This window comes from Rhodamnia argentea, chromosome 8 (assembly GCF_020921035.1).
Source record: "Rhodamnia argentea isolate NSW1041297 chromosome 8, ASM2092103v1, whole genome shotgun sequence".
NCBI classification, from domain to species: domain Eukaryota; kingdom Viridiplantae; phylum Streptophyta; class Magnoliopsida; order Myrtales; family Myrtaceae; genus Rhodamnia; species Rhodamnia argentea.
This window is the reverse complement of record NC_063157.1, coordinates 22,948,910-23,070,805: the sequence shown is the minus strand read 5'-3', so window position 1 is coordinate 23,070,805 and position 121,896 is coordinate 22,948,910. Positions and strand designations below refer to the sequence as shown.

General features: G+C 41.1%; 10 protein-coding genes, 1 non-coding gene and 5 pseudogenes across 13 annotated transcripts; 5 read left to right on the top strand and 11 right to left on the bottom strand.

The window, feature by feature from the left end:
* Nucleotides 1-2,093: 2,093 nt before the first annotated feature.
* Nucleotides 2,094-3,471, top strand: LOC115735414 (UPF0481 protein At3g47200-like). The gene has a single exon (XM_030666632.2). The coding sequence runs from the start codon at nt 2,146-2,148 to the stop codon at nt 3,469-3,471; it is 1,326 nt and encodes a 441-aa protein (XP_030522492.2). The 5' UTR covers nt 2,094-2,145.
* Nucleotides 3,472-23,015: 19,544 nt separating this feature from the next.
* Nucleotides 23,016-44,816, top strand: LOC115735224 (probable glucuronoxylan glucuronosyltransferase IRX7). Of its 2 annotated transcripts, XM_030666349.2 has the most exons (6): nt 23,016-23,729; nt 23,830-24,188; nt 24,426-24,676; nt 25,016-25,485; nt 41,288-41,298; nt 44,801-44,816. In XM_030666349.2, the coding sequence occupies exons 1-4, from the start codon at nt 23,399-23,401 to the stop codon at nt 25,479-25,481; spliced, it is 1,407 nt and encodes a 468-aa protein (XP_030522209.1). In that variant the 5' UTR covers nt 23,016-23,398; the 3' UTR covers nt 25,482-25,485; nt 41,288-41,298; nt 44,801-44,816. The 2 variants fall into 2 exon arrangements, with proteins under 2 accessions (XP_030522209.1, XP_030522207.1); XM_030666347.2 differs by lacking the exons at nt 41,288-41,298; nt 44,801-44,816 and having other exon boundaries at nt 25,016-25,738.
* TRNAY-GUA lies at nt 26,752-26,843 on the bottom strand. The gene is given in 2 exon segments: nt 26,752-26,787; nt 26,807-26,843. It is a non-coding gene; the product is annotated as a tRNA-Tyr (tRNA).
* On the bottom strand, nt 26,959-28,905 carry LOC115735226 (probable xyloglucan endotransglucosylase/hydrolase protein 32). The gene is made up of 4 exons (XM_030666353.2): nt 28,638-28,905; nt 28,092-28,192; nt 27,599-27,816; nt 26,959-27,413 (listed from the first exon to the last, which is right to left on the bottom strand). Exons 1-4 carry the CDS (start codon nt 28,876-28,878, stop codon nt 27,050-27,052), a joined length of 924 nt encoding a protein of 307 aa, XP_030522213.1. The 5' UTR covers nt 28,879-28,905; the 3' UTR covers nt 26,959-27,049.
* A 413-nt stretch (nt 44,817-45,229) lies between the features above and the next one.
* LOC115735223 (serine carboxypeptidase-like) lies at nt 45,230-48,388 on the top strand. The gene is made up of 9 exons (XM_030666346.2): nt 45,230-45,605; nt 45,921-46,089; nt 46,454-46,573; nt 46,716-46,859; nt 46,948-47,098; nt 47,215-47,303; nt 47,399-47,657; nt 47,760-47,893; nt 48,032-48,388. Exons 1-9 carry the CDS (start codon nt 45,265-45,267, stop codon nt 48,152-48,154), a joined length of 1,530 nt encoding a protein of 509 aa, XP_030522206.1. The 5' UTR covers nt 45,230-45,264; the 3' UTR covers nt 48,155-48,388.
* Nucleotides 48,389-48,660: 272 nt separating this feature from the next.
* Nucleotides 48,661-49,541, bottom strand: LOC115735415 (annotated as a pseudogene).
* A 3,141-nt stretch (nt 49,542-52,682) lies between these two features.
* LOC115735416 (serine carboxypeptidase-like 48) lies at nt 52,683-54,153 on the top strand. Its single transcript, XM_048284342.1, has 6 exons — nt 52,683-52,811; nt 52,899-53,048; nt 53,163-53,255; nt 53,357-53,600; nt 53,696-53,760; nt 53,971-54,153. The coding sequence occupies exons 1-6, from the start codon at nt 52,683-52,685 to the stop codon at nt 54,151-54,153; spliced, it is 864 nt and encodes a 287-aa protein (XP_048140299.1).
* A 293-nt stretch (nt 54,154-54,446) lies between these two features.
* Nucleotides 54,447-55,999, bottom strand: LOC115735225 (S-adenosylmethionine synthase 1-like). The gene has a single exon (XM_030666350.2). The coding sequence runs from the start codon at nt 55,744-55,746 to the stop codon at nt 54,571-54,573; it is 1,176 nt and encodes a 391-aa protein (XP_030522210.1). The 5' UTR covers nt 55,747-55,999; the 3' UTR covers nt 54,447-54,570.
* Nucleotides 56,000-56,548: 549 nt separating this feature from the next.
* LOC115735222 (alpha-L-fucosidase 1-like) lies at nt 56,549-59,730 on the bottom strand. The gene is made up of 3 exons (XM_030666344.2): nt 58,783-59,730; nt 58,092-58,328; nt 56,549-57,518 (listed from the first exon to the last, which is right to left on the bottom strand). Exons 1-3 carry the CDS (start codon nt 59,397-59,399, stop codon nt 56,750-56,752), a joined length of 1,623 nt encoding a protein of 540 aa, XP_030522204.1. The 5' UTR covers nt 59,400-59,730; the 3' UTR covers nt 56,549-56,749.
* Nucleotides 59,731-62,412: 2,682 nt separating this feature from the next.
* Nucleotides 62,413-64,567, bottom strand: LOC125316323 (annotated as a pseudogene).
* Nucleotides 64,568-65,708: 1,141 nt separating this feature from the next.
* On the bottom strand, nt 65,709-80,705 carry LOC115735530 (omega-hydroxypalmitate O-feruloyl transferase-like). Of its 2 annotated transcripts, XM_048284610.1 has the most exons (5): nt 80,587-80,705; nt 67,892-67,937; nt 67,125-67,625; nt 66,687-67,013; nt 65,709-66,506 (listed from the first exon to the last, which is right to left on the bottom strand). In XM_048284610.1, the coding sequence occupies exons 3-5, from the start codon at nt 67,575-67,577 to the stop codon at nt 65,973-65,975; spliced, it is 1,314 nt and encodes a 437-aa protein (XP_048140567.1). In that variant the 5' UTR covers nt 67,578-67,625; nt 67,892-67,937; nt 80,587-80,705; the 3' UTR covers nt 65,709-65,972. The 2 variants fall into 2 exon arrangements, with proteins under 2 accessions (XP_048140567.1, XP_048140568.1); XM_048284611.1 differs by lacking the exon at nt 67,892-67,937 and having other exon boundaries at nt 80,628-80,655.
* Nucleotides 80,706-86,924: 6,219 nt separating this feature from the next.
* On the bottom strand, nt 86,925-90,017 carry LOC125316322 (annotated as a pseudogene).
* Nucleotides 90,018-96,869: 6,852 nt separating this feature from the next.
* On the bottom strand, nt 96,870-99,265 carry LOC115731394 (omega-hydroxypalmitate O-feruloyl transferase-like). The gene is made up of 3 exons (XM_030662056.2): nt 98,774-99,265; nt 97,625-97,951; nt 96,870-97,400 (listed from the first exon to the last, which is right to left on the bottom strand). The coding sequence occupies exons 1-3, from the start codon at nt 99,209-99,211 to the stop codon at nt 96,870-96,872; spliced, it is 1,296 nt and encodes a 431-aa protein (XP_030517916.1). The 5' UTR covers nt 99,212-99,265.
* A 5,447-nt stretch (nt 99,266-104,712) lies between these two features.
* Nucleotides 104,713-106,814, bottom strand: LOC115731393 (omega-hydroxypalmitate O-feruloyl transferase-like). The gene is made up of 4 exons (XM_030662055.2): nt 106,358-106,814; nt 105,898-106,224; nt 105,524-105,656; nt 104,713-104,786 (listed from the first exon to the last, which is right to left on the bottom strand). The coding sequence occupies exons 1-4, from the start codon at nt 106,793-106,795 to the stop codon at nt 104,713-104,715; spliced, it is 972 nt and encodes a 323-aa protein (XP_030517915.2). The 5' UTR covers nt 106,796-106,814.
* Nucleotides 106,815-109,126: 2,312 nt separating this feature from the next.
* LOC125316321 lies at nt 109,127-110,944 on the bottom strand (annotated as a pseudogene).
* Nucleotides 110,945-119,859: 8,915 nt separating this feature from the next.
* LOC125316320 lies at nt 119,860-121,699 on the top strand (annotated as a pseudogene).
* Nucleotides 121,700-121,896: the final 197 nt, after the last annotated feature.

Below are 121,896 nucleotides of genomic sequence, written 5' to 3'. Positions count from 1 at the left end.
ATTAGAATCTAACAACATTTTGTCTAATTATATATCGAAATATTACTAAGTTTGTTTTCAAAATATAATTTCTTCTTTAATATGCTCACTGTTATATGAGTGACATGTGTACTTAAAAGAAGATATGCGATCGAATTCGCTCTAAAATCTACTATCCAACTATTATAATACAAAGTCGTTCATTTATTTATTTTTCCATTGACAATAAACGTAATAGAAATCTGTATTTACGTGAACTTACATATCTTATTGCAAAAGCTTCCATAGAAGTCCACCAATGGCTCCACAAAAGTTAAACCTAGACTTAGTCTAATCTGATTTAATCTGATGAGAACTATTAGAGATAAGGAAGATAAAGCAGGGAGAACAAATCAGTCAACCTTAAGCGCACACGTGTGCCACTTTCTTGATCACAAAGCATAGCATTGCCAAACCCACCAAAGATCTTTATCTAAGGTTTTGGCAACTTCAGAAGGTGAATTCGATTACAATTTGAAAACGACGCGATAACACTACCCTAGAAAAATTCAAATCGGAAGTTTGAGCTTAGGAGTTAGACGATCGGAATCACGTTTCGATTCTTCATTTGACGGGACGTCCTAACATTTTGAAGAAGAAAAAAAATAATTGAAACACGGCTATTGATGGAATAAGACAGAATATCGATCGTCTATTTGTTGAAATATGCGTGAAGAAAGTCAATTTTACCGTTGATTCGTGTTATAAAGATTGTGAGTATTTGGTGAAAAACCTAGTCAAGGCGGGCTCTCACACGAGTTGCTAGCCTGTTTCTATGTTTGCGGCAAACGCAACTATATATCTAAATATTTCGTTGATGAGAAATGTCTTCATTACTGACAACAAATAAGGTCTAAATATTTCCATTGACTGTGAAAATATCGTCTATTCATTCATTTCTGTAAGTGATCATATTTATAAAAGTGTGTCAAATCATTCATTTTCCGCGAAGCAAACAAAGCTTTAAGAAGCCCTTCTGCCTCATCAATTTCATCTCCGACAGGTTTCCTTCGGAAACAAGTATGGCCTTGCAATCATGGGATGGCAAATTCTTCGCATGAGTTATTCCGGCTAACGGCGGGTTGGGGCGAAATCTCGAAAGAGATGCGACAATATGAATTGGACATAAGAACTGTAGGCAACTGAGAGTTCTTTTTGGTTTAGCTGTTTGATTAAGCTTTTACAGATAGTTGCAGCAGCGACAAACCTCCTTCCCAGTTCCCATCCACAAAGGTCGTATAAAGTTTGCATCCGTCCGGATTGTTATGGCTCATTTCATAGCGTACTAGGCGAAAACTTGTTGAATGTGCTGGACGGATTGATTTCTGGGTACTCTATTGTACAGCGCACAACAAGATCGAACGACATAAAAGAACGATGACAAACAGAAAACAGCACACTAACACGTCAATTAGCAGCAGCAGCAGGAGGAGGATTGGGAGAGGAAGAGCCGGTGGCATTCGGGGGGCCGGTCGTCACGGCGGGGGGCGGCGCGGGGGGGGCGGCAGGGGCCGCGGTCGGGGCCGAAAAGACGGGGGAAGTTCCCCTTTATGCCGAGTCTTGAAGGAAGCCCTGGAGCGTCGGATCCTCCTCAAATCCGACTCGTGCGAATTCTTTCGGGTCGGAGGCATATCGATAGCTCGGAATGGGGTGACTTTGCTGGACGAGACTGGTTTGCCGGATCTTGATTATGGCCCTTTCTGTTGGGGGGCAGCGACCATATTTATTCTCAAGGCCTTGACCATGGATGGATGCACGTTTCGCTTCTTCATTACGCAAAGTATAATTCGACGCGTTCGTCGTTCCCTTTGACCTCCAATCGCGAGGACGCGGTCGTCAAACCTTGAATTTTTAAATTGCTGAAGGTTCCTTCATGCTTTCCCTTCAAGAAACCCGATTTATTTGACCCGTTCGTACCCTCCGGATCATGCGTGGAATCAACTGATTGGCGCAATGCTTCGTCCCACCAAATGGTCCGGTCAACTATTGAATCCGTGGACTGCCGGCCGACCAAACGATCCACCAAACGGTTGAATTCAGTCGCAATTGCAGCAGATGCAGCGGGGGCCATTCGGTTCGTAAACAGTATCCCGTTTGCAGGATACCGACCGGCTGGACGGAAACCAGATGAATCAAGACAGCAACTGCAGCATGGTCGCGGTGGAGCTGGACTGGCCTCGTTACATGGAGCAGCGGTTCAGGGAAAGGCCGAGGCTTTTGAGACAGACGGCGAGCAACGGGTTGTGCTGCATCTTCAGGGTCCCGAGAAGCGTGTTCGTGGGCGACCCCAAGGCGTACGAACCCCAGATTGTGTCCATCGGCCCGTACCATCGGGGGAAGGAGCAGGTGGAGATGCTGGAGCAGCACAAACCCCGATTGTTCGCTGCCCTGCTTGATCGAACCCGTGGGCACGGCGCACCGGCGGAAGCTTATTTCCGAACCATGGCATCAGTGGAGACAAAAATAAGGGAGTGCTACTCGGAGGATCTGGATTGCGGAAGCTGGAGTTTGATCGAAATGATGATTCTCGACGCGTGTTTCGTGGTCGAGATGTTCCGGGTCACAGCATCCCTAGTTCCTGCAGATCCCGCCGATCCCTTGTTCTCCATGCCCTGGGTTTACTCCTTCCTTACGCTGGATCTCCTCCTGATAGAGAACCAGATCCCCTTCTTCGTCCTCGAGACCGTCTTTGAATTGTCCATGGCTCCCACAGAAGCCCACTACTCCCTCAATAAGCTTGCCTTGGAGTTCTTCAACTACAGGCTCCGTAGGCCGCAGCATGAACTGGAGCGGCACTATCACGTCCCTAACGTCACTCACTTGCTCGACTTGTTCCGACTCAGTCTGGTCGGCCATCTAGAGCTGGAGGATCCTGGAGATGTCAACGAGGAGTTCCTGCAGTTGATCCCCTCGGCCAAGCAGCTACTCCTCGCGGGGATCAAATTGAAGCCGAGAAAGAGCGACCGCTTCATCGATGTCCGGTTCGAGCGGGGAGTGCTTCAAATCCCTCCTCTCACTCTAGATGTTTTCACCAGATCCCTCTTTCTCAACTGCATTGCCTACGAGCAGTGTTCCTGCTACTGCTCTAAGCACATCACCACTTACGCTGTCCTCATGAGCTGCGTCGTCTCCACGGCAGCCGACGCGGCGCTGCTGTCCGAGCACAACATCATCGTCAACTTCTCGGGCTCCGACGAGTACGTGGCGAGGTACTTCAATAACCTCACTTGTGGCGTCAGCTTCGACATCAGCATCAGCTATTTGGCCGGGTTGTTCGGGGAAGTGACCCGATATCACCAAAACAAATGGCACGTTCAGTGGTCGGGAATCAAGCGCGAGTACTTCGGTAGCCCCTGGTCCTTCATTTCAGCTGTGGCGGCTTTCATCCTCTTAGCCCTTACTGTCGTGCAGGCCTTCTACGCTGTTTACGCTTATTACCGCCCCTCAAAGTAACAAGATCTAAGCAACTCAGTTATTCAAGGATCTGGCGTACTTTTTGGAGTAATCTCATGAAACCGGCGACAATCCGACAATCCATTTCACTTCTTAGGGTCCGTTAGCTTGAAGAAAAACTGTTTCGAAAAATTGTTTTCCAACTTTCCGGTAACTTTCCAGTGTTTGGACAACGGAAACATAGGAATTTTGCTTCACTTGCTCGTGAATTAAATGATCTGATGAACAATTCTTTTGTCTATCTAGTATCTACCACAGTTCATTAGTTGTTTGAGCTAAGCCATAGTTAAGTTCTGTCCTCCTACACTTTTACCCGAGCCGGTATGGTAGTCAACGCTCATCTTTGTGCCCATTGCCATGTACATCGCTGATAATGGTGTTGTTCTAATCGGTGGGTGAAGCAAATACGGTCGGTCAGGAAGAATAAAACCGTACAGTTGACGCAAGTTTCGGTCCGACGGCCATCTTCGCCTGGATTTTGAGGGAGAGTAAATACAACATTGGAGGGTTGGTTGGAAGGGAAAACTAATCTCCAAGGCAGGAAAGAAAGTTCTTGACGAGAGCGCGGTGCTGGCCTTACCACGGTATGTTATGTCTATTTTCAGTACCCGTTTGTCTATCTGTAGAAATATTGAACAGAAAGGTCGCTAGATTCTGATAGGAAAATATGGAATCAAAAAATGGAGTTCATTGGAAGAGATGATGGGAGATAAGCGTCGGACGGAAACTGAACATTTTGACAATTGTCAAAATTAATGTTCAATTTCGGGAAGTCATTTAGGCTTTATACGTTTCGCGAAAAATATTATGCTTCTTAGAAATCTTTTTTGGGAAGTCATTTTCAGGAAAATGATAACATTTTTCGGTGTTTGAATATAACCTAAAAATGAACTTGAAAATATTTTCTATAATTTGATTTTATGGGTCGTCGTTTGGTCGAAAATTGCTGACGCAAATCCAACTATCCTATGTGACACAACCGGCGCTATTGTGAAAAATTTTTCGTAATTAAAAAATTTGTTTTTTAATAATTTTTCATTTCTCTTTCTCTCTTTCAATTATTTTATTTTATTTTATCCTCTGCTAGTTGCCGGCCACTTGCGAGGCTTGACATCACCCCAGGCCCGCGAGCTCGAGCCTCGCCTCGCCTCGCCTGGCCAGATCCGGCGAGGCTCGCTCGAGCCATCGCTGCTACTATTGATCGGCAGAGGAAGAAAGAAAATAAAAAAATAAAAAATAATAATTAAAAGAAATAAAAGGAAAGGAGCGTGAAGGGTTGGAGAAAGGAAAGAGAAGAGAAAATGCATTTTTTTTAATAGTTTATTTTCCATTAACCGAACGTCGGAAAATTTGAAAAATATTTTCCCGTAAGTTGTATGATGGATCGGCGGACCGATTGATTGACCGAGATGTGATACTCACTAATCGACCATGCAAAAATCTCCAACCCCTTCACTATACAAGGGTTCCAAACTTGAAAGCTTTCTGTTCAACCGGAGCTCGCTGTCTACTGAACGAGCCTTCACTGTCCACATATGAAAAGAAAGATAGGGCGGTCAAGCCTTATCTTTTTCGTAAAATGAACCGAGCCTCAGCCGATTTATTTGTTTTTCTAATTATGGGCCAGCCTAACTCCCAAGCAAGGATCGAATTGATCCGACCCAAACCATGTCCAGTGGCTTGTCACATGGAACAAGAACAGCCTTTCTTACTGTTTCCCAAAATGAAAATTGGCCAATTCGATATCGTCCCACGCTCCCACTTCCAAAAACGGAACATGGGGCGAAGCAAAGGCAAAGGCAAAGGCAAGCCTTTGTGCCTTTGGATTTGGTTCCCGATTGAAAGATGCAAGGGCCACATTCACATGTGCACTGACAGCTCGATCCATCTTTAAAAGCGAGTAGGGTCGATGTACCCAACCCAAAAAATGCCCAAACCTTTCTCCAAACGGCAAAATGAAATGGAGCTTCTCTTGGGGCTTCCTCCACACAATCTTTGCAACGATGCTTGACTTTGAAAATTAGCTGACAAGACGTTGACAATCACATGAGCAATCGTGGAAACATGATATTACGTTGGGAGAAGTATCATAAAAGTCATATTAATTCAGTCCTAAAACTTTTAATTAGATTAATTTAGTCTTAAATTCATCCGATCAATTTTGGTAGGAAATCGCAGACATTGATATTTTTAATGATACTTTAATAATTTTTAAATTTTTTTTCTTTTCTTTTTGTTCTTTATTTATTTTCATTTTTATGCGGGGGCTAGCAAGGGCTACCGACCACTAGGCGAGGGCTTGCCGGCCACTAGGCGAGGGCTCTCGTGCCGGGTGCGCGACGCCTTCGCCAAATCTAGGCTAGGCGAGAGCATCGCAACCCTCACCCAATATGGGGGAGGATGCGGCACGCAAATTGGACGTAGGCGGGGGTGCCCTCGCGGACTAGGCGTGGGTCGGCCGACGTAAAAGAAAATAAAATAAAAAAATTATTAACATATAATTGAAAAATATCAACGTTAGTGCTAGGCGTGCCACGTAAGACGTCTAACATCCACGTTAGCAATTTTTGGTCAAAATTGGCTAGATATACTTCATTAGTACCAATGAAATAGGTTTAGGACTAAATTTATCCAATTAAAAGGTTTAGGATTGAATTGATACCAACGCAATAAATTTATGACTTTTTTTATACTTTTCTTAATTGTGTTATTAGACTATGTTACTACTTCAATTAAAGACGTTGATGTCATTTAGGATGCATTTGACAACGATTTTGATGCAAAAAATCGATTATGTCTAGAATTAATTTTTTATGATTATGTTTCCTAAACGAGTTTTGGAGAATCAGAATTTGTTTGGTAACTGCACAAAAATGGGAAAAATAAGCAGAGACGGACAAAGGAACAATGGAAAAAATAAGTAGAAGTAGGTGTCAATCAAGTAGAGGCAGGGAGAAAATGGGACGATGTGCGAGCAACGGTGTTCACTCGAGGCAAACGAGGGTGGCCCTTGCCCAGATCGGCGAACAAAAGGCTCGCAAGGCAACCCACGCTCAAGCCCGAATCCAAATTTGGCGAGGGCACTTGAGGCCGACAAGAGCTGCCTCGAGCAAGCCTTGGGAAAGAGACGACGAGGGAATTGAATGACGAAACAAAACTCACTGGAGTCGTGCAACGAGGGTGGCGGATGGTGGTGGTGGAGGTGGCTGGTCAAGCAACTAGAGCGGCGGATGAGCGAGGGTAGCTGGCGGTCAAGCGTTCTTCTCTGAGTCTTCTTTTTTTTTTTTTTTGTCTTTTTTTGTCTAGGGAACAAAATGAGAGCTTCACTGAGCCTTCTCTCTTTATTGATCTTGTTTCTCAAAGAAATTCTAGAACAAATAATATATTTTTCTTATTCTTATTTGTGCACCAAATCTATTTTCAGAAACAGAATCAGAGAATTTGATAATCGGAGTCATTTATGTTACTAAATATGTTTTCATTTTTTTTTATATTTCAAAAAATAGAATCAAAATCGTTACCGCACATACGCTTAAAAGCTTGTCCCACTAATTTGTTTTCTTATCGCGAGTACTTTTCGAGAGGGTATCTCTCTTGTTCACGTGCATTGCGTGGTCTTTTTCCCGTGTCGGACAGTAGGAAAAAGGACAAAAAAACATTTACAAAGTAAAAGGTGGATAACAAGAGAATGATAACCGGCAACCGGACCCTCAGGTTCCTCGCTTTTTTTACGGGCCCAGCACTTCAATTTACCCCGCTAATGTCTCATCAAACGGACATTAAAGGCCCATCGATCAGCATTCAAATCATGCATTAAATAATTAGATGACCCGGTTTTGCTCTTGTCCTCTTACTTCGTACAGCCGAAAACCAATCAACCATCCAAACCCAATAAGTTTCCAACTAAGACTCCATTTATTTTGCAAAAAAATTAATAATTTAAAAAGTAAGTTTCTTAAAAATAATCGCTTGAATATGCTCAAAAAATGAAACGAACGAAAAAAAAAATTATAGTCCATGAAAATATTTAGGTGTAATTTATTGATGATAATAAAATATTTTTCATAGACTAATTATTTAAAGTAATACAAGTAAGCATATATTAAAAAATATTTTTCAAATCATTCATTTTTTATAAAATAAATACATCCAAACAATTGTGATATGGTCTGCGAAGGCTTCATGGATAGGAAACTCTCGATCAATCGATAGAATCATCTTTTGTTCATCCTACTTTCCATCGACACGCCAATTTCAGTTTCAATTAGCTACTAAGTTGCAAAGAGACACAATAAAGCAATAAATCGAACGCGCCAGTTTTTGCACGAAACCTGAAGTTCTCAAAATGTGTTTAGTGGGTGTAGTCTAAAACCCATTTAAAGTCAAGAAGTAATCGATCTTGATTAACATACTTGATAAACACTGCAAGATAAACTAGCATGAACATCAAATTGTTTTGATGATGTGGGCCTCATCACATTAATGATTGGTCATCATTGCTCACATTTCACCCCCTTTTTAGAGGCGTTTTTAGCTATCAAGGGTCCTACTCGATGAAGAGTTAGAGCTACATCGTTGATTAAGAAATTAATCTGGACAGGCTTCTGTCCGGAGTGAAGAGCAAACAGTCTTACTATTGCACTTGATTTCGGTGCTTAGATTGCAAATCTAAAATGATTAAAATCTCGAATCTTGAGCTCCACTCCAATCAAAGCTCCATTATTGCTTCCATTATGAAAGTCATCGACCACATAAACCACACATCGTGCCATCTGATGTTCCTAGGTGATGGACTCGATGTGGATCCCCCATGTTCCTCCATCTATTTACCCAAGCAATAGTACAGCCCTCACGCCCTAATAGATAAAGCCAGCCATGGGTTCTCTTACGTTTCTTTGTTAAACTGTTTGGGGCGAGTCGGATCTAGATTGAACTTTCCCTTTTGGTTAGCGGGTATTGAATCATATGGATATTGATTTTTGGTATAGCTATAAGATGCATTTACTTTATCGGGTGATCGTCATCGATGTAACAAGAGCTATTTTGTTCCCATCTTCTATGGGAGGAACTGCTCTGGGTGAGTCATATTTAGATTAAAATTTTCCTTTTGGTTCGCGGGTATTGAATCATACAAACAATGATTTGTTATTTATCGATAAGATGCATTTACTTTATCAAGTGACTATTACCGATGTAGCAAGAGCTATTCGGTTCCTACATTCGATAGGATGAACTATTTTGGACGAGTCAGATTTAGTTAAAGTTTTTCTTTTTGGTTCACATGTATGGAATTATATATCCAGTGAATTTTCATATATCGATAAGATACATTCACTTTATCAGGTTATCATCATTAATGTAACAAGAGCTATTTAGTTTCCACCTTCTATAGGAGGAACTGTGATTACCCATAAAGCCAAAATTGCACGAGTGCAAAGTGTATTACGTATAACCGGACCGCCTAATGAAGGTAAAATAAGAGGTGGAACTTGAAGCAAATTCCCAATTTTTTTTTCTTTGTCTAGGGGAAATAATTGGAAAAAGGATTGATTTGCACACGGGCGGCGCTTTGAAGATGATCTCTCCCACTGTCACAATCCTTTGGACTTTGGATCCCATCTTCCATTAGTTGGCATTCACCTACCCCATCACCAATTAGAATCTAACAACATTTTATCTAATTATATATCGAAATATTACTGAGTTCGTTTTCAAAAAATAATTTCTTCTTTAACACGCTCACTGTTATATGAGTGACATGTGTACTTAAAAGAAGATATGCGATCGAATTCGCCCTAAAGTCTACTATCCAACGATTATAATACAAAGTCGTTTATTTATTTATTTTTCCATTGACAATAAACATAATAAAAATATCTATTTACGTGAACTTACATATCTTATTGCAAAAGCTTCCATAGAAGTCCACCAATGGCTCCACAAAATTTAAACCTAGACTTAGTCTAATCTGATTTAATCTGATGAGAACTATTAGAGATAAGAAAAGATAAAGCAGGAAGAACAAATCAGTCAACCTTAAGCGCACACGTGTGCCACTTTCTTGATCACAAAGCTTAGCATTGCCAAACCCACCAAAGATCTTTATCTAAGGTTTTGGCAACTTTAGAAGGTGAATTCGATTGCAGTTTGAAAACGACGCTATAACACTACCCTAGAAAAATTCAAATCGGAAGTTAGAGCTTAGGAGTTAGACGATCGGAATCACGTTTCGATTCTTCATTTGACGGGACGTCCTAATTAACATTTTAAGAAAAAAAAAATAGTTGAAACACGACTATTGACGGAATAAGACGGAATATCGTCTATTTGTTGAAATATGCGTGAAGAAAGTCAATTTTAGCGTTGATTCGTGTTATAAAGATTGTGAGTGTTTGGTGATTTGGAAAGAGTTCGTGTTAAGATCGTCAGAATTCATTATTAACACTTAGGAGGTCCCATGCTCGTGACGAATTTGTCCAAGACAAATGTCTAATTCACAAATCTTCCACCATAGGTTACCGACTAATTTGAGTTCAGATAGATTTGCATAGCAATTTTCAACAGGAGTCCTAATTGAAAATCGGCTTTTTTGTTTATCCTAAGGATTGATTGGATTTGAAAAGAAATATCAGATCCAAGAGACGAATCTCAATTTATATTCGTCTCTTTTGCTTGAATGGACATTGATGTCGGGCTAACATTGAGAGTTCGGAGATTCAGATCCTAAATATTTGGATACTTCCTGTTATAGAAAGGAAAGAGATATTCTCGGATACAAATACAACCTATATATATTGAGATATTCGATAGGGTCGTATTATTATTGGTGTGTATCGCCTAGTTTCATTTCTGAGTCGATTGAAGATGCAAGGGCCACATTCCCACGTGCACCGACAGCTCGATCCATCTTTAAAAGCAAGTAGGGTCAATGTACCCAACCCAAAAAATTGCCCCAACCTTTCTCCATAATCAAAAGGAAAAGGATCTTCTTTTAGGGTTTCCTCCACACGATCTTATGTTTTTTTTTTTTTGGTAAGTCGCGATCTTATGTTGTTTAATTCAATTAAGGACATTGACGTGATGTAAAAGTTTGTCCCACTAATTTGTTTTATTAGAGTGAGTGCATTATGTGGTCGTTTTCTTTTGTGTTGGGTAATAGGGAAAAGGTTAAAAAATCAGGGAAAATTCTAAATAAGGGCTCCAAATACCATCATTTTCGCAAGTAAGTGTATGAAGTGGAGCTTGTTTAAAAAAAGAGCCTGAAGTGGAGTTTGTTTCAAATAAGGACGCGAAACGCTCTAATTATTTCAAAGAAAGGCTTTGACCAATGATATTTTCATCATTTTCTTTTTTTTTTTCATCTCTTATTTTCTTTTTTCCCCCTCCCGGCGAGGGCTGCCCTCATCGGCCTTGCCTCACCTAGGCGAGGGCCGCCCTCGGCTCACCAGGGCGAGGCCTACCCTCGCTAGATCTAGGCAAGGGTCGCCTCACTCGGGTGAGGCTGGCAAGGACAGCCCTTGACTTGTCCAATCAAGGCCCTCGCCAGCCTCAAGGGTGCCCTCGCCCAGCCCTTGCAGGTGGCTGGCCGTTGCTTGAGACTGGCGAGAGGGGAGGGGAAAAAAAATAAAAATAAAAAGAAACGGGAAAACATAAAAGAGAAAATAAATGATGAAAATACCCTTAGTCGTAGTCGGGCCCTTCTTTGAATCAATATCCACTTCAAATTTTTATTTGAGAAAATGATAACACTTCGTGTCTTTATTTAAAATTTTCCAGCAAAACAACTACAAAACTAGAAGGTGGACAACAAAGAAAATGACAACCGGCAACAGGACCCTCAGGTTCCTCGCTTTTTTTTATGGGTCCAGTACTTCAATTTGCCCCCACTATAGCCTGATCAAGCGTACTATTAAAGGCCTCTTACTTCGGACAGTCGAAAACCAACCAACCATCCACTCCTAATAAGATTCAGAGATCAAGGCTCCATTTGTTTCGCAGAGGTTTGATGACTTAGAAAACGAAGTTCTTATAAATAATCGCTTGTGTCTTTCCTAAAGATGAACGAATAAAAAAAAAAGTAATCATTTACAAAAATATTTAGGCATAATTTATTATCGAAACATTTATCATCGATCAATTATTTCGAGAAATACAAGCGATTATTTTCAAGAGAATATGTTATAAATTATTCATTTTTTATGAAACAAATATATTCCAATAATTGTGAGACAGTTTGACAAGACCTCATTTTCAGATGCATGATTTTCGTGCCTCTAGCTTAGAGTATAGACGGGAAACTCTCAATCAATCAACATAATCATCTTTCGTTCAATTCTAGTTTCCATCAGCGCTCCATTTTAATTTCAACTAGCTATTGAGTTGCAAAGAGAAACAACGAAGCAATACTAGCGTGAGCCAGTTTTGCGCATATCTTGATTTTCTCAAAATGCGTCTAGCGGCTATAGTCTAAAATCCGTTTAACTAAAATCCATTTACGGTCGAGAAGTAGTCGATCTTGATTAACATACTTGAATGCTGCTACAAGACAGTATTTTTGCTGGTATTTACCCGGATTTGGATGCTCATGCAAGTAAAGAGATCTATTCATTGATAGGAAAATATACTAGCAAGAACATCTATTTTTTTTTTTTTATGATGTGGGCCTCGTTACATTAATGATTGTTGATCATTGCTCAAATTTTCCCCCCTTTTAGAAGCGTTTTTAGCTATAAAGGTTCAAGGGTCCTACTCGATAAAGAGTTAGAGCTACATCTTTGATTAAGAATTTAATCTGGACAAGCTCCTGTTTGGAGTGACGAGCAAACATTCTTATTACTGCGCTTGATTTCGGTGCTTAGATTGCACATCTAAATTGATTAAAAAATCTCGAATCTTGAGCTCCACTCCAATCAAAGCTCCATTATTGCTTCAATGATGAAAATCATCGACCACATAAACCACACATCGTGCCATCTGATGTTCCTAGGTGATGATGGACTCGATGTGGATCCTCCATGTTCCTTCATCTAATTACCCAAGCAGTAACACAGGCCTGACGTCCAAATTAGGTTCATCTCATTTTGGTTAAACTGTTCCGCATGAGTCGGATTTAGATTGAATTTTCCCTTTTGGTTGGCGTGTATTAAATCATATGGATAATGATCATTTATATATAGATAAGACACATTCACTTTGGCGATCGTCATCGATGTAGAAAAAACTGTTTCGTTCCAACCTTTTATAAAAGGAAATGTGATTACCTATAAAGTCGGAATTGCACGAGAGTTGTATTTACGTATAACTAGATTGCTAATTTAAGGGAAATAAGTGGTGGAGCTTGGAGCAAAGTCACCGATTTCTTTTCCTTGTTTAAAGGAGAATTATTGGAAAAAGGATTGATGTGCACTCGGGCGGCGCTTTGAAGGGGATCTCTCCCACTATCACAATCCTTTGGACTTTAGATCCCATCTTTCATTAGTTCACATTCGCCTACCCCACCACTAATTCGACGCAATCGAATTAGCCCCAAAATCTATTATCCAACTGTTGTAAAATATGTAAGTGCACTGTCTTTTGGCAAAATTGTAGGCTACTGCAAAGGAATATCTCGACGTGTTCTCATCACTAATGATAGTGCGGAATTCGATGATCGGCCACCGATTGTCCTTTGATACTATGACGTCTTTGTAGAATGAGCGAGTTTGTGCACAGATCGTACCAATTTGATTTATCTTTTAAATTTAATTTTTAATTGAAATTTGCATTTTTGTCTTGAAATTATGTACCTCTTTTTATGTGAAATATAAATTTTCCTTCGGACAAAAAAAAAAATTTGTTATAATGTAGGTCGTTTCTTTTTGACATAATAAAAAAGGTTAATACCAGGGAAAACCCCAAACTAGTACACCTATGATAAATTTACTCCAAATTATTTTTTTGACCACAAAAAATATCAAACTGATACACTTGTTACAAATTTACCCAAAATTGGTACACTTGTGATAAATTTACTTTTTTTTAATTTTCATTAAATTTAATTATTAAGTTGCTGAATTGAATGACTCGTGGCGGTTGATGGGTATACCAGTTTGGGATTTTTACTCTCCGTTTATCACATGTTTATTAATTTAAGATTTTTCATGATATTAATTCAATTTAACGGAGGGTAAATTTGTCACAGGTGTACCAATTTAGGGTTTTTCATGGTTAAAAAAAATAGTTTAGAGTAAATTTATAGCAAATATATCAGTTTAGGATTTTTGGTGGTCAAAAAAATAGCTTGAGGTTAATTTATTACAAGTGTACCAGTTTAGTATTTTTTATGGTATTTTTTTTTTTTGTAAGGTAAGAATGTATATAACTTTTCAAAGCGCCATTTACAAGGAAGAGACCAAACACAAAAACCTCGTACCCATTAGTACACAAGGGCTTGTCTTAATGGGTGCAAAGGTGTAGCGGTCTATCAAGATACACAAACCGAAAGCGCATATACCAAAGAAGCCAAAGAGATGGCTATGTAAGAGGGAACGGCCAAAACAGCGGCCAACCAAGACAAAGACTATCTAACGGGTCATAGATACCGACCAAGACAGGAGCCAAAAAACACAAGGAAAATACACTAAACAACATCAGGGCGGTCTTCAAAGATAGAGGATGGGAGCCCCCAATTTCTTTGGAGTCGCCTATTACGAGGGTGGTCTTGAACATGACCAAGAGAGATACTCTTGTCTCTCACAACTTTGACAAGGTGTTTGATAATAGCCGGCACAAAAAGAGGCTTGTCTCGGAAGAGGATATTGTTCCTTTCGGTCCAAATGATATGACATAGGGCACCGAGAGAAAACCTAGTAATGCGATGGTGAAAAGAACGGTCTCCAAAAGCTTGTATAGCCCAACGAATGAAGTCATCCCAATGACGGTTCTACCAAGCTATGTCGCATTTCGTAGCCCAACATAATGTGAGAGAGCCCGTAATAGAGCATCCAAAAAATAAGTGGTCGATAGAGTTAGGTCTAGATCGACATAAAGCACACGCTCCATATTCAATTCTACGGTATTGCAACAGCAAAATTTGAGTAGGGAGGCGTCTAAAGGTGATTAACCATAGTAGAAAGGCATGCCGAGGGGTTAAGGAACAATCCCGGATGAAAGAGTGCCAATGTACTACACGGCCCCTTGTCCTAATACAATCCCAAGTCGAGGCAATCAAAAACATACCGGAGGGGTGACTCTGCCAAATAAGCTTGTCGGTTATTCCATCCACAAAAACAGGGGCAGGCTCCAGCCAAGTCGGGAAAGTGTCCAGAACAGTAGAAGGTTGCCAATCAGAAGCATAGAAGGATTGGATAGTAGCATTGCAGGGGATCTTAGACTCGTATATATCACCGGCCGAGAATAGCTTGTGGAGGGGGCCTCTATCGTGCCACCAATCAAACCAAAAGGAGGTGGATAAGCCATTTCCAATTCTCCATCTAAAGAGCAAGTGAGAAATCGACCGAAGATCCAAGATTTTTTTCCATGTCCAAGAACAGAAAGTGGGTTTAGGGACCACCCAGAAATTTTTGTTCTTAATAAAATTGGAGTGGATCCACTTGCACCATAAAGACTCTTTATCGGTGAAAAGGATCCAAATATGCTTGAGCATTGACGCTTTATTACAATCTCTCAACCTTCGGATTCCAAGGCCTCCCTCATCCTTCGGCCTACATACATCAGCCCAAGATACTTTAGCTCCCCCAAATCCCAAGTCCGGACCCTTCCAAAGGAACTGTCTTAGGATGAGCTCAATTCGAGACAGTATAGACATTGGCAGAGTGAAAACACTAGCCCAATACACGTGGATAGCATGCAAGACAGATTTAATAAGTTGTAGTCTACCCGCAAAAGATAAGAATCTTTGGGACCACGAGCGAGCTCTGGCAGTAATGGAGTTAACCAAAGCATTACGGTCTGACTTAGTAAGCCTGGATGCAATGATGGGGACACCAAGATAGCGAAAAGGGAGATTACCTTCCCGAAACCCCAACACCAACCGAATCTGTTCACGAAGCCCGGTGGAGCCACCGGAGAGGAAAAGCTTACTTTTATTGGCATTGGGCTTTAATCTGGACCACCTTGAGAAAATATCTAAGCCTTCCTTCAAGAGAGTGATGGAGGGTATGTGTGACTCAGCAAAAAGTAAGACATCGTCGCCGAAGAAGAGATGTGACACACAAGTACGTTTGCACCGCCAATAGAACTTGAAAGCCCTCGAGTCGGTCTTGGACTTGAGGATGCCCGAGAACACCTCCATAATCATAGTAAAGAGATAAGGGGAAACAGGGTCTCCTTGACGAATTCCTCTAGAACTTGGAAAAAAACCATGGAGCTCACCATTAATCGCAATGGAGAACTTAGGAGAGGAAACACATATCATAATCAGCTTGATGAACATAGCCGGGAAGCCAAAAGCTTGTAAGGTCAATTCAAGGAACCCCCAATCAATTGTATCATAAGCCTTTTGAAAATCTACCTTAATGGCACATTTAGGGAGATACGGATCATGATGAAACCCAGCAAACAACTCTTGGGCTAGCATGATATTGTCACTAATCCGCCGGCCCCTAACAAAAGCATTTTGGGGAGAGCTTATGATAGAAGGCAAAACATTGGCAATCCGATTTGCAAGGATCTTGGTGGTACATTTATACACCATATTGCAGCAAGCTATAGGCCTAAAATCAGACATAGCCGAAGCATTAGGCACTTTAGGCACAAGGGTGAGGATGGTGGCGTTTGTTTCTTTGAGTAGCAACTCGGTTTCAAAAAAATTCCTAATGGCCAAGATGACTAAAGGTCCAATAATAGCCCAAGATGCTTTAAAGAAATCAGCATTGTATCCATCAGGCCCCGGCGCCTTTCCCGAAGCAAGGGAGAACATGGTACTACGAATTTCAGCATCCGTGACAGCCCGAGAAAGAAAACTGACCTGATCCCCATCGAGGCCACAAGCAATGAACTCCCTAATCTCGTGTATTTCCGGTCTGCAGCTAATAGAAGTCCCATTTAGCAGATTTTCAAAATGCCCCACAATATGCTGCCGAATGGTGTTGTGCTCAGTGAGAATCACCCCATCCGAATCTTCAACCGAGAGAATACGATTATGGTATTAACCCTCATAACAATCTACATTTACGTGCATTTACATGTCTTATTAAAAATGCTTACATGGGAGTCCGCCAATGGCCCCACAATGAACTGGTCTAAATTCCATTCATTACTGTTCCATTGGACACGAAGCCAATGCCACTTTGTCCTCGTCAATCGTCACCTACTGAAAATTAAAAATCTAGATTAGACTAATTTAATTCAATCTGACGAGAACCACTCAAGATAAGGAAGATAAAGCAGGAAGAACAAATCAGTCAACCTTAGAAGCACACGCGTCCCACTTTCTTGATCGCAAAGCACAGCATTGCCAAACCCCACTCAACATCTTTACCTGAGGTTTGGCAACTTGGGCAAGTAAATTGGATTGCGATTTGAAAACGACGCTCCAACACTAGCCCAAGGAAAATTCAAATGGTAAGTTTGAGCCTAGGAGTTAGACAATCGGAATCACGCTTCCAATTCTTTATCTAACAAGAAAAAAGTAAAGTTGAAACATGATCGTTGATGGAATAAGATAGATGGACATGTTGACTATTTATTGAAAAATGTACGAAGAAAGTGGATGTTAGAGTTTACACTGCCCGTCGCTTCGGTCAGGTGAAGTGTTCGGATCGCGGCGATGTTAGTATTAGGTATGTTGGAACTCACTATTAAGACTTAGGAAGTGTCATGCTCATGACAAACTTGTACGTACAAACTTGTAATTCACAAATTTTCTACCAAAGGTTACCAACTTGTCTTATTTTTTTTCCCCGGTAGATGTTATTGGAATTACAAAAGATACACAATTGGATAGCAACTTTCAACAATATATATGAGTTATAATTATTGAAAATCTGTTTTTTTTTTTAATCCTAACAATTGGTTGGATTTGAAAAGAAAAATCAGATCCAAGAGATTGAACTCGATTTATATTCGTCTATTTCGCTTTGTGGAAATCTCATCAATGTCTTTTTAAAAGTTAAAAGTGAATCACATCCTAGCTAAAATTGGCTCCATTTACTTCACAAAAAATTGAAAAATTGAAAAAATAATCCTAATTTAGATCATTTACATAATTTAGAAAAACACATCAATGAAAAATGTATTCATTATCAATAAAAAAAAATGTATATACCTTGATGTTTTTAACAATGTATTCATTTCAGTCGATTAATATATTTAAGTCCAAAAACTAATAAATTTTTTTTTTCAAATTATCAAAAAGTCGAAATAATTGTGTTGCATGATTCGTGTTGTCTAACAAATACGCTTAAAATTGACAAGTGTTTTTGCTTCTCGGGTCATTTGTAGGAAACAATAGGAGTGATCGGTCTTCATTTTGGTTATACTCGGGAATTGGGGACCAAATCAGATGGTCTTGGGACTAGTCTAGTCCACTTCCCCGGTTGTCCAATGAAACCAGTGGATTTATTAAGAGGAGTGAGCAATGTAGACTTTAATTTTAGTATAGTAATTATAATTGGGTTTATATTTAAAAAATAAAAAAATAATTGGTGGATTATTAGGTTTACACATATGAAAGACGAAATATTCGGTCCGGTTTGGATAGTCCGATTCACTCCCGGAATCGGACCGAAAATCACCGGTTCCGGGTTTATGGAACCGGGAATTGGACCGGCATCCTTGGGAGTAGGGGTAAGCATGGTCGGGTGGGTGGTTCCCACCTTGAAATCGGGAACCGTCCACTAAGGGTCGGTTCCACAAAATGGGAATTGGGAACCGCTCTATAATTCAATAGACTTATTCGAGAATCGAACTGGACCGGGTGGGAGTTTCCACAAAATGGGAACCGAGAACCGCTCTATAATTCAATAGACTTATCCGAGAATCGAACCGGACCGGGTGGGAGTTTCCACCAAGGAACCTGGAACCGTTGAATAGTTCTATGGGCCCAACTGAGAATCGGACCAGATAGGATGGATGAGACTATTGTGAAGGACTTGTCATTGTATAAGGGTGAATAAGATAGACCATTCAACTAGATAACACGACAAGCTGAAAAAGATTCTGGAAGAGCTAAAGGAGTTTTTAGTCCATTCATGAGCACATTGCTCCATGTTCCGAAAATGATAAAATAATCAAGTCTGCTTGCACAGCTTATGCATGACCAGGTATTATCCCCTATTAAGTATCTGGATGAGCGAAGGCCATTCAACAGACCCTCCACTAGATAACACAACAAGCTGAAAATGAAAAGGCATAAGCATTGATCTTTTACTCGAACTAGGACAATAGGCATGCGAACTCCAATGGTTTTGTACTTTGTTTCCGTTTTGACTCTAAGGAAGGAGTCCGATGAGTAAAAAGGGGTAAGTCATGAGATTAGAAAAGCAATAAGTAAAAGTGGTGATCATGATAGAGAGACTGTTGACACTGAGTAAAAGATCTCATATAAATCACCCCAGTCCGGATGGACGGGTGGTGATTCCAAGTGTGGAACCGAGAACCGAACCGGTCCCTAAGAGGGCTGCTGGTTCGGTCCGATTCTGGGTGGTCCAATCAGCTCTCGATTCTATTTTATTTGTTTTTACCAGACCGATTGGCTACTTTGTCACTTGAATGGGGCCGTGGTCTTGGCGTCGATTTTAGGACGATGACCAGTTCTTCCACCCCCGCCTCGCGCACACCAGAGAGAGAGAGGCGTCGCCGTCACTAATGAGGATAGTCATTGGCCATGCCTTGCCGTGCGCGAGACTCTCTCTCCAACACACATTCAAACCCCCTTCTCTGACCACAAAAAAAAAAAAAAAAAATTCATGCTTTCTTCTCTCTCTTTTTTTATTCTTTTCTTCTTCCATTTGAATGGATGTAGACATCTGTGCTAAGCTTGGATACAAACACAACTTATGCATTGAGATATTCCATAGGGTTCGTGCATGGGCGATATTCATATGTGTAACCCGCCAATACCCGGGAATCTGCATATTATTCCGGGAAAACTTTCGGCCTTCGACGGACACTGGATTTCGACGGAGCCGAGCTATTTCGCGAGGATAATATTTGCGTCTTTTGGTTAGAAATTTGTGAGGATGTTGAGGGTTTTGGCGATGAAAGATGAGGTGAGTTGGCTTTGCCAACCGTGACAACTTGGAGAGTCGGCTTCAAGGCTGGATTTAGAGAACTCCCTACCGTTTGTAAAAGCTCAAAGCTAAGCCATGGGATTTTCAGACTTTCCTCGGCCTTGGAAGTTCTTCCCATGCGGTCGAATTTGAAGGGTATAAACCAGGTCAGTTCACCGTTGGATCCATGCCTTTGCAATTTCAATTGCATATAGGAAGAATATTTCATCCTCTTATGATGTTTCGAATGGCTTCTTTGAAAAATGTTTCGATAGGTATTCGACCACAGTCTCTCTGTGCATTTCATTCGGATATCTCGACACGGGGAGTCATGGGAGCATTTGACGGGGTAACGTTTGCCTTTTCTTTGTTGATTGAGCATGCGATGAGCTATGAATACCAAGAAAGAATCACGTCGAAGAAAGAATGAGAAATAGAAACACGTCAAGAAATTTTCCGAAGCCGAAAAAGAACAATTACCCATTTCACGATGTTTAATTTTTCACTACCTTGTTCTTTCAACCGAAATTAACCTGTTCTGGCGGATTGATCTCTTGGCATGAAAAGGAAAAGCCTTCCTGGAAATTGATGATCTTCTTATCTCTTTGGAGCATTTGATGATTCTCGAACAAAACGCATGCTTTCCTTAGGCTGACCTCCCCCATAGATTAGACGAACTCAATTTTGGCTGGCGTTGACCTGTTCCACCGGTCAACTGCTTTGATCCTTCGCCTACCCCTTTTCATTAAATTTTGCATTTATTCTCCATCACGCGATTGCCCCCACAAAAGGGTATTATCAATGGGCGGCAAAAAAAAAAAAAAAAGAAAAGGAAAAAGAAATTGTAATTTATCTCTTACATTTTTTTCTTCTTAATTTGCTGAGAAATCGAATTAGACGAGGAGGACGATGTAGTCATAAACATGATCACATGTATTTTCAGAATTTTGTCCGAAAGGAATTCTTCTACTCTATTCTTATCACGCGACCCCACCTGGTATATTTCACATTCTATTTTCCACTTCATTTGCATCCACAATTTAAATTTTCTTCATCCGACATTCCAAATGCTTTCATTATCCATAAGAATTTCGTCCGAAGGGCAATATATGATAGTTTCTACTTTCAGAAAAATTTATGTGAGCCATTTTTTTATCGATATTTTTGGCTGCTCTATTTCCCATTTTCTCTTAAATTAGAATTGGAGAACTCCTTTTCTTTCCTATCCATGTATAATGAGCACAATCTTTTGACTCCTTTGTTCAGCGTTTTAACTTTTCTCTAACCTCTTAGTTATCTTCTTCATAATCTAAGCCAAAAGGGATTCTTTTTTTCAAAAGAGATTATTCTTAAAGCTCCACGATATCATGTATTTATTAAAATTGGGAATATCTTAGGTATGATTCCTTCTTTATTACATAACCTAAACCGACAAGCCGCAACCTATTCATCTTCCGCCACAGCTCAACAATCCCTAATACTAAACTCACCATTAAAACATAGTAAAAAAATACCGTAAATATACATCATCTTTCACTCAATGACCGCTTGCATGTCTCTGCTTTCGAAAATCAACTAAAGATCAAACCATATAAACCCTAATTAAGAGGCTAAGATGGGCTGATAAGGAGGAGCGGTTATCTGCCTTTTCAAAGTTAGATTTTACTCAAAGGCATGTGAATGGTATTGGCAAAAATAGAGACATGTAAGTGATGGTTGCGGCCAAAGGCGAGCTTTGTTATTGATAATTTTTCTCTTAAACACAGCAAAAGGTTTGGAAAACGGAATAACTATGTTGTGTGACGGGAAGCGGTGCCTCAAGCGCATCTCAATCGCTTAGATTACGGCACATTTTCTGAGGATTGTAATTCTTTTGAAAGCAATATATACCTTCTTGCATGTGATAACGACCCATCTTATAATCTTAGGCAATGATTTCGAAGATGTACTGTTTTACTATCGATGTAAGTCAATTAACTTTTCTACTACACGACATTCACAAGGCTGCTGCTACTTCGTGGTCTGTATTTAACTAGACATATCATACACATGCATTAGACTATAATCATGTAATCAATAAAATGAACAATATTAATATGTGATGGCTCCGCGAGTTTCCGTAATCAATCATGTAATCATGAGCTTAGATGTCCTCAGCTCATGAACGATGACATCTATTCACACAGCCTTGAACTAAACTAAACGAGCTTGATCAACACAAGACACCGTTGATTAAAACTAAACAGGGTCTTAGAAAATAGAAAGGTATATCTCGCCCTTGGTATATGCTCCAAAATTATAAGGAAATTCCTATGGTAATGTCTTCAATGGAAGTATTTTAATCGGGAGATCCTCTGAGCTACGACTTTTATGTTATGTTAAAAATATTACACAATTAACCCTAGATATTAACTCTAGAATGTTTATCTGTGTAATCAATCCTCCGTAAAATCGAGACATTTTTTTATTTAATATGCTCGGCAAGTGCTTTTAGGATACTTATTGCGATGATCTTTGTGTATAGATAAAATGGTATATGAAATAAGTGGATACTATTGTTTGAAATCTAAAATATTATGCAATCTCTGTATAAGTTGAATTTCCTGCTAATGATACCGGTGAGGAAGCAGTCCCAAATATAACCTTGCGAAGAACCTACAAAAATAAGATAGCCAAATTATGCAAATTAATATGCTAATCTACAAATATTTCTTTCATGATTGATGACTTCTTTCGCCAACAATGGTAATTTTCCAAATTCTTGATATATATATCATTAGCTATGATAACTTCTCAAAATACAGTGATAACGTTTTGGTTAGTGATGGTCATTTTTCCGAAAGGTATTTGAAAGTTCATGTTAGCTTTTCTCGAAAAGTTTCACCTTTGTTTGTTTGTTTTATTTATTTATCAAAATCTCCCAAAATAGCTCGGCAAAATTTCGTTTTCTTAACTCGCAAGATGACAAATGTATGAATAATCGTAGAATTAACCTACTTTGATAATTTTCAAGTGGTTTTTTTTTTTTTAATCAAGATGGTTATTCTCCAACTATATTGGTTATTGCTAATATTTTTTTTTTGTGTCGCTAAATTCTCACTAGGGACGGTAAGTTTTGGACATCGTGGTGATTTTCTTAAAGATGTTTTCAAGATTAAATTTTTCGATAACCTTAATATTTTTCCGCTACTAACGTTCTTTTATAAAATAAGGACCCGAAAAATGGCATGGAAACCGAGGGCCTCTGTTACTCTCTGTCAAAAGTTTTCCACTCTGTTCCATCACCTCCGCCATGTGAACCTCTGAGCCTGAGCGCTGTCTCTCTCTCTCTCTCTTTCTCTTCTCTCATTTAATAATTTTGCTGCTTCTTCTTCTTCTTCTTCGTCTACGTCCTGGGTCTCAATTCTGCGACAGGACCAGAACTCGACCAAACCCCACAGAATATTAAACAACGAGCGGGCAGGAGGTTCGGCAAAAAGATAATCAGAAAGCAGTTGTTAGCATCTGTTTTTGTTTATTCCCAGACCGAAAAACGAGCCCCCAACAGAACCCCATCACTGTACCTTACTCTCTACGCCAGCACAGGAGCACCAGAACCCGAAAGCCCCATCTCACCAGCCTTCGACGCTCTCCCTTCATCATCATCTTCTTCTTCGCCTTCTTCATCAAGATCTCCGATTTCTTCTTTGGTGTTTTCACAGGCTATTAAATGAGATATGGTGGAGCTCAAGAGACCACCCACCAACAGCAGGGGCTTCTACGTGAGGATGAGGTTCTTGCACAGCAACGGCAAGCACAATCAGAGGCAAGCCCAAGACAAGAGCTTCTTCCGTAAATACTACAAATGGGTCCTCTGGCTCTCTCTCTCCTTCTACTTCTTTAGTTCTTACCTCCTCAGCCAAAGCCCCAAGCAGAGGCTTAACCCTCTCCACACCACGAGCTTTGCCGGCTCCGGGTCGACTCACTCCTCTCGCGCGCTCTTCGAGTCATCCTTGTCGCTTAGTAATAGTAGCTCCACACGCTCGCAAGAACCCAAGATCGACCAAGGTTGGTAACCGCTAAAGTTTCGATTTTTTACTTTCCTTTCCCCTGTTTCTGCCTCAGGAGTCCTCAATGTTGACACGACCTCTGTTTTTGTTTCTTGCAGAGTTGAGGGGCTTGAAGATATACGTCTACGAATTGCCGCCGAAGTACAACTCCGAATGGCTATCGAACGAGCGATGCAGGACTCACTTGTTCGCGTCGGAGGTGGCGATCCACAGGGCTCTGTTGACCAGCGACGTGCGGACGCTCGACCCTCAGGAAGCTGACTTCTTCTTCGTCCCCGTGTACGTGTCCTGCAACTTCAGCACCACCAATGGCTTCCCGGCCATCGGCCACGCGAGGTCGCTGCTGCTCTCCGCCGTGCAGCTAATTTCGTCGGAGCACCCGTTTTGGAACCGGAGCTCCGGGTCTGATCACGTCTTCGTCGCTTCTCACGATTATGGGGCTTGCTTCCACGCCATGGTAAACGACCCCCAAAAAAACCCCAAAATGGTTTTGTCCTTTTCTTTCAACACGAACGCATCCCGAGCTATCAGTCATAAATGTACGCAAATCGTTGCGATTGACACTCCATCCTTCGTTAAAGTTGGAAACTTCGGATTGAAGTTCATTTTCCCCCCGTGTTTTGAACGTTTGATTGGGTCATCAATCTGGTTTAGCTGATGATTAACTGTGGGTTATTTGTCGATTTTTCTGTAGGAGGATCGAGCTATCGCAGATGGGGTGCCAGAATTCTTGAAGAAGTCCATCATACTGCAGACGTTCGGGGTCAACTACGACCACCCGTGTCAGGACGTCGAGCATGTGGTGATTCCGCCCTATATTCCGCCGGAAAGCTTACGGAGGACCCTGGAGGCGTCGCCGGAGAACGGCGGTCGGGACATCTGGGCCTTCTTCAGGGGCAAAATGGAAGTCCACCCCAAGAACATCAGCGGTCGCTTTTACAGCAAGTAAATGATTCCGTCTCTTACAAGTTCATTTCGCTCTAATCAAACTCCTAATCATTGCTCCACCCTTTTGAAATTAGTATATGACCCTCCACTGAATCTATAAGCTAAGAACCCAATACAGTTGAGTTGTAATCATTTCCTGCAATATGGTATTCAATCTGACGTGTCCCTTTTTTGGGTGGGAATCTGACGTGTCCTTACCTGGCCAAGATTCTCAAGATCTGTCCATGTGAATGTTTGAGATTTTTCGTTTGACCAAACTGAATGTTTAGCATTTTCACGTTGTGTTGATGAGGAATGTCGATTTTTCAAATTTTTTTTTTTTTTTGCTTTCTCCAGGGCGGTGAGATCGGTTATCTGGCACAAGTACGGGGGTGACCGGCGGTTCTACCTGAGGCGGCATAGGTTCGCCGGATACCAGTCGGAGATCGTGCGGTCCATATTCTGCCTGTGCCCGCTCGGGTGGGCCCCCTGGAGCCCGAGGCTGGTGGAGTCCGTGGTGCTGGGCTGCGTCCCCGTCGTCATCGCCGACGGCATCCGCCTGCCCTTCCCGGACGCCGTGCCGTGGCCGGAGATATCGCTCACGGTGGCGGAGCGGGACGCGGTGAGGCTCGGGGCGATCCTGGACCGCGTGGCGGCGACCAACCTGAGCGCCATACAGAGAAAGATTTGGAGCCCGGAGGTGCGGCGGGCCCTGCTGTTCAACGACTGCGTCGAGTACGGCGACGCCACGTGGCAAGTCCTTCGGTCCCTGGCCAAGAAGCTGGACCGCTCGCACAGGAGGAGCAGGGTTTATAGCCAATGAGGAGCGCAAAGCTTAAGCCGCTGTTCGTGGGCGCCAGCTAGGCATCGGGTTGTTGTCCGACGTGGATGATATTCTCTCGAGGGACGAGGAGGACAATAATGCGAGACAGCTGGGCAGCTCTTGCATTATGCAGAGAGGCAGGGAGTGGGGCCCGGAAGTCAATTTTAGTACGAAGGAAAATGGCGGGGGTGGGCCCCACTTGTCTTTAAAAAATCGGGCGGAGTACAAGATTTTTGGATATATAATTTTTTTTTTGTCGAAAGAAGAGATTGTTTTTCGCAAACGACGACGTAGATGTGATTAGAGGGGAGAGACACTGTACATACAGGCTGGAAGAGTTGGAGGGGACGGCATCGTTGGGAATATAAAAGTAATGTCAGTAGTTGTACATGTGATCGAAGCTTATTATTAGGTGTGGATAATGTATCTTAATTCTTTTGAGGGACAGGAAAACAAATGCAGTTTTTGTGTCTTAAGCTGGTGTTGCGGGGGGAGAAGTTGATTAAACCGAAAACAAGATCGGAGCTTGTTTTTGGGTCTCGAATTCAAATCTTTCCGAGCAAAGTAGTGATTCGATCTGGAGCTTTAGGTTTATTGGGAATGTGAATGGGACAAAACCTGGAAAGGGGGCTCCTTTTTATGAGGGTTTATTTTTTTTATGAAAAGTGGTTCTTTTCCTCCAGAAATTCGAGAAAATTAAAGATAAAAAGGGGACGGAAAGGGCGGAGCAACGTGACAAGTTGGAGGGTGTCAGGACTTTAAATGGCGTGGTGGAGGAGGAGGTGGTGTCAGAATGTGGTCACGGGGTCACGGGTACCGATCAGAATCACTAATTACTTATTAATTAGCCCCACACCTAAATTTGTCCAGAGAATGCTTGTGCAGCGCGTGAATTGCCGACCACGGGACGGGTGCAAAACTTCTGGGACTTTCAGTCCGATGATGTTGCGGCTTAGCGACTCGGTCCGACATGACATTGACGCGACAGGTAGGTCGGTACGTCTGCAACTTGGTCCACGGGTTTTCACGGGCCGGAATGGACCGGGGTACCTGCCTTTTGTGTCGAGGGAAATTGGCTATGCTTCGGCAATGTCTTAGCAGGTTTCAGATCCAATTAGGGATGGAATTTTTTTTTTAATGACCGTAAAGAACATACGCCGTCTTTACTTGTGCTGACCCTAAAACTCCGACAACGCTATTGATCTTTATAGGAAAAAGAAGCAACTGAAAAGAGAGAGAGAGAGGGGGAAAAAAAGAAAAAGGATAAAAGTCCGACCTGCCGGATTCGAACCAGCGACCTAAGGATATGCTGTTGGATGGTCCCACTACAGTCCTCCGCTCTACCAACTGAGCTAAGGTCGGCTTGTTATTTACGTTCCCATATTAATTGCTTTTATAAATAGAAAAAACTTCACTCAACCTTCGGCTTATGTGGTTATGGGCCTTGGGCTGATCCACATTCAAATCCGAATCTTGATGAAGGCATGGACGCTCAACCCCAATCTTTGTCGGGCCGAAGTTTGGACCCATCTCACCAACCTCCAAGTCCAAAATTCCGGAGCTCCTTTTCAGCACTCGGGCGTGAGCGTGTGGTCTCTTTTGGGGTCCGCGCAGTAGTCGTACACCATGTGGTTCCTCTGCACCCACCCCATCGCCAAGTACTGCTGCCGGCTCAGGCCGCCGGCTCCCGATGGCGAGACGGAGGGCGGGTCGCACGAGCGGGCGGAGCCGTCGGCGGCGCACCCGCTCAGCCTGAAGTTGGCGTACTTGCCCACGAACGGCTCGTACCGGTAGTCCGCTTTGTACTTGCCGTTCTCGGTGGCCCAAGAAGACGCGTCCCATATCGATCCGTACACCCACATCGGCCTTAAGGGAAATGTCGCGTCGCTCTTCCTCGGGTACCTCCTGATAGGTACATCGTCCACCAGAAATCTGCCAAAGCCCCGGTTACAAGGAATAAGATCATATGGAATACGTATAAATCATGCTAGTCACGTTTCAAAGAGTGCCAAAAGTTGCAGAACCGGTCTCCTTAACACGTGAAGGGTTTTTCAAGAGACTAGTTTAGACATTTCTAGTCTGAACAATTAAGGAGAGGAAAAAAGAAGAAGACCCACATGATCTCGTTAGGTGTCCACAGAATGGCATAGTCGTGGAAGTCATTGGTGGGGTCGAACCAGAGGTGGAACCTCATCTCTCTTCCGATGATGTTTCCATCCCCACTTCCTCTGACGAAGACATTGGTCTGAAGAGTGTAAGGCTTGTCTGGTGTCGTTCCCAGAAACTCGACGTCGATCTCGTCATGGTTGCCTGGGCGGGCTTCATTGTTGGAGAGCTGATGGTATCCGAAAATTCATTAATCTCTCATGAAACACTTTCTAAGGTAGATTCCCCAATACTCTTGCTATAATACTATCCTTGTGGATAGGAAGAAGGAGATTTAGAAGCTGCACATAAGCTTCAGCAGTACAACCGGGTTGACATCTCACGTTTCCTCTTATCGGATTAAAGGGAAGTTGCACAAAACAAAGCTGTCTCATGCATTTCGATATGTATTTTGAAAAAAATAAAAATAAATGAATAGGATGGACGTGTTATGCTAGCTCTTACGTAGAAAGAGGTAATAACTCCAGCAGTATAACCAGGTTGTAGCTTGATGGATGCACTGAAATAACCAGATTGATATGGGTGAAGAGACTTGAACCCACTTCCTGTTTCCAAGACAAAAAAAGGAAATTAAGTTGCTGTTTCTAATCGCCATATATGAATAATAGAAGTCCACAAAATAAGGTGCACTACCCTAATTTACCATCATGTTGGGATTAATTTTTCATAAAATTAAGTAGAAACACATCCAATTAATCCCAAAGCTTTACTCTATTAGAAGAATGCTTAATTTGATACTGGAATATTTTTACACCTCCCCCAACGTGTAGGTTGGACATGAACATACACAATAAGGGCCGTACATGGAGACTTAAAAATAATCGAGTTTAGGATTTCATGCTATGATATCATGTAAGAATTTATGAAATCACAAATGACTATTCTAAAAGTTTATAGTGTCAGAAGAAGGCTGGACTATTATGTGTATACACCGATAATTCCGAGCAATCTCATGACTCCACGGTGGCAACGAAATGAAGATGAGGAGACCTGAGCTAGTGTCGAGCCAGATAGTCAACAAGCCCTGGTCTAGCCTTTGGTGCCGAGGGCCCCACAGGTTCCTAAACCCTCGATCAAACCCTATGGAGCCAAACCTTGAGCTTGGATAGTAGCCAGGCGAAGGTGGACCCTGTGCACCAATGGAAGGTGCAAACGTCCCGACCACGACGAGAAGAATGATGGGAAGAGACAAGTCAAATGGCTTGAAGAGGAAAAGAGAAGGCAGAGACATGATCCCCAGGTTAGGTTCTAAAGATAAGGAGAGTGAGCGGGGTACTAGATTGAGCATGGCAACAAATGTGGAGTGCGTATAAATAGAGAGAGATAGAGAGAGAGAGAGGCGTGAATGGACCCTATATGATCATACGGTGATAAGGTGGTTAATGGAAGTTATAGATGGGGACAAAATAGGTAGGGTTTTGGAACAAGTATGGAGGAAAAACATGTTCATTTTATGTGGCGTGTTCCTTCATTCTCTTGCCCCACCATCAAATATTGTATTAGGATAACGACTTAGCTTTAGGCAAAGGTAAATGTACGTTCATCAGATTTGTCACGTGAATCGTTTTACCAAGCGACTTGACGGTTTCCCTTGTGAGTAGCACTTAGGTAAGCTGATCATTCCATCTTTTTTTTTTTGGTAAGGGAGATCATTCCATCTTTGTATCTCACTTGTTCCAACATATCAACTTAGAATGTAGCTTTTAATCATATTATTTCTAACTACATCTGGTGTTTTCTCTAAGTATGTTCTGCGCTGGGAAAAGTATCGAAAAAGTCATAGATTTACTGCATTGGGACCAATTTAGTCTTAAATTTTTCAATTGGACCAATTTAGTCCACAACCTTTTACACTAGTACTAATTTAGTCAATCCGATCAATTCTTGTTAGAAATCGCTGACATGGTTGCCGGCCTTTTTACGTGGAACGACCGGCGTTGACGTGAATAATTTTTTTTTTATAATTTTCAAATATTTTTTTGATTTTTTTGAACTTATGTTATCTGATTTTCCTTTTGTTTTCTTCATTGTCGTCGCGTGAGAGCCGAGCCATCGCCAGTGGATTGCTCACAGAAAAAAATAATGCATGAGTACATATACACGCACACTAGATCCCATAAAAGACATGTCCTTGCATCATACAAGATCCGATTGACAACTCCATCCAATAAAATCACGTACATATCTCTTCCCCTTTTCTTTCTAATGACTGAACTGAAGAAATATGATTTTTCCTTCCCTGATGGCTAACTGGGGAGCAATTTATCTACGGTAAAGCAGATATAAAGACGTGCATATATATTGCTCAAAAGAAAGCGGTTGGTCAACGCCCCAACAGTTGCATAAACTCAAAACTCTGTACCCGAGGCCCTCGTTGACTTTTTTTTGCTCATATGATGAATCGTGGAGTTCATAAATAGGGGCATTATTCTCAAGTAACTTTAGAATATGAACCTGGTATTACATTGCTTAAGATCACGATAGGCATACATTATACATTTCAGTCAAAACTTTTATGCTTAAGCATAGCAAGTATGTATTAGTCCGACATGACCAAACGGCCATCAATCCTGGGTCGTGATTTTGTAATTCCTTTATATATATATTGCTCAACGTAGAAATATGTATAGCGTAAAGATTTTCGGGGTTACCATATGTATCAAATAATGGCCCCACAAGCTAGCTTCAATTGTTATGGACATACATATATCCCGAAACGGTACCTTAAAGTGTACGTACCCTTATTATTTTATTGAGATTGGGAAGGCAAGGCTGAGGAGACTTACATAAGTTTCAAGAAAATACCATCAAATCAAAGATGGAACGGGCCTAATACCCTAAAAAACCTCCCAACTTTAGTTTTAGTTCCAACTCAGCATTAATTTTTTTTCCTCATAAAACCAATTTTTCCTTGAGCTCCAAAGCTGCTCCGATTAATCATCCGTCCAAAACTTCTCTTGATAACCGAGTGATAGATAGCTCCCTAGTGTGAGCTGTTCGAGCCTCCTAAGCAAAGTGTCTCAAGCTCTCCAACAACAAGAGATGGAAGGCTCTCGAGCATGAGTGATGGAAGACAAAGTGCAAAATCGAAAATCGAAAATCTCCGAGCGAGATGGAAGGAAGGCATTCTTAAGATTGAGAGCAAGTGACGAAAGTCAACCCAATTACTCTAGTTCTTACCCAAAATTTTAAATCCAATAAGACGTCGTTTGGGCAGGCATGAAAATTCATCTCCAAAAAATGTGTTGTTGGATATGAAATTTGAGAAAACTAGAGCAATGACGTAGAGATGCCACATCACTAAGGACGATTTTGGACGGAGAGTTAATAATGGCAAATTTGGAACTCAGGTAAAAGTCAGTGATTTGTTATAAAAAAAAAAGATTTAGGATAGAATTGAGATTGCACTTAAAGGTTGTGATTTTTGAGGATATTAGGCCAATAAAATGCTTGTGCGGATAACAAATTTAGCCTCTAACGTGTTCTGGCATTCAGGCTTATGCTGTGGGAAAAATTCAAACTCGATACTTATCTCTTCCGTACATGTTTGTTTGACGTGTGTAAGTAGTGCACCGTACATGAACATCCGTATGATGTATGATGGTACATGACTATGAAATGTTGTGTCACTGTACGTTATTTTGTCTCAAGAATCGTCGTGCTAAGGTCGGAGCCTTGAAAGATACTTTGCCCTATCTCTCGGGCAACAAGAATACGTGCTCAACAAATATAATATTAGGGCAAGCAATCTTTGAATGAATAATCTTCTTTGGCATCATCCGGAGTTTTGATTAAAATGGTTCGACTATTACTGTTAGTCGTTTTGATAGAAAACAAGAGGAAAAGCAAACAGGGTGTGTCCCCCAAAATATTATGCTGACATGCGAGATTTTCATATCATCATCTCCATATAACCCCTCACTTTTTTATTTTATTTTGTTATACCTTTCTTCGTCATAATACTTTAAATTGGTTTTCCAGTGAGAGAATCTTTTTTGTTCTAGTTAGAAAGTCCAACCCAAATGGTAAAAATTTGAGAAACGATATAGAATGACACGAACCGGGTGGACACACACGCGAAATAAGCTGGACTTGACTCTGGTATTATGTTTGAAAGTTCAATCCAAAATATTTAAACTAATAGCCATTAGATGAATAGAAGAGAATGCAAAATTCGAGAAAAAGAAAATGCTATCCGATGAGACCCGAAAACTTAAGAGTTCATTGAATTTGAAAGATATATGTCGACAGTTCATGAAATCTTGTGGGTTGTCGTATATTTGAGAGCATGTAACATCAGGATAGTGATCTTTTTTATTTTTCCTGTTTCAAATAATCTAAACTGGAAATTAACTCGATTTATGATTAATACAAGTCCTTCAATTGTTGATAGTAAACGTGCTCGGAACAACTTGATGTCAATTGATCGTTCTCCAAGTTGTCATTCTGTCCTAATCAATACCACAAATAGAGGATTCACGGAATAAGCAAGATCGAAGCTCTTGTTCAAACTGAAAAGATATGCAGAAGCGTGGACGCTATTAGCTGGAAGACCGAGCTCAAACCCCAACGGTCGGCGCGGTCTGTTAGGGTTTTGGAGGATTTTTAGCTCATAAACTAGATGTCACCCGTTCAAACCTTGCAATCTGCATGCAAACTACTTTAGGTCGGGATCACTTGTGCAGGTTAGGCATGGACTTGACCAATTCATTGGGCTTGCAGGACGTTTCACGAGTGTTTAGATGGCTGAGTCTCCACGCCTTGTGCCCTTGGATAATTAAAAGGGAAAAAGAAAAAGAATTGGCCGGGCAACGATATACAAATGACGGATTATGAATTCATTCGTGTCGCCATTGAATTCTCTCAAATAATTTTAACTATACCGAGAAATATCAATTGTATTCATATACCAAATGACGTACTGAATGGATCGTACCATACATTCAATAGATTTCATTCACAGATCACATAAACCAGACTCAATATATCTCACATTCTTCTTCTCTTTCTTGTGACCATTTATGTTGCTTTTCCCTATTTCCGTACTGTTAACACCTAAAACAATCCAAGAAAGCTCGTGACAAGCACGCGAGGGGGCGATAATTAGCTATAGAAAGGAACATTGAAGCAAGGTACGTGCCGGTCAAAAAGGGTGTCACGTGTCGGGGTAAATTCTGGCGCCACTTCCTTCAAGAACAAGAAAAGCGCGCGGAGGAGGGCCACGATCGAAGCGGTTGCTAAAAGATTGACGGTAATCCCCACGAGGTAAAAAGAAAAGGCGCGAAGACTGGGAAACCGTCATCCACGTGGCTTATGGAAAATGGCAAAGCGTAGGGCAAAGGGAAGAAACCGCTCGGCGGTTACCAAAGAGCTCGCCTATAAATACCTCACGGTAGCAAGATACACACAAAAAAAAAAAAAACCCAAAACACTTGTATTTTCAACTAGCTCTTAGCCTTTAACTTAGCCTAGCTATAGTTTTTCGGATTCCCATCGTCGATTCAATTCCGGCGAGTCTCATATCCAGAGTTAGGTGACGTCGATTAAATTCCGACGTCTGCTCACTAGGTTCGATACCGTCAATTAAATTTCGGTGTTGTACCCTTCATCCATCTTATCCAAGACCGTTGATTCAATTCCGGTATTGTGTCCTATAATCCCCCGTCTAGTGCTGTTGATTAAATTCCAGCATTGTGTCCTACATCATTTCCCCGATCCTGTCGATTTAATTCTAGAATCGTGTCGAAATTTGCTACATACTTCTATTATTGCACATATTGGGTTGTCGAGGTTGTTGAAAGACCGTAACGCGCCTCTTGTGTTAATCTACTGCATTTGACACTCTATCCAAAACCGACCAAGAACTCCTTTTCGGAAAACGAACGGATTAAGTTCAATAAAAGATTCTCGCGTTAGTAACCATTTTTGGGCTATAGTCATTTTGGGCCCAGAACCCATAACCAAGAAAGCCCTGTCGAAGGATTTCGACATGCAACACGTACATACTTTTGTAGTATACATGCTCGGACTTCGATTGTTGTTGGGGTTATCCCATATCGATTGTGGAAAGGATTGGTGGTCGATTTATAAGTATGAGGGAAAAACTCATCCTTTCGGCTAGCTTTTGGGATGAGAGAGGCCCAAGACTACCCAATATTGGTATCAGAGTCTAGGTTACCAACAAGTCTAGACTCAACGATCACATGAGAGAGATATGGATTGTCACTATCTCCGACCCATGACACGATGTGTGTGGGGGAGATTATTAGGGTTGTTCCACATCGGTTGTGGAAGGGGCTGATGGTCGGTTCCTAAGACCACCCAATAGTTGTCTTAACAACCCTATTCCAACGTGCTTGTTTCAACATGGTCTATTCCGCATCAATCCAAACCACCTGTTCGCTACGTCAGAGTTGGATCGTCCCGCGCAATTTTTTTTATCGACTATCGAGTCCGAAATGGTTAGGATATGGAGGAAACACCGTGACTACGCATATTATAAAATTTGCTTTTGGCCATGCATAATTGCACACGTATAAAGTTCGCAATCTGATCAACCACCCCTTCTACTTGCCCCAAACACATATAAAAGTTGAAAACATGTTAGTGGCCTTGCTTGATCACCTAGTAACTTTACCAAGTTGCTTTAACTTGAAGCTAAGGGATCTTTGCATACAATGAATCATCACCTGCACATAACCGAAAATTTATACTCCGACGAAGTTGAAAATACAGAACATTGGATGCAATGACAAGGACGGGGAGGTAATTGCAAAGCAAGGGATGCTCAAATCCGTCCTTGAATGCCGGGCTGTGTTGCCGGTCACCCACAGGGCCGTATAGACCTTGCACGTGCGCCAGTGCTTGATTAGATTAGAGGACATTATTATAAATTGTGTAAGTTTACGCCGTGTACACAATTGATGTATAGAGAATTTTATATAAGCGGACCCATACGACATTGATAAAAGAGAGCGGAGAGTTATAATTCTCAAATCAAGAATGGATGATGCCGTTCTGTGTAAAATATTCTGTAAATCAACGGTAACGGTGACGGTGGATGCTCTAATATTTCTTTCTTTTCCGTGTCTCCCCTTTTAATCCATCAATCTATTGATTAGATACTTGGATTTTGAAGAAGAAAGACATGCTTGCACGCTTCTTATTGCATGTGTATAGAAGCCATAGCTTTCAGGTATCTTTTAAGTAACATAATGATGTGATAAGGCTACCATTTTTAGCCGACATGACGTCCGAATCCGAGTGAAATGCCCGAAGATTACGTGCTCACGTCCTCTATGACATATGGATTATCATCCTTGTCGCTAATCTTACAAGAAGGGATTAACAATGTAAATCCTCGTCATTGTAGTGCCTCTTTAAAATCTATCGTTGCTTCTGGAATTTGTCACCGGATTAAGCTGCAGTTTGCTCTTGTTGATTTCTTTAAATTGAAGCGAGGAAACCCACCAAATGCGTAGAACGAAGTAGAGCAGGGTATTATAATCTCATAAATTACTTCCTTTTTTGTGAAAAGAAGAAAAAAGGCTATATTTTCTTCCATCTCTAGTAGGGAAAATACTTTCTTACGTTGAGGCTAGCATTATCGCCTAGAGAGGGGTAAATAGCTGATTCAATGAGTTTTAAAAGTTAATGCGGAATTTTAAATAGATAAGTTCAGAGTTTAGTTCAGAGTCTAAGCAAGAGCAAGATCCGAGATATTCTTAGAAGCAGTAGTGTGTGCACAATTCAACTATCGAATGAAAATACAAGGAGTTTTTGGAGTAGAGAATTTGTATAGAGAGTTTATGGTGGTTCGGTTTTGTTCAAGCCTACTCCACTTCTTCACGCTAGTAGCCAATCGACTAGATTTTACTAGTGAATAGCTCAGAAGTTATAACTCGGTAATGATTCTCAAGTGAATAGACGTAAGGCCTAAAGCTCACACACTTGAATGAAAACCTTTAAGTATTACATTGTTTGGATCAAAAGTACATGAATGATGTGAAGCTCTCTTGATCTTGAAATTTTTGAATTCTCAACTCTCACTTGTACTCTTCCGCATTGACGTCTCCTTTTATACTCATCCATCTCCAACTGCTCATTGTAAGATCTCCAGATGATCACTCTCCAAACTTCCCATTTGGACGAGATTGTATACAAATGATTTCGTAACCATTGAGGTTAAGCAAAGAAAGAATCTCCCATTAGATCAAATTGCCCAAACAATTATGATCCGGGTTCTCAAAGATAGAGTTTTTCATAAAGTACGTCATCCTCGTCTCCCTTAATTCACGTCCATGATTGATCTTCATGATTGATAATCTTCAAGAACAAAATCCAGCTAGATTTGCTAGCTGTTGTGATAAAATGATATCCCAATTATATCATCTCGAATATATCTCATAATAATTTGGTCGTTGCATATGAAATATTGTCTCGTAGCTTGAGCTAGTAATAATGTCCGAGCTCCACTACTCAATGTCTGAGCTCTCTAAACAGCGTCTAAGGCCTTTATGCCAAATTCAATCCCGTAAGCTATTCTTTAACATTCAAGTGTACATTAGAACATTTTGCAAAACAATATCTCATTGAATTAACTCGGATATTAAAGAATTTGAATTGTTTTGTCAATTTCGAAATCAATTATGGGTTTTTCTCAACATCTTTTACCAATTTTTGATTGATGAGTTCCTTCAACATATTTTACATTTAGGTTGTCAAGAATTACACCCTCCATCTCCCTCCCCTACTTCTTAAGACACATAACCCGATGTTGTCGGAATGCCCGAGCCACCGTTACCCTCTCTCTCTCTTTCTCTCTCGCACACACACAATGTGCGCATGCACGCATGTGCAATATGGATGTCGCCACAACTATATGATCGGTCTAAGGTCACCCGAGATCAAGGACCGCTGATGTTAGAATAGTGGCCGTTAATAACTAGTTGCTTGATGTTGCGACGGAAGAGATGGAGAAAAATATAATCCTTTCCAAAGTATCGGTACAAGTCTTATGGGCTGGATAAGAGGCAGAGCAGAAACGGGAGTAGATGATCTCAACATTATATCATGAACCCTAGACATTAAGGAAAATCCAGGATTTGGCCTTACAATCACTTCTTAGAGGCAATATGACAACGGCTTTCGAACTTTTGTGCCCTACCGACACTAAGATGCTAAAGCCCTCTCCTGTAAAGGATGAGGTCCCTCCACTTTCCATCTTAATTATTAGCGTTACTGTTCACTAATATTTGTTTATTATTTAAGTATTGTTCTAGACCTATCCCGTCCTCTATAATTTAGATTAAAGAAGCGATTTGTTAAGCTTTCCCCCATAAACAATAATACAAATTTCGAAGAAACCGAAAATCTAGGAGGGACTGCGTGTTTTTGGATCATATGTGGCATCCTTTTACTTAGGTCTTAGCACATATTTCGCTATGATTTCTTTGGACTCATCAGGGGATATATATCTCAATTATAAGCAAAGAGTCTAATATAATTTGACAAAAAAAAAACATATAATAGAGTAGGAAATATCAAATCGATTTTACCATAAAAACCGTTAAAAATAGTACCATCCCAAAAAGCAGGAGATTGAATGTACTTCTAGCTCTAACTCGATTCACCTTGTATTTCTACATGTTCATGGTCATAGTGTAGAAGAATCATCATATAAAAATAACGAAGATGATTGGAGCTAATGAACTTCGTTAGGGAGACGATGTATGTTCATTTTGTGGGACATGACCCATAGATACGCGAATCCATGCGAGGAAATTAACTCCCTTTAAATTCTAAATTATGTATCCATGAAAACAACCAGAGAAGATTTTACAAGATTCGAAAATGAAGTGTTAAATCTTTGATATAGACATGTGGATGATGATAGCAAATCGAAGAAATAGAAAAATCCTAGAAGGTGGAGTGTGTTTGACACTGTTTTTCTAGTGAATTCCGACTTGGGTGCTCAAGTGGGTGTTCCTCAGAAGTGGTCTACATATGTTGCATGAGGCCTCAGTCCCATATCCAACCATGGGCGTACTCCCATATCAAATCTTGATGCATAGGCATATCTGTTGATGCCTAGGCATATCTGTTGATGCCAAGATCAAAATATGGGTCTAAACATAAAGAACCTACTGGCCCAAACCAAGCCATAATAGCACGCTTACATAAGGCCCGCTCGATATAATGTCGGGTCCAGCTCATCAAGTGGCAGACTGGGTGGCAAGGCCCATAGAAAAGGACTTTTTCCCCTTTTTTCGGCTAATTAAGCGTCCCCAACAGCTGTGGTATTTTCTTGTTTGAGTGAATGAATTTTAGTGTTTTTCGACCCAAAAAAAAAAAAAAAAAAAAGAAAAGCTCATCTTGATCACAAAGATTAGGAGAAAAATTCGAAAAAAGGGCCTTAAGTGTCATCATTTTCTCGAATAAGGGCATGGAATGCTATTATTGTCTCAAAGAAAGGTCTAAAATGGCTACGATTGTTTCAAATAAGAGTTTGACCTTATCGGCCGGTTGGCCAAAATTTCCAGCCAATCAAGGGTTTTTTGTTGTTGTAAAAATATAAAATTAACCTAGTTTTTTGTTAAATTAAATTAAAATAAAAAAGAAAAAGAAAAAGAAAAAGTTACAAAAAAAATAGAAGAAAACCGGCGGGGGGATCGCCTATGGCCGCTGCCCCAACACCGATAGGGCATCGGTAATGGCTGTGCGGGTCGTCGCGCCTCGACAAGGGTCAACGACCCTGTCGATCGGTAGGCGAAGGCCCTAGCCCTCTCCAAACCCGGGAGAGGGTTGACGACCCTCGCCTAGGTCCGGCTAAGGGCCGCGGACATCCGCCGAGACCGAACCAAGGTGGGTCGGCTTGGGCGAGGGTTGCCGACCCTCGCCCGCATTTGGGAGAGGGTTGCGACCCTCTCCTAGCTTAGGCCCTCTCATGCTAGTAGGCAAGGTCGCCGGCCATAGCCGCCGCCTCGTTGGTGGTGGGGTGGCGGCCGTAGACGGAGGTCTCGTGTTCTTTGTTTTATTTTTATTTTTCTCAAAATATCTTTAAAAAAAGAAAAAGGGAAAATCAAATAAAATAGTAAATTACCAAAATGTCCATAAATAAAGTAACTCGGGCTCTTTTTTAAGACTAATATAGTTATTTCGGGTTCTTATTTAAAATAATGTGTAATTTATGCCCTTCTTTGAGACAATGAAAGTGTTTCGGGTCATTATTTAAAATAAGGTACATTTCAAATTTTTATTTGAGAAAATAAGAGTATTTCGGATTTTTTTTTTAAATTTTTCCAAGGTTAGGAGCGGTCACAAGTCATTCTTGTAGCAGGGCGCAAGCCAAGTCACTGTACGTTAAAGATACAGGAGGAATGAAAGGCACATCTGCACCTGTCCACACGCACGTGTCTCTCAAGACATTCAACGTAGCCACTGCACTTTGCAGAAGAATTGTAAAACATCAATCCAAGTGTCGTGTCCAATTTTGAAGATCATTCAGATTAGTTTTTGTTGAAGCTTTGAATTTCAAATTCCAATCAGACTCGATTTTCTAATTCTAATGCTCGTCGTCAATTAAGCATTGTGACCTTATTTTCTAACCATTTTACCTTCCCGTCGCACCGTATTAATTTCCGTTTAGAATTTTACATTCGAATTTAGTCATCGGGCAAGCATGTCATCTAAGAATGTAAGTCGTGTTATGATTCGATAAAATTCCATTGTAATTTTTTTGCTAGCTTTCAAATATTTGTGTAATATTGCCCTAGTAATTTGGATCTTACGAAAACTTTAATGTTTGGCATGTTAGGATCCATTAGCTTTGTATCTAAAGCTAGATTTCGTATTTTAATTGGTATTTTGATTGCATATTAGTTACGGAAACTATTGAGTCTAGGGCAATCACAACTTGATGAAAACACATGTGATAATATTCCGTCGATCGGGCGGACTCCTCCACGTTCTAGTGTTCCCGACAAATCTCTTGTTCGCATTTGAGAGGTGGGAGTACTCGGCTTAATACTTGCATCCAAAACAAGTTTTCTACCTCAAGTAATCTTGAAATGAACTATTGCAGCTCTTAAAACTCAAAAACACAGATGGCATATTGTCGTTTGGTTACGCACCATTTGAATAAGAATCGATTTCCGCTTGCTTGATAGTGGGCTTAATTAACCTCTATTTTGCGAGGGTCTTTCGTAAATGGGCCGTGATCTCAGTTCACAGCGATTCTGAGGGCCCAAAATTTCACATCAATTTAACTGGCCTTCGATTCAACGGGGAGCCAACTGAATAACGGGCTTTACCAGGGAGAGGGAAAAAAAAAAAAAAAATTCTATCCCAGGAACAATTTTAATTAGAAAAACCTCAGTTTGCTGTGAATTTCACATTGTTGATCGATTTTTAGGGCTTGAGCCACGAGTCGGCACGGCACGGCCTACCAGAATTATGGGTGATCCGGGTTTAGAGCGACGCTTCTAATTGCCAGCACGAAAGGCCCAAGTCGCGAGCCAAGCTGGTTCAGCTCGAGCCACTCGATATCACTAGTATATCGCTAAGTACCTTATGATTACCACAACTCCATTGTTGCCTACGGCATTCCACACCCCTTTAGGAAGCTGCCCATCAATTTGAAAGATCGCAGCTCTGGAAACACATTTCTCCAAACACACAGCATACTTACTCGTATCTAATGCGACCGTGGAATAGCCACGACTCGATCGAGCAGACTTTAATCGCATAACCTCGTGCGATGTTCAACGTATCGAGGTCGATTTCTGCCCTTACGTTAGTCGAGCCGCGTAAAATATGTTCGCACCGGTAAGGCGTTGTTGATTGATGGGGGGGGGGCCTTCATGAGAAGAACATCCAAATTAAATTTTGTCGGGGACTCAAATAATTAAGAATGTGTCGTGCCATTTCCACCACGCAAGGGAGGAATCTAGTTAGGCTCCAAATAATGCATATGTTAGGTGTGAATCATCATTATCTTTATGGGAAAGACATAAAAAAAAAAGGGCATCAAAACAGAAACATGTATATAATAAGGAGAGAGAGAGAGAGCGAGAGAGAGAGAGAGAGAGAGAGAGAGAGAGAGGGTGATGTCTTAAAGAGAAAGAATAAGTCGATTTCGCTTTAGGTTTTGGCTTTGGTTCTTACGTTTGTTTGACATCGATTGTCAGCACCTTTTTAGCCGCATGTGCACATAGTTCCAAGGATCACGGGCTGCTCAAATAAAGCATGTAATTCAAGGAATGCCATTCGTTCTCGCCGATATGATGTTATTTCCTATTCTTACTGTTCATCCGTGCCTGCATGACTTTACAAGTCGTGGCGCTAATTTAAAGTTGTGTGACACTTATCCATCAGGGCGATATTTTATATCCAAACGATGTAAAATTAGAGATATATATATCTAAAAGATCAACGATTTCTGCATTTGCCTGTCCTCACCACTTTACTCTTTGTTTATCTTTTCTCCTGCTCTAGGAAAATACCACAATCAATTTTCAACTTTCATTAATCAAGAGGAACAAAGAAACCAAAAAAATCCACAAAACGAACTTATCGGTTTTGTTCGGTTCTGTTTTTCGGTTTTCAGTTTTTTCATGACCACAACCAACCATCAGTCGACTGAGACGCCAAAGGTTCGTGACCCGGGCCATCAGAGCAAGATACAAGCACTATCACCACGAGTGGATGCAAAGTCATTGACCCCACATTCTTTGATATCAGACGATACCGCTAGGTCACGAACGGCCATGACGATCGTATGAGCGGTATTCACTTAGGCCCGGGGATACAGCAGGTACGGCTAGCACACGGGGGGCATCATTAAAGAGATTCTGAACTGCTCATGGCTGTAGTTTAGTGGGATTCAGAGTTGATTTGGAAGGTCTCCTGAGTCTTTCAAGTCTCACCACTTTGGACGCGTAGAGTAAAATCAAACCTTTTCATGTCATGTTAGTTGATTCGAATCGCATCTTCTTCCTATTATATCTACAAAGATAAAAATATTTTGGCTACTCTATTGACAAAGACAGCCACATAGTTTCATCCATGTAGACTTTAGTCAGTAAGCATTTGAATGTCTTGCACGCAAAATCGTTCTTTGCATCCATAAATTCTTCATTAGCTTAGCTACCACGGAATTGAAGCCATTTTCCATCATTATACTATTTGGAGTTTTTTTTTATTTCTTTTTTTTTTGTCTTGTCAGATTTGGTATTGACTGTTATTTTATCTTCAGTATTTTGAATATTTTAGAAGGTGGAAATAATATTGACATGTAAAGCCATCTAGAATTTTTCGCCTTTTTTAAATTTTGGATCGTTATTTTCCGTTATGAAAATTTAGAGGAAAGGGAAAAGCTAGAAGTGAAAAAAAATAATGCGAGGACCCTACCAATTCAGTCCAAAGCTTTTGCATTTGTATCAATCGAGTCAATCCCCCTAATTTTGACTGAAAATCGCTAAAGTGGACGCCGGTTGTCCTATGTTGCACGACTAGCGTTGACGTGGACATATATGTCAATTTTTAATAATTTTTTTTTATTTTCTGTACACTTCTTTTTTTTATTAAGGGCCAGCAAGGGACGCCGGCCAACCCCAAGCAAGGGCGTAGTGGCCCTTGCCGGCTACGGCTAGTGCTCGCGAGCTCTCGCTTGGGACCGGCGATAGTCCGTCGGCAACACTCATCGGCCCTCAATCAAAAGTAAAAAAAGCACATAAAAGAAAGAGAAAAAATAAAAAATAACTAGAATATATAAAAAAATATATAAAAAAAAATCAACATCAATGCCAATTGTACCATGTAAGATGCCCGATGTCCACGACATCGATATTCAGCCAAAATTGGCATAATTGATACCCAATAAAATGTTTGTAACTGAATTGGCACAAATATAATAGGTTAAATTTTTTTTTTTTGACACTTTTCCATAGTAAGGACACAAACCCTACCTATTAAATATTTCATGGATAACGGTAGGGAGATAACGTTATATACATTTAGGTAGACTTCTTCGTCATAAGAAAAGAATAAATATTATAATATGTTCTTCGCTTGCACGAATTTAACGAATGAATTTATATCTCTAATGCCCTCTTCAATTTTTTTTTTTGGGTAGTACTCTTCGCAATTAATTAAAACTACATATCTCCCTTGTGAGGTATCTTGTTCCTTGTACGCTTTTCTTATCAACAGCATGTGACTACGTCTTCTTATAAAGAGCACATCTTCTTGATGAATCATGTGCAAGAATTACTTTCAAGCATCAACCGACTAACCCGCCTTCAAATTGGGGACCTTCGTTCAATACGTCAAATCGAAAGTTACATATTTTGGTTCCTTTTAATTTTTTTTTTTTAAAGCAAGTCCTAGAATGTTTAGCATTCCACATCGATCCACGAAGTGTCAAAAGTTACATTGAGTTCCATGGCGTTTACTCATCCCATTAACAACATCAACATGAACGAGCAAAAAACAGCAAGAACTTCAAAAGTCAGGATCAATATATTTCCTCAAATAAGAGCACAAAAATCCCTCTCCAATCTGTTTGAATCATGTGAAGAACGTTTTTTTTAAAACGTGTACAATCGTGACGGAGAATTACACAAACGCTCAGAATGAATGAAAAAAATCACGGGACTTAACTCTCTCTCTTCGCCGTTTTCTAGTTTCAGCTCCGGCTATCACCAAACGATGTGTCTTTGTAATCAATAATCTCATAAAATATGGATATAGTATAGTATTCAAGTTTTCGAAAAAAAAAAAAGTTTTGTGTAGAGTGTATAAGTCTGCATTTGTTAAAAAAAAGTTGAAGATCTTGCCTTTAAAGATGGGATAAAAATAGAAGCAATCCATCGTTCAAGGCAGGTTGATCCGCTACTTTGTCTAGTTCAGAGCTGGTAGGAGGAATAGGCCTCCGGAAGTGCTTGGCTTCGCTCGACTTGTCTCAGACTAAAAAAAAAAAAAATTGGGATTTTTTTTTTCATATCAAGCTTTGATAGCTTTAATTTATCTAATCAAGTCATTCTATTTTCACGAATTTTATAATTAAGTCCATTCTATACAAAGGTCGATCAAATTTATCGGGTGCGACCGTCGGGCGACGCTGAAGTATAATATAAGGATCCCCACAGTGATGTGTGCGATAAATTTAGCAATTTTAGACGCCTAAATGGATGTCCACTTCGAAAATTTTTTGTCCACATCGCGTTACGGTGTCGTTTGATAACCGCGTAAGTCGGATCTGGTGTAGGAGCGATTTGATTGGATAATTTTGGAAAATGATTTAATTATATCAGGAAGAACGTGAAAGTATAAAAACATAGATTAGAGCTTCTTTTTTTTTTTTTTCTCCATAAACTTTAATCTATGACACTAAAAACCAATTGTCCCATAGATTCCTTTTTCTATTTTCTCGTTTTTGATGAGTGAATGCTGTATTCCGCATAGACCCTTTTTTTTTATTTATTTCAAATGCATGCATGCACTAAGTTTATGATCCTAGAATATGCTAATTAATAACGTGGTTTATGATCCTAGAATCATGCTAATTAATAACGTGGCAACTCAAGTATTCATGCTCCGAGCATGTTCATGGAACCCTAATTATTGCATCTAACATGAACATTCATTGAATCGTGCTTTACCTAGATGGCTCTATAAAAAAAATCATTTAGTGCAAAATGAGAAAGTACCTCAACTGCGAATGTATAAATGACCTCATGAAATTGGTTGATAGCAATTATACGACAAGGACTACCCAATCATTGTATGGATGTGAATTCAGTCCCAAGCTCTCCAATTTTGTCAATTTAGTTCTAAATCTTTCAATGAAATTCCAATGTAGTTCTTCCTGTCAATTTTCGCCAACAATCGTTGATGTGGCGGTCCAATCGTCACATGCCGTCTTACGTGGTACATCGACAATGTTAGTGGTTTCCGGCAAAAATTGGTAGAAAGGACCACATTGAAATTTTACGGAAAAATTTAGGCCTCAATTGAAAAAATTAAAAAGTTTAGGATTGAATTAGCATCCGTGCACTAAGTTTAGGACTAATTGGAAGATTTTACGGGGATCATATGCACAAAAGAGAAAACGACGTGTCTCTTTTTGATCAACACAATTGGATGGACATTGTACCTTTTTTTATTTAATGACTATATTTGAATTGGATACTTTCCTCTTAAAGAGGGACAATCCACACGAAAGATCCGGGCAAAAACACTTGGGAAAAATTGCCCTTTCCAATTACATGATGAGCTGGGATCATATTCATATCATATCACAACTTTTAAGGTATTCTTTTCATTTTCGTGCAAATACAATTCATTTGGAAACGGACATAACCACACCACCTCTGTCTCAGTTCAATCTGTCGTAATAAAGCAACAAATACAGGGGGAACAGAAAAGACACATGAAGAAAAGCAGACAAACATACCTCTCTCTCTCTCTCTCTCTATGTAAGCCGCATTTTCCCGGAGCCTTACCAAGCACGTCCTTGAACATCACACACTATAAAAGCCCCCACGATTGGTCATCACCTATCCTCATCCTCCTCCTCCTCCTCCTCCTCCTCCTCATAAGCTTCAAAGTCTTAACAATGGCATCAACTTCTCTCTCCAAACACAGCTTTCTCTTCTCTCTCCTCCTTTTCTTCTCCACTTCACCCTTCTCAACTGCATCGCCGTCAAAGGTGTTGCCTTTGACCGCCGACTTTTCGCCGAGGACGCGAGCGGAGAGGCTCATCAGAGGGCTCAATTTGTTCCCCAAAGAAACTGTCAATATAGAAACCGGTGATGTCGATCCTTCTTCTTTGGCTTCACGTGGGAAGATTGTCGAGAGGCGCTTTCAGCTCCCGCTTCTTGGCAAGTCCGGGTCGTCCATTCAGGACCTCGGTCACCATGCCGGGTATTACCGGCTTCCGCACTCCCATGCAGCAAGGTGGGGCCTTGGTATTAACTAGGATAGACTGTTTTTAATGTTCCTGATGTAGAATACGATTTTCATTTGTATAGTACTTAAATATGATGTTCTACGAGCATTTAGATACGCCTGTTGTACTTATCTTGGTAGGACTAGATGGTAGGAAAATTAATGGATGAGAAGTTAACAGAATACAGTCAGGAAAACCCACCAAGCAATTTTCATTCTTGATCTGTTTCTTCGATTCGAGAGAGCCAAACGAGATTCGGCACCTTACAATTCATCGAGTTCTGGTCATAATTCTTTGTCCTGTTTTTCGTCCGATTTTTTCAGGATGTTCTACTTCTTCTTCGAATCACGGAGCAGCACGAATGACCCGGTGGTGATTTGGTTAACCGGAGGGCCTGGTTGTGGCAGTGAATTGGCACTGTTCTATGAGAACGGCCCTTTCCACATTGCCAACAACTTGTCTCTGGTGTGGAATGATTACGGTTGGGACAAGGTGAGTGATTGACAGATCCACAGCATTATTAATCATAATTAATCCTCCCAAGAACGTTGCATCATCCTATGAACTTTCTCTTTGTTCTGTTACCTTTTTGAATAATTCAATGTTGGCGTCGTTCGCCTGGTCGTCCTCCGACTCTTTTCTGTTGTTTTCTTCCTTGACATAATTATGTATGATGTTGGTCGATTTGGTTTTAGTCTTATTTCTTGAAAAACAATCGCTGACTTCTGCTGTCGCTATCGCATTCGATAGCCAGCTAGGAGACAAATTTCCAAGCTTGTTTTGACAAACTAATAGTTGTGTGTGATGATCGTGAGCCTTACATTCGATGCGTTTGTAATGGTTTTCCCCCCTGCAGGTGTCGAATCTCATCTTTGTCGACCAGCCTACTGGTACCGGTTTTAGTTACTCCTCTGATGAGCGTGACGTTCGGCATGACGAGCAGGGTGTCAGCAATGACTTGTACGACTTCTTGCAGGTATACACGCGCTCATTGATCATAACCCGGGTGCCTGATTTACATGAAACTGACTACTTTTGCGTAGCCAATTTTCAGTTCGGCACTTTTCAAGATAAGAATTTAAGCATATGTTGGACTAGTCTTTCACCACGGTGTTCAGGCGTTCTTTGCAGCACATCCTGAACTTGTCAAGAACGATTTTTACATAACCGGAGAGTCGTACGCTGGGCACTACATTCCTGCTTTTGCTGCTCGTGTTCACCAAGGGAACAAGGCAAAGGAAGGAATTCACATAAACCTGAAGGTATTTCTTGTTTGTGTGGTAACTTTTTGCTAGGACAATAGTAACTTGTTCTTTCTCTTGACATAGTTAACTTCTGAATCTCGGGCAGGGGTTTGCAATTGGCAATGGCCTAACCGATCCTGAGATCCAGTATGAAGCATACACAGATTATGCTCTATACATGAGGTTAATCACACAGTCCGACCACGACAGCATAAACGAAATGCTCCCCGAATGCAAACAGGCAATTAAACAGTGTGGTATCGTTTTTGGTCCTAAATCTCTATTTATGCTTCATATAAACATCCAAGAACCTCTCTCTTTTCTCTCTCTAAAAGCAGAGATTTTACTATGAGAACTTGCATATTATGTGCAGCTACCCAGGGTGGAAATGCTTGTGTGACTTCATATGAAGATTGCACCAGTATTTTCAATAAGATCATGGACATTGCCGGGGACATCAATGTATGGCATGGACAGACTATTTTTCCCTTCACAGAAGCTTTCCGAATTTGATCATTCATTACAGTGAATTTGACATGTTGATGATTCGCCTGCAGTACTATGATATTAGAAAGATCTGTGAGGGCGACCTGTGCTACAACTTCTCAAACCTGGAGACATTCCTGAACCAAAAGACTGTGAGAGATGCTTTAGGGGTTGGGAATATAGAGTTCGTGTCGTGCAGCAGCACTGTGTATGATGCCATGCTCACGGATTGGATGAAGAATCTCGAAACGGGTATCCCTGCCCTTCTTGAGGATGAGCTGAAGGTGCTCATTTACGCCGGTGAATATGATCTCATCTGTAATTGGCTCGGTGAGAGCAACCCCCAAACTTTCCAGTTGGTAGACACTAGACAGAATCAAACGGAACACTAACTGGTGAATGACATGCGCTTCCTGATGTTAATTTGAGCAGGGAACTCCAACTGGGTTCATGCCATGGAGTGGTTTGGTCAAAAGCAGTTTGGAACATCTGCTACCGTGCCATATGTTGTCGATGGTGCTGAGGCAGGATTGATGAAAAGCCATGGACCACTTACTTTCTTGAAGGTCTCTCTCTTTCTCTCTCTATGACAGAAGTGCGTGCACACGCAAACTTGCAATGTGCCAGCGCACTCACACACAACATACTTCAAAGATGAGAGGTGCAAATTATGATTTCAATTCTGGCCGCGCGTTGAAATGCAGGTTCATAATGCGGGGCACATGGTTCCGATGGATCAGCCGAAAGCTGCACTACAGATGCTAAAGAGCTGGATGGCAGGCCAAGTTGCCATGGCTGGTGCAGATAGCGAGATTGCTCCTTCATGAACGGAGAGTGCCCACAGTACCCGACATTTATGTCTTGTTCATTGACGTTGGACATGAACCATGTACTTCCCCAGAGTACAAGATACAAGAAAAGTTCGAGGAAAAAAGAAACGATAGGCAAACAATAGAAGATAGCTAGTTTTTAAGTCAATTCAATACTACAGATTTACACAGTACACTTGTATGTTACGTTTCAAATGCGCCAAATCGACGGAAACTTCTTGTTCCAAACAAGCCGATCAGTTAGCCCTGCATAACTCGAATGCATGATTCTTAGCGTGGCACACGACATGCCTTTTCTAGCTTCAGAAGAAGAGTTGATTATATGGGCCAAACATCATAATCAAATAGAACATGAGCACAATTCAGGAATTCCTCTGTTTCGTCTTCCATCAATCTGAGCGAAGTCGGTGGAAAACTATTTGAGAATCCGCTACCAAGTACCACGAATAGAACATAAACACAAAATCAGAAATCTTTCAGGATTAAAGTGTGACCAGAGGAAGTCAAAGCTCTATGATTTTGAATACCTGAAGTTTGAGAGGTTTAAGAAGCTTCACTGTCTCCCAGGTGAAATCTGGATCATCAGGTTCGAAATGCCCATTTGCCCCTGTTTTTGGATTCCTGAAGTTGCCTCCTCTCATCAGATCAAGACTCATAGAGATCGCTCCTGGCCTGAAATAAAAATTCTCCTTCATCAATGCCAGATTCTCCTTGTCGGGAATCTTCCTAGTTTAATCAAGTGTCTACAAGCTGAGATACCGGCTCGAGAATGCCAATGGCACAAGAAACCTGCAAAATGCAGCGTCGAGCGAGCCCAGAAGCTACTGCACCCTTTGCAGCTTGCCCAACAATGTAGGCGCCGGTCAACTTTGGTTCCTTGCCTGAAAAAGCACCACCACCATAAGCACCCCAACCAGCCGTAAGTGACGATAACTATCGCCTTCCCAGGGAGGCCCTCATCATCATGGGGCCCACCGATCACAAAACGCCCCGAAGGGTCGCGGTGGAAAGTCGTCATGTCATCGTGATGCCGAGGTGGAATCACGGGCTTGATCACACTGGTCTTTCAAATCCTTCGCAATCTGCTCATTGGCAATGGTCCCGTCATGCTGAGTCGAGATTAGGACTATATGGACCCCTCAGAGGGACCATGGCAACAGCCCGACACCGTCTCTTGGGTCTTCCCATCAGGTCTCAGCCACGGGCATGTTTTGTTCTTCCCCACTTCAGTCAGCCAGCTTGGCTCCGAGTTTAGTGGCGAGGACCGGAGGACGTGAGTCAATGGCATAAGCTCTGGTGTTTCATCTTTAGCGTGACCGAACATGTGACCTTGGTCCTCAGGTTTCTTTGGACAGAAACATGTGAGGTTCCAAAAACCGTTCATTGGAATCTTGCGTAGAGTGTCCAAGTACACCTCTGTTAAAAAAGCAGAATTTGCAGATCCTGCCTTTAAGGACGGGAAAACATAAAAGTAATCGAGCACCAATTACGCCAATCGTTCGAGATTAGTTCTAGTTCTCCCAAAATCCAAAAACATGGGGAAAATGAGGCAAATGAACCATGAACTTTGGTTTGGACCAAAAAAAAAAAAAAACATAAACTTTGGTCAAATATGTAATATGGTCTCCGAACTTTTAATTTGTTCAATATTATCAATGGACTTTAGCCTAATGTGCAATGTGAGCCCCGAACTTTAAAATTGTTTGATGTGGTTCCTGAATTTTGATACATGTTCAATGTAATTACTAGGAGAAAGAAATAGCTTTTTAGTTTGATTCCATCAACACACAAGGAAGTTCTTGTTGGTATTTTTTATTTTTTATTTTTGTAACCGAGGATCCACAGGGACCCGCCGGCTTCACCAGCTTGTTGGTAGTTTATTTATAAAACAAACATAAAAGTGCCTCGTCCCACGTAAAAAAAAGATGTAAGTGTGTGATCAATATTATGAGTGATCGATTCTAAGGAGGATAGGTTCCAGAGATAGAATCTAGAACTTACTTTGTTATAATCGGTTCTCGGTTTTTGGAACTTGGAAGAATCTACCCTGTCTTTCCGGAATAGATTTTAGAACCTATCTTGTTTTTTTGATCCGGTTTCGGGGTCTTCTTGAGAACCTATTTTTCCCATTTTTTATTTTATTTTTTACAACAAAATAATATGTGCAACTAAATGACTCAAAGTATGATAAAAATAAAATAAAATAAAATGACTTAGAGTAAAAGATGATAACATACATCTCTATTCACCAAACACGTGGTCACGTACAATTATAAACAATAAAAAGTTCAAACACGTTGCCATGTACAATTACAAACAATAAAAAGTTCAAACACGTAACATGAAATATAAATTATAAAACCTTGTTCCTCATTCATCAAAATAAATTTTAAACTCCATTCTCCATTCATCTATAAAAATATTGCTTCAAAGAATAGAGAAAGAGGCGACCAAAAATGGAGAAGAAACAAATGATGCGAGGCGGAGCTAAACTCAACTTAGAAAAATTATGTTGTTTTCATTGTAGTTAAGAACCGGTTTCAAAACTGGTCCGGTTCCCGAGTGAATCTTCACTTGGAACTGAAAATTGGACCTGTTGAAACTGGTGATTGAAGGAAGCGCGGATATCTCCCAAGGAATAACACCTGTCAGCATGTTCCTACTTAAGTTGAGAGAGAGAAGCTTTTCGCAGTGGCTCATGTTCCAAGGAAGGATACCATTTAGTGAATTCCCTCCTAATTCAATCTTGTGCACACTTTTGCACCCAATGAAGTTGGGAATCTTGCTAGTGAGGTTGGACGAACTTGCCAAGAGAACTTGCAACATAGGCGCGCCCCATATGTTATCAGGCAAGTTGGTCTCAAAGGAATTCTCCGAAATGTCGAAGTACTTTAGAGCTGTTGCATTGTCGAGATCATCGGGAATTCGACTGCTGAAGCGAAGTATGTCGTTCTCAAATAAGAGAAACCGACTACTTTAAAAAAACGTCGTAATCGCTCTTTTAAAAACCGACGTAGGAGGTTTGGCTTAGACAACTCATTTAAACCGACGTCCGTCTCTTATAGATAATTGTCTCTCATCAAGACGGTTATTGGGCGAAAATGTTATCACGTAAAATTAATGTGCGTAATTTAACGTTGATGTAATTTAAATGTCGATATATCATTAATGTGGGAGCACAATCAATTAAATATAACATTGAAAACTGGGAAGGTAATAGCAAAATTTCCCCACCACATTATGTAAAGTAACTCTTAAAACTTAAGTGAGTAACTTAAAGAACATAGAAAAATGAAGCAAGTGGAGAAGTACAGAGTCCTAGCTCTAAATGATTGTCCGGGACATGGAAATAGTCTTCGCTTGTAAGTAGCAATCTGTATAACACCGCAGAAGCAAAATGCTAATTGAAAGAAATCAAACAACTTAAAAAAAAAACAAAAACTTATACAACAATGAGCACGTGTTTTTCCAAACAGTCTACCTCCTTTATCACTGAGCGATCAACCAGATTCTGAAGAAGACGCACGTGCGTTGGGATATAGAGCCTCTAATCGACGAAGCCTTGACCCGACTGGCCCATCTCCACTATGTTTCTCTGGCCCATTGTTACAGATCCGCAAATAGAGTAGCATATTGGATCAAAAAATCTCTTTTTTCTGACAGTCTGTCTTTTTCATGGTTAGTCAAGCCGCCCCAAGCTCTTTGGGATCTTTTAAGTTTAGATGCCCTTTTATGGTTTTTTTGTGTAAGGCCTCGTAAATTTCAATCAAATGGGAGGTATCTTTTGGATAAAAAAAAGAGAGCATAAAATCGACCTACATCATAACAGCCAGCAAGCTTAAATACGTGAAGTAACTTGATGATTCAAAAATATAAGTAATTAGAACTCATGAAAATTGTCCAAAAAGTCCAAAACCGATTAGATAGTAGCCAGTTTAGTCATAAACTTTTCAATTGTGCCAATTTAATCATAAAACCTGCTAAAATTTTGTCAATTTAGTCCTAAGCTTTTCGCTTGTGTTAATTCGATTCTAAGCCTTTTGAAATTTTTTCAATTTAGGAGAAAATTATAAAAAAAATCTTAAACCTACTACAATTGTATCGGTTCAGTCCTAAACTATATTTTGCCAATTCAATCCTAAATTTTTTTGTAATTGCGTCAATTCAATCTATCCAACGAATTGGCTGGCCCATGATCAAATATTTTAGTATTTTGAACTTTTTTTTCTTATCCTTTCTTTTTCTTTTTCTTTTCTTTTCTTCCCCTTCCCTCTTCTACCTCTGTCCGTCCAGCCAGCTACTGGCCAGAGGATAGCCGGCGAGGTCGACCTCGCAGTGGCCGAGTGAGGCTCGCCAGCCCAAATCTAGCGAGGCGAGCCTTGCCCAGCCATGGACTCGGAGAACTGCTGGAAAATAGCCGCCGTCTCGTGCACTTACTGCTTCACTGCTTCTTGGTCCGAATGGCCAAGACGCTCAAATACAATTCATGGTCAGAGTTGACTAATCCCTCTCCGTTCAGGAGCACATGGTAGTAGGAGTTGTCGAATACATTGGGCGTTTCATGGTCCATTGGCGCGATATTGTCCTCCCCGCTTTTGCTGATCGTGTTCACCAAGGGCACAAGGCAAAGGAAGGAATTCATATAAACCTGAAGGTACTTCATGTTTGTATGGTAATTTCTCGCTATGACATGTTAACTTGTCCTTTCTTTTGACATGGCTAACTTCTGAATCACGAACAGGGGTTTGCAATTGGTAATGGCCTAACCGATCTTCAGATCCAGTATGGAGCATACGCAGATTATGCTCTAAACATGGGGTTAATCACGCAGTCCGATCATGACAGCATTGACACTTTGTTCCCAAAATGCAAACAGGTGGTTCAACAGTGGGTATCTTTTTTGGTCCTGAATCTCTGTTTATGCTTCATAAAAACATTCGAGAAGCCGTCTTTTTTCTTTCTGAAAGCGGAGACTATACTATTAATCTTTGCAAATTATGTGCAGCTACCAACCAAGGGTGGAGATACCTGTGGGTTCACATTTCCCCCTTGCATCGGTATTTTCAGTAAGATCAAGCACAATACTGGGAAAATCAATGTATCTGTTTTTCCCTTGACAGAAGCTTCCTGAAATTAACGTTTGATTCCCTTGAATATGACATGTTGATGATTGGCCTGCTGTACTATGATATACGAAAGAGCTGTGAGGAGGGGCACTGGTGCTCTGACTTCTTAAACATGGAGACATTCCTGAACCAAAAGACGGTCAGAGATGCTCTAGGGGTTGGGGATATAGAGCTTGTGACGTGCAGCAGGGCCGTGTACGAAGCGATCTTCCAGGATTGGATGAAGAATCTCGAAGCAGGTATCCCCGCGCATCTTGAGGACGGGCTGAAGGTGCTCATCTATGCCGGTGAATATGATCTCATCTGTAATTGGCTTGGTAAACCCGATCTTTCAAGTTGGTGGACACTAGATAGGATCATACGGAACATTACCTGGTGAATGACATGTCTTTCCTGATGTTAATTTGAGCAGGAAACTCCAACTGTGTTCATGCCATGGAGTGGTCTGGTCAGAATCAGTTTGGGACATCTCCAACTGTTCCATTGTTGTCGATGGCGCCCAGGCAGGATTGGTGAAAAGCCACGGACCGACTTGCTTTCTTGAAGGTCTCCTGCTCTCTCTCTCTCTCTCTCTCTCTCTCAAAGAAGCACACAGAATCGCAACTTGCAAGCATGCACGCACTCCAAACTTATAAAGATGAGAGAGGCAAATTGTAAGTTCAATTCTGGCTGTGTGATGAAATGCAGGTTCATGATGCTGGGCACATGGTTCCGATGGATCAGCCGAAAGCTGCTCTACATATGATAAAGAGCTGGATGGCGGACAAATGTCGCCATGGTGGAGCAGATAAAGCTGATCCCCAAATGCTAAAGAGCTTGATGGCGGGCAAAGTCGCTGTGGCTTGTGCAGACAGCGAGATTGCTACTTAATGAAAGGAGAGTGCCGACAGCACCCGACATTTTCCTCGGACTTATCTTGAGAGCATCACATGCCTTATCTAGCTGCAGAAGAAGAGTTGAGAGACTGGACGGGGCACACATCATACTCATATAGATAAGCATAAACCAATATGTGAAATTCGACCTGGTGTACAAATCCAAAGTGATCTGCAATCTATTATTTATCAAGTAGAAAAAGGAAAAGAACACAGTGACATGAACAAATGAAAGAATGAGGTCATCTGAAGTTTCTTTTTATGGATAATCTCCCCTCCTCTGCTGACTTCAATTCAAGGTTCCCTCTCTTTTGCCTTCCATTAATACCAAGAATAGGGCAGAGACACAAAATCCAAAGTGAAAGCAGAAATCATTCAGGAATAACAAGGTGACCAGGTGAAGGCAAAAGCTCTATGCCTTGCCAGGTTTGAGAAGCTTCACTGTCTCCCAGGTGAAATCTGGGTCGTCACGTCCAAAATGCCCGTACGCTGCTGTTTTCTGATACCTGAAGTTGCCTCCTCTCATCAGATCAAGATTGATAGAGATCATTCCTGGCCTGAAATCGAATTTCTCCTTGATCAATGCCAAAATGTCCTTGTCTGGAATCTTGCCGGTTTTGTAAGTATCTACGAACACGGATAACGGATCGGGGACACCGATGGCATAAGAAACCTGCACAATGCAGCGTCGAGCAAGCCCAGAAGCTACCACACTCTTTGCAGCTTGCCTAACAATGTAGGCGCCACTGCGGTCGACCTTGGTTGGGTCCTTGCCCGAAAAAGCGCCACCACCATGAGCGCCCCAACCACCGTAAGTGTCGATGATTATCTTCCTCCCGGTGAGGCCTGCATCGCCATGGGGCCCGCCGATCACGAAACGCCCCGAGGGGTTGAGGTGGAAAATCGTCTTGTCGTCGAGATACTGAGGTGGGATCACGGGCTTGATCACATGTTCTTTCAAGTCCTTGGCAATCTGCTCATTGGTGACGGTCTCGTCATGCTGAGTCGAGATTAGGACCGTATGGACCCTGAGAGGGACCATGGCTCCCCCATCGTTACGGTATTCCACCGTCACTTGGGTCTTCCCATCAGGTCTCAGCCACGGGCACGTCTTGTTCTTCCTCACTTCGGTCAGCTTGGCTCCGAGCTTGGTGGCTAGGACGTGAGTCAACGGCATAAGCTCGGGAGTTTCATCCGTGGCGTAACCGAACATGTGACCTTGGTCTCCGGCCCCAATCTCCTCAGGTTTCTTCGTCAGATTTCCATGTACGCCTTGAGCAATGTCGGGGCTCTGCTGTTCGATATTGACTAGGACTTTGCATTTGTCGGCGTCAAGGCCAACGTCGGCCGAGGTGAACCCAATACCGCGGCACGTGTCGCGAACGATCTTCTCATAATTGACCTTAGCCTTGGTGGTGATTTCCCCGAACACCATGACCATGTTCGTCTTGGTACACGTCTCACAGGCAACTTTGCTCTCCGGGTCTTGCTCCAAGCAGGCATCGAGGATAGCATCGGAGACTTGGTCGCAGATCTTGTCGGGGTGGCCTTCATTGACAGACTCGGAGGTGAATAGAAAAGTCTCCATCGCGCTGTGAAACTAGGGAAGGATTTGCAGAGTCTGGGGCAAGCGGAAAATTTGAGTGGAAGATCAGGAAAACAGAGGAGCGAGAGATGGTCGAGGGGGGGTGTTTGATGAAACGTCCCGCATATGAAGGGCGAGTTTGTTGAAGCGAAACCAAGAATTTGAAACGGTCTTCTCGCTTGACTCGCTCTCGGCCTTTCTTTCCAGTCGGGGCTTTCAAGATCCAGCTTTCTCGTACGAGAATGTTCGGAAGAATATCTAGAGCTGTTTTTTTTTTTCTTTGGAGTAATCACGATATTACTTATCGAAAATTCGAAATACCTTCAAGAACAAAAACTAACGTTAAATGATAAAAAAATTCCAACATGATTCAAGAGTGTTGAGATATATATCTAAAACTTCGTGAGAAAAATCATTAACGTGTAATTTTAAAGTTAGTTTAGTCAACAAAGTAAACACCTTTGCAAGATTATAGGCACGCTATCATTGTAAAGTTGGTAATTTTAATTTATAGGTTGTCTCATATTGAGTTAGTAAAAGAATAATAATAAAGGTAGTTCATGCATCTTTTTGCACGGTGGATTATAAAGCAAAATTAAATCAATATGAAACTAAGCTCCGTTTGTTTCGAAATAAAATGTGACATTTCTGAAAAAAAAATGGCTATATAATTTTGAGTCTATCAAAATATCAATTATGAATATCGTAATGACAGTGCCCGCTATTCGTGATAGCGGAGACAATGAGCCGATGAACTAGAAACACCATTGTTGTAGACAAAAAATCCAATCAGGAAACTTGGACAGAGGGATGATGAATCCGAGAGTAATCCATATTTCCAGAATGTAGTAATTCAAAGAACATGACCATCCGTATACAGATCGTATTATTTCTCAGCAAAAGAAGACTAAACTTCCAGAACAACACTCTCGATCACGAATTCAGCAGATGCCGTGTGGATTGTATCTTCATATATGGAATGAGATGGGCTTTCGCTTTACATACTCTACAATGTGGCTGAGAGATGATTGTCGCGGGTGGTTTTCATAATCACCCAACTTCCATTTGCATGTGTTTGAGAAGTATTAGAAGGAGTTTCTGTCAAAATCGAAAAGCAATCTAGGTAGATCCCCAAATAAGAGATAAGAGGGTCACCCCGAGATTTGTCGATCACCAACCTCAACTCCTGCGTTTCAAGCATAGGAAATTGCAGGAGCCTCTGGTATCCCACCGTGGTGCCATTGATCACTTGTCTCCATTCATCTCCGTTTTCGAGGGTCTCAAGATGGAACTGTATAACCCGCTGGCCTAATTGGATCGGCTCTTGCACTTGCAGAACATTGAACTTCACCTTCTCCTGAAACCTTAGATGTAATGTCCAGTCTGACTGACTCTCCTCAGGTGCCCAATAGCTGTAGATACACTCTTTGAGAACATTGTCCGGGCCGAAATGGGAATTGTTCATCATCCCACCTCGGGTACTGCTGGCACTCAGACTAGCACTCTTGGCGAGATTTTCGTCGAATATTGACCTCCGAAGCTCATTAAATTCTTGAAGCACTTGTGCGTCTTCTTCGGATATGAGACCCAAGGAGTTTGGAGGTACGTTCAGTAACAATAGACAGTTTCTTCCAACAGAATTGTAATAGATGTCGAGAAGGGTTGTCGCAGACTTAGGAACTTCTGAGGCATGCCAAAACCAACCGGGTCTGATGGAGACATCACACTCAGCTGGCACCCAGTCTTGCCCGACCGGGTCTCCACTCCTCGAGTATCTGGTTTATGTAATTAGCAATTCAGCACCAAGAAGTTAGAACTTTTTAATGGCTTTCGTAGGAGGAAAGCAATGAAGAGCGGGAAAGGTGGACCTAATTGGATGAAGGAATCTCTCTCATATCCACAACAATCTAACTACCACTTACCAAAGAAACAGAAATTAGGCGTCAAGCAACTATCTTCCACGATGTGAAGTCACTAGGTAAAGACAGTCTGAAAATTGTTAAAGACTCCCATGGTTTGTCATGAAAAAGAATGGCCTTTTTCTAGTTCTTTTTCTCCACTTTATCAAAAAATTGACAAATTCAATCTACTCTTGGCTCTACTATCCTAAACCGGTGAGATTGAGATGATATTTGAACAGACGAAATTCCCTGTCGAGAGCAAAAGGTTTCTTTTTTAAGGCAAGAACTGATTCACTGGTCATTTGACCTTCCTTCTTGCCTTCTAAACTGGGTAATAGTAAGCATGCAGAATTAGTAACCAAAATGTAAGCATCACTCTGTTTCTTTTCTTTGGAATGGTACCCCATTAAACTGAGATATAGAACAGAAGCTAGAAATGGAACTCACTGAGGATCAGTTCCACCAATCTTGGCGTTACTCCTATTGAATGGAGACCAGCAAGTTGACCCGGCAACGCCAGCCTCGTCCCCGATCCACCTGGTGTCTGGACCCGCATCAGAAAAAATGACAGCCCCGGGCTGAAGCTGGCGAATTAGACTAAACCAACTCTCAAAGTAATAGTCCATGTCCTTCTCTCCCTCCCCTTTGGCACCGTCTAACCACACCTCCTTAATCTCCCCGTATCTGCATAATTCCACAGCACATTAACCTGAAAGCTTCAGCAGATATAACAACGAACTCTCAATATTGAGATAATCGGCCCAAAACAAGACATTCCAGCAAAGAATCTGCAAGTTCATCTTCAAGCACTTTCCTAAGAATCAAGTGTCTTGACACAAACAAGCACAGAGCTGCGAAATGAAAAGAGAACACTGAAATTTCATTCATGAAGATCACAACATCAAGTGTATAGAACTCTTTAGAAGGACAAAATTCTAATTTTGAATGGAGTACTCATTTGAGAGAAGCATTCAAATCAAGAAAAAGCAATCAGAATCACCGATAAACCCGAATCGGATAGCTAAAACGACATCCCCACTGGCAAATTAATAACCAGAACACTACCAATACGACTATGCAAAGCGCAGAAATGAGCAAAATCCTGCAAAATTGAACAGCAATTTCAAGTTCTTTTCACCTGGTGAGCAGCTCAGCCATCTGTCCCATGTAGAATTCATTGTACTCCACCGTTCGTCCATAGGACGGCTCGTGCCGATCCCACGGCGAGAGGTATAGCCCCAACCCGACGCCGGCGTCCCTCGCAGCGCAAGCGAGTTCCGCGACCACGTCGCCACTGCCGCCCCGCCACGGGCTCGACCGCACGGAGTAGTCCGTGTACTCGCTCGGCCACAGGCAGAAGCCGTCGTGGTGCTTGGCGGTGAGGATCACGCGCGAGAACCCGGCTTGCTTCGCTACGCCGACCCACTGGGCAGCGTCGAGACTGGTGGGGTGGAAGACGGAGGGGTCCGCGTGGCCGGAGCCCCACTCGGAGTCGGTGAAGGTGTTGGGTCCGAAGTGGAGGAAGAGGGCCATGGAGGAGGACTGCCATTGGAGCTGCCGCGAGGTGGGTATGGGCAGAACCGGGAGTGGTGGAGGTGTCGGGGTTGAGTCAGCGGATTGGACGAGACAATCGCAAAGAGAAGAAGAAGAAGAAGAAGAAGAAGAAAAGAGAGAGATTGATAGTGTGAAGAGGCTCAAGAATGTGTTTGGAGAAATGGATCTCGCATATCGTGAGGTCATCGTCTTCTTCTTCATTGTTCGCTGATGTCGTCGCTAAAGAGAGACAGAGAGAGATCAGAGGAGGTGGTCAGTCATGGCGAGTTGGGTATGTGCGTTGCTCAGTCGTTGTCCCCACTCGATCCTCCATTGGAGAGGCCGACCGGTGTTTGGTTCCGGCGAAGTCAAGCCAGTCGACACGTTGGAAGGCAACCTCGTTTCCATTGACCGGTCAGTGAAACGCAGACATCCCAGAATCACAAGCAGAGTCTGAGGCAGTGAGGCCCTCTTCAATAGCCCTAGCAAGGATCGATCGCCGGGACGACAGATTCACGCGAAAAATGATCCCCGAGAGAATTGCAGAAGCACCGGAATCAGAGGTTATGAACTCAAGTTCCTAAATCCGACCAAAAAAAAAAAAAAAAACTCAAGTTCCTAAAGAATTCTTTTTTCAAGTTCTCCTCTCGAGCAAAAGTAGACTTTTCTACTTTTGCTCTGAAAATTGATTTCTGATATAGAAATTCGTTTAGTAGCGATTGAAAATTTCTACTTCTAAAATTTTATTAATAGGAAATCTTTTATGAAAAATTATTATCGGCGACCGAAAAATTCCTATTTCATATTTTAACTTTTTAAATTTCTTTAAAAAATAATTTTTATTATTAAAAAATATTAATTACTTTTTAAAAATAAAAGATATTATTTATTTTTTTACTCCGATTGCCGGAGACGGCAACTCAGCCGGCGAAGGGCGGTGGTAGGCAATCATGGCCTGTGACGGGCGGTGGGCGGCCGGTGGTCGGCGGTGGTCGTGGGCGGTAATGGACAGTGGCCAAGTGGTTGGCGATGGTGGTGGTCGATGGTTGTCGACAACGACAGTGGGTGTTTGTGGTCGGCGGTGGGCGGGGACGGGAGTTTGCGAAAGCGGGCCCGATCGAAAAGAATGTTAGGGCGTAATGAAAAGAAGGTGAGGCGAGTAGTACTTTATGAGGTTTTTTTTTTTGCTGTGGGTGTCGATAGTTAGCGATAGGCGACGACGGAAGTTGGCGGAGGCGGGCAAAAAAAAAAAACCTCACAAAGTATTGCTCGCCTTACTTTCTTTTCATTACGTCCTAACTCTCTTTTCGTTCGGGCTTGCCTCCACTAACTTCTGTCGTCGCCCACCACCGACCACCGATACCCACCGCTTCTGTTGACAGCCGCTAACCACCACCATTGCCGCCCGCAACCACCGCCAACCGCCGACCATCACCAACCACTTCCCATCGCCCGCCGCCGACAGCCTGCCACCTGCCGCCGGCCATGACCGTCGACCACCGCCCTCCGCCGCCGCCGGCCAAGTCGCCGTCTCTAGTAGTCGGAGTAAAAAATAAATAATATTTTTTAATAATAAAAATTATTTTTTAATGAAATTTAAAAAGTTAAAAAATGAAATAGAAATTTTCCGACCGCCGACAATAATTCTTCATAGAATATTTCCTATTAATAATGTTTTAGAATTAGAAATTTCCAACCGCTACCAAACGAATTTCTATAATCAGAAATCAACTTCTACTTCTGAGTAGAAGTAAAAAAATTAACTTTTGACCATAAGTTGATTTTTGAAGTAGAAATGTTATTATGTGTGCCTTAAGAATCACCCCAGGCTATTATCCAAGCACATTGGTCCAACTATGTAGTTTCGAAGATATCAAGGCTCTTTTCTTCTCATGAAAATATTTTAAAAAATATTCATAATAAAAATAATTATTTGCAACGTTTGGAATAACTAGGTAATAAAAAATATGTTCATTATCGGCACAATCGAATATTTTCGTGACGGGCAAAATTATATCTCTCTTTCTGCTAGGGCTTTCTTCTAGGAGCCGCCACCTAGCTTTTGAGTTGCCCCTAAGGGAGGGAGGCCCATTATATTCTTCACAAAATAGTTAATTACAGGCCACATACTGACATGGGCTCACATTAAGTTCCTCCTCTTCCATGTAGTAAAGAAATAGAAATATGGTGATAACTTCAGTCATCTGTCTTATGCATGCAGAACTTGCTGTCCTCCGCCGTCCGTCCGGCAGATTGCGCCGGCACCATGGCGAGGTTTATATGTAGAGCATGAGCGCACATCCTTATGGCATCCGTGCGACTGGCTATACCACAATGTGTATATCATATATGGCATAAGAATTAGGATAAATACTATGAAAAATCTCAAACCGCTACACCTGTGATAAATTTACCCTAAACTAATTTTTTGACTACCAAAATCCCTAAATTGGTATATCTGTGATAAATTTATCCCCCGTTAATTTTTATTGTCAAGTTATTGAGTTAGATGATATGTCCCAATGACAAGTGTACCAATTTTGGGTTTTTACTCTCCATTTGCTAGAGGTGTATCGATTTGGAGTTTTTCGTAGTATTAACTCAGTTTAATGGAAATTAATAAACGGTAAATTTGTCATAAGTGTACTACTTTGAGATTTTTGGCGATAAAAAAATTAATTTGGAGTAAATTTGTCATATGTGTACCAGCTTAGAGTTTTTCATAGTATTATTAACCTTAAGAATTGACATCATTTCATCCATGTCGATAAACTCGCATTTGATAAGTAGTTTCAATTAAGTAGTTAGATAAATTTTTATGATGCTTATTGAAAAGCTCTCTCTTGCTCAACATCGAATCAAATTAATTCCTTTTATGCCATTTCCAAAAGTAAAAAGCAGTAATTGCCTAAGCCCGCGTCCAACTAGGGGCGCCGTGAAGGGGGTGAATATCGACATCTAAGGATGAAATGAAAGGGAAATTTTTTGAAGCTTCACGGCAAGCAGAAAGATCACGTTTCATTAAAGTTGGTCTTGGGCAATGAAAACTGAAATGACATGGGAAGGCACAAGATATACTCAGGATTCCAACTGATTATCTTAGATATTACGACTAAACTTATAGAACTGATTTATTAAGTGATGTGACGGATTTTACTCGGTCGCTTGGATACAATGATCCATCTACCGTTGGTCACAGCTTCGAGAAATGGTTTGGATTGCCAATGTTAGTGCACTAAGCATCATTAAGATCACAAACAAGCTTCTCCAAGGTATTCACGGCTGAAGGTGGCGAACCCAACACCACCGCAATGCCCTTCTCTCTCCCGTCCATGGAGCCATACTCAAACCTCGTCCATGAACATATTACTAGTGTGCCCGCAGTGAGTTCCCCCGATCCATTAATGTCATAATAGTCGCTCCTCGACTGTATGCACCACGTAGTCGTCGCTCACACTCTCGATCGCCTTCTATATTCCTGTTGCAGAAGCAGAGATTGGCTCCTCGATCAACTCTCCCATGGTACAGAGACAGCAGAGACTGACCAGGGCGTGCCCGAGGTATCCGTCGGGCAACGATGTTGCTAGCCTAGACCTGAAATGGAACTTATACCAACGGTTGTTCCTCATATAAAGCCGTCATGTTTGATACATCACTTGTGTGAACAAATTCGTCGTAAGGACCCGTGATTTGGGGGAGGCACCCTTGATTTCAAGAGGGTTCAATCATAACAAGTGACGAGGGGCAATGGCTTGCCTCTTGCAATTTGAGCCATGCATCCATAAAATTCATTGCCGACACCCCATGTGCCAAGAAATGGCTAAGTGCGATCCCTAAAGTGAAACTTCTACATCTGTAATTTTGTCACCGGTGATTTGCTAATCTCCCTGCAAGTGGATAGTAGTGAACCAGAAATTTGGCCAAAGCTTGCTTAATCACGTCTACCATATTCGTGTCGCTCCTGTCGAAAGAATAAATGGATTGCATCATCCTGGGAAGTTAATTGTTACAGAAATTGTGAAAAATCGGATGAGCAATAATTGAAACAACTCATCATGTAAGCAAATGACGTTATCTTTGAGGCGATGAAAATTTTGTGTGGAGTGCATATCTTCTATGTCAATCAACATCAGTAGATAACAAAAAGAGTGTAATTTTATCAAGTAACTGCCTTTTATTTATAGAAAAATGGAGCTGACATTACTTGCGTAGAAAATTTATGCACACAAATGTGTCTATCATTTGAGATGTCAACGGTTCTGATGGGAATGGACGAATATAATTGAGTGATGTTGATGGAAGTAGGGATAGATGAGAGTGTATGGAATGGATGTCGAATGGGTAAATGAAAATACACGATACGATCAAAACCAAGACATACAGGATGCGCCACAGCCAAGGATCTCGATTCGGATTGACGAAATTCACCACCAAAACCTATAAAATATCACCGGCCAATGATAGAGCACTTCGGAATTGGAGAAGTTCACTACCAAGGCCTGCAGTATATCAACAGCTGAGGATACAATGCTTCTTAACTTACTACCAAGGAAGATTTCAACTTCCAAGGATATAGATGCCGAAGTAGATATTTGCTCACATAGGGACAAATCTCATATAATCTCCATATTCAATTCATTATCTTACATTTGAGAACTTAGAAAATCAACGAAGCATTAAAGACATGGGAACTGTCCAACATTAATGACACAACAACTAGAAAACATAATAAAGATATAAGAACTAGAAAATGCCTTAAAACAATTGGAAACTAAAACTTTGGCCCTTGAAATCTTCAACTTAATTAATACTCATAAAACTTGGATGTCAATTCGTTCACCGTCCTTGAGAGCCGAATAGTTATCGTCGAAGATCACCAAACATCTACAGAAATCGCTGAGAACAACCTCCAATCATTATGTAGTCGATAGGGAGTGTCATAAAATCGATGAGAAACTTATGTATCAATGTCTCGGTTGCTGATTGACAACCGTAAAATCGATAACTTGACCTTTGGGTTGATAACTCTCTTGTGCAATTAACATCTTCAATATGAACTTGTCGATAAGGTTCGATGGTCCTGCTTCAAGTTTGGGTTTCTAGGAAACCCAACCCAACAAAACCGTTGGGGATGTGCGTTAACCTCAATTAGAAAGTACCAAAATATTGTCGTTCCATCAATTTTTCTTTGGAATAGAAAAGGGAATTGAGCCATTCCACAAATAAAATCACATTTAGTTTGTTAGGATTAAACGCACAAACACAACGAAAAAGAGAGAAAGAGAAATCATGACACGAGTTTGATCCTAATTCACTCTTAAACTAGGACTACATCTAGTAGATGATTCCACTGCAATTAGCACCTCCCACCTCTTTGTTACATCGCTCATGACAAGAGAAAGAGATAATATATAAAAGACAGTAGCTATTCATGAGCTAAAACCCAAACTGTCAATAAATACTAACCCAAATTATGAAGGCCTTCTCCCGTGCTTTTTAATCGATGGGAATATGAACAACATCGGAAAAGTACACTTTTAGTGCCAAAAGTTGTCTATGGAGATCACTTTGATGCCAAAAGTTTTAATCGGATCACTTTAGTACCAAGTCGAGAGAAAAAAGAATCACTTTGGTGCCTCCAAATAAAAATTTCGGTTATACTGTATACATGGCATTTTTAATTAATTTTTAAATGGCATTTTTTAAAAGAAAAATGAAGTCCACGTGGGCTTCAAAATAAAATAAAAAAAAAGAGATTTTAAAAAAGGAAAAATTAATAGAAAATTTTTAAAATGAAAAGTTTACTTAAAATAGGTTGAAATAAGCAAAAAAATTTAGCAAAAAAAGCTAAAAAAATAATATGTAGGTCGGGCGGCGAGGGTTTGCTGCAACCCCGGTTGCCGCGGCCCCACAATTGCCGGCAATGGCCGATAGGGTTGCCAAGCCCCGGCCATGGGCCGGCAACACCCAGCGGCCGCAGGTAAGAGCCGGCGACACTCGGCGGCCGCCGATGGCAGCCCTCGGCTAGACTTGGGCGAGGACCGATGCCTCCCACCCGCGACCCTCGCCTAGATCTAGGCCGGGGCCGCTAGGCTCTCGCCTACGGCCAACGGGGGTTGTCGAGCCCCGGCCAAGGGCCGACGACCCCCGCCGGCCATGCCCCACCCTTGCCGGCCAATGCCGAAGATGGTGGGGCGGCTACGGCGAGGGTTACAACAAACCCTTGTCGCTTGAGCTGTAATCCATTTATTTTATTTTTTTTAATTTTTCATCTTTTTTTTCAAATTATTTTAAATAAAAAATTCAAAATTTAAAAAATTGCCACATGGACCTTCGGCGAGCTACATCAGCATCGTATATTAATAAAAAAAAGTGCGACGTTAGATTTCCGACGAAGTATATAGGAGTTGGCACCTAAGTGATTATTTTTAAAAAAATTTGGCACTATGGTGATCCGATTGAAACAATTAAATTTATCATAAACAGTAATAAGGAACCAATGATAAGGACAAAAACGAAGACAAGAGTTTCAAATTCATACTGATCATCCCATTCAATATCATCAATTATAAACATAAGTAATAAGGTGCATTAAGACTGCATTACATAAACTGGGTATTAGATGACATGGAAGGCATTCATCAAGTGTTGAACGCATTCAACTTATTTAGAAATTCCACCTGTAGTTTGTCACACCAACTCATAAAGAAAATTTGCACACCACTCTCGCTTCGTATAGCAACATTGGAACCATAAACAAGCTCTCTTGAAGATGTTTGACTGTGGCTAGTGAACTTAAACTTGGAGGAGCTCTTGGAAGGTGTTCATGGCTGAAAATGGCAGACTCAACACGACCACAACGTCCTTCTTATCTCTCCACCCCCTCATGAACAGGCAGGACTTTGCCGGCAGGCTACCGGTCCCGAACTGCCTCGGCTCTCCCCATCCGAAGTCCGAGCTGCCATAATCCAGCTTAGTCCAAGAACTTATTAGCAGCGTGCCCAGGGCGAACTCTTCAAATCCATACGCATCCAAATAATCGATCCTCGACCGCGCATAGTCCTCATCCACCCGCTCGATCGCCTCAGTTATTCTCTCCACGGTTGAGGAGATTGGCTCATCAATCAACTCTCCCGTGGTGCAAAGACAGCATGGAAAGACCACAGCATTTCCGAAGAAACCGTCAGGCACCTGAGGGCTTAGCTTAGACCTGAAATCAACCGGAAAAGTGAGCATCGTTTGCTGGTGCGGTTTCATCCTGAGGGCCATGCTTCGAGTTCGCCACACCAGGGCTGCGAGCGCTACGAAGCTGGTGATGCTGCGCTTCACCTGTTGTTTATGAGGACTAGATACCATCAGTGCACCTCGGAAACACCAGTCTTTTAGCGACCAAAAAATTAAGATGGATTGTGAGAAGTCGCTATTTCGTCTCTAGAATAACAAATTTGTTCTCGTGTTGTTAAGCATATATTGAGTTGAATTTCCAGCATTATCACACGACAACCTTACCTGTCCACCAGCCGTTGCCATTCTTTTTACTGCTGCCAGCTTCTCAGAGTCAAAGTGGAAAGATCTGTACACGATTTGCTCCTTCTCATAGAGGGCCGTCAGGTTTGATACATCACTTAGTTGAACAAAGTCATCGTAAGGACCGCGGATTTGAGGAGGCATCCTCGGCTTTAGAATAGTTCGGTCGTGACAAGGGACGACCGATAAGGGCTCGCCTCTTGCGATTTCAGCCCAGGAATTAATGAATTTTATAGCGGAGATACCATCAGACATACAGTGGTTTAGAGCTATCCCCAGAATGAGACCACCATTGTTTAACTTTGTTACCTGTTTTTACTCCAAGTTTATAAGACAGACATTTAATTAGGTAATGGTAAATTGTAAGAATGATTGTGAAGTATTTTCGGGAAATGGTAAGTATCATAAATTATCGTTCACCTGTGCAGTTAGAAGGGGAGCAATTTCCGGCATATTTTGTGTCGTAGGATCTTTATAAACAAGCTTTCCCAAGACATCAGGATGAAGAATCGACATGTCGCCAAGACTGTCGAGGTCACAGTTGGCCACTGCCTCCACAAATGGCACCCCTAGTTTCTTTTGGCAATCAACGATCAACTTCCCTTCGGAGCTTCTCGCTAATCTCCCCGCAAGTGGATAGTAGGGAACCAAAACTTGGGACAGGGCTTGTTTAACCACATCTACCGCATTCTCGGCGCTTCTGTCAAAGCAATAAACGGTCGACACGACTATGTGAGCCACCTGATCGATGCTAGTTAAGAAAACGAAGCCTCCGGGCATCTCGTATTCCGGATGCACCGCGATAGGGATGGATCTCTCTACTGTTAGGCCGCTGCCGTCCACGGCTTTGAATGCTTCCGCAGGCGAAGGCATATCTTGACACTTTACGTAAATGTCCGACTTTCCCCTGAGAAAAAGGCGCTACAGAGTTCAGAAAAAAAGCTATTAGATGGCGGGACTCAACATGCACATGCAAAGGCTATACTATACTAAGCTATTAAACCTCGTATGCAAGCAAAGTGGGATGTTCTAGCACCTTTCATCTCACAAGTAAACACGACTTGGATTGTATGGAGAAAGAATCATGAGGAGTTTGAACAAATGAAGAGAATAACATGTATACAAATCCACAAGCGAAGTGAAACTTTATACGGGGCATGAAGATTGTAATGCGGCTGAAATCTTACAATCTTAGTGGAGAAGGTTATGGTAAACCTAGTCAAACAAACGGATCTGCTTGAAGGGAACGATTCTCAATACATATACGTACAAATGAGCAGCGGATTAAACTGAATTACATGCCCAAGAATTGACTTGTATCACTAATCTATGAAGCATATCACGAATAACGAACATACCTCGATAGCCACAGATTAAGAGTCATAATCGCAGATAAGAAACGATCCGGATCCGCCAATCCGTCGAGAGAGTTTTTCCAGAGAGATTTTGGAAGAGTTTTCTTACGATCGCTAATAGAACAACATACGTTCTGTAGAAGATCTACTCTCTCTCTTTCATGCCATTGAATACGAAATAAATCCCATTAATTCGCTATCAATTATCACAATAATAGCAATTAATCAATTTAGCCCTTAATGGGCGTAAATTTCCAACATCTCCCACTCGTCTATAAAGGACTAAACGTCTATCTTTCCATAAAAGGCTAAACGTCTATCTTTCTCTTCTCACTGCAAAGTTCATATGGGCAAATAATCCGTGCGACCAGCATACTATGAGAGCTCGTTGTCATATATTCGTTGGAAGTATATAGCAGCTCAAAATGGACACATAACCTCAGAGTAGATCTGTCACGACCCGAACCCCGCGAGCTCATCGACATCCCACCTGGCCACACTTATGTACAGTTCTCCAGGATCCAAAGGCCAACAAATTCATGCGGAAGCAAAAACAAATCCCCGTACAGAAACAATTACCATCACGATGACTTGGGACGGTAAAAACAAACTTATATACATATCCACACGTTCTATACAATTTTCCAAATCTACGGCTTCGGAGGCCACTGTACAAGCCTATGACCACTAAAACAAAAAGATTACGTGGTCGAAGCCTACTATACATCCCAAATAAAACAGCCAGCAAAAGTCAAGAGGCCAACTACCCTAGGCCTCGTTCTCGCTATCCGGTACTATATCATCTCTCGCCTCCAGCTCATCCTCGTCAAGCTCGGGTGGCTGTTCCGCATCCGATGGCTCTACAACCTCCCATCTTCTCCCGGTACCATGACATTAGGGAATACCGAATCTCCCGGGCGAGAACACTCATGGCTGAGGCGGGTGGTCTGAAAAACAACGAACCCACGACGGGGTGAGATAAAATCTCAGTAAGCTAGCCCCTAATCCTAGATTAGGGCTCTAGTGCCTCCAGACACATTTTTCAGTGAACAATTTCCAATAATTCTTCTTTCTTCCCAAATATTCCACAATTTAATTCCAGAAAATTCCGTTCTTTCTCCGAAAATTCTCACACCTTCTCCAATATTCTACGTTACTCCCGTTTCGGCGTTCCACGCCTCAGCCTAACAATAAAATATTCTACGTGCTCCCAGGGCCCGTTTTTAGCACACCAGGCCATAATATAAATGTCCACCTTACTCCAAAAATTTCCACGTTACCCCGAAAATATTCCACGGCACTCCGAAAATATTCCACGTTACTCCGGAAGTATTTCACGTCGCTCCAGAATATTCCACGTTACTCCGGAAATATTCCACGTTACACCAGAATATTCCACGTTACTCCAGAAATATTCCACGTTACTCCACCGCCATCAAATAAGTTCATAACATTGAGCCTCGGACCTTTATGGAACACGGCTCTATATAAATACCAGGGTCTCAGACACATAGGAATACGACCCACGGATCTCGGTCTCGGACACATAGGAACACGACCGGATCAAGTCTCGGACAATTAGTCGAACACGACTCACTTTGGTCTCGGACGACTTAATTGAACACGACTTTCTTACTTTCTCGGTCTCAGACAATCAGACGAATACGGCTCACTTTGGCCTCGGACGAATTGATTGAATACGACCCTCACATTTCCTCGGTCTCAGACAATCGGACGAATACGGCTCACTTTGGCCTCGGACGACTTGATTGAATACGACCCTCACATTTCCTCGATCTCGGACAATCAGACGAATACGGCTCACTTTGGCCTCAGAAGACTTGATTGAATACGACCCTCACATTTCCTCGGTCTCAGACAATCGGACGAATACGGCTCACTTTGGCCTCAGACGACTTGATTGAATACGACCCTTCTCATTTTCTCAGAATAGATCGGGACCACGTGATTCACTCACGTTAGAGAATTAATAATTCGGGATCACCCGATTAATCCACACTAAACCAAATATTAATTCATACTACCCGATCAATTAACACTACCATAGTATCCAATCCACGTCATGCGACCATATTACGCTAACGTAGCAATTTATAAATCACGTACCATTAAAATTATACCAACGTGGAAATTTATCACGGGCGAACAATAATAATTTTCTAACATATAAAATAATTCTACTATAGTACTAAACTATAGTACTAATGCCACATTTATTTAGTACCATGGCATAACAACTTTATATCACATAAAAGTAACCCTAGTTAATATATTAACTAACCATGGTTCAAAAATTAACTAGAGTTAAATACTAACCTAACCATGATTAAACTATAGCATAAAGTAACTCTAGTTAGGGCATAAAGTAACCATAGTTAAACTTTGACCACTATTATCTTCTTGACTTTACTATTCATGCAAGAACAAGCTTTCTCTCTCCTCCAAATATTCATTCTCGGCCAAGGCATAAAAATGGCCAAAAACAACCAATTTTCCACCCAAATCTACCAAATCTCAAGTCCATTAGCATCCTAGATACCTAATATAAGGTTAGGGACCAACTTACCACTATTTTAGCAAGTTTTCCGGCGAGAAACCAAGAAAAATTTTGACCCTAATCCGGCGGCTCCGGCAACTCCTCTTGACCGGCTTTAACCCACGGAAATCCGGCGACTCCGAGTAGCTCACGGCGGTAGTCGAGCTCCGGCGGTTCAAGGCGACACCGGCGGTTGTTTGAAGAATTTTCGATGAGGGAGAGAATGAGCAAGGGTGAGTTCGGCCAAGAGAGGGAGTGAGCTAGAGAGAGAAAGGGGTCTTGAAAAATGAAGAAGAAGAAAGCCAAAATAATTAATATAGGTTAAAATAATTATTGGGTGGGATATTTTGGTGTCTTGAAAGTCAAGAGGGACAAATTGGTGATTTTCTCCACCAAAAATAGTCAAAATTCGGCCAAGGGGTAAAATGACCAAAATACCCTTCGTTCCAAGTTAAAAATGGGGTATTTTTCGAGGGTAAATGGGTCCTTTCCCATATCCAGTCCAAATCTATTTTTCCTGAACCTCTTTGGGGCGAACCGCGAAGGAATTGCACCCAGGATGAGGAAACGTCCAAAATTTTTATTTTTTTGAAACCCCTAAAGGTCCGACCTGCCGGATTACAGGATGTCACAATTCTTCTCTCCTTACAAAAATTTCGTCCTCGAAATTTGCAATTCTCCAATCATCTCGTTTTAGGGGGTACTGATGCCTCATCGCTACCATGCTTTCCAAAGTAGTCATTGTCGTCATTTGACACTTCGATAATGTCCTTAACAGCAATGGTTTTCATCCTTTGAACTCGTTTTCTTTGGTCCTCCACTATGTTCACCTTCCTCTTCCCTTTTGACATTCGCAAAATCTGTTGGTAGCATGCCCTTGAGTATTCAAATCACCTCTTCAATTGTCTATTGGTCCAAGAATAACATGCATACCTCACTACAATCCAGCTTTTCTAATTCCGGATCGAAGGTCTTTTCAAAGCATTGCATAAGACTCATGGCCTTTATCAACTTGCCCTCTATTATTCAAATCGAGTCGTAACCTTCTCGACTCCTTAAGCAAGTTCAAGATTACTTTCATAGTAATCTGCTCTTAATTCCATTTGAAAACCTTCAACGATCATAGTAATCTTTCGATTTTCAAGGTCATGCCTCTTCTTAGCCGGCATGTCTCATCCTTGACCACATGTAAGATCGATCCAACATTCAGTCCATTTCATTGGACACCGTAATTCTCCCCTCAAATTTCGATGAGGTCATATCTTTAGATTCCTCTCCACTATTGAACTCGTACACTCGTCTATTGAGCTTCAAGGTTTCTATCCTCAACTTCGAGGTTTCTTTTCCAAGTACTCAGAAGTCTGGATTTCCTCCTTATTCTATTCGTTTCCACGACCCTTAGAAGTCCGAGTCCATTCATCGCCACATCTCAATTCCTTTCTGACCTTCAGGCTTGATGCTTCAAGTAGCCATCAAACTAGCCAATTGGAAAACTTCCAATTTAGAAGTTTAATCTCTTATTTCTCGAGGGAAGATCTGTCCCTCTATCACCAATTACACATTGCTCAATTCTCAATTATAAGCATCCACTAATTAATCCGTCCCTCCTTAGCGATATGGGCATCGCAGTAATAATACTTGGGTAATCTCTTTGTTCCACGTGACTTTCCTTCAATTCCCTTTTACGCAGTCGGTGCTCTCAACCTCATATAGTTCACATAACGTTGAGGTTTTTCTTTATACAAGCAACGCTCTCATATCCATAAGTAATTTCATACATTAGCGTTGCCTCTCGTTCAATTCCTCTCGGGAAACTACTACCTTATTTTCTTGTGGTAGATATAGATTCAAAATCTTTTTCCAACCAAACCATGTTTCCCAAACTTTGTCTAGAGGACATTAGCAAACCAACTCCAGTCATACACTGAGCATTCCAACTCGTAAGGTCTTATTGTCACAGCCTATTCGCACAACCATCTTCAGATTGCCTTGTTACGCCTCAATTTCTCCCTTCCACATCACATCATTATGATTCTCTTGATCCCTTTGATTCAAACGATAACACCATTAACAGCTTAGTCATCAACTTGACTCAAGTCCTCAAAGACTCTTTTCACGTTCATTCACACGTTACATCTCGTCCTTAGCCCATTTCATCAATGGGACAGCTCCCATGGGGAATCCTTCCACAATCTGTCTATAACAATCCATCAATCCCAAGAAACTTTAAGTTTCGGCAACTCAAATCGACCCTAGTCGATTCATCACTCATTCCAATCCTCAAAGGCTCCACAGGGATTTCATTTCCCACAAATTTCATAACCGAGGAATCTTGCCACATCAGGTCTACAATTTGTTCTCTTCTCATTTAGCATACAACGAGCATCTCCTTATAGTCCATAAGATACTCTTAAAAGCTGTCCATGTTTCTTATGACTCCTTAAATGAGTCCCTTCATCGTCTCTCAAGACGGTAACAACCAATCCAATTACTTGGATACTCAAGTTGACTATCATCGGTTTCTTATCACTAGACGTAGAACATTCAAACTGCTCTTCATACATCTTACTTAAGAGCTCAAACCTTGACCCTCTGTTGTCAAGGGTCTCCACTTGGACCATACAACATTTTGTTCATTTTCGTCATTCTTTCCTTAGGAAGCATTATTGCCTTGCCCTCTTGGTTTCACAACCAACTAATGCAACCCTATCTTGATTTCATTCATTCAACTGGACATCGACATGTCCTAAGATTCAATGCCATCTACAAGACAGTTTCTTGAACTTCACTTTTAGGAATCATCCAAGTTTTGTGTCCTCTTTCTCGGTTCTGACACTCGATCTTAATATTAAGACAGTTAGTATTTTCTCTTCCTTCCACACTAGGGCTCTTTCCCCATGAAGGAAACTATACACTTCAGTGGCATTCTCTTACTTCGAATCCCCCTCGTCTTTCCCATTCCACGGGACGTCAATCTTGGAGTCTATGTCAACTACAGAGTTTGTACTTCAGGATTTAGATGCCACCATACTCGATATTCTTCTTCCGGAGACTCAATCACCTCGGGTGACAAGGTTTCAAGGAATCGAGGTTTCTCCTTAATCACCATAAATCCACACTTGAACATGCAACTTGACTTCCTCAAGTCACTTTGTAATTACACTCTAGACGCTCTTTTCGCTTGCTCAACCAATCAATAAAATTACAAATAACCAGGACTATCAAGTCCATTCACTTTCCTTTCCCTCCACGACCATCTCATGGTCCAATCACCCCTTTAAGAACGACACCCTACTCTTTAGGGTAATAACACACAATGTCACTTCCAGTGGTCCCGATTCATCCTTAATTAATTCTATTTTATTCAACAAGATCAAACAATTGACATAACTTCTTCCTTAATTTTCCTCACGACGGAAGAAACAAAACATCAATCTCTCATTACGAGTCTTACGCCAAGGCAATAGCCGTTTCTCGCGAGCACGCTCCATGTTCCATAATGAACATTTATTTGCTCGAAATCCATGAGCAAGGGTTCTCTTATTCATATGTCTTCCAATCATCCGCTCCCTTCATTAAAATCTATTACAATTCCTCGGACTCAGGAATAACAACTAGCCATAGGGCTCCCGAATTCAAATCTACTCGGGGACTTCGGGTTTTATTCAAAGGATCCTTGACCACATTTAACATATGCTTAAACGACTTTGAGAACTCTGTCTCACATTGGTCGATTGTCCTCAGATCCTTGCAAGATTATTAGGATCCCCACAACCTTTGCTCTCAAGCAATCCCAGGAAGGTACTTCCATTAAACAACTCAAGAAAGGCGATCTAGACAGGTACGATGCCCGCAAGGAAAACTCTTCATTTGGTGACATTTCACCAATCATCAATAGCCTCTTAAGGCTAATCACCGCCAGGGTCACTTTCTTTCTTTAGTGCACCCAAAACTTCTAAGGTTTTCTCACGAAACCCTCAATCTAGAGGGAGGCAATTTCAATTCACTCTCTCTCCATCAAACTTAATCAATCTCACTCTTATGCATCCTTCCGCAGCTTTCTTTCAAACAATTTTCTTTTCCATTCTCTATCGTCTTTCCCACGAGCTCACTTTGCTAACAACACAATCAACAGTAGCAGTCTTATCTGCTTTGGGCAACAACGGCAGCTCCTTCTTGAGTCGCCTACCCATCGAATTTCAAATTCCTCTCAAGGTTCTCTTGACCCCTTCAACTCTAGGGTCTCGCACAACTTACAAGCTCGAGCCACACGCTCTTCCAGCGCTCATACTCTCGTGGTTCATCTTTGCTCACTTATCATGATTCCTTTCGGTTCTTGAATCTTCTCATATTTTTCATACTCGAGCAAAATGCTCATCTAGTGACCATACTGCGGTCGTTCGACCTCATTAGGTTCTTATGGCACTTGAACCACTACAATTCCCTCTAGGAATTAAAGACTTAAGTCATCTACTCGAGTCTAGCAATTCCAGGATGCTCCTCTCATTATCTGTCACCAGCAATCAACCACCCAGTGGTTCTTAGGTAACTCTCGGCTACCGGCCAATTATCCAAGGGTTCCAAGTCACCCTTAACCGGTGACTATCTATCAAGTCGGCCTCAACGAGGCAATTTCTCAATTAACCACCAATTACTAGGCATGCCTCAACTAGGCCAACATCAAGCAATCATTCAAGACATTACTTCAATGAGTCGGTCGCTCATACTTTAACTATAAAGGCACATGTTCCTCTAATACGAACACAATAGACTGTTACACTTTCGGAAGATACCGGTTCAACGGGGTATGAACCTCACACGTCGTCTAATCTCTCGGTTAGATTTTTACCATAACAATCACATGATGCCAACTACATAACGGCATCCACTGCCCAGCACGAAGCCTTTAATCATGCCAATCCCAAGCGCCATCACAAATGCCAAGCAAATTTTGAAATTTCACCTTGAGGATCAACTTAGTGCAATACGTCTCTTAATCAAGATCAGACTTAACCCGATACCTAGACTTTCCCTTTCAATTTATGGCCCGGGTCATTCCTGCCTCCTTGATATCTTAGAAGCCTGTCGGGAGCCGCTCCTTGTCCGGACCTCTCTGTCCCGGCGATCACTCCCCGCCCTCATCGGACCTAGTCGTTGCGGGTTGTCCCAAGTCATACATCTACGGAGGAAGTCCCGTTCCACATGTCCCATACCATGCTTCATTACGGTTTATAGGTATCCCGTCAACTTGTCCCATACCAAGCAACAGTTTATTAGGTTTGATAGTGATAAGCTCACGCGTGCACATCCCTCGACTTTCATTTTAATGCCACAAATACAAGCACCACCCGATTGTCCTCGTTACTCGACGTACCATAGTAGTTTCCAGATCGATTCTTATCTACGGAAGATCTCTAATTCCACCAATGACTGCCACATCTCATAGATCCATTGCTTACGTTCTAGCATATTCTTCAAGTTGAGTTACCGACAAACCATAATCATAGTCATATAATCCAACTGACTCTTTATTCAAAAGCAATCATCTATTAACCTCAACCACATGTACAACCTCAAAATCCATACTTAGGACTCTTCAATTTCCTGCTTGCTCGCTTATAAACCTCAATAATATCATCACCCAAGTTTACTAATAAAATAAAACGATACTAGAACCATTCGAATACAATACAAGTTCAAGCCTATAATCCTCAAGATTGAGAAATCAATGTCTTATCCTAAGGGTCCCAATATCTAATCGTCCTCAAGTCATCACTCCTTATTACTCCAAGTCTCAATCTCATTTGATCGAGCAGACCTTGCTCTGATACCACTCCAAACGGGGATGTCACGACCCGAACCCCGCGAGCTCATCGACATCCCACCTGGCCACACTTATGTACAGTTCTCCAGGATCCAAAGGCCAACAAATTCATGCGGAAGCAAAAACAAATCCCCGTACAGAAACAATTACCATCACGATGACTTGGGACGGTAAAAACAAACTTATATACATATCCACACGTTCTATACAATTTTCCAAATCTACGGCTTCGGAGGCCACTGTACAAGCCTATGACCACTAAAACAAAAAGATTACGTGGTCGAAGCCTACTATACATCCCAAATAAAACAGCCAGCAAAAGTCAAGAGGCCAACTACCCTAGGCCTCGTTCTCGCTATCCGGTACTATATCATCTCTCGCCTCCAGCTCATCCTCGTCAAGCTCGGGTGGCTGTTCCGCATCCGATGGCTCTACAACCTCCCATCTTCTCCCGGTACCATGACATTAGGGAATACCGAATCTCCCGGGCGAGAACACTCATGGCTGAGGCGGGTGGTCTGAAAAACAACGAACCCACGACGGGGTGAGATAAAATCTCGATAAGCTAGCCCCTAATCCTAGATTAGGGCTCTAGTGCCTCCAGACACATTTTTCAGTGAACAATTTCCAATAATTCTTCTTTCTTCCCAAATATTCCACAATTTAATTCCAGAAAATTCCGTTCTTTCTCCGAAAATTCTCACACCTTCTCCAATATTCTACGTTACTCCCGTTTCGGCGTTCCACGCCTCAGTCTAACAATAAAATATTCTACGTGCTCCCGGGGCCCGTTTTTAGCACACCAGGCCATAATATAAATGTCCACCTTACTCCAAAAATTTCCACGTTACCCCGAAAATATTCCACGGCACTCCGAAAATATTCCACGTTACTCCGGAAGTATTTCACGTCGCTCCAGAATATTCCACGTTACTCCGGAAATATTCCACGTTACACCAGAATATTCCACGTTACTCCAGAAATATTCCACGTTACTCCACCGCCATCAAATAAGTTCATAACATTGAGCCTCGGATCTTTATGGAACACGGCTCTATATAAATACCAGGGTCTCAGACACATAGGAATACGACCCACGGATCTCGGTCTCGGACACATAGGAACACGACCGGATCAAGTCTCGGACAATTAGTCGAACACGACTCACTTTGGTCTCGGACGACTTAATTGAACACGACTTTCTTACTTTCTCGGTCTCGGACAATCGGACGAATACGGCTCACTTTGGCCTCGAGGCAGAATTGATTGAATACGACCCTCACATTTCCTCGGTCTCGAGACAATCGAGACGAATACGGCTCACTTTGGCCTCGACGACTTGATTGAATACGACCCTCACATTTCCTCGATCTCGAGACAATCGACGAATACGGCTCACTTTGGCCTCGAGACGACTTGATTGAATACGACCCTCACATTTCCTCGGTCTCGGACAATCGACGAATACGGCTCACTTTGGCCTCGAACGACTTGATTGAATACGACCCTTCTCATTTTCTCAGAATAGATCGGGACCACGTGATTCACTCACGTTAGAGAATTAATAATTCGGGATCACCCGATTAATCCACACTAAACCAAATATTAATTCATACTACCCGATCAATTAACACTACCATAGTATCCAATCCACGTCATGCGACCATATTACGCTAACGTAGCAATTTATAAATCACGTACCATTAAAATTATACCAACGTGGAAATTTATCACGGGCGAACAATAATAATTTTCTAACATATAAAATAATTCTACTATAGTACTAAACTATAGTACTAATGCCACATTTATTTAGTACCATGGCATAACAACTTTATATCACATAAAAGTAACCCTAGTTAATATATTAACTAACCATGGTTCAAAAATTAACTAGAGTTAAATACTAACCTAACCATGATTAAACTATAGCATAAAGTAACTCTAGTTAGGGCATAAAGTAACCATAGTTAAACTTTGACCACTATTATCTTCTTGACTTTACTATTCATGCAAGAACAAGCTTTCTCTCTCCTCCAAATATTCATTCTCGGCCAAGGCATAAAAATGGCCAAAAACAACCAATTTTCCACCCAAATCTACCAAATCTCAAGTCCATTAGCATCCTAGATACCTAATATAAGGTTAGGGACCAACTTACCACTATTTTAGCAAGTTTTCCGGCGAGAAACCAAGAAAAATTTTGACCCTAATCCGGCGGCTCCGGCAACTCCTCTTGACCGGCTTTAACCCACGGAAATCCGGCGACTCCGAGTAGCTCACGGCGGTAGTCGAGCTCCGGCGGTTCAAGGCGACACCGGCGGTTGTTTGAAGAATTTTCGATGAGGGAGAGAATGAGCAAGGGTGAGTTCGGCCAAGAGAGGGAGTGAGCTAGAGAGAGAAAGGGGTCTTGAAAAATGAAGAAGAAGAAAGCCAAAATAATTAATATAGGTTAAAATAATTATTGGGTGGGATATTTTGGTGTCTTGAAAGTCAAGAGGGACAAATTGGTGATTTTCTCCACCAAAAATAGTCAAAATTCGGCCAAGGGGTAAAATGACCAAAATACCCTTCGTTCCAAGTTAAAAATGGGGTATTTTTCGAGGGTAAATGGGTCCTTTCCCATATCCAGTCCAAATCTATTTTTCCTGAACCTCTTTGGGGCGAACCGCGAAGGAATTGCACCCAGGATGAGGAAACGTCCAAAATTTTTATTTTTTTGAAACCCCTAAAGGTCCGACTGCTTGGATTACGGGATGTCACAAGATCCAATATAAAATGGGTTTTATATGCATTTTATTAATTTTACATTCAGAAAACATATCCAAATAATATATCAAATTGAATATAATTTTGAAACGAACACAACGGTACCTCACACGCCCCCAATGGAGCTCATATGCTTCCGTACGAGCCGCTTAAAGCTTCGGCTTGTTTGGTCAACGCGTGGTCAATGGTTGAAGTTGACTTTAGGGAACAAAATGTAATTTTCAAAAGTTTGAGGACTAAATTACAATTATGAAAAGTCCTGGGACTAAATTGAAATTTCCAAAAATTGTGGGGGTCAAATTGAAATTTTTATGAAAATTTAAGGACTAAATTGTAATTTTCTAAAAAATCGGGGACCAAATTGCAATTTTGAGAAATTCGGTTTGACCGGCCAACAGTCAACAGTTGATTGGATCAACGGGTCGGGTCCTAGACCGGGTCGGAAAGAACCAAACCAGGTTTGGAATATCTTGAACTGGATTTGGAATAGGTTAAACCGATTCTAGGATAGGGATAAACCAAGTTTGGGATGGGGATAAAACGCATTTAAGGGAACTTGCACGTGCCGCACACGTGGGTGCATGAATACCACACGCAGTGCGTCCCATCGGCGTGTGTTGGAGCGTGCGGCTCCTTCCGGAGGTATCCAGCGACGATCTACCCCTTGAAAGTCTTGATGAGACGCCCCCGATTGTGTACTCAAAATACATTTTCGTTGAACTAAATTTCACAAAAAGACATCGTTTCGCCGTTGTGTCGAGAACCCGATCCCATGGCAGCGCGTGTGGCTACTCTCGACGTCGCCTCTCAATGGGCGACCATCGAAAATACTCGTCTCGCCGAGTCCGTTCCATTGATGTGTTAAAAAATTATTTTTATCGCACAAAAAATCACAAACGGGTCATGAATAGTAACAACGAAAAAAAGGTTTTTCGCGCTAAAAAAGACTACGGAATTATCACAAAACGATCGGGAAACAAGAACAACTGCTATGATACTACTGAAGGGAACGGTTCCCAATACATGTATGTACAAATATACAACGGATTAAACTGAATTACATGTCTAAGAATTGACTTGTATCACTGATCTATGAATCATATCACGAATAATGAACATACCTCGATAGCCACAGATTAAGAGCCCCAATCGCAGATGAGAAACGATCCGGATCAGCCAATCCGTCGAGAGAGAGTTTTTCCAAAGAGATTTTGGGAGAGTTTTCTTACGATTGCTAATATAACAACATACGTTCCGTAGAAGATCTACTCTCTCTTTCATGCCATTGAATAGGAAATAAATCCCATTAATTTGCAATCAATTATCACAATAATGGCAATTAATCAATTTAGCCCTTAGTGGGCGTAAATTTCCAACACTGCCAAACAGATTCAACTCAATTTGAAAAGGGCGCACACCTTCGAGGGCTTGAGAGAGAGAGAGAGAGAGAGAGAGAGAGAGAGAGAGAGAGAGATGTTCGACACTTGGATTATTGGGTTGCACGACTGAAGTTCCTGCAGAGACGCTACTTAAATAGACCCAGGATTTCTGTTCAATTTGGAATGTTGTGATTTTTCTAAGGCTTTGAAAAAAATCAGCTTCTTGATTGCTTAGATGTCGTTGAACTTCACATGCGATTTTCTGTCTAGTTGATTATTGGCATTTGCGGCAAGTGGCCCTAGCAATTAGGCGAAGAAGGCAGCAATTTTCCGGAGTTTGTTCACCAAACAAGAGAAAATTAGAAAACGGGGTTTGGCTGAAACGTTAACCTTCACGTGAACATCTCTGTCAATTATGAACTCTTAGCATGTTATTATTTAATGTAACCCCCAGTATCTTTCGCGTAAAGAAAAGGGCGTGAACTTTTTCTTATTGGTAATCCAATAACCGAAAAGTTTCTTGTTTTTCAATTAAGTTCCTCATATGTACGAGGGATAAGTACACCCGAAATGGTATAACTTGTGTACGGCGTCCATTTGAGTGTCATAACTTTTTTTACTCACTTGAGTGCCACAAATTTAAAAAATCGATCACTTGAGTGCCATTAGCAATTTGTCTCGCAGAAATCCAACGTAGATGTCAGAAATATTGATGTGACATAGTTGGAAAAATATCTTTGAATTTTTTTAATTTATCCTGGAATTTTTTTAATATATATTTTTGAAATTTTTAATTTTTCGTTTTTCTTTCTCTTTCCAATTTTTTTCCCTATGCTGGTGAGAGTCATCGACCCTCACCTAGATCCGGCGTGGGCCTTTGCACCCTTGCCCACGGCCGGTGAGGGTATGACAACCTCGTCTATGGCCATCATTCCACCTCCGGCAGAGGGTGATCACGTCTTCCTCGGGATATCGCCGATGCGAGGTATATCTCAGCTCGGAAGGAAAGGAAAGCTGAGTCCGAGATATATAGGCCCTTTTGAAATTTTTGAACGGATTGGGACTTTAGTTTATCGACTTGCTTTGCCACCGAATTTGTCCCAAGTGCACAATGTATTCCACGTGTTGATGTTAAGAAAGTACGAGCCGGACCCGACACATATGCTGGATTACGAGACTATAGAACTGGACGATAAAGTTTCGCATGTGGAAAAACCCATCGGGATTGAAGAGCGTAAGGACCACGTCTTGAGGAATAAGACGATATCGCTAGTTAAAGTAGTTTGGGAGCACCATAGAACGGAAGGCGCTACATGGGAGAACGAAGAGACAATGAGGCGTCAATACCCCCATTTCTTTGAATAGTAGTTGTGTACTAAATTTCGAGGATGGAATTTTTGTAAGGGTGGAAGAATTGTGACGATCCGATTTTCCCGTCATTTCGAGATCTTTGACTATAAGATATCCGTTGAAGTATTTCAGTTATATCTCGCTCGGATCCGACCAATCGCGAGTTAACTAACCGAAGGGGAAAGGCTAACGTGTGACGAGATACGTGGACATAGGAAATTCAATTCGAAAACGGCATTTTGACCATAAGGGTCATTGAAGAAATATTTAGAGCCGAGGCCGATCCGAGAACGATTAAGGGATTCATTACTAGTGTTATACGATTGGGACGCGGGTGATGCTGCATAACCAACGTATAATTTGCGAATTTCCCTAAATCGATTTATGACAATCGCAGCTGTCGGGGTTAGTAATAGACCCTTGCGATTTCATAACAACCAAGATAGCCGTGATTTGAATTTTCCTAAGTGTGATTAGAATCACAGAGTCAATACGGGTAATGTCCGCAAAAGCCGCCTGTTAGTTCGAGATAAATTGAAATTACGAATGATGAGAAATCAATCATGAAATGGGATCTCAGAAATGGAAAAAAAAAAATTGGATTTTCGGACGAAGGGTGTGAAAAGACGATTTTGCCCCTGGAGCTTCGACCCTATTTTTATTAATCGGACAAGGGCATTCTTGTCAATTGATTATTCCCTTTATATCAGCTGAAATTGGAGGGGTAAAATTGGAAGGAAAGTGTGATATTATGTGTGCAATGCCAAATATCATTAATCTATGGTGCTCAATTAATGAACTTGACACCTAAGAGAATTTGGGATGAGAATGAGCCATCTTCTCTTTCTTCCTTTTGGATACTTAAGTTCAAGAATAGAACAGCACCACCATCACCTCCATTTTCTCCTTCCTTCACTCCCTCACGCATAGAAACAGTCTGCCCCGACTAGTTCTGATCGCCAACTTCCCGGCTGTCCAACTTTTCAACCGTCGACAACCAGCCAGTGAGCCACCTACCACTGTGAAGATTAGCCTATTGTCAAATTTTTCCAGGTGGAAGTGCACCGTTTGAGCCACTGTGGAATTCAGGGCAGCCAATCTCCCGCGAGTCGCCGGAAACTGACTCAACCGGAGGTAGGTTGCTGTTGGTATTTTATTGGACCACCAAACGGATGAATTTTGAGTTCAAATTTTGATGACATTTAGTAGACATGTATATGATGTTGCTGTAAATTTTTGGGCAAAAATGAATGATATCTTGACCTTGAACCACTGTTGTGTTCAAAGGAGCAGAAACTGTCCAATGGCGGATCAGAAGGAATTAGCGCCAAACGAAGACCAACCGGTGTCGCCTTGAGCCAAAATTTTCGGTGAGGCCCCTTAATACATAGAACTTAGTGTTAGAAAGGATATTGATGAATAAATTGAAGGATTAGGTTGAGCTATGGACTGTTTGAGCTAGATTGATACAGAACAGGGGGTACCCTGTTTCGGTTCTGTTCTTACTGAGTTAGAGGGGGCTGTTTGTGATGGAATTGAGATTTAATTTGATCCTTGAGGCATGTTAGGGTGTGGAGTGATATGTTGAGAAAGTTTATGATCGATAATTTGGTGTTTAGGCGAAGGACTATTAATGAATTGATTGATTTTCTGTAGGTTGCTTGCTGCCCTGTTCTGAAATTGTGGGAGCCGAGGTTATTAAGGGCTAGGAAAGAAGTGTTTTGCTGATTAAGCTTAAGGTAAGCAAGTTCTTATACATTGGCTAGAACGATTTGGCTCAATTGGGTGAATACGATGAGGATCATGCAAATTTTGGTGAGTTACGGTGATGTTGTTTGATATATGATCTCGTGTTGTGCCAATTGCTTAAAGACTCATTGAATAGCCTTGATATGTATTGATTGCCTCTTGTTTGTTGAAAATTTATGTTCTCGCATGCCTTTTATTGTTAGCTCTATGTCCGAGCTATATTTGAACTTGAAGTCATGATTATGATGAATTGATGGCATGCTTGAGAAATTGTGGTACCCCGATGCGTAAAGACGTGGGGTGGAAATGGCCAACGTCCCGATGCGTAAGTGACGCGGGACGGAAATTATGATGTATCGACACGTGCTTGAGATGATTTTGAAAACCTAAGGCGTTTTACGTGGGTTTTATCGATGAGACGGTCCGATGCGTAAGTACGCGAACCTAGCCTGAGGCATTTCACACGCGGGCTTAAATCGAATGAAGGTGGAAAGAAAGGAAGGCGTGGGTTGGTTTCGTTATGTTCACCTGTCTTAAGTAAAGTGATGAGATATATTGCCATGATTGAATAATTGATACTTATTGTTATACATGTACTTTGTATGGTTGTTGTATGCATCACGTTATCGTGCACATTGAGCTTATGTTGCTTTTACCTGAATGAACTGTCGGTCTAAACTAGGAATAAGACTTGCCTCACTGAGATGTAAATCTCACCCCGTCGTGGGACCTTTCTTTTTCAAATCTTAGAAATTGAAGATGTTGCATGTCCGACTGGGTGAACCCTAAGAAATGACTAGGTATATAGAGGAGTTTCCCGAAGGAGGAGATGTAGTATATGTTAGAAGGACGACCGTGGTTTGGGTAGATGAGCCTGAAGCATCTTATAAGTCTCATAGGTTCGAGGCATGGTTCCGTAGAGTAAACGGGGTCGTATATGAACAGTTAAGGCCCCAAGATGTACCAGAAGGGGTTGTACCTTCTTGGTGCCACCCTACCAGGGATGAGATAGAAGTTGAAGCGTCCACTGTAGGTTCAAGGAATATACCCGAAAAAGAACCAGTGGGAGATGAGAATATAGAAGTAATAGAGATTTCGGATTCAGAGGATGACGAGATGGACGAGGATTCAATCGAAGTGCGGTTGGAGTCTTTCTCTGAGTATGATCCCGATGAGGACGCGAGTCAAGCCGAGGACACTAGTACTTTCTAGAGTCTCCATTGTTGGTTGACTTTGATGCTACTTTTTGTTGGAGTCGATGTTAGGTTAGGGCTTGGTGATTTCATTTTTGGTTTGCCGTCTTGTCTCCTTGACCTCGCTTGTGTATATTGTTGGTTTTTTTTTTTTGTTATCGTTTGTACGGACCTATATTTATTTATTTATTTATTTGTATTTTTTTTTATGGTTAAAGTCTTTTAGTTTCCCCCATCTCATTAAGTGGATGTATAGAGACGATGGACTGGAGTTGGGTTTATTTTTTTTCGCTTTTCGCTTGCAAGTTTCATTTCATTCGCCGTACATGAAGAGTATCTTGGGATAGTACTTACAGCGTGTTATGGATGTACGTGCTCGTAAGGAAAGCGGGGCGTTACAACATAAATATAAAAATCATATATGACTCATTGTCGGGTGATGTGAGACAACAATAATAACTTAAACAAATTTGAGGTTTAAGTAGTCGACAATTAGCTTGCGTTGGACAAGTGCCACAATGGAGGCGTCTATTAAATTAATGTATCGAGTTTAAACCGTTTATGGAATTCAATGCGGTTGAAGGATATAAATTGGTTTTGTTAATCGATAGGAAAGAAATCCAAATAATTCTAATTAGGTTAAAATTTCTTTTGATTTGAATATATATATATATATATATATATATATATATATATATTGGAGATTCGTTTCTATCTCAAAAAGAAGGAGGAGAAGTCCTCTGTTGCTAAATGACAAAGATAATGGGCACACATGTTATATGATATATATGATCCCTTGTGGTGGGCCCAAGTAAAAAAAAAAAAGATGTAAAAATTTGTTGACCCATATAAAAGGAGAACAAATTGGGGACACGGGCTTTTAAGAAAAAGGGTGAGCACTGTTGCCGCTAGGTCCTTCTTGCGTTCACCGCACAGAGAAGAAATAGAAACGTACTGGGACGTTTCCTGAGGACGTGCCGCACAGTGTGTTCTTGGAGCAGAGAAACCGCACAAGAAAAGGGCTGCCGCAAAAGAACTTACGAGAGTTCTTGGTTTATTCGTAGCAAGTAAGACAAGTATCGAATTTTCTCAGTGACTTTTATGAATGAGTTTTCTATGAGCGATTGTGTAGTATTACTTGTAGGTTTGCTTTAGGCTTAATCTAGATGCAAGAAATACTCGAGTACATGAACGATTGTAAATCTAATTCTTCAATTATAATGGTGGTGTAGCGGCCATGGTTGAGCAAGTGGAGAGAGGAAAAGAGACAGAAGGGTTAGGCTGGTTCTGGTTATTTCCTTTACCATCTTTTCTTCTTGGTGATGTGTTTTACGGTTGCTGTTGGAACCCAAAACAAGAATGATAACTTCGGAAGTTTGGAGTAAGTGGGAAACTCTTTATTGAAATGCAAATGCTTTGCGGTGTCGTATTTACTACTCTTTAAGTTCACAGGCTTTTCTGATGGCTGGTGTTGCACACAACTTAGCACAAATCAAGGACAACATTAAATGAGGAAATTCCAGAAAGTCCACATAGTACGTCCAATAAAGATACATAATAAATGCACTTGAACATAAAAGTAGACTTCCGTAGAAGAATTCTTCAACGGCTATGTTGGCCTTCTTTTTCTTCCACCTTCTTCTGCAGCTTTACTTCATTAATTGCAAATAGGTTTTTTTTGTCTTTATTCCTATTCATGCAGTAATTCTTCTTTCTTCTTGTGTTCGTTCCTAAACATGCAATAGTTCTTCTTATCGTCGGTAATCTTCAGGCGCCTATCATGAATCAAAGCTTTCTTTGAAGATCACCAATAATAATCCAAAACAGTAACTAACGTGCTCAAACTCAATAATCAAGTTTACATTATTCAAGTAGTTGCATGTGACTAAACTTCGAGGAATGGAACCCACGAAACAAGAAAAAATTAAGAGTTGCTTGATACGAAAGAAAATGCAAGAAAAAGATTACGACTTTATTTTGTTAGACTCCGCTCATCTCTTCGAGAAGGAATTGGAAATGCCGAACGTGTTACGTGGAGCATTCATCACTCAAGTTGGGCCAGCTTGTCGAAAGTGTTCATGGCCTAAATTGGCAAACCCAGCACCACCACAATGTCCTTACCCTCCCTTCCATCCGCCATAAATAGACAACCCGTCGCCAGGTCGCCGGTGTCGAAAGTCCTCGGCTTTCCCCATCCAAAATCCGTGGAGCCATAATCAAACCTTTGCCACGAAACCAACACTAGCGAGGTCAATGAGAGGAGGTTGAATTGATACACGTCCAAGGAGTCTATCCACAACCGCACGTAGTCCCTCGTTCACCCTCTCCATCGCCTCCTTTATTCTCCCTGCGGTTAAAGAGAATGGCTCGTTGATCAACTCTCCCGCGGTGCAGAGACAGCAAGCTTCGACCACAGCATTCCCAAAGTATCTGGGCATTGGCGGTTTCATCTTAGACTGGAAATCAACAGGAAAAAGAAGCTTCAATTGTTGGTGCGATTTCATCTTGAGTGCCATGGTTCAAGCCCGCCAAACTAGGGCTGCAAGCGCTACGAAGCTGGAGCAGCTGCTTATGATCTGTTGTTCACATTGAATCGTGAGTGTTTTCCGATTTATTGAAGTATATCTCTAGTTGATGTTTACGAAATAATAGGATTAATATATATATTTTGGCTGTGTACGTTAGATGAAATTCTTGTAGAATTGATTGTGAGTGATCTTACAATAAATGATGGGGGATCAATGTACTCTTACTCATATGCAACACAATCCCCAACTTTTGGTGTATTGTATCTTCATAATGTGTATGAAGCGCCACCACTCCATCGCCACAAGACCAGAAGGACAACATTTATACGTGTAACAAGGAAGAATGCAACATCTACCTGTCCGTCGGTTGCCGCCATTTCCTTAACAGTTGCCAACTTCTGGTTGTCGAAGTGAAAAGATTTCCACACCATTTTCTCTTCCTCGTATAATGCCTTCAGGTCTGATACATCACTAATGTGAACAAAGCTGTCGGAAGTACCAGTGATTTGGGGAGGAACCATTGACTTTAGAACGGTTCTATCGTGACAAGGGATGACGGATAAAGGTCTACCTCTTGCAATTTCGGCCCATGAGTTCATAAAATTCATTACAGATGTACCATCGCAAATGCAATGATTGCATGAGATCCCTATAGTGAAACCTCCACATCTGAACTTCGATACCTGTTTAATTTGTCCCCAGATTAGTAGTAACTTCAAATAAAATAAAACCAATTTAATTTACTTGAATAAATTCTTGCATGGCGGTTTTCGATGGATGGTGTGTATTTACCTTGCGTCAATTTGAAACATTATCTGTTAGGCCCCAAATTAAATCTTTTGGGGCCCATTGAATGCAGCAATGGTAGCTAGAGATGGATTCAAAGTGGATGAACCTAGTTTATGTAATCATGTCTTAAACTTTTTATCAAAGGGACCCTAGCAAGACGCGAGTAATGAAATTCCTTACTTGAAAGATAAAATCCGTGAGGCATGTTATTAGTAAGAAGGCGAAATTGATTGTTACTATCTATAAGAAGTCATAACATCTATAGGGAATTACAAGCTAGTTCTAAGACTTGACACTTAGAATAGTATAAGGAAATCACAGGAACTTCATCTTGATTGTAAATAAATTGCTGGTTATTGTTTTACCAGAGAAAGAAAAAGTACCACATTGTAGAAAAAAACTAGTTTATACTTCAATTTTTTTATGTAAAAAGTAGCTAACGACAGAGAAGTAACTTCTCGCAAAAATTGACTAGTCAAAGTTTCTCTGTTCATTATAATAGAAAGCTGTTTTGATTAAAGAAAGTCCCATTGAAACTACTTGTTATAAATAAGTCGACACTTACTATTGCTATACGATGAACTCCATTAACTAAATTGAGAAAGTTATCAACTAACGATAGACAAAAAGCGTCAACCATTAGCAGAAGAGGAAGAAAGAGATTGCTCTTAACCTGTGCTGTTAAAAGGGGTGCAACTTCCAACGTATTTTCTGTAGGATCTCCATAGCCAAGTTTTCGCAGAACATTACGATCGAGAAACCGCATGTCACCCAGATCTTCGATGTCGCAATTGGCTGATGCCTCCACAAATGGCACTCCTAACTTCTTCTCACAGGGCCTGTTTGGTTCAGCATTGCAAATGAGCATTGTGGCTCTAAAGTCTCTTGGCCAAATGCAAACGGTGTTTGGTTCATTTTTTGACTCACTTTGGGAAGATGCAATTGCATCTCAAATGCTCTCCAAAGTCCCTTAGCCCAAAATACCCCCAGAGGGTACTTTGGGCTAAGGGACTTTGGCGAAATGCAACTAATTTTTTTATTATTTTAATTTTTTCACCTTTGCTTACCGCCACCGCCGCCGCCGGTCACCGCAACCGCCGGTTGCCGCCGGTCGCCACCGCCGCTGGTCGCCACCGCCGCCGGTCTCCGGTCGCCGCCGCCGGTCGCCGGCCGCCGGCCGCTGCCGCTTTTTTTTCAAAAAGAAAAAATATTTTACAAAGTTCATTTTTCACCAAACAACATTTTTGTCAAAGTTGTTTTTTAAATGTGTTTTTAAAATACATTTTACCAAACACTACTTGCATTTTGAAAAAGGCCTTTAGCCCAAAAGTATTTGCATTTTCTCAAAGTCCCTTGGCCAAATGCTGAACCAAACAGGGCCGCAATCAACGGTCAACTTCCCTTGCGAGTTTCTAGCTAATCTCCCCGCCAGCGGATAGTAATGAACCAAAACTCTGGACAAAGCTTTCTTAATTACGTCTGCCGTGTTTGTGTCGCTCCTCTCGAAAGAATAAACCACTGGCAGGTAAAAAAGAGACACTTGATCGAGGCTATTTAAGAAAAGGAAACCCCCGGGTGTTTCTTGCTCTGGCGAGACGGCAATAGGGACGGATCTTTCTACTATCAGGGCATTGATCGTCGTTGTTTGGAAGGCCTCCACCGGAGAAGTCCGAAACTCTGTATCCCGCTCTCTTGCTCGGCTGAGAAAAATGGTGGCTGAGAAAAAAGGATCACAGACGAATTAAAACGGACGTCATTAACACCATGCGCAAGCAAACTGTAATCGAAAAAAACTAACATGCAGATGGAAATGGAATCATTTCTGCCAGATCACATGTTTGTAAGAAAAGAAGAGAGAGTACGGAGGTCTCCTTGGTGGCGCAGAACTTGATTTAGAAATTAGACAAGCAAGAACTAAAGTGAGAAAGCCAGCCTTGGAGGTCTCATTGCTTGTCGACCGACCAAGAGAGGTACGAAGGCACATTTCTCCATCGCTCTAGTGGCAGGTACCAAACTTCAGTGGGGGGTTTAATAACCTAAATGACCAGTCCCTATCTCAATCCCTTCCCCTGTTCCATAATACCACACCCTCCCTCGTCCCTTTCCAACATCCTCAAACCCAATTCCCTTCCTCAATTGACCTTATTATCTTCCTCATGAATCATGACAGGCATCCCAATTGTTGAGATGAACATATAAGTTGTGTTAGAGAAGTCCCACATTTTTGTGATATAAAACAGTTAATATGCTCTAATTGATCCACAACTTATTGGCTTAAACTTTTGAGTAAACGTAGATTCAACTAGAAATATTGATTGATCCGGGCTTTGGGATCTCTCATGGCGATCTCTTGGGTGAAGGTATTGGACTTCTGGTGCATGCTCCCAATAAATGATATTAGAGCCGATGGTTGATTAGTGCTGACCCCCTATCTGTTCAAGTGTTCGGTGAATATCGCAATGAAGGAATTTGGTGACCAACCTGATTTCCGGGCGGTGGGGTTTGTATTATAGCAACATAGTCTCGATGGCAGCCTTCATGATTCGATTTAAGATGGGCGTTGGAAATTCAAGTTGAGATAAGTTGATGTAGAAGAATAACTGAATTAAGGGAGGGTGGTAAATGTAACACTGAACTTACATGTGAGGTGAAGATTGTTCAGATGCATGTGCGAGTTGTATTAGAGAAATCCCGCGGCGAAGAATTTGTATGGTGTGGAGTAGTTAATATACCATAATTGGTTCATAACTCATTGCTTAAGTTTTTGAATGAAAGTGGTTCTAAATGGATATGCCGATGAGCTCGGACTTGGGCTATATTTTGGCGATCTCCCCTGACGAAAGAATCGAGCTTTTTACTTCGCGCTTCTAACAATAATGCCGATACATCCTCCTACCAAGTGAGCCACGTCAAAGATGACACATACAAAATGGCTAGGGGGATGACATGTTTTTGAGGAATCTGAAATGACATAAGTAAGGATTACAATCAAGCGACATGAAGACTCATACATGGCCTGTTCCATTCATGGTGGAAAATTCAATGCCAAAGTTTAAGTGATCCGGGTAAAGGAAGGCTGTGCTTATAAGATTCATTAATATACCTCGTATGCAAGTGAAACGGGATACACCTCCCCTAGTGCTTACTCTTAAGTAACAAAGACTTCAACGTGTCTGGTCAAACGTAGGAGTGCAATGAAAAGGTTTAAAGAGAGATTAGGTAAAAAGTACCATAAAAGTCACAAACACATTAGATTAGTACTAATTTAGTCTTAAATTTTTTTAACTTGACCAATTTAGTCATACACGTTTTCACCTTTCGCCAATTAAATCCATCTCACCAAGTTAGCCGGAAATTACTAATGTAAACACCAGTCGTTCCACGTGACATAGCCGATGCTAGCGTGGATAACTTTCTAAATTTGTTAATACTATTACAAAATGTTCAATTTTTTACTAATTGTTACTTTTCTTTTCGTTATTTCTTCTCTTTTCTTTCTTTTTTTTTTCCCACACCTCATCGATCACCGGGTGAGGCTGCTAGGCCATTGAGAGGCTAGCCTCGCCCGGTGGTCGGCGAGCTCTGATGATCCTTGCTAGCCACATTGAAAAAAATGAAAAAAGAAAAGAAAAGAAGGAAAAAGCAGAAAAAAAGAAATATAAAAGAAAAATTTATTGAAAATTAAAAATTCCAAAAAATGCTATAGAAATTACATAAATGAATTGTCCACATCAGCGGCATTCGTGCCACGTAGGACAGCCGGCGTTCAAATCAGCAATTTCCTACCTAAATTGACCAAATATACTCAATTAACAAATCGTGAAAATGTTTAAGACAAAACTGATCAAATTCATTGGCTTAAATTTGAGATGAACGTACCATTAAATTTGATTGGCTTCTCTCTTCGGATATTGGAAAGTTGCCGTTCTTGCGGGCCGTGTAAATAGATCTAGAGTTTTCAATTATGATGTTCTAACATGAAGAATTCTTACAATGTAATTGCCCAAAGTGTATGATCACTCGGATTGGCTCCTTGGAAGGTGCAAGTGCATGTGTATTGGCAATTTGTGTCGCATACTATTTCATGACATGTTATCCAGCTGACATTTATAATGGCGGTATCTTCAATAACAATGTTCATCGTATAATAAAACACATCAGTAGATGACAAAAAAGAGTATAGTTTTAGATCACTCAATATAAGAAATTAGGTACAAATTACTAACCTTTTTTTCCCCACCGGGAGGGTATCATCAGTAATTTGCAAATGGTGTTATTCTTTGGGGTTTGAGTGTGAGAAAGAGAGAGTCCGAACACAATTCAGAATACCACTAGACTCTGATTTGGCTTCATCCGAAACATTTCTAGTTCACTTTATAACAACTAAGAGAGACTTTGTGATCTAAAGCTTTGACAGAATGGCCTTTGAATCTACAACAGTAGTCGACCCCATAAAAGGCATCCCATTCAACATTATCAACTATAGAGAACAAACGAGGCCTAATTCCCTAAAAAAACAACCAACTTTAGGTTCAGTCCTAAATTTATCTCGAACTTTTTTTTGTTTCGGAAAAAACCCCAAACTTAAGGTACAGTCCCAAATCTGCCCCAAATTTTATTTTTGCTAAAAAAATCACAAATTTTCAATGTATTCTCAAATATACCCCATGGTCTAGCCCCAACTTGACGTTGCATTTCCACATTGATAAAGAACCCACATTAGTAAAGTAATGGGGTGATCGGTACTAGCTGACATGGCACTTACCCATGAATATTAAATCCAACCCATAGAAAAATTTTCCAAAATGAAACCATTCTATTATATGAAATTTAGGGACAACTAACGGCAATTTATGAACAGAGAGCTAATGGAGCATATTTGAGAATAGAATAAAAATAGTTGACTTTTCTAAGACAAAAAAAAAAATTAAAGTAGATTTGGGACTAGACCTAAAGTTTATGGTTTTTTCTGAGACAAAAAAAAAAAAAATTCGAGGCAAATTTGGGACTAAACCTAAAGTTGGAGTTTTTTTTAAATTTATTTATTATTTATTTAATCATATTTTTCTTTTTCCTTCTTCCTCCGCCGGTCGCTGGGCCTTTGCGACGATTGGCCACACGAGGTGGAGCCTTGCCGGGATCGAGCGAGCTCGAGCTCACCGGATATGGCGACGCTCGACCTCACGTGGTCGGTCTCCGGCCATTGTTGAGGCCCGACTACCACGTAGGAAAAAGAAAAATAATAAAATATAAAAATATAAACAAAAAATAGTAAAAGAATTCAAGATGAGTAATTCTAGAAAGTGTTTTCACTTCTTTAAATTTAGATATTCACTTTTCCAATTTTATATATGAATATTTTCGTTAACCAAAAAGTGCTTTAGGTTGACCATTCATTTTGGTGAGTAAGACGGTGAAAACCCCAAAAAATAATTTTCAGAAAACAATTTCACTCAAACAAACACACCCTAAGACTGATTTATGAAAACTAATTATAGTTGAGGGTTGGACATATCCTGCTTATCCAGAAATTTCACTTGTGCTCATGAATTAGGGATAAGGACACCACAAGTGTTATAACTTTCTGCGAGTGCTCGCTTAAGTGTCATAATTTTTTTTTAATCACTTGAATGCCATTATTTATATATGGCATTCACTTGAGTGGCATAACTTTTTTTTCCAATTACTTGAGCACTATATAACTTCTCAATCGTTCATTTGAGTGACATAACTTTTAAAACTGTTCACCACAAGTGCTATGTCATGTTTGATTTTGGCACTTTGATGAACGTTTTTTAAATTTGTTTTGCACTTAAGTGATCGATTGAAAGTTGTGGCATTTAAGTGATTGTTTTTTTGAAGTTATGGCACTTAAGTGATAAAAAAATTATGGCACTTAAGTTGTGGCATTAGGATGAGTAAACAAATCCAATTAGAGGGGAATATTGTGATGTGAAGTGGCGCAATAATTTGATGCAATGTTTGCAATTACAAAAATAAAGAATTTAACTCTTCCATCAATCATAATACAAAACATTTATAGTTGATTTACCAATATAAACCATGAGTGAAATCAATTGACAAAATCGAAATAAACATTAAATCCCAATTGCAACCAATGTTAGCATTGCCACGTTTTCTATAATTTAATGACATGCACGATTAAACTTACTTGCAATAACCACGTTAATTCATTTATCTCTCACCCGCACAATATGTAAAAATGTATCCATATGTATAGAAACATGACAGCTAATCTATTAGCTAGTGCAAACCAATCTTTGAAGCTCGTAAATCACTTTGCTAGAATAGTTCTTCGTACCTCTATTGGTCAATTTGTTGTTGTTGATTTCGACGACATTCTTATTTATAGTGGGAATGAGGAGGAGCGAGTATTCCAGTTAAAACTGGTCTTTGAAGTCCTGAGAAAACAAAAGCTATGTGCAAAAATGGAGGAATGTCAATTCTTTTTGCCAAGGATCGTATTCTTGGGATACGGGGTGTTAAAGGATGGAATCGGTGGAAGCACTAAGGACTTAGCCCGTTCCAAAATTGATTTCTGATGCGAGTAGTTTCCATGGACTTGCATCATTTTATTGACGTTTTGTGAAGAATTCCAGCATCATCATGGCTCCTATTACGCAATGCATGAAGAAGAAAACATCCGAATGGACTAAAGCTGCCCACAGTGCTTTTGAAATAAAAAAATAAAAGCTATGTGAGTCTCCTTCCTTTCCCTTCCTGATTTTGACAAGTGCTTGAGGTAGAACGTGATGCTAGTGGAGTTGGCATTAGAGCTGTTCTCACCCAAACTCAAAAGCCTGTAGTATACTTCACTGAAAAGCTCACAGAATCATGGAAGAATTATTCTATCGCGATAAGGACTTTTACATTATTGCTAAGGCTCTCGATCGCTAGAGTCTTTATTTGAGGCCTAAACAATCTCTCGATTGCTGGAATCTTTGTTTGAGGCCTAAACAATTTATTATCCATTCTAATGACGACGTAAATGCTAAGGTTATTAGATGATGGAATGGTTATAACAGCTCGACATTAGTTGACACTCTCATTTCCAAGCATTGAAGATATTTATTCGTATGAAGCTGATACATTATCTAGTTCGCTGGAGTGGCCGTCCTGGAATCTTTTGGAAATCAAGTTCCTTTCCTTTCCATGAGGATGCTTTTGGCAGCTTGGATACTTTGACTCTCAAAGATGAAGCCATGACAGATATGAAGATAACTTTTCAACAATCTGAGGAGTTTGATGCAGGAGCATTGGGCTTGATCGATCAACTCTCAAGTTCAACTCTAAACTCATCGATTTTTTCGGCTCATTCTTATTCTTGCACACAATGACCAAATTTTAGCCACAACATGATTCAATGGATCAACGGATGACATTGTCGATCATCAATCAGGTTGTTGATTTCATTGTTACTTGGCTCAGGTTATCGGTCAACAAGATAAAACTGGGAGCTTTGGATCAATTGACGATTCTCCAATCTAATTCAGATTGAACCCATTTGTTAGTCATGCAAGCAAAGCCGATTTCTGTTGCAATTTAATTATGTGGATTCAAGGATGAAGATTGCCAAATATGCGATAGAGTTGTCGATTTACAAGACTTATTGCCGATTTCGAGACTCCCTATGGACAACCAAATTACCGGAGGCTATTTTGATTGATTTCTACCACTGTTTGATGACCATTTAAGGTGTCTTTTGGGCTGCTTAGGCTGGTGCACAAATTTAGAGTCTCTTCAAGCTTCAATGCATCTAGTTTAACGCATTTGGTTATTGAGTATCTCAATTCACAACTTTTTAGGAGTCTTTCCTATGCTGCTTTTAAGTGCCATAATTAGGTGAAATCCCCAAGAGTCTATTCAGTTTTGAGAATTTGAAGAATCTTTTCTTTTTTTTTTTTTTTGGTAAGGGAAGAATCTTTTCTTTTGTTTAGCATTATCTCAAAAAATAGAAATGTAATCTGCATCATGAGGCAGATGATTTTGATGAATGGGAACTTATGGGATTTGTCTCTATGTGAGCAAATATCTTTGGAGAGTTTATAACTCTTATTTTGGTTTCTTTATTCTTAGAAAGCGGATTACTCCTTGGTGGTGAGCCAAAAAGTCATTTATCCTCATCCGATAATTCGTTCTTCAGGCCCTAGTGGTGAGCTTCTCTTATCCCGAAGTTCTATATCTTTGGCAAGTGATTCGTCCTTCAAGCCTTGGTGATGAACTTTGTCTCTCCCGATCATTATCATTTGTTGGTGGTACGTCCTTTATGCCTTGGTGGTGATCGTAATCTATTTTGTATTTGCATTCATCTATCGACATCCCTCAAAACATCACTGGCCCGGCCCGCAACCGCATCAGTAATGGTGATGCCGAGGCCACGGTTGAATAAGTAGAGAGAGGAAAAGAGGGAGAAGGGATGGTCTGATTCTGGTTATTTCCTTTACCATGTCTTATTCTTGGTGATGTGCTTTAGAGTTGCATGTGACTAAACTTCAAGGAATGTAACCCCCCAAACAAGAGAAAATAAGAGTTGCTTGAAACGAAAGAAAATGCAACAAAAAGATTGCGACTTATTTTGGGCTTTTTGACGAACTCTATTTATTTCTTGTTAAAAGCATTTGATATGCCGGACGTGGCATGTCGAGCATTTATCACTCAAGTTGGACCAGCTTCTCGAAAGTGTCCATGGCCGAAAGTGGCAAGCCCAGCACCACAACAATGCCCTTCCTCTCCCTCCCATCCGCCATGAATAGACAACCAGTCGGCAGGTCACCGGTGCCGAAAGTCCTTGGCTTTCCCCATCCAAAATCCGTGGAGCCATAATCAAACCTTTGCCACGAAACCAACACGAGAGAGGTCAATGAGAGGAGGTTGAATTGATGCACGTCCAAGGAGTCTATCCATGACCGCACGTAGTCCTCGTTCACCCTCTCGATTGCCTCCCGTATTCTCCCTGCTGTGAAAGAGAATGGCTCATCGATCAACTCTCCCACGGTGCAGAGACAGCAAGCTTCGACCACAGCATTCCCGATGTATCCGGGCATTGGCGGTTTCATCATAGACCGGAAATCAACAGGAAAAATAAGCTTCGACAGTTGGTGCGGTTTCATCTTCAGTGCCATAGTTCGAGCCCGCCACACTCGAGCTGCAAGCGCTACGAAGCTGGAGCAGCTGCTTATGCTCTGTCGTTCACATTGAATCGTGAAATTATTGTGAGTCATAACACAATGAGTGATGGGGATCGATGTAATTTTACTCATTGCAACACAATCCCCAACTTTTGGTATGTTGTATCTTCATAATGTGGTTATGAAAAATGCCACCACTCCATTACCACCAAGACAAAATTTAGCTGACAACAGAGGATCACATTTATATGTGCAGTAAAGAAGCACGCAACATCTACCTGTCCATCGGTTGTTGCCATTCTTTTAAGGGTTGCCAACTTCGCGTTGTCGAAGTGAAAAGATTTCCACACAATCTGCTCTTTCTCGTATAATGCCTTCAAGTCTGATACATCACTAATGTGAACAAAGCTGTCGGAAGTACCAGTGATTTGAGGAGGAACCCTTGATGTCAGAACGGTTCTATCGTGACAAGGGATGATGGATAAAGGTCTACCTCTTGCTGTTTCAGCCCATGAGTTCATAAAATTCATTACGGAGGTACCATCAAACATGCAATGATTAAATGCGATCCCCACAGTGAAACCTCCACATCTAAACTTTGTTACCTGTTTAATTTGTCACCAAAGTTAGTAGTACCTTAAAATAAAATGCAACTAATGTAATGTACTTGGATATAATCTTGCATGGCGGTTTTCCATGAATTTTGTGCGTATACCTTGCGTCGGTTTGAAACATTGTATCTGATCGGCCGCATGTTAAATCTTTTGGGACCCAAGGAATTCAACAATGGTAGCGAGAGATGGACCCAAAGTAGATGAACCTAGTTTATAAAATACTGTCTTAATTTCTTATTGAAAGGACCCTAGCAAGATGCGGCTAATGAGATTTCTTAAGTGAAGGATCAAATCCGCGGGTATTTTAATGGTAATAAGTCGATATTGATTGTTATTATCTATGACAACTCGTAACATCCATAGGGAATTACAAACTAGTCTTTAAGACTTGAATGTTATCATAGTATAAAGAAAATCACAGGAATTTTTATCATGATTGTAGATAAATTGCTGTTTATTATTTTACCAAACTTACCCCGTTGAGAAAAAACTAGTTTACACTTCATTTTTGTATGTAAAAAATTAGCTAACCGCAATAATGAGCAACTTATTGCAAAAGTTGACAAGTCAAAGTTTCTATTGGTTACAGAAAGCTGTCTTGGTCATAGAAAGTCATATTGAGAATACTTGTTATAAGTAAGTCGACCGTTACTTTTGCTATATGATGAAAATTCTTCAACCTAACAATCTATCTTTTCTTACGCTGTCACCAACTTCATCTACCAAAACATTGACGAGAAAACCGAACAAAATAGAATTGAAAAGAAAAGTGTCGGCCATCAGCGGAAGAGGAAGAAAGAATTTGCTCCTGACCTGTGCTGTTAAAAGGGGTGCAACTTCTACCGTATTTTCAGTAGCATCTCCATAAACAAGCTTTTGCAAAACATTACGATCGAGGAATTTCATGTCACCTAGGTCTTCGATGTCGCAATTCGCCGATGCCTCCACAAATGGCACTCCTAACTTCTTCTCGCAATCAACGGTCAACTTCCCTTGCGAGTTTCTAGCTAACCTCCCCGCCAGCGGATAGTAATGAACCAAGACTTGGCACAAAGCTTTCTTAATCACGTCTACCGTATCGGCGTCACTCCTGTCGAAAGAATAAACCATCGGCAGGTAAAAAACTGACGCTTGGTCGATGTTGCTTAAGAAAAGAGAGCCCCCAGGCGTTTCTTGTTCTGGCAAGACGGCAACAGAGACGGATCTTTCCACTATGGGGGCATTGATCGCCACGGTATGGAAGGCCTCCATCGGAGAAGTCCGAAGCTCTCTATCCTGCTCTCTTGCTGAGAAAAATGGTGGGTTGGAAAGTTCAAAAAGATCGTTAGGTGGAGGAAGGGGATCCCATGCGAATTAATAAGGACGTCATTAACACCATGTGCAAGCAAACTGGAATCGAAGAAAACTCACAAACAGATGTATGAAAAGAAGAGAGAGTACGGAAGTCTCCTTGGAGGTGCAAAACTTGATTTTTTTTTTTTTTGGGGGGTCGTACGCAAAACTTGATTTACGAATTAGACAAGCAAGTAATGAAGTGAGAAAGCCAATGATCGACCAACTTCCTCAAACCTCCCTAGTCCCTTTCCCAACTTCCTCAAACCTACTTCCCTTCCTCGATTGGCATTATTACCTTCCTCATGAACCATGGCAGGCATCGTAATCCTGGTACATCCTCCTACCAAGTGGGCCACATCAAAGACGACATGCACAAAATGGCTAGGGGGACGATATGTTTTTGAAGAATTTGAAAATGACATGAATAAGGGCCACAAGCAAGCGACACAAAGACTCGAACACGGTGTCTATTCCATTCACGGCAGAAAATTTGGCGGGGAAGTTTAAGCAATCCGGGTAAAGGAAGACTATGCCTACAAGTTCCATTAATAAACCTCGTATGCAAGTAAAATGGGATAAAACATCCTTAATGCTTACTCCTCAGTAACAAAGACTTATACCTGTCTTGTCAAAAGCAAGAATACTACGAAAAGGTTTAGAGAGAGAGAGAGAGATTAGAGAGGAACGTACCCTTAAATCGGATTGACTTATCTCTTCCGATTTTGAAAAGATACCTTTCCCACGGGTCGTATAAATAGACATACTTTCTATTTATGGTGTTCTAATATGAAAGTGTACAATCACTGGGATTGGCTTCTTGGAAGTTGCAAGGCTTGTGATGACAATAGTGATTGTACAATTTCATAATATGTCACGCAGGTGCAAATTAAAATGGAAGTACCTTCAATAACAATTTTCTTCGTATAATAACATATATCTGTAGAAGACAAAAATGAGTATCTTCAATGTTAGCCGCCATCAGTAGATGACAAAAATGAGTATAATCATATATCTCTCAATATTAGAATTGAACGCAAGTCGCTAACCTTTAATTTTAAAAAGAATAGAGCATATACCGCCAGTGTAATGAAAATATTATATGAGCGGCTCTATCTGTTAGGCTTCGGCATACAATCACAACGAAGTAAAGTGCAAAAGTGAGAAAGAGACATCCATACATAAGATTTTATCCTAGTTTACCCTTAAACTAGGGCTACATCCAATAGAAGATTCCATTATAATTAGCACATTAAACCAAAGTTCAGATGTCATTTGCGTCATTTATCCCAGATAATATTGAATTGGTTGCCTATTATGGGGTCGATCTCTATTGTCGTAGATTCAAACGCCTTTTAATCGAAGGTTTGGACCACAAAGTCTATCTTACTTATTATAAAGTGAAGCAGGAAAGTTTCGGATGAAGCCAAATCTCAGTCTAGTGGTATTCTAAATTGTGTTATTCCATTGTTCGATCCCTACCCTCTAGACAGAGAGAGAGACAGAGAGAGTCCCATCATGTAATTTGTGGTATGGCTTATGTCTCCTTGACCTTCTGTCTTTAACTTTTGTCGCGTGGGTTTGGCTTCAATGCATGCTTTGACGTGTTTAAATTCTTCGAAGCTCGAGATTAGATGAGACGAGTATTTCCCTGTCCAGTTGCAACTTCCCTGAATGCAACAACAGAGCGAGCATGTCAGGGGCAGGCCGATGAATAAATTAACGACGGGTTGATGTGCATTTCGGATTATGAACTATAGAGTACCTGTCAGAAAAACAATTGGGAAGAATATAAAACGACTTTGATGCGTGGAAACACCACTTTTAAGCAATTATTTGCTCCCACAAAGTTGCTAATGGTTGTTGACACCAGAAATAACTTGTCCATCGACGCACGTGCCTAAAGCTTGAGGGGAAAGAGCACCTGCATGGCAGGTGAGGACTCTATAGTAGTTGATCAATGGGAGAATTTTAGGAAGCCTATCGATACTACCACCGATCAATGCCACGTGTCGCAACCAGTTACACACGACGAAGGAGATGAAATAGCCATGAATGTTGGTACTGATAATAGAAGATGCCTCCAAGGGTTTGAAGTAATTTTCAAGAGGTGCGCCAGAATAGATAAACAGCCATTATTTGAATATGCGGTAGGAGAACAGTTATTGATAGTTACTCGAGCTTTTGTAGCCTCCTAAAGACTCAGTCCGAAGGTTCTGAAAGAGTGGGACAATGTGGGCACGATTTTCAAGGGCCAAAGGAGAAGAAAGCCGAACCAATGCAGGTAACTAGAAACTGTCGACAGTTACATGGACCGTCACATAGACCTAAATAACTGCTTGAATACTTAGTCAAGTGAGCTCGTGCAAAATGATGAACGTGGAGATAACCAACAAGGAAGTGCTAAAAGTTATAACCATCATGTAGTAGTCATTGACTCAACCATTGTAAATACTATCGGGCATCCACCATTTATCCCCCCTCCCCTCCCTAACAAATGAGCACAGTTACCTTTATCTTTACTTTTCGTGTTGTATTTTATTTTCTTTAGCTATAGTTTTCATATTCTCATCGTCGAGTCAAACTCTAGCATTTGTCTTTATTTTAGATACTTTATCATCGAGCTAAACTCCGATGCGGTATCGAAGCATGTTCAGGTACTGTCGTCGAGTCAAACTCCGACAAGGTTTGAGTACATGAGTTTTGAGTATGTTCGTTCATTCTTTTGGTAGGGATTGGGCTCTCTAGACTCCGTTGAGTCAAACTCTAGTTTGGTCTACATTTGTGTAATTTCTTACAATTATCAGTGTATCGGTTCTTAAGATTGCACTATTTGAGCCCTTCTTTCAAGGCAAACTCCGGTTTGATTCCCGTTAGTATGATTTTATTGAAATTTTTACACAATCTACGTGTTGATTTTTTTTATTATCTAAATCACTCCTTTTTGGAATCCCCACATGACCTTTTTTACATTTAAAAGCCAAAGAACAAATTTTGGTGAAAGATATTTTGTCGCGGAGAAATTCCAGTGAGACATTGCTATTAAATTCGTAATTTTTCGTGCATCCGCATGCAGATACAGTAGGATCTAGTCCATATGGCCATGGTCTTCAATTGTAAGGCTAGAAGCCTTCCATTTGTAACTGGATCCACACACTCACTATCTTTTCGATATGAGTCATTGCACCTCTTTGCTTGTTTTGCAAACAAACTACCAACAAATAGTGTCTTCCCATTGGTTGGTGTTTTGCAAAATACAAGTGACTATTGATTAGAGAGAAGGTCCCATCAGGATAAGTAATCTAATCCAACATTATAGACTGTGAACAATAAAGCTAAATTGAAGCCGAAGGATAAGGCAAATTGCAGAATAACACGGAAGGGGGTGAAATATGAGATGTGAAGTGGCGCGATAATTAAAATGCGATGTTTGCAATTATAAAAATAAAGAATTTTCCTTTACCAGCAATCATAAGACGAAATATTTATAGTTGAATACGGATATATACCACGTGTGAAATCAGTTGCCAAATCAAAATAAATATTCAATCACAATTGCAACCTATGTTACCATTGCCATGTTTCTCTATAATTTAACGGCAAACACGACTAATTTTCTTACAATAACAACGTTAATAAATTGTTCTCACACGCACAATATATGCATATAAACTGTTGGGGTGTGGTTGATACTCTCCATCGATAGGAGAGCATGGGATCCCGCTCCCTAGTGAGTGGGTTTGGGTCCGGGGGTAGCCGTGTCGGAGGTGGTAGGGACAGCGCTCCTGGGCATCTAAAGGGCTTTTATAGTCTAAGCTCATATTTTTTGCCAAATCAAAATAAATATTCAATCACAATTGCAACCTATGTTACCATTGCCATGTTTCTCTATAATTTAACGACAAGCACGACTAATTTTCTTACAATAACAACGTTAATAAATTGTTCTCACATGCACAATATATGCGTATAAGCTGTTGGGGTGTGGTTCATACTCTCCATCGATAGGAGAGCGTGGGGTCCCGCTCCCCGGTGAGTGGGTTTGGGTCCGAAGGTAGTCGTGTCGAAGGTGGTAGGGACAGCGCCCTTGAGCATCTAAAGGGCTTTTATAGTCTAAGCTCATATTTTTTTCGTTAGTAGTTTGGGCTTGAGCCCATGAATAGATACTGCTTATATTATCTCATTCTCTTATAATTGAGAGATCAAACGAGAGATAAGAGGTGCTAATTATAGTGGAGTCATCTGTTGGACGTAGTGTTAGGTGAACCAGGATAAAATCTTATGTCTCAATCTCTCTTTCTTGCTTTTACACTTCACTTCATTGTGATTGTGCATCTTATCCTAACATAAACATGATGACTAATCTATTAGCTAGTGCAAAGAAATTTGAAGCTCATAATCAACTTGCTAGTATAGGTTAGAGGACTTTAACAAGTCAATAAATAAAAGGTTTATGCAATTGAGTGCAATGGTATCTAAAACCTTGAAATAACTAGTTTTTCTTACTTCCAATGGTTAAAAAATTTAGGGGATAAATGCACTGAAAATCCTAAAACTTGTTACGAAAGTGCAATTGAGTCCTAAAATTTTCAAAAAGTAAAATTAAGTCCTAAAAATTGTCAAATTGGTTCAATCAAGTCCTTCCATTAATTTCGTCTAATTTGGCAAATAGACAATATTGACATGATTTTTTTCCTATCCTACATAGCACTAATGTAGCTAAAATGTCATTGTTTTAGTCCAAAATTTGATTTCTTAAATATAATTTTTATTTAAGTTAAAAAAAAGCAAACTTTAACAAATACAAAGAAGAAAAAAAATGGAAAACTCACGTGAGGGTTTGTAGCCCTCGCTGTCTCCACCCACCACCATCACCGAGAAGAGTCGACGATAGTGAGGGGATGTTTGGCAAAGGTCGCGGTGATGTTGGCTAACAACATTATCTAGAGGGGGTGAATAGGTAATTTCAAACAATTTTACTAAATATTGCGAAATTTAAAAATATCAAGTTAGATTTAATCGTGATCATGAAAAATAGAGTGTTGATATAAGAAGGTTCTAGTTATATCTTCCAGTGTACTGTAGTGTGCTTCTATGACATCCCAGGGCGTCACCCTACTAGCGAGCTCTATTTTAATATGATATTAAATATATAATAGAGGGCGCATGCGGAAGCTTAACAAATTTAAAACAAACAGCGGCCATACAAAAGACACAAGTGCATGCAAACACACGCCATGCATGATGCCTAAGAAGGTACGGCCTTTCATAGTATTCGCTACCTATCGCACGCAATTAGTAAGATCATTCAGCAAATTAATAATATATTTACTTTCATATGATAGATAACTGTTTAATTATATCTTTCTTTGCATCAAACAAACACACAAATATAATGGAAAGATTAAAAAGCTAAAGATCTACTCCCAAGTACTAACACCAACGGCGTGCTTCATCTCCGTCACCATCCTCAAAGCCACTGGTACCTGGATATCTGAAAAGAAGGCAACAACTAAAGAGTGAACCGAAGCTCAGCAAGGAAGACATCTAACCGAATGACTAAACTAACCATTCACCATTCATTCGAGCAGAAATCAACACGCAACACATCACGATACTTATGCACAAGAAGTCACAAGACAATCAAGGGTTTATCCGATAAAGCGAACAGAAAAAACACAAAACTCCTTGAATCCTTTCTACCAAACCTCAAGGCCGAACAACCATATTAATCTCGATTTCAACTCGCGTCTATCTGGTGACTTATCAGGCGATCCCACTCTAATTTCCACCTACCCAAGGACAGATGGCAACCGGATGACCAACGAATTCATTATTCAATCACCGAACTTCACATATCCTTCCCCAAACCATATGGCCGAACCTCCCTTTACATGGTTCCGCTTCAATTCGTTGCACCCCAACAACAATTAAGACAATCAACGCGTCGATTCTACTTGCCCAAGACCCCAAGAAGCCAATACAACTAATGGATCGCACATGCAACTCCTTCTTCCTCACCATATAGCTGAATCCCCTCCTATGCAGTCCCCCTTCAATTCATCAAAAACCGCCGACAATCAAGATGATCAGCTCATATACTTGAGTTACCCATGATCTAGGTGTTGGAATTGGCGAATACTTCAGGGACCCTTATTTCTCACATCGGGCACACCCACGTGAGCTTAGGGAAATTGAAGTATGATCCGACGACATGTAACCCTTGCGCACTGAATGCGGGGGTTCGGGGGCAACTGAATGTGTCAGTATTCGACATCTGGTGCGACTTCATCCTGAGCGCCATGCTTCGAGCCTGCCACACCAAGGCCGCAATCAGCACGAAGTTGGAGCAGCTGCTCATTACCTGTTGCTCGCAGGGAATTGTGAATGCTTTTCAATTCCTCTGGTGTTTCCAAAAGTCATACCATCAAAGCAGAAATGCTTCATGAAAGAACTTTTTGGTAACGATTGAAAGGTGCCTCTTGAATATCTTAGTGTTTCAGCATGTGTGGATGAAGTGCTACCAATGAATTATCATAAGACAAAGTTTAGCTGATAACAACGGACGACATTTGTATATTTAGCAAAGAAGAGACCACGTCTACCTGTCCATCGGCTGTCGCCATTTTTTTAAGGTTCGCCAACTTCGCACTGTCAAAGTAGAAAGTTTTAAGGACAATTTGCTCTTCCTCGAATAATGCCGTCAAGTTTGATACATCACTCACCGGAACAAAGCCCTCACAAGTACAGGTGGCTTGAGGAGGAACCCTTGATTTCAGAATAGTTCTTTCATGACAGAGGACGAGGGATATGGGTTTACCTCTCGCTATTTCAGCCCATGAGTTCATGAGGTTCACTACGGGGGTTCCATCGAGCGTGCAGTGATTAAGTGAGATCCCTACAGTGAGACCTCCACATCCAAAACTTATTGCCTGTTTAATTTGTCTCCAGAGTTACTAAGTATCCTAAAATGAAATGCAAAAAAAAAAAATAGAAAGAAAAAGAAATGTAATGTACGTAGATAAATATTTGCATGGCCATTTTCCAATAATAATGTTCTTAAACTTGTGCTGTTATAAGCGGTGGAACTTCAAGCATATTTTCAGTAGGATCTCTATAAACAAGCTTTTGAGAAACATTTGCATCGAGAAGTCGTATGTCGCCTAGATCTTTGACGTTGCATTTGGCCGATGCCTCCACAAATGCCACTCCTAATTTCTTATCGCAATCAACAGTCAACTTCCCTTGGGAGTTTGTCGCTAAACTCCCTGCAACCGGATAGTGATGAACCAAAACTTTGGACAAAGCTTTCTTAATAAAGTCTGCCATGTCGATGCCGTTCCTGTCGAAAGAATAAACCAACGACATGAAAAAAGCAGTCACTTGATCGAAGTTACTTAAGAAAAGGGAACCCCCAGGCGTTTCCTGTTCTGGGAGGATGGCAACGGGGACGGATCTTTCTACGATCAGGGCTTTGTTCGCTGCGGTTCGGAAGGCCTCCATCGGAGAGGTTCAGAACTCTTTATCCTGCTCTATCGCTGAGAGGACCAAAAAAGATGAACGCACCCTTTAACTGGATTGACGTCTCTCTTTGGTTCTCGCCTCTCGGACAGTGGCCATTCCTGCGGGCCCTTTTTGAATAGACCCGGAGTTTCTGTTCGTGGTTTCTAATATGAACAATTTGTTGGTGGTTGGATCTGGATCGTACCTCAGCGACCCCGGAATTTCTTATTTTATAATTTCCCAAAGTCTACGACTACGATCACTCTGATTGGCATCTTGGAAGTTAGCATGTGCCTTTCGCGAAAGGTAGCAACTAGCAAGTGCCTGCACTAAACAATCTTAATCGTATAACCCTGCCGGGGATGCGCATTTCTGTCAATTAGAAGAAAATGGCCTTGCTTTGCACGGGGACAAGTTGCTCGATTTAATTCATGTGATACCTAATCAAGTTCAACTCATTGATATATCGCGATTTATTTAAGTATTCTTTCTTTAACATAATTTTATTTAAATTCGTATGAAACAGCAAATCATAGTTCTGTCTTGTGAAGATGACGTCTGTACACTTGTGCTGAGTAACTATTGACTATAGCGACCCTTCCCCACCGGCATGTCGTGGGATGACGGATTTAGAGATACTAATAAGTTGGGGAAAAATTGACCAAAAGTCATAAACCTCTTTTGCGGCATTCAATTCAATTTTAAATTTTTCATGCCACTTTAATCTTAAATATTTTGATAACTTACCAATTTAATCATAAACCTTTTAATGTGTCAATGTGTGTGTATATCAACCCTTTACGAAGTTATTAGCCATTTGATTTTCCCTCCTTGAGCAGCTGAAATGCTTCGTTGATCTTCTCGAACGGGAGTTCATGCCTTTATGAACTCGTCCAAGTTCACCGCCTACAAAAATTGTTCCCCCCCCTTCCTCCCCCTCTTCAAATCTGACCATCATCCAACTTTTGTGATCTAATCATTTTAATTTTTATAATTTAAATTAATCCCGCATTATCTTTTTTGTACATGCAAAAACAGGGGCGAAAAATAGAATTAATAGCAGACTTTACCCCGGGCATGCATTCTTCGGCGAAACGAGGGATTTGGGTCTTTCCTTTGAAGCCACCGAAGACCGAGCCGGTGATCTGTTTTCCCGCGAACGGCTCCATTGGATGCAGCGCCAGCGTGTTCGGGCCTCCCAACAACACGGTCGGTCCCCAACCCTAGCAAAATCGGGCATTGCCCGAAGTTAAAGAAGAGGAAGATTATAACCGAAGGTTGCACCTTTAACTTTCGGCCAGCCCGTGTGTGTGTATGTATCGACCCTTTACGAAGTTATTAGCCATTTGATTTTCAGGATCTTAATCAATTCACACTGTGTTCCATCAAATCATTTGATTAGGGGAATAACTAATGGTCATTCATACAATAATGACGGTAGTTGCGGGACCGGCATATCATCTATGCAAATGCACAAGCACAACTTGCGAGGTAGATTACTAGTGCAACCCAGCCTCACTTGTGACTGTTTGTCTGTAGAGTGGTCGTAGGCTTTGTGAATAAACCGAACCAAAAGGCTTGTAGAATTTAGAGTGAAATCCAGATGACAAAATTTTGGGACAATGACACAAACGGTCCATAAACATTGATCCAATGAACAATATGATCCTTGAACTTTTAATTTGGCCAATATAGTCCCTAAACTTTTGAAACATGCTCAACTTAGTCCACGAATTATAGAAGATGTTCAATATAGTCCTTCCATTAATTCAAGTTGAGAGACGACTTTGAACATCTTCTTGTAATTCATGTACTAAGTTGAATATGTTCCAAAAGTTCGAGGACGACATTGAACAAATTGAAAGTTCAAGGACCACATTACACATTGGGCTAAAGTTCAAGGACCACATTGATCAAATTAAAAGTTTATGGATCACATTGCACATTGGGCCAAAGTTCAATAACCATTTGTGTGATTTCTCCAAAATTTTCAGGTTTTTTTGAAGAATTTTTATGCTAGCCGAACTCATCTCGGAAAAATTATTCAAAAAGTCCAAAACACGTTATATTTTTGCTAATTCGGTCCTAAACTTTCTAAAATTGGGAATTGAAGAAATATGAGAAGGCAAAGATCATTGTGATTGATCTTACACAAAATTTGGACCAAAAAAAGAAAAAGATCTTACACAAGGACAAGGAAGAAATATGAAAAGGCAATAAGATGCTCAGATTCCAACCGAGTAATAACTCCGACAAACCAAGAAAAAATCAGAGCTGGCTGATTAAAGAAAAAGAAAGATTGTGACTTATTTTGGTCGAGCATCATTCCGATCACATACGAGCTCTAGATCTCAAGGAAGGAGTCTCCGGTTCGCAAGTTGAGAATTCGAGCAGCTTCTCGAAGGTGTTCATGGCCGAAAGTGGCAAACTCAACATCAGCACGATGCCCTTCCTCCCACTCCCTTTTGGCAAAACCACACAAATGTTCTCCGGCGGGGGACCGCAGCCAAATTGCCTCGGGTTTCCCCATCCAAAGTCCGTGGAGCCATAATCTAACCTTTGCCATGAAGTCAACACTAGCAAACTCAATGAGAAAGCATCCATTCCATACATTTCAAAGGAGTCTATCCACGATCGCACATACTCCTCATCCACCCTCTCCATCGCCTTCTTTACTCTCCCTGCGGTGGAGGAGATTGGCTGATTGAACAACTCCCCGGCAGGGCGGAGACAGAAAGCTCCGGCCACAGCATTCCCAAAGTAATTAGGCACTTTCAGCATAGCTCTGCAGTCAACTGCAAATGCCAGCTTTGACAGTTGGTGTGGTTTCATCTTCGGTGCCATGCTTCGAGCTCGCCACGTAAGGGCGGCAAGCGCTATAAAGCTGGACATACTGCCCTTTGCCCGTTGTTCGCATTGAGAATCAAGAACATTTTCAATTCTTTCAGCCACCCATAAATTCTTTAGGAAAGAACTTTTGGCAACAACTGAAATGTTACTCAAGAAAATCTTGCACTTCATGTGTGTGTATGAAGCGCCACCAATCATTTATCCCAAGACAAAGTTTAGCCGATATTAAAGAAGAGACGATATTTACCTGTCCATCGGTTGTTGCCATTTTTTTAAGGATCGCCAACTTCTCACTGTTGAAGTGGAAAGATCTACGCACAATTTGCTCTTCCTTGTATAACCCCATCAAGTTTGACACATCGGTGACGGGAACAAAGGCCTCATAGGCGGCGGTAATTTGAGGAGGAACCCTTGACTTCGAAAGAGTTCTTTCATGGCTGGGGATGATAGATACAAGTTTGCCTCTTGCTAATTCAGCCCATGAGTTCACAAAATTCATTACCGAGACACCATCGAAGATGTAGTGATTCCATAGGATCCCTACGGTGAAACCTCCGCATCTAAACTTCGTTACCTGTTTAATTTAGTATCCCGAAATAAAATCCAAGAACCGCAATGTACATTGAAAGTTATCATGGTATATAGAAAACTATGCCCATTTTGTCTTGATTGTAAATAAATTGCTAGTTATTAGCTTACCGAAAACAGAAAACTTACCACATTGAGAAAATACTAGTTACAAGTATGTTGATGGTTCGAACTTCTACGTCAAAAGTTGCTAACCACACTAGAGAAGTTACTTCTAGTAAATTACTGAAGTGTTAAGCATAACCAAAAAAGGAAAGAGAGATTGTTCTTAACCCGTGCTGTTAAAAGGGCTGCATCTTCTAGCTTAGTTTCAATAGGATCTGTATAAATAAGCTTTCGTGAAACATCAAGATCGATAAGGTGCATATCGCCCGGACGTTCGAAGTTGAAATTGGCCAATGCCTCCACAAATGGCACTCCTAACTTCTTCCCACAATCAACAGTGAACTTTCCTTGAGAGTTTTTAGCTAATCTCCCCGCAACCGGATAGTAAGGAACCAAAACTTTGGACAAAGCTCGCTTAAGCACATCTACCGTGTTGGCATCGCTTCAGTCAAAGAAATAAACCATCGGCACCATAACAACAAACAATTGATCGAGGTTACTCAAGAAAAGGGAACCCCCGGGTGTCTCTAGTTCCGGTAGGATGGCAATAGGGACGGATCTTTCTACTATCAAGGCTCTGTTCGTCGCAGTTTGGAAGGCCTCCATCGAAGCGATCTGGAACTCTATATCCGCCTCTCTTGCTAGGAGAAAACAAGCAAGAAAACATGTTCGAAAGTGCAAACGAAACTATTAGGTGGAGGGAATTGTTGTATGTAACCAAGTGATCGAACGATAAATAGACAAAACAAGAAAATAAATCGAACACCGGATGTACATGATTCAGTCATAGAGACATACGTCCATGGGAAGAGCAACAACGAATTCCACTATAGAATAAGCGACACACGGAGATATAGACCAAACTTGAATAACTCAAACATTCTTAGTGTTTTCCAAGCCCCCATTACATCTAGTAACGCACACAGTATTTAGCCCACAATTCCTAGCGAAATAATCTATCAATCTCACAAAGAAATTAAAATAAACCTTAAACTCACAAGATTTAATTTGCTCAACCACCGATTCTTCTTGATGTAATTCTACCGACAAAATAAACGAAGATAAACCCTCTCAAGCACTCGACGACGAGACGGCACTTAAATAGTCTTCACGTCATGTACGGCACTTCAAGGACTTCACCCAACGAAGACTAACAAGTACCTTCACCCAACGAAGACCAATAAGTACGGCGCTTTAAGGACTTCACCCAACGAAGACTAACAAGTACCTTCACCCAATGAAGACCAATAAGTACGGCGCTTTAAGGACTTCACCCAACAAAGACCAACAAGTACCTTCACCTAGAGGGGGCCATTTGGGCCCGTGGGCCTGGAACCGGCGGTTCCGGGCCGGTTCGAACCTCGAGAAAAAAAAAAAAAGGGGCCGGGGGCGAGAGCCGTTGGGCTCTCGCCCCGGCCCGCCACTACCTACCCCCCTCCTCTTCTTTGGGCCGTTGGCAACGGCCAATTTGGCCGTTGCTTTCTAATAAAAAAAAAAGAATTAAAAATAATTCTTGCATATAAATACATATGCTTCCCCTTTCATTTTTGTCACAAATTCTCTGAACAATCTCTCGAATTCTCTCCGAAATCCTCTCAAATCGCTCAAATTCTCCCAATTCTCTCAATCCCGACTTAATTCTCTCAATCGGATTTCCGATCAATTCTCTCAAAAATGGCAAGTGGAAGCAGAAATGCCGACAAGGGCAAGATGACTATGGGAGATTCCGAGTATCCCATTCCCGAATATGATCCTCGTGAGTATGCAAGTTGGGAAGACGACGACGATAATATCAACTATGTCCCGATTCCGAACGTCGAGCACATCCCAACACAAGAAAGTTTTCATCCTCCCACCGGTGTCGAAGAAACGTCAACGGCAAATGAGCCGGAACGGAAGGGCCGAGATAATACATCGGACTTGTGGCTACACTTCGACAAGGTATGTGATGAAGTCGAAGGTAAGTATAATGTAAAATGTAAAATGTAAATATTGTTCGCAAACATATAAATTTACGAAAGGAGACGGCTACGGAACATTCCGTCGGCATTTGACGAAAAAACATCCAACGCAAGCGGGGATCGATAATACGCAACAACAAATTTCCGGGTACGCCACTTCTAAGCCTCATCTTTTATTTCGTTTCACTGAAGCACTTTATAAACAAACATTAGGTGAATATGTTGCCCTTGATCATGCTCCGTTTAATACTGGTGAAAATTTTAATATGAAATATTTGATAAATACTGCGTTGGTTCCGCAAGCGCCAACTATTCCAAAAAATACTCTTAAACGCGAAGTTTTTCATCTTTATAAAAAAGGAAAAAAATCTTTAGCAAAATTTTTTGCGGAATTCAATGGACGTGTGCATATAGGTAGCGATATTTGGAGTGATCCTTGGCAAATTCATTCTTATATGGGTGTCACGTGTCATTGGATAGATGACAATTGGATGATTCAAAAAAGACTTATTGCATTCCGAGTTTTTGATGAAAGCCATTCGGCTCATAATATTTATAGAATAATTAGACAAGTTTTAGAAGAATATAATTTAATAAATAAAGTATTTTCAATTGGTTTTGATAATGCCGCTGCAAATACCGCTTCTATTCCCAAATTAGAAAATATTTGCAAACCCACTTTTGGCGGACAATTTTTTCACATTAGATGTACTTGTCATGTTTTAAATTTATGTGTACAAGATGGTTTACGAACTCTTAACACTTCTCTCGCCCCAATAAAAAGTGCAATTAAATTTTTATGGAGTCGTCCCCAATGTATGAAATCATGGGGAAAATTTTGTAAACAAAATGGGAGAAGGCCAAAAAGATTTCCAAAAGATATTCCGACTCGTTGGAATTCTATGTACGAGTTGCTTCTGCAAACTTTTGAATATAAAGATTTATTATGTATGTTTATTTCACAAAATATTCCCGAAATTACTTTACTTCCTCAACATTGGGATGTTTGCAAGAAAATTTTAGATATTTTGAAAATTTTTAATGATGCTACTAAGACTTTATCTGGTATTTATTATCCTACAACGCATTTATTTTTAATAGAGTGTGTTAATATTGGTAGTGTTTTTAGTGAATATGAAAATGATACCGAATTAGGTCGAACTATTTTAGTAATGCGAGAAAAATGGATGCATTATTATTTGCAAATTCCTCTTGTCTATTTAGTTGGTATTGTTTTTGATCCACGTATTAAATTAGAAGGTTTACAAGATTATTTGAATGTGTATTATCATGATTGTTTACATTTGGAAGATTCAATAGATATTTCAAATATATTAGGACATGTTAAAGAATCTATAGTAGCATTATATGGAGAATTTTGTAGTAGATATGGTTTAAGTGATTCTTGATCTTTACAATCTACCGCCTCACGTAGCGAAGGTGGTAGTTCACTTAGTAGAGGGTATAATATGCTTAAGAGTAGGCAAAAAAAACAAAAAGGGGCAACAGGTAGTATTTTTGAATTAGAAAAATATTTAACCACTTAATTTGAGTTTCGTGATGCAGAACATAGTATAGATTTCGAAATCTTGAAGTGGTGGAAGAGTCACCAAATCGAGTATTCAGTTTTCGCCCTCATCGCTCGTCAAATATTAGCAACCCCTTCTTCAACGGTTGCAGTTGAACAAGCATTTAGTGCTGGAGGATTAATTTTGGACGCTCGCCGTTCAAGATTAAGCCCGGACTCTGTGGAAGCTCAAGCTTGTGTCGGCGATTGGACGAGGGCGAAATATCGACACCAAGAGTTAGATCGTGAACACGAATTTTTTAGCCATGATGTTGGAGATACCACCACTACGGGTACCACAACGGGTAGCGAGGATTGACGATGAGGTAAGTTGGGGTTCTCAAAGGTAAAACAACTACATTGGCTTTGATTCTTCTATCCCCAAGAAGATATGTAGGCGCTTAATGATAATTCATTAAGTTCAAGCCCATTTCTTTTTTTTTTTTTTTTGCCCATATTTTATTACAATGTACAATTTAATTGTATTTTATAATTTATAATTTATTATATTTATTTTATTATTTATTATTTTAAAAATTATTATTAAAAAGGGATCGGAATGAACCGCCGGTTCGGAAGCGGAACCGGAACCGGCCCGGAACTGGAATTATACACGGCCGGTTCCAGTTCCACCTTTTCGTGGAACCGGAACCGCCGGTTCTCGAATCGGAATCGGCGGTTCCACCGAACCGGCCGTGTCTACCTTCACCCAACGAAGACCAACAAGTACAGTGCTTCAAGTACCTTCACCCAACGAAGACCAACAAGTACCTTCTATTGAAGATATCACCGCCTACTCTAGAATCTTCAATAGCGTGACTCTTCGTATTATTATGGTTGTCGATAAACTTTTCGGTTTCCGATTGTTGACACATGATTTTTAATCTGCTTTTCTTTAGAAAAATTTTCAAAAATCCATAAAAATTCATAAAATTGAAAAATCAATTTTGGAAGCCTTGGCCAAGCTTAAGGATCCATTTTTGAACAAAAAATATTTTTCTGTATTTTTCACAATTTTTGATATTTTTGGTATATTAGAAAAATACCCAAAAATTACAAAAAATAGCATTTTTGGCCTCAAAAATACGGGAAAATATCCAATATTTTTATTTTAATTCCCTCTTCATTTTGGACATTGAAAAATTGGAAAATTCAACTTGGGACCACATGAGTCTTTGCAAATGTGGACCTAAATTGAGCCAAAAAAAAATCATTTGAGGTCTTTCTATTGTTTTTCTTACTTTGAGTCAGTTATGACATTTGATTCTTAACCTTTAATTGTATTTTGGTCCAATCAATTTCAATTTTTGAGTAGGTTACAAATTGGACCTATTTGCATTTCCGATATAATCCGTGATTTTCAATTAGGGTCAAATTGGTGATTTTAAAGGCGAACCCATGCAAAAATGAACGTTGACCCATAGGTTTTTCAACATTTTAAACACACCGGTGAGGTCAAATTACGACAAATTAGTCATTAAGGACCCTAATTAGACAGATTTTACATTCAAATTAATCTTGAAATTTAGGGATTTTTGCGTAAAACTGAACCAATCGGACCCAAACTTGTCATTTTTAGATAATGTTCTTGTTCTGGAGACTAGTGTTGAGGTTCAATTTCACGGAAAAGGTCACTTTGATGTTGAATTAGGACATACACATAAAATAATAATAATAATGAATGAATGAAAAGAGTTGACCAAGTCAACAAGTGGACCAAACCAACTAGTTGACCAGGTCAGCCCAAATGGACGAACAGGAGCCCTCTGAAGCTTCTTTCTCGCGCACGTGCAGGGAAGAATGAAAGAAAATGGCTTGACCTTGATTATACCCAACAACTTCCAAGGAACTCCAGTGGATATACCACCGCACGAGCGACCTCCCGACGAGGCCAGCTGGCTCCGGCCTGAAGGCAAAACAGAAATGGGCCCCAAAAGTTTGTTACAGGAAGTTCTAAAAGGAGATTAAAACTAGATTGAGGAGGGGAGTTCAAAAGGGGGGCCACGGTTTCGCGACTCTGAGGAGATTGAGAATAGAGAGTACCGAGTTCTTGAGAGAGAGAGATCCAGGAGGTCGAGCTCATCACCGTCGCAATACCCCGTGCCGCCGTCGTCGCCGGCGAAACCAGGTCAGACCGCCATATCCTCTGTACACCTGCTCTGTTCTTGCTCTTGGTTCACTAAGCGTTATGAGCCGATTCAATCTTTGATCGAATCAGACCAAAACCAGTAGTTCCCGATCATGAAAGTGATGCATATAGTATGATTTGATCGTCGGTTTCGCTAGATATCTCTCATTAATCTTCGACGAGATGATTCTAGTGAGTTTTCGAATCCGCACCTTACGTGTTCGATAAAAGGTTTTTGGTCTCGGTTTTAACTCTCAAACTTCCGTTGTGCGATGCCGAGTGTGTTATCCCTGTTTTTATGACTTTAATCGTGCCTAAGACTGAATCTAAGCCTAGCCTTGCCTTATTTTTTTGTGCATCGAACATCGATTTCCCCATGACCAAACCCTTCCCGAACCTCGCTGGAGTCGCGAGCTACTGGCTTCCAACGGACAATCGCCGAGCGCTTAGGATGATCAGGTAAGTTTCCTTAGATCTCTTAGATGCTATTTGAATGCTTTGACCGAAGTTGGAATGGTGGAAATGCGAAAACTAGAGCTCGCCGGAAAAGTGCATTCTGGCCGGACCTGTTTGGCCACTTTTAGGATAGTTCCCACCGTTAGATCGCGCTGATTTTCCGATATGTTATAAATGACGTCGAGACGATTCCGTCAATACCCAGATCGCCGAAATCGGGCGAGATTTCACCGTTGGATCATGCCGGGAAGCCGTCAGCCGTCCAACTTGTCGGAGTCTAGAGGTAGGAGACGAAGCTGACGTGGCGGTCAGTGGGTCAACGGGCTTACGTGGCGCTGACGTGGCGGCCACGTCAGCGGGTTGTTACAACAGAAAAACAAAAAAACAACCTTGATCCGACGGCCCAAAATAGGCCACGTGTCAAGATCTCGGATTTTCCGAAAATAAAAATCATTTTTTTTAAATATTCCATTTTTGAAAAATAAAAAATGTTTTGTGATCGGGTGGCCCAGGTTTGGCCACGCGTCACGTTTCCGATCGTACGATCAAATATTCTTTTTTTTAAAAAAAATTCAATAAATAGAAAATTGATTTTCGGAATTTATATTGATCCGTTTAATCGGACAGCCGTGGATTAGCCACGTCGTCCGATCTTGACCGTAGATCTGATTGTCGGATCAGAGGGCCGTGAGCTACCCACGTGGCCCATTCTGACCTTAGATTCTCCCTCTGATCAGAGCATCAAAATTTTGCCACGTGGCGAGTTCTGAGCCATAGATCTTAATTTCTGATCGGAGCGTCCAGATAACGCCACGTGGCGCAGTCTGAGACACACATTTCCTTTTTTGGCGGGAATTTTGAAAATAAAATAAAAAATCTGAAATTTTCGAAAATTCGAACGAAATTCCAAAACCGGCGTCGTTTTGGCCGAGGCTGATCCGGATCCACATGGGCCGGGCCGGCCGCTCGTGAGTCATGGGCCGGGTCATTCGATCCAGCTCGGAAAATATTTTTCTTTAAAAAAAAGCATTCGAAAATTGATTTTTAAAATCCAAAAAAATTGAAAAAATCATAGAAAATCCAAAAAAATTAGGAAAAATTGTAGAAAATTCCTAAAAAATTTCAAAAATTCTCAAAAATTGAGGAATGGTCACAGCCAATTGGCCAATCCTATTTTTGAGATTTCTTTTCCCGATCCTTCCAAAATGACATTTTCACCCTTTAGGGGTAATTTGTCTCCAGAAAATTTTCGAAATTTGCAAAAATTGCCAGAATTATAAGATGACTCAATTAGGTGGCTACTCATTCTATCTGGAATTTTCATATTTCATTCCTGTGAGAAAATGACGATTTTACCCCTTAAGGGCAAATTGTCCCAAAAAAATTCCTTAAAAAAATTCCGAAAAATTTCAAAAAATGTCGAAAATTAGGAAATGGGTTAGTTTACGTGGCAATCCTATTTTCGACACTTTTCACTCAGGATCTTTTCTGAAATGACGATTTTGCCATTTTTGACAAATCGTCCCCAAATTTTCTCAAAATTACGATTTTGCCCCTCATGGGCGAATCACTTCCAAATCACTCCCGACCTCTTCTTATGCTTTGAATGTTCATTCCCTAAGCTGATAGAGCTATACTAGGAATGTCATGCTGATTTGATGTGATTTATCCGCACGTTATGGATTCCTTGATTTGCGCATTTACTTTGATTGATTGTGATTGCTACGATAGTCACTCCCATTTGCATGAACTCCTAGATTTAGGATCCGTACCCTACTCATATGCATGAAATCCAAGGTTAGAAAAGTCAGTCAACTCAGGTACCGAAAGGGCGTCAACTCTGATAGATGGCGTAACTAAATCCCCGATCCCATTTCTCCGGTTCTCGCAGAATCGAATAGAAGCTCCCAACTATTCGATAGGGTTTCCAATCGTACCTTCCACGAAACGATTGGTGGCGACTCCTTGGCATGCACACGTAGCACATGTCACTAGACCGCACCGAAAGGTCGACCCGATTTTATCCTCCGTTGCAATTTGGGTAATGGGCCTTGGGAGAGGCCCGCATCCGAAAGTCCACACGCAACCGGGCCGGAAGGGTGACCCATTAGCCTTCTCCCCGTCGATCGTCCGAGGAAGGTCGCGATACCGACAGACATCTATCCGACGCGCGTGTTTAGCGTCATTGTTGCTTTGTAATTTTTGAAGAATCATTATTTGTCACGTATCTCGAGAGTCTTTTAGTATTCTGATGTATAATTATTGTTATGTATCTATACGTGTCTTTTCATGTACCTAGGGTATGTCGAGAGTCATGTTTTTAAGCCTATATATAGGTGAATCTTGTAATTGTTTCCGTAAAGTGAAAGTAAGGTGAATATAGTAAATTATAGAGTCCATCCATCTCCTCCCTTGAAAACTTCTCTTGTGTGAAGAGAATCTTTCACCTTCGATAGTCTTCGATCATCTTGAGGATCGAGACGTGCTTCGCGACTACGAGTTTCAACGTTTGGTATCAGAGCACGGTTGTCGGGGACCGTGAATCAAGTCTTCCGGAGCGTGGTTCGTGAAGACAATAGTCGAGGACCGTTGTTCATGTGCAAGCGGTTGAGGACCGGAGTACGTCAAAGTTACGCTAGAGCACGATCGGGGACTGTGATCAATTGATCGGGACCAAGCCGGGCATTTTTCACCAATCGGATGGCGGGCGTATCAAGTTCGACGAATGGTATTGCGAAGCTCAACAATTCCAATTATAATAATTGGAGTACTCACATGTAGTTTTATTTGCGGGGCCAAGATTTGTGGGATATTGTTGGCGGCAAGAACACCACGACACCCACAAACGATGGTGAGTCGAGAAGATGTAACATCAAAGCGAGTAAGGCTCTTTACGCTCTTGTTGTGACCGTTGAAGATGACCTGTTGCGGCATATAAAGAGTGCGCAGACTCCCAAGGAGGCATGGGATAACTTGGCGGCGTTGTTCGCAAGGTCGAATGATGCCAAGTTGCAAAGGTTGGAGAACGAGCCATTATCGATGTCACAAAAAAATATGATGGTGAGTCAGCATTTCTCCAAAGTTAAGTCTATTTGTGACAAAATTTCGAAGTTGGATTCGAATAATGCCATCTCCGAAACGAGAATGAGAAGGATTATTATTCACGGTTAAAGCCGGAGTATAATGGTATTGTTATGGCTACTCGTGGATGGGCAACTCAACCGACGTTGACCGAACCGAAGAATATTCTGGCCAACCAAGAAACTTAAGATAATCAAATGTCTAAACTTTCGATTAAGAGTCTCCTGGACATGCGAACACGTTTTCTTGCGAAAGGCACCTGCGAACACGTTTTCTTGCTTGTTTTCTCCGAGCAAGAGAGGCGGATATAGAGTTCCGAACTGCTCCGATGGAGGCCTTCCAAACTGCGACGAACAGAGCCCAGATAGTAGAAAGATCCGTCCCTGTTGCCATCCTACCGGAACTAGAGACACCCGGGGGTTCCCTTTTCTTGAGTAACCTCGATCAATTGTTTGTTGTTATGGTGCCGGTGGTTTATTTCTTTGACAGTAGCGATGCCAACACGGTAGATGTGCTTAAGCGAGCTTTGTCCAAAGTTTTGGTTCCTTACTATCCGGTTGCGGGGAGATTAGCTAAAAACTCTCAAGGAAAGTTCACTGTTGATTGTGGGAAGAAGTTAGAGTGCCATTTGTGGAGGCATTGGCCAATTTCAACTTCGAACGTCCGGGCGATATGCACCTTATCGATCCCGATGTTTCACGAAAGCTTATTTATACATATCCTATTGAAACTAAGCTAGAAGATGCAGCCCTTTTAACAAGACAAGTTAAGAACAATCTCTCTTTCCTTTTCTGGTTATGCTTAACACTTCCGTATTTTACTAGAAGTAACTTCTCTAGTGTGGTTAGCAACTTTTGACGTAGAAGTTCGAACCATCAACATACTGGTAACTAGTATTTTCTCAATGTGGTAAGTTTTCTATTTCCGGTAAGCTAATAACTAGCAATTTATTTACAATCAAGACAAAATGGGCATAGTTTTCTATATACCATGATAACTTTCAATGTACATTATGATTACTGGATTTTATTTCGGGATACTAAATTAAACAGGTAACGAAGTTTAGATGCGGAGGTTTCACCGTAGGGATCCTATGGAATCACTACATCTTCGATGGTGTCTCGGTAATGAATTTTGTGAACTCATGGGCTGAATTAGCAAGAGGCAAACCCGTATCTATCATCCCCAGCCATGAAAGAATTCTTCTGAAGTCAAGGGTTCCTCCTCAAATTACCGCCGCCTATGAGGCCTTTATTCCCGTCACTAATGTGTCAAACTTGATGGGGTTATACAAGGAAGAGCAAATTGTGCGTAGATTCCACTTCAACAATGAGAAGTTGGCGATCCTTAAAAAAAATGGCAACAGCCGATGGACAGGTAAATGTCGTCTCTTCTTTAATATCAGCTAAACTTTGTCTTGGGATAAATGATTGGTGGCGCTTCATACACACACATAAAGTGCAAGATTTTCTTGAGTAACATTTCAGTTGTTGCCAAAAGTTCTTTCCTAAAGAATTTATGGGTGGCTGAAAGAATTGAAAATGTTCTTGATTCTCAATGCGAACAACAGGCAACGGGCAGCATGTCCAGCTTCATAGCGCTTGCCGCCCTTCCGTGGCGAGCTCGAAGCATGGCACCGAAGATGAAACCGCATCAACTGTCAAAGCTAGCGTTTGCGGTTGACTAGAGAGCTATGCTGAAAGTGCCCAGTTACTTCGGGAATGTTGTGGCCAGAGCTTGCTATCTCCGCCCTGCGGGGGAGTTGATCAATCAGCCAATCTCCTCCACCGCGGGGAGAGTAAAGAAGGCGATGGAGAGGGTGGATGAGGAGTATGTGCGGTCGTGGATAGACTCCTTTGAAATGTATGGAATGGATGCTTTCTCATTGAGTTTGCTAGTGTTGACTTCATGGCAAAGGTTAGATTATGGCTCCACGAACTTTGGATGGGGAAACCCGAGGCAATTTGGCTGTGGTCCCCGGCCGGAGAACATTTGTGTGGTTTTTCCAAAAGGGAGTGGGAGGAAGGGCATCGTGCTGATGTTGAGTTTGCCACTTTCGACCATGAACACCTTCGAGAAGCTGCTCGAATTCTCAACTTGCGAACCGTAAACTCCTTCCTTGAGATCTAGAGCTCGTATGTGATCGGAATGATGCTCGACCAAAATAAGTCACAATCTTTCTTTTTCTTTAATCAGCCAACTCCGATTTTCTCTTGGTTTGTCGGAGTTATTACTCGGTTGGAATCCGAGCATCTTATTGCCTTTTCATATTTCTTCCTTGTCCTTGTGTAAGATCTTTTTCTTTTTTTGGTCCAAATTTTGTGTAAGATCAATCACAATGATCTTTGCCTTCTCATATTTCTTC

Excerpts from the sequence above, each read along its gene's own strand:
- LOC115735223 (XM_030666346.2), top strand. The coding sequence starts at position 45,265 with ATGGCATCAACTTCTCTCTCCAAACACAGCTTTCTCTTCTCTCTCCTC. Across the intron at positions 46,860-46,947 it reads GAATTCACATAAACCTGAAG|GGGTTTGCAATTGGCAATGG; the intron begins GTATTTCTTGTT and ends AATCTCGGGCAG. Across the intron at positions 47,099-47,214 it reads ACAGGCAATTAAACAGTGTG|CTACCCAGGGTGGAAATGCT; the intron begins GTATCGTTTTTG and ends TATTATGTGCAG.
- LOC115735225 (XM_030666350.2), bottom strand. The coding sequence starts at position 55,746 with ATGGAGACTTTTCTATTCACCTCCGAGTCTGTCAATGAAGGCCACCCC.
- LOC115735222 (XM_030666344.2), bottom strand. The coding sequence starts at position 59,399 with ATGAAGAAGAAGACGATGACCTCACGATATGCGAGATCCATTTCTCCA. Across the intron at positions 58,329-58,782 it reads ATGGCTGAGCTGCTCACCAG|ATACGGGGAGATTAAGGAGG; the intron begins GTGAAAAGAACT and ends GGAATTATGCAG. Across the intron at positions 57,519-58,091 it reads ATTGGTGGAACTGATCCTCA|ATACTCGAGGAGTGGAGACC; the intron begins GTGAGTTCCATT and ends TACATAAACCAG.
- LOC115735530 (XM_048284610.1), bottom strand. The coding sequence starts at position 67,577 with ATGCCTTCGCCTGCGGAAGCATTCAAAGCCGTGGACGGCAGCGGCCTA. Across the intron at positions 67,014-67,124 it reads CTCCCCTTCTAACTGCACAG|GTAACAAAGTTAAACAATGG; the intron begins GTGAACGATAAT and ends GAGTAAAAACAG. Across the intron at positions 66,507-66,686 it reads TGGCAACGGCTGGTGGACAG|GTGAAGCGCAGCATCACCAG; the intron begins GTAAGGTTGTCG and ends CATAAACAACAG.
- LOC115735226 (XM_030666353.2), bottom strand. The coding sequence starts at position 28,878 with ATGTCTCTGCCTTCTCTTTTCCTCTTCAAGCCATTTGACTTGTCTCTT. Across the intron at positions 28,193-28,637 it reads CTGGCTCGACACTAGCTCAG|GAAGTGGGTTCAAGTCTCTT; the intron begins GTCTCCTCATCT and ends TCTTGGAAACAG. Across the intron at positions 27,817-28,091 it reads GAGTTATTACCTCTTTCTAC|CTCTCCAACAATGAAGCCCG; the intron begins GTAAGAGCTAGC and ends GGATACCATCAG.
- LOC115735414 (XM_030666632.2), top strand. The coding sequence starts at position 2,146 with ATGAATCAAGACAGCAACTGCAGCATGGTCGCGGTGGAGCTGGACTGG.
- LOC115735224 (XM_030666349.2), top strand. The coding sequence starts at position 23,399 with ATGGTGGAGCTCAAGAGACCACCCACCAACAGCAGGGGCTTCTACGTG. Across the intron at positions 23,730-23,829 it reads AGAACCCAAGATCGACCAAG|AGTTGAGGGGCTTGAAGATA; the intron begins GTTGGTAACCGC and ends TGTTTCTTGCAG. Across the intron at positions 24,189-24,425 it reads GGGCTTGCTTCCACGCCATG|GAGGATCGAGCTATCGCAGA; the intron begins GTAAACGACCCC and ends ATTTTTCTGTAG.
- LOC115731394 (XM_030662056.2), bottom strand. The coding sequence starts at position 99,211 with ATGGAGGCCTTCCATACCGTGGCGATCAATGCCCCCATAGTGGAAAGA. Across the intron at positions 97,952-98,773 it reads CACCCCTTTTAACAGCACAG|GTAACAAAGTTTAGATGTGG; the intron begins GTCAGGAGCAAA and ends CAAATTAAACAG. Across the intron at positions 97,401-97,624 it reads TGGCAACAACCGATGGACAG|AGCATAAGCAGCTGCTCCAG; the intron begins GTAGATGTTGCG and ends TGTGAACGACAG.
- LOC115731393 (XM_030662055.2), bottom strand. The coding sequence starts at position 106,795 with ATGGAGGCCTTCCGAACCGCAGCGAACAAAGCCCTGATCGTAGAAAGA. Across the intron at positions 106,225-106,357 it reads CACCGCTTATAACAGCACAA|GCAATAAGTTTTGGATGTGG; the intron begins GTTTAAGAACAT and ends CAAATTAAACAG. Across the intron at positions 104,787-105,523 it reads CCCCCGAACCCCCGCATTCA|ATATCCAGGTACCAGTGGCT; the intron begins GTGCGCAAGGGT and ends CCTTCTTTTCAG.
- LOC115735416 (XM_048284342.1), top strand. The coding sequence starts at position 52,683 with ATGGTAGTAGGAGTTGTCGAATACATTGGGCGTTTCATGGTCCATTGG. Across the intron at positions 52,812-52,898 it reads GAATTCATATAAACCTGAAG|GGGTTTGCAATTGGTAATGG; the intron begins GTACTTCATGTT and ends AATCACGAACAG. Across the intron at positions 53,049-53,162 it reads AACAGGTGGTTCAACAGTGG|CTACCAACCAAGGGTGGAGA; the intron begins GTATCTTTTTTG and ends AATTATGTGCAG.